Source organism: Ranitomeya imitator, chromosome 2 (genome assembly GCF_032444005.1).
Source record: "Ranitomeya imitator isolate aRanImi1 chromosome 2, aRanImi1.pri, whole genome shotgun sequence".
NCBI classification, from domain to species: Eukaryota; Metazoa; Chordata; class Amphibia; order Anura; family Dendrobatidae; genus Ranitomeya; species Ranitomeya imitator.
In genome coordinates, this window is record NC_091283.1 from 373,786,496 (window position 1) to 373,901,432 (window position 114,937).

Below are 114,937 nucleotides of genomic sequence, written 5' to 3' on the forward strand. Positions count from 1 at the left end.
AACTGTGCGCGCTGTGGCGTTATCCTCAGAGCAAATTCCTGAGCCTATGCAGTGTGATAGGATTCTGTCTAGAATGGAACGACAAGGTTTCAGACGTCAGAATAGGTTGTGTTATTATTGTGGCGACGCTTCTCATGTCATTTCTGTCTGCCCTAAGCGGACAAAGAGGATTGCCAGTTCAATTACCATCAGTACTGTACAACCTAAATTTTTGTTATCTGTGTCCTTGATCTGCTCATTGTCATCATTTTCTGTCATGGCGTTTGTGGATTCAGGCGCCGCCTTGAACTTAATGGACTTTGAGTTTGCCAAGCGTTGTGGTTTTCCCTTGCAGCCTTTGCAGAACCCTATTCCTTTAAGGGGCATTGATGCTACACCCTTGGCTAAAAATAAGCCCCAGTTTTGGACACAGGTGACCATGCGCATGGCGCCAGTCCATCAGGAAGATTGTCGATTTCTGGTGTTGCATAATTTGCATGATACTATCGTGCTGGGTTTTCCGTGGTTGCAGGTACATAATCCTGTGTTGGATTGGAAGTCCATGTCTGTGACTAGTTGGGGTTGTCAGGGGGTTCATAATGATGTTCCTTTGATGTCAATCTCCTCTTCTTCCTCTTCTGAAATTCCAGAGTTTTTGTCTGATTTTCAGGATGTATTCGATGAGCCCAAGTCCAGTTTCCTTCCACCGCACAGGGACTGCGATTATGCTATTGACTTAATTCCAGGCTGTAAATTTCCTAACGGTCGACTTTTCAACCTGTCTGTGCCTGAACATACCACCATGCGGAGCTATATTAAGGAGTCTTTGGAGAAAGGGCATATTCGACCATCTTCTTCACGGTTGGGAGCGGGGTTCTTTTTTGTTGCTAAAAAAGATGGTTCCTTGAGACCCTGTATTGATTATCGCCTCTTGAATAAGATCACGGTCAAGTTTCAATACCCTTTACCTTTGCTTTCCGATTTGTTTCCTAGGATTAAGGGAGCTAGTTGGTTTACTAAGATTGACCTTCGGGGGGCATATAATCTTGTTCGTATTAAGCAGGGTGATGAATGGAAAACTGCGTTTAACACGCCCGAAGGCCATTTTGAATACCTTGTGATGCCATTCGGACTCTCTAATGCTCCATCTGTTTTTCAGTCCTTCATGCATGATATCTTCCGGACTTATCTTGATAAATTCTTGATTGTATATTTGGACGATATTTTGATTTTTTCCGATGATTGGGAGTCTCATGTGCAACAGGTCAGGATGGTATTTCAGATCCTTCGTGACAATGCTTTGTTTGTGAAAGGGTCTAAGTGTCTCTTTGGGGTGCAGAAGGTTTCTTTTTTGGGCTTCATTTTTTCTCCCTCGTCTATAGAGATGGATCCGGTTAAGGTTCAGACCATTCATGATTGGATTCAGCCCACATCCGTGAAGAGCCTTCATAAATTTTTGGGTTTTGCAAATTTTTATCGCCGTTTCATTGCTAATTTTTACAGCGTGGTTAAACCCTTGACCGATTTGACAAAGAAAGGAGCTGATGTGACAAATTGGTCCTCTGCGGCTGTCTCTGCCTTTCAGGAGCTTAAACATCGATTTACTTCTGCTCCGGTGTTGCGCCAACCGGATGTTTCTCTTCCGTTTCAGGTTGAGGTTGACGCTTCTGAGATTGGGGCAGGGGCCGTTTTGTCTCAGAGGGATCCTGTTGGTTCCTTGATGAAACCGTGTGCTTTCTTTTCCCGTAAGTTTTCGCCTGCTGAACGCAATTATGATGTCGGCAATCGAGAGTTGTTGGCTATGAAGTGGGCGTTTGAGGAGTGGCGACATTGGCTTGAGGGAGCTAAGCACCGTATTGTGGTCTTGACCGATCATAAGAATCTGATTTACCTCGAGTCTGCCAAACGGCTGAATCCTAGACAGGCTCGATGGTCCTTGTTTTTTTTACCGTTTTGATTTCATGGTCTCGTACCTTCCGGGTTCTAAGAATATTAAAGCTGATGCCCTCTCTAGGAGTTTTTTGCCTGATTCTCCTGAGGTCTTAGAACCGGTCGGTATTCTGAAAGAAGGGGTGGTCCTTTCGGCCATTTCCCCTGATTTACGACGGGTTCTTCAGGAATTTCAGGCCGACAAACCTGACCGCTGTCCTGTGGGGAAACTGTTTGTTCCTGACAGATGGACTAGTAGAGTGATTTCTGAGGTTGACTGTTCCGTGTTGGCTGGTCATCCTGGCATTTTTGGTACCAGAGACTTGGTTGGTAGGTCCTTTTGGTGGCCTTCTTTGTCGCGTGATGTGCATTTTTTTGTGCAGTCCTGTGGGACTTGTGCGTGGGCCAAGCCTTGTTGTTCCCGTGCTAGTAGGTTGCTTTTGCCATTGCCAGTCCCTGAGAGGCCCTGGACGCATATTTTGATGGATTTTATTTCTGATCTTCCGGTCTCCCAGAAGATGTCTGTTATCTGGGTTGTTTGTGACCAGTTCTCTAAGATGGTTCATTTGGTGCCTTTGCCTAAATTGCCTTCCTCTTCAGATTTGGTTCCGTTGTTTTTTCAGCATGTGGTTCGTTTGCATGGTATTCCGGAGAATATTGTGTCCGACAGAGGTTCCCAGTTTGTTTCTAGGTTTTGGCGGGCCTTTTGTGCTAGGCTGGGCATTGATTTGTCTTTTTCTTCTGCATTTCATCCTCAGACAAATGGCCAGACCGAGCGAACTAATCATTTCAAAAACCTGATCTGCACATCCAAACATAGACTGAGTGTGAACAGGTGCTGAACCCAGAGTCGCCAACTCGTATATAGTTAAGTAAATAGGGCAGCACACTGCAGCGCCAAAACATGCAAACTTGAAAACACAAAATTTGAACTGCATTACTGCACTAGAAACATGAAAAATGAGAGCTTTTAGCGCATAAAAATGGCCAATTTTATGTGTACCTCGTAGCCACTTTACGGCATCTCTCTTATACGAGGTCCTACGCTTGACCTACCTCGCTGAGAATAAACGTCTCCATCTGAATGGGTACATGTGAAACCTCTTCTTGGACTCAAATTCTCTCTCTCTGTGGAGGGGTATTGGACCTACTATAATTAAAACACCTGAAGCTAGGAGGCAGGGAGTGCAGGATCAGAAGGCTAGAGAATACATTTCAAAAACCTGATCTGCACATCCAAACATAGACTGAGTGTGAACAGGTGCTGAACCCAGAGTCGCCAACTCGTATATAGTTAAGTAAATAGGGCAGCACACTGCAGCGCCAAAACATGCAAACTTGAAAACACGAAATTTGAACTGCATTACTGCACTAGAAACATGAAAAATGAGAGCTTTTAGCGCATAAAAATGGCCAATTTTATGTGTACCTCGTAGCCACTTTACGGCATCTCTCTTATACGAGGTCCTACGCTTGACCTACCTCGCTGAGAATAAACGTCTCCATCTGAATGGGTACATGTGAAACCTCTTCTTGGACTCAAATTCTCTCTCTCTGTGGAGGGGTATTGGACCTACTATAATTAAAACACCTGAAGCTAGGAGGCAGGGAGTGCAGGATCAGAAGGCTAGAGAATACATTTCAAAAACCTGATCTGCACATCCAAACATAGACTGAGTGTGAACAGGTGCTGAACCCAGAGTCGCCAACTCGTATATAGTTAAGTAAATAGGGCAGCACACTGCAGCGCCAAAACATGCAAACTTGAAAACACGAAATTTGAACTGCATTACTGCACTAGAAACATGAAAAATGAGAGCTTTTAGCGCATAAAAATGGCCAATTTTATGTGTACCTCGTAGCCACTTTACGGCATCTCTCTTATACGAGGTCCTACGCTTGACCTACCTCGCTGAGAATAAACGTCTCCATCTGAATGGGTACGAGCGAACTAATCAGACTTTGGAGACTTATTTGAGATGCTTTGTGTCTGCTGATCAGGATGATTGGGTGGCCTTCTTGCCATTGGCCGAGTTTGCCCTTAATAATCGGGCTAGTTCGGCTACTTTGGTTTCGCCTTTCTTTTGTAATTTTGGTTTTCATCCTCGTTTTTCTTCTGGGCAGGTTGAGCCTTCTGACTGTCCTGGTGTGGATTCTGTGGTTGACAGGTTGCAGCGGATTTGGGCTCATGTGGTGGACAATTTGGTGTTGTCTCAGGAGGAGGCTCAACGTTTTGCTAACCGTCGTCGGTGTGTTGGTTCCCGGCTTCGGGTTGGGGATCTGGTCTGGTTGTCTTCCCGTCATGTTCCTATGAAGGTTTCTTCCCCAAAGTTTAAGCCTCGGTTTATTAGTCCTTATAAGATTTCTGAGATTATTAATCCGGTGTCTTTTCATTTGGCACTTCCGGCCTCTTTTGCTATCCATAATGTCTTCCATAGATCTTTATTGCGGAAATATGTGGTGCCCGTTGTTCCCTCTGTTGATCCTCCAGCCCCTGTGTTGGTTGATGGAGAGTTGGAATATGTGGTTGAAAAGATTTTGGATTCTCGTTTTTCGAGGCGGAGGCTTCAGTACCTTGTCAAATGGAAGGGTTATGGCCAGGAGGATAATTCTTTGGTTTTTGCCTCTGATGTCCATGCTGCTGATTTGGTCCGTGCCTTTCATCTGGCTCATCCTGATCGTCCTGGGGGCCCTGGTGAGGGTTCGGTGACCCCTCCTCAAGGGGGGGGGGGGGTACTGTTGTGAATTCTGCTCTTGGGTTCCCTCCAGTGGTTGTAGGTGGGAATGCAGTTGTCTCTGAGTCGCAGTCCTGGCCAGGTGTATCTGCTCATTGCAGTTCTGACTGGGTTTTTTAGGTGTGCAGGATTCATTAGTCCTTGCCAGTTGTCAATGTTTCTTGTGAAGTGTTGGATCACTTTCTGGCTTCTGCTGCTTAGCTGCCAATTCAGCAAAGATAAGTGTCTGGTTTTTGTTTCTGTGGCACACATGCAGTGTGCTTATATTCTGTGCTATTCATTTGTTTTTCTCTTGTCCAGCTTAGACTGTGTCAGTGTTTTCTCAGTCTTGTTGGATTCTCTGGAGTTGCAGATATACGCTCCACATCTTTAGTTAGATGGTGGAGTTTTTGTATTTTCTGCTGTGGATATTTTTGGAAGGATTCTTAATACTGCCCGCTTAGTATCCTGTCCTATCCTTTCCTATTTAGCTAGTGTGTGCCTCATGTGCTAAATCCTGTTTCCTGCCTGCGTGTGTCTTTTCCTCTACTACTCACAGTCAATATTTGTGGGGGGCTGCCTGTCCTTTGGGGTTCTGCTCTGAGGCAAGGTAGAAATTCCTATTTCCATATATAGGGGTATTTAGTGCTTCGGCTGTGTCGAGGTGTCTAGGTTTTGTTAGGCACACCCCACGGCTACTTCTAGTTGCTATGTTAAGTTCAGGGTTTGCGGTCAGTATAGTTACCACCTACTCCAGTGAAAGTTATTCATGCTGCTCCAAGGTCACCTGATCATAACAGACAGCTCTCTTATCCCTACTTCTCTGGGACAGCTCGCTTAGCCCTACTATTCGGGGACAGCTCTCTTATCCCCACTACCCAAGGACAGCTCTCTTAGCACCTCTACTCAGGGACAGCTCTCTTAGCCCCTCTACCCAGGGACAGCTCTCTTAGCTCCTCTACCCAGGGACAGCTCTCTTGGCCCCTCTACCCAGGGACAGCTCTTTTAGCCCCTCTACCCAGGGACAGCTCTCTTAGCCCCTCTACACAGGGACAGCACTCTTAGCCCCTCTACCCAGGGACAGCTCTCCTAGCCCTTCTACCCAGGGACAGCTCTCCTAGCCCCTCTACCCAGGGACAGCTCTCTTAGCCCCTCTACCCAGGGACAGCTCTCTTAGCCCCTCTACCCGGGGACAGCTTTCTTAGCCCCTCTACCCGGGGACAGCTCTTTAAGCCCTACTACTCGGGGACAGCTCTGTTAGCCCTACTACACGGGGACAGCTCTCTTATCCCTACTTTTCTGGGACAGCTCGCTTATCCCTACTACTCAGGGACAGCACTATTATCCCTACTACTCGGGGACAGCTCTATTAGCCCTACTACCCGGGGACAGCTCTCTTATCCCTACTTCTCTGGGACAGCTCGCTTATCCCTACCATTCGGGGACAGCTCTCTTAGCACCTCTACCCAGAGACAGCTCTCCTAGCCCCTCTACCCAGGGACAGCTCTCTTAGCCCCTCTACCCAGGGACAGCTCTCTTAGCCCCTCTACCCAGGGACAGCTCTATTAGCCCTACTACTCAGGGACAGCTCTCTTAGCCCCTCTACCCAGGGACAGCACTATTAGCCCTACTACTTGTGGGCAGCTCTATTAGCCATACTACCCGGGGACAGCTCTCTTATCCCTACTTCCCTGGGACAGCTCGCTTATCCCTACTACTCAGGGACAGCACTATTATCCCTACTACTCGGGGACAGCTCTCTTAGCCCTACTACTCAGGGACAGCACTACTATCCCTACTACTCAGGGACAGCTCTCTTATCCCCACTACCCATGGACAGCTTTCTTATCCCCTCTAACCAAGGACAGCTCTCTTATCCCCACTACCCATGGACAGCTTTCTTATCCCATCTAACCAAGGACAGCTCTCTTAGCCCCTCTAGCCAGGGACAGCTCTCTTAACCCCTCTACCCAGGGACAGCTCTCTTAGCCCCTCTACCCAGGGACAGCTCTCTTAGCCCCTCTACCCAGGGACAGCTCTCTTAGCCCCTCTACCCAAGGACAGCTCTCTTAGCCCTACTACTCGGGAACAGCTCTCTTAGCCCTACTACTCGGGAACAGCTCTCTTATGCCTACTTCTCTGGGACAGCTCGCTTATCCCTACTACTCGGGGACAGCCCTCTTATCCCCACTACCCATGGACAGGTTTCTTAGCCCCTCTAACCAAGGACAGTTCTCTTAGCCCCTCTACCCAGGGACAGCTCTCTTAGCCCCTCTAACCAGGAACAGCTCTCTTAGCCCCTCTACCCAGGGACAGCTGTCTTAGCCCCTCTACCCAGGGACAGCTCTCTTAGCCCCTCTACCCAGGGACAGCTCTCTTAGCCCCTCTACCCAGGGACAGCTCTCTTAGCCCATCTACCCAGAGACAGCTCTCTTAGCCCATCTACCCAGGGACAGCTCTCTTAGCCCCTCTACCCAGGGAAAGCTCTCTTAGCTCCTCTACCCAGGGACAGATCTCTTAGCCCCTCTACCCAGGGACAGCACTCTTAGCCCCTCTACCCAGGGACAGCTATCTTAGCCCCTCTCTACCCAGGGACAGCCATCTTATCCCCTCTACCCAGGGACAGCTGTTGTGAATTCTGTGGCAGAGCTCCCTCCTGTGGTCACAAGTGGTACTTCGGCTGATTCTCTCTGTGAGCTTCTGTTGGTGGAGGGAAGTGGTACTGCGGCTTCTGAGTTTCCTCCCTCAGGTGATCTGGTGAGGTCGTTAGGTGCTTCTCTACTTAACTCCACCTAATGCTTTGATCCTGGCTTCCTGTCAATGTTCCAGTGTTGGACTTGCTTTTCCCTGGATCATTCCTGTGGCCTGCTGCTCTGCATAGCTAAGTTCTTCTTTGCTATTTGCTATTTTTTCTGTCCAGCTTGTCTAATTTGTTGCTGGAAGCTCTGGGACGCAAAGGGTGTACCTCCGTGCCGTTAGTTCGGTACGGAGGGTATTTTTGCCCCCTTTGCGTGGTTTTCTTTAGGGTTTTGTGTAGACCGCAAAGTTACCTTTTCTATCCTCGCTCTGTTAAGAAAGTCGGGCCTCACTTTGCTGAATCTATTTCATCTCTACGTTTGTCTTTTCATCTTAACTCACAGTCATTATATGTGGGGGGCTGCCTTTTCCTTTGGGGTATTTCTCTGAGGCAAGGTAGGCTTATTTTCTATCTTCAGGCTAGTTAGTTTCTCAGGCTGTGCCGAGTTGCATAGGCAGAGTTAGGCGCAATCCACGGCTGCCTCTAGTGTTGTTTGGAGAGGATTAGGGATTGCGGTCTGCAGAGTTCCCACGTCTCAGAGCTCGTTCTATGATTTTGGGTTATTGTCAGATCACTGTATGTGCTCTGACCGCTATATCCATTGTGGTACTGAATTGCCTTTCATAACAGACAGCTCTCTTAGCCCCTCTGCCCAGGGACAGCTCTCTTAGCCCCTCTACCCAGGGACAGCTGTCTTAGCCCCTCTACCCAGGGACAGCTCTCTTATCCCCACTACCCAGGGACAGCTCTTTTATCTTCCCATCCATGCTTTTATTGTATGGACATCTGCATTAACCCTTAAAATTAAAGGCGACCCTTTGAAGGCAACCATGATGTGGATGTAGCCCTCGGTGAAAATTAGTTTGACATCCCTGTAAAACTATTACAGCCAAAATTAGGGAAATTACAGTTTCTCCATTTCTCCAGATTTCTATGGAGAGAAAAACCCGACATTTCCATTCCCTGTAATCTCCACCATCTGTCCCCAAACCAGAGCGCCCTCCCCTGTATACATGAGCACAGCCAGCGTTCTATTACTGTACATATACACATGGCAGAGCTGGGGGCACTATCTCCGGGAATGGAGGGGTTACTGCCCCCTGCCCCCGCCCAGTAATGGGGAATCTCCAGCACCTACCTCCACCTGCAGAGCCGCACACCACATATATGGCTGTTCTGTGCGCACAGGACCTGTGATGAGGTCACAGGAGGGGAGGAGTCAGGGGTCACATGATCAGGGGCCTCAGTGTATGCAGGACTCTGCTGTGCTGGTTGTCATGGGGCTGGATGAGGGGAAATTTATGTGTGGGGTCAGGAGGGGTTTACAGGGTGGATGTAGCAGAGCCGTGTGTGTACGAGGTGTACGGAGCGGAGCCGTGTGTGTACGAGGTGTACGGAGCGGAGCCGTGTGTGTGCGAGGTGTATGGAGCAGAGCCGCGTGTGTACGAGGTGTACGGAGCAGAGCCGTGTGTGTACGAGGTGTACGGAGCGGAGCCGTGTGTACGGAGAGGAGACGCGTGTGTATGAGGTGTATGGAGCAGAGCCGTGTGTGTATGAGGTGTACAGAGCGGAGCCGTGCGTGTATGAGGTGTATGGAGCTGAGCTGTATGTGTACAAGGTGTATGGAGCTGAGCCGTGTGTGTACGAGGTGTACGGAGCGGAGCCGTGTGTGTACGAGGTGTACGGAGCTGAGCCATGCGTGTAGGGAGCAGAGCCGTGCGTGTGTACGAGGTGTAGAGAACAGAACCGTATGTGTATGGGGTGTACAAAGTGGAGCCACGTGTATACGAGGTGTACGGAGCGGAGCCGTGTGTGTATGAGGTGTAAGTAGCAGAGCAGCGTGTTTACTAGATGTACAAAACTGAGCCGCATGTGTACGGAGCAGAGCCACGTGTTTACGAGGTGAGTGGAGCCGTGTGTTTACGACGTGTACGGAACAAAGCAGTGTGTATGAGGTGTACGGAGTGGAGCCACATGTGTAAGAGGTGTACGGAACAAAGCCGTGTGAGTATGAGGTGTATGTAGCAGAGCCACGTGTGTACGAGGTGTACAGAGCGGAGCACTGTGTGTACAAGGTGTACAGAGCAGAGTCGTGTGTGTAGGAGGTGTATGGAGAGGAGCCGTGTGTTTACAAGGTGTACAAAACGGAGCCGCATATGTACAGGGTGTACGGAGCGGAGCTGTGTGTACTAGGGGTATGGAGCGGAGCCGCGAGTGTACGAGGAGTACGGAGTGGAGCCGCGTGCAGATGACAGCTATGCATACATGTGTGTGTAACACCTGATATTCCAGTCACGATATATACAAATTCCAGATGTGTGTTAGGTGTTAGAGCCCATTTAGAGCTGATAATTTCACACATTTGGACACGACACAATATGAACGAATATGATAATTTTTTTTGCACAATATGAACGAATTCACACATCAGACTTTTTTTTTCTCGTACAGAAATAAAAGACCAATTTTCATCAGTGCAGGATCTGAATTTCTCTCACTTTTGGCTCAAGTGTTATCATTTTTCTTAAATGCAAATATTAACCCCTTCACGCCACAGCCCATTTTCGTTTCTGTTTTTCCTCTCCCCTTGTTCCCAGAGCCATAACTTTTTTAGTTTTCAGTCAATATGGTCATATGAGGGCTTATTTTTTGTGGGACAAGTTGTACTTTTGTACAACACCATTGGTTTTATCATATAGTCCTGTAGAATGTAAGCCCGCAAGGGCAGGGTCCTCTTCCCTCTATACCAGTCTGTCATTGTTAGTTTTGTTTACTGTAAGTGATATTTGTATTTTGATGTAACCCCTTCTCATGTACAGCACCATGGAATTAATGGTGCTATATATATAAATAATAATATACTGTACTGGAAAACGGGAAAAAAATTCCACACTTTTTTTTTTTTTTTTTTTTTACCATGTTCACCAAATGTTAAAACTGACCTGCATTATGATTCTCCAGGTCATTACGAGTTCATAGACACCAAACATGTGTAGGTTCTTTTTTATTTAAGTGGTGAAAAAAATTCCAAAGTTTGTTAAAAAGAAAATAAATTGTGCTATTTTCCGATACCCATAGCGTCTCCATTTTTCGTGATCTTGGGCTGGGTGAAGACTTATTTATTGTGTGCCGAGCTGATGTTTTTAATGATACCATTGTGGTGCAGATACGTTCCTTTGATCGCCCGCTGTGGTACCAAAAACATGTAATTCTGGCATTTTTACTTTTTTTTGCTACGCCGTTTACCGATTCGATTAAATTTTTTATAACTTCATAGATCAGGCAATTCTGAAAGTAGCAATACCAAATATGTGTATTTTTTATTTTGAATGGGGGGGGTGAATTAAACTTTTATATGTTTTTAAAAACTTTTATTTTTACTTTTCACTTGCTTTAATAGTCTAGAAGCTGTGACCTTCTGATTGTCACTGCTACACACAGGCAATGATCAGATCGCCTGTGTGTAACAGAAATGCTCTTTTGCTATGAGCACCAACGGCTGTTAGAATGTCTTATGGTCTGATGAAACCAAAGTCGAACTGTTTGGTAGAAACTAAACTCGTCCTTTGGAGGAAACAGAATGCTTCCAAAGAACACCATACCTACTGTGAAGCATGGAGGTGGCAACATCATGCTTTGCTTGATAATGATCCCAAGCACACCACCAGGGCAACGAAGATATGGCTTCGTAAGAAGCATATGAAGGTCCTGGAGTGGCCTATCCAGTCTACATACAGTTAAGTCCATATATATTTAGACAAAGACAACATTTTTCTAATTTTCGTTATAGACATTACCACAATGAATTTTAAACAAAACAATTCAGATGCAGTTGAAGTTCAGACTTTCAGTTTTCATTTGAAGGTATCCACATTAACATTGGATGAAGGGTTTAGGAGTTTCAGCTCCTTAACATGTGCCACCCTGTTTTTAAAGGAACCAAAAGTAATTGGACAATTCACTCCAAGGCTATTTCATGGACAGGTGTGGGCAATCCCTTCGTTATGTCATTCTCAATTAAGCAGATAAAAGGCCTGGACTTGATTTTAGGTGTGGTGCTTCCATTTGGAAGGTTTTGCTGTGAAGTAAACATGCGGTCAAAGGAACTCTCCATGCAGGTGAAACAAGCCATCCTTAAGCTGCGAAAACATAAAAAACCCATCTGAGAAATTGCTACAATATTAGAAGTGGCAAAATCTACAGTTTAGCACATCCTGAGAAAGAAAGAAAGCACTGGTGAACTCATCAATGCAAAAAGACCTGGGCGCCCACGGAAGACAACAGTGGTGATGATCGCAGAATAATCTCCATGGTGAAGAGAAACCCCTTCACAACAGCCAACCAAGTGAACAACACTCTCCAGGAGGTCGGCGTATCAATATCCAAAGCTACCATAAATAGAAGGCTGCATGAAAGTAAATACAGAGAGTTCACTGCACGGTGCAAGCCACTCATAAGCATCAAGAAAAAAAAGGCTAGACTGGACTTTGCTAAAAAAAAATCTAAAAATGACAGCACAGTTCTGGAATAACATTCTTTGGACAGATGAAACCAAGATCAACCTCTACCAGAATGATGGAAAGAGAAAAGTATGGCGAAGGCGTGGTACAGCTTATGATCCAAAGCATACCACATCATCTGTAAAACACTGCGGAGGTAGTGTGCTGGCTTGGGCATGCATGGCTGCCAGTGGCACTGGGTCACTAGTGTTTATTGAGGTTGTGACACAGGACAGAAGCAGCCAAATGAATTCTGATGTATTCAGAGCCATACTGTCATGGTCAGCTGCAGCCACTGATGTGGTGCTGCCCATAGACACCCCCAAGCCGACCGACCTTAGAAGGCCTGGGGTGCGCGTCCCCTGGGGACGCAATACGGACCCTTTACACCGCAAAGGGAGACCCGGGCCAACCCAAACTAAGGGAGTGCAGAGACCGGGGTTCCTCGGCAGCTGAGCATGTGGACAAGGAAAGAGACACGTAGGACTTGATTACACCGCACAACTTCAGGTATAGAGATAGTAAAGGTTACTAAAGTGAAGTCACACAGTATATAAACAAAACATGACGATGTTAGGCTCCCGATTCCACACCTCCAGAAGGGTACCACCCAGTGGACCCCAAGGCACCAACGGATCACCGAGGCACACATAGGCGGGACATCAGGACACAGGCAGGACATCAGGGTACACGAGGACATCAGGATGCAGGCAAGACATCAGGACACAGGCAGGACATCAGGACGCAGGCAGGACATCAGGATGCAGGCAGGACATCAGGACGCAGGCAAGACATCAGGACGCAGGCAAGACATCTGGACACAGGAATACTGGATAGACATCTAGGACACTGACGTAGCAGCCCAGGTAGTCGGCTGGGACACTGGCGTGGCAGCCCAGGACATCGGACACAGGAAGGACATCAGGACACAGGCAGGGTTACAGGGTACAGACAGGACATCTGGACCCAGGGTCACCGGCAGACATCAGACAGGAGTCGTTCAGTTCCGGACATCTGACACTACCTACAAGCACCACCAGTCATCAGGTTCCAAGCTCCAGGCAGCGGTCATCAGGTTCCAGACTGCGGTCGTCAGGCTCCGGGCATCGGACCTAGGAAGGAACTCAAGCGTGATGGTGCAGACACCGCCGTACTGGACATGAGCCAGAAGGGGTTAACACCGCATGGTAGTCAGAGCACAGAGTAGTAGATGTTCAGCAGAAACACCGGTTACAAGAGACTCAAAGTCACAGGGTGTGAGGCTCCAGATGCAGAGGGATTCCAGGAACATAATCGCAGCAGACACAGTTCAGACAGGTTCAGGTACAGGACAGGTACAGGATCAAGGATTCGGGCCTGGATATACCGCCTCCAGGACAGGCGCCAAAACAGGACAAAACAGAACTCAAAGCAAGGACTTTGGTACCAAAACATAGACAGGAGAGGTGCAGGAACACAAACACACATAGCAAAGTTCAGGAACTTTGTGAGTAGCTCAGGCCCCGCCCATAGGGCAGGGGAACTTTATATAGGAGCTGCCCCTCAGCAATTGGCTGGGGACAGCATTTCAAGTACACACACTAAGGCCGGCATCACACTCAGCGTAGGGAAATAAAGTCTGTATTTTACAGGCGTAATACGCAGAAATGATCCCAAAACAGTGTTCCGTATGTCATCCGAAGGCAGGGTGTGTCTGCGTATTTTACGCATGTTAACCTTCGTATGTAATCCGTACTGTGTTTTTTTCTCGCAACCTTGCAAAATTGACATATAATGGATCCCTGGGCTCAAATATTCGTGAAAACATATATATACATAGAGCGCTAGATAGCAGAAAAGCTGGTAATTCAATTGCCGGCTTTTGCTATCTCCTTATCAAACCCGACAGGATATGAGACATGGTTTTACATACAGTAAACCATTTCATATCCCTTTTTGTTACATATTCCTCACTAATAATGTTAGTAGTCTGTATGCAAATATGGGGGCTCTAGCTGTTAAAATAAAGTGTTAAATCACGGAAAAAAATGGCGTGGGCTCCCGCTCAATTTTCTCCGCCAGAGTGGGAAAGCCAGTGACTGAGGACAGATATTAATAGCCTAGAGAGGGACCATGGTTATTGCCCCCCCTGGCTAAAAACATCTGCCCCCAGCCACCCCAGAAAAGGCACATCTGTAAGATGCGCCTATTCTGGCACTTAGCCACTCTCTTCCCACTCCCCTGTAGAGGTTGGATATGGGGTAATAAAGGGTTAATGTCACCTTGCTATTGTACGGTGACATTAAGCCTAGTTAATAATGGAGAGGTGTCAATGAAACACCTATCCATTATTAATCCAATAATATTAAAGGGTTAATACACACACATTAAGAATAAAGTATTTTATTGAAATAAAAACACACATGGGGTTGTAAAATCTTTATTATACACTTAATCACCTGAAGACCCTCGTTCTGTAAAAGAACAAAAATAAAAAAGCAACAATATCCCATACCTTTCTGGCGCTCAGTCATGTCCCACGCTGTAAATCCATCTGAAGGGGTTAAATAATTTAACAGCCAGGAGCCTGCTAATGCAGCTGTGCTCCTGACTGTAAGAACTGGGGAATGAATTGAAAGCAGGGGAACATCGCATTGCAGACTTGCGGTGCTGCGTCCCCTGCTGGTATAAACTCCTATGAACTCTAGCGTGGGAATTTTTCTGACTATTCTCTCACGCTAGAATTCATATGAGTTTATACCAGCAGGGGGCACAGCACCGCAAATCTACGATGCTACGTTCCCCTGCTTTCAACTAATTCCCCAGATTTTACAGTCAGGAGTACAGCTGCTTTAGCAGGCTCCTGGCTGTAAAATTATTTAACCCCTTAAGATGGATTTACAGCGTGGGACGTGACTGAGCGCCGGAAAGGTATGGGATATTGTTGCTTTTTATTTTTGTTCTTTTACAGAACGAGGGTCTTCAGGTGGATTAAGTGTATAATAAAGATTTTACAACCCCATGTGTTTTTATTTCAATAAAATACTTTAATCTTAATGTGTGTGTGTATTATTCACCCTTTAATATTATTGGATTAATAATGGATAGGTGTTTCATTGACACCTCTCCATTATTAACCAGGCTTAATGTCACTATGCAATAGCAAGGTGACATTAACCCTTTATTACCCCATATCCCACCGCTACAGGGGAGTGGGAAGAGAGTGGCTAAGTGCCAGAATAGGCGCATCTTACAGATGTGCCTTTTCTGGGGTGGCTGGGGGCAGATGTTTTTAGCTGGGGGGGCCAATAACCATGGTCCCTCTCTAGGCTATTAACCCCTTCCCGACCTGTGACGCCACTTAGGCGTCATGAAAGTCGGTGCCAATCCGACCTGTGATGCCTATGTGGCGTCATGGCAGGATCACGTTCCCGCAGATCGGGTGAAAGGGTTAACTAAAATTTCACCTGACCTGCAGGGACAGGGGGAGTGGTACTTCAGCCCGGGGGGGGTGGCTTTGCCCCCACGTGGCTATGATCGCTGATTGGCTGTTGAAAGTGAAACAGCCAATCAGAGCAATTTGTAATTCACCTACAAGCAATATTTCATTTCAAACTTGGTGAAATATTACAATCCAGCCATGGCCGATGCTACAATATCATCGGCCATGGCTGGAGACCGCGATCTGCCCCCGCCACCGACTGACAGGGGCCGATCTGCCACTGCTGTCATTCTTTCCTCCCTTCTGTCCTGTCCTCTGCTGCCCTCCTCTCCCCTCCGCCTGCCCTGGCCTCCCCTCCGCCCCCCCTCGCTGTCCAATCCCAACCCCCATACTTACCGAGTTTTGTCCCTCCCGGAGTCCGTCTGTCTTCAGCGATGGGCGCTGCCATCTTCCAAAATGGTCAGCCGGCAGATTCATTCCAGGCACATTTTGATCATAGTGATAGAACCCATTACAGTGATCAAAATAAAAAAAATAGTAAATAACCCCCCCTTATCACCCCCACAGGTGAGGGGGAAAATAAGGAAATAAAGAAAATATCTTTACTTTTATTCTTCCACTAGGATTAGGGTTAGAATTAGGGTTGCAATTAGAGTTAAGGTTGAAATTAGGGTTAGGGTTGCAATCAGGGTTAGAATTAGGGTTAGGGTTGCAGTTAGGGTTAGAATTAGGGTTAGAATAAGGCTATGTTCACACGGTGCAGATTGGCCGCTGCGGATTCGTGGCAGTTTTCCATCACGTTTACAGTACCATGTAAACCTATGGAAAAGCAAATCTGCTGTGCCCATGGTGTGGAAAATACAGTGCGGAAACGCTGCGTTGTATTTTCCGCAGCATGTCAATTCTTTGTGCGGATTCTGCAGCGTTTTACACCTGTTCCTCAATAGAAATCCGCACAAAAAAACACTGGAAATATGCAGTAAATCCACAAGTAAAACGCAGTGCGTTTTACCTGCGGATTTTTCAAAAACTGTGCGGAAAAATCCACACGAATCCGCAACGTGGGCACATAGCTTTAGGGTTAGGGTTGGAATTAGGGTTAAGGTTAGGGGTGTGTTGGGGTTAGGGTTAGGCTTGTGGTTAGGGTTATGGTTGGGATTAGGGTTGGAGGTGTGTTGGGGTTAGGGTTGTGGTTATTGTTAGGATTAGGGGTGTGTTGGGGTTAGGGTTGTGGTTAGGGGTGTGTTGGGGTTAGGGTTGTGATTACGGTTATGGTTAGAGTTGGGATTAGGGTTAGGGGTGTGTTGGGGTTAGTGTTGGAGTTAGAATTGAGGGGTTTCCATTGTTTAGGCACACCAGGGGGTCTCCAATCGCGACATGGTGCCACCATTGATTCCAGCCAATCTTGCATTCAAAAAGTCAAATGGTGCTCCCTCCCTTCTGAGCCACGACGTGCGCCCAAACAGTGGTTTACCCAAACATATGGGGCATAAGCGTACTCAGGAAAAATTGTTCAACAACTTTGGGGGTCTAATTTCTCCTGTTACCCTTGGAAAAATAAAAGAATGGGAGCTAAAAAATTATTTTTGTGGGGAAAAAAATGATTTCTTATTTTCACGGCTCTGCGTTATAAAATTCTGTGAAGCACTTGGAGGTTCAAAGTGCTCACCACACATCTAGATAAGTTCATCTAGTTCATTGGGGAGGGGTTTAGTTTCCAAAATGGGGGTCACTTGTGGTGGGTTTCTACTGTTTAGGTACATCAGGGCTCTGCAAACGCAACGTGATGCCCGCAGACCATTTCATCAAAGTCTACATTTCAAAACGTCACTGCTTCCCTTTCCGAGCCCCGACGTGTGCCCCAACAGTGGTTCACCCCCACATATGGGGTATGAGCCTACTCAGGACAAACTGGACAACAACTAAGACCGCTAAGTCTTCTGGGTAATTTTGCAATGCATCACCGGGAATGGAAGATGGCGGCAGGCGTGTGCGGCTCGGCGGACTACGGAGGGTGAGAATAGCAGGTTTTTTGTTTTATTATTTTTAACATTACATTTTTTTACTATTGATACCGCATAGGCAGCATCAATAGTAAAAAAGTTGGTCACACAGGGTTAATAGCAGCGGTTACAGAGTGCGTTACCCGCGGCATAACGCGGTCCGTTACCGCCGGCATTAACCCTGTGTGAGCGGTGACTGGAGGGGAGTATGCGGGCGCCAGGCACTGACTGCGGGGAGTAAGGAGCGGCCATTTTCTTCCAGACTGTGCCCGTCGCTGATTGGTCATGGCTGTTTTGCCGTGACCAATCAGCGACTTGGATTTCCATGACAGACAGAGGCCGTGACCAATGAATATCCGTGACAGAAAGAAGGAAAGACAGAAAGACGGAAGTGACCCTTAGACAATTATATAGTAGATTATTTAACGATTTATTAATCTTCTTTTACAGAGCTGAGAAAGATGGAAAGTCAAGAAACTTGGCCCTTTCACAGCCATGAAGTAGAAGATGACGAAGAAAGAGTGGTGATTGGTGCAAAAGGAGCTGAAGGGATCAGTAAAGCCAGTATTGAAAGGGGCATTGTGGTAGCTGCTGGAGCAGTGGTGCACAAGAGATGTCGTATGAACTACATAAACAAGAAGCAAATAGACTTGCAGAAGAAAGCTACTTCCGTTCATCGTTCACCTGCCAAGAGAGGTACACGCGTGTCTACTGGATCCTATGATAGCACGACGCAGTGTTTGTTCTGTGGACATGAAGTGGTGAAGACAAGATCTAGTAGTGATTTCGATGACTATAGCTTTGTTAAAACGGATGGATTTGTAAGGTCATCATGTCACATTGCAAACAGTGTAATGATGACTGGGCAATCACCATTCAAGGGAGAATTGCGTACTTTGGGAAGGACTTACATGCTGCAGACTGTCTGTATCATCGTTCATGTAACAAACTTTCAGACAAATTACGGAATTCCTATGCGTCGTGGTGGATCTACTACAAAGAAACCACGGAAGGTAGGGAGGCCAATGAACATGGACCAAGAGCAAGCGTTCTTGAGAATGTGTGCATTTCTCGAGGACAACGATGAAGAGCAACTGACTGTCACAGATCTTGCAAAGAAAATGACGGAGTATCTTGTAGAAGGAGACAGTGCTGCCTATAGTAATAAATGGCTGAGGTATAGGCCGGAGGAGAGGTATGGCGATTCGCTATTCATAGCAGAGTGTGAAGGGTTGCTTAACATTGTAACGTTCTGTGAAAAGACCAGAATAATCCTGAGGGACTATTTCTGTAGCCAGGAAACGGATTAAGAAGCCCAGAAGAGAGCCATCATAGAGACTGCGGTCAAACTAATCAAGAGCGATATCAAGTCTAAGATCCCATCTTCAACCGACGAATATCCGAAGACTTCTTCGCTTGAATGTCAGTCTGCCTTAGATTATCTCCCCCTGAGTTTGCTTTGCTTACTTGAAACCCTCTTTGTTGGAAAGGACATTCACAGGAAGGTCGCAAGCATTGGACAATCAGTTGTTCAGGCTGTACGTCCAAGGGCTGTAGTAGCTCCATTGCAGCTTGGGTTAGCAGTCCAGCTCCATCATCATTTCAGGTCTCGATTTCTTGTAGATAGTCTCTCAGCCATGGGATATTGTTAATCATATTCGGAAGTTCAGCGATTCGAGGAAAACGCTGCCGCTTCTGTTGGCCAGGATGTACTCGGTGGTACCATAGACAGACTGGATACGGCATTCTCCATCGACTGAAGTGGTCAGAAGGAAAGACATATTGTTCAATCACTGAAGACTATGCATCTTTCACACTAAAGCACTGTGGTAAGGCTACGATAGTATTTGATGGTTACATTGGAGGACCAAACACAAAGGACATTACCCATCAGCGATGACACAAAACAAACAAGTCTCAAAGTGAACATTGCTGAAGGAACGAAATTTGTCAGGAAAAAGGAGGACTTCCTTTCGAATGTGGAGAACAAATAGTCTCTTATCAATCTCGTTTCACAGCGCATGAATGACAGAGGTTGCCACGTAATACAATCAAAGGGGGATGCAACTGTGGAGATTGTTAAGGCAGCAGTGTCAATGTCATCCAACAAATGTACTAGTCTCATTGGCGACGATACAGATCTTTTGGTGTTGTTACTTCATCACGCGTCAACCAGCGATGGCAACAAGCTTTATTTCTACTCAGATAAAGGGAGTCCTGCAACAGTATACGACATTAAGGTTATGAAGAAGTTCCTGGGAAACCATGTCTGCAGCAGTCTTATGTTCCTTCATTCATTCACGGGTTGCGATACCACTTCCGCGGTTTTTGGAATCGGAAAAAAACTTGGTCTACACAAGGTTTTGAATGAAGACTCGGTCTTAAATAGCTGTGTTAAAATCTTTTCCACACCTAGCAAAAACAGAGCTGAGATTGAACATGCTGGGTGTAAAGCGATGGTGGCATTGTTCGGGGGCAAACCTGGAGACAATCTGTTTGCAATGAGGTATTCTACTCTCTGCAAAAAAGTGGGTTCAGCCAAAATCTTTGTTACACCTGAACGACTGCCACCGACCTCCTCTGCAACTAAGCATCATGCCCTTCGGAGTTACCTCCAAGTGATGCTTTGGATGGAAAATGGTGAGGCCATGGACACTACTGAATGGGGATGGGAATTGCAGAACAACAGTCTAGTTCCAGTGATGATGGATACTTCACCCATGCCAGAAACACTTCTGAAAATAATTCACTGCAATTGTTCTCGTGGTTGTAGTACACTTCAGTGCACTTGCAAAAGACACGGACTTACCTGTTCATGGGTATGCGCAGGGCCGTATTTAGAGTTTCTGCTGCCCTAGGCACTTTTCGTGCTGCCTCCCCCATTGGTGAGTATGACTAATGCAGACACTATCGGCAGTGACTTAGGCTACTTTCACATCAGCGATTTTTGACATTTGCGGCAGATCCGTCAGTTTTTCCGCATCCGTAATGGATCACTTATGGCAACACTGTGTTTGGCCTCATTCTCATGGGACGTTTCAGAGAGAATAGTTTGAAGAGCTGGATGGGTAATTTAGTGAGAGAACGGACTAATCTGTGGGCTTCTCACTCCATGTCTCAAGATCAGGGGTGGGCAATTTATTTTCCCGAGGGGCCAGATGAAAGACCATGACTGTTGTGGAGGCCGAAGCAATACCATGAAAATAATTCTACTCAATATTAATTAATATTAATTGTATCACTTAATATTGAGCAGAATTAAGTATGCTGACACCCCCTATTTATCTTTAAACCCCCCACAGCCCCTTAAATACAGCATGAGCCCCACACAGCCTCCCCATATACAGCATGAGACCAGCCTCTCATCTCCTCTCCTCAGCAGCCTCCCCTCTCCTCACCAGCCTCTCACATCCTCCCATCACCTGCCTCCCCTCTCCTCTCCTCAGCAGCCTCCCCTCACCAGCCTCTCATCTCCTCTCCTCAGCAGCCTCTCCTCACCAGCCTCTCATCTCCTCTCCTCAGCAGCCTCCCCTCACCGGCCTCTCATCTCCTCTCCTCAGCAGCCTCCCCTCAGCAGCCTCCCCTCACCAGCCTCTCATGTCCTCTCCTCAGCAGCCTCCCCTCACCAGCCTCTCATCTCCTCTCCTTTCCAGCCTCTCCTCTCCTTTCCAGCCTCTCCTCTCCTGCCTCTCATTTCCTCTCCTTACCAGCCTCTCATCTCCTCTCCTTTCCAGCCTCTCCTCTCCTTTCCAGCCTCTCCTCTCCTGCCTCTCCTCTCCTTACCAGCCTCTCATCTCCTCTCCTTTCTAGCCTCTCCTCTCCTGCCTCTCATCTCCTTTCCAGCCTCTCCTCTCCTTACCAGCCTCTCATCTCCTCTCCTTTCCAGCCTCTCCTCTCCTGCCTCTCATCTCCTTTCCAGCCTCTCATCTCCTTACCAGCCTCTCATCCCCTCCCCTTAGCAGCCTCCCCTCTCCTCACTCACTCACATCAGCAGACTCCCGTCTCCTCTCTCACCTCACTCCTCTCTGCAGCTTCCTCTGAGTCCTCACACACTGCCCGCCTCCTCTCCCTGCTCACCGCCGACTTCAGTATCTTCTCCCACAAACATTACCTGCTTCTCTGCAGTCTGCTCCAGTGCTCTTACAGTAAGAAGAGCGCGCAGCGTGTCACATGACCGGCGTCAGGAGGAACATGATGCACTTGGGCTGCTGCTGCTTAAAGGTACAGCACCCATTTCTGCCCCATAGAGTAGTCAGGGCAGCAATGCCCTGATGGCGGCCTTGCGCCCGAGACCCCCTCCCCCCGCAGCAACTGGGACTGAGGTGGGTGGGCGGGGGGACCCCCGGACTTTAAAAATGTTTTTTTTTTTTTTTAACTTGCTCAGGTGCCGCCCTCCTGCATTGTCCCTGCCCTAGGCACCTGCCCTCAAGTGCCTAGTGGCAAATACGGCCCTGGGTATGCGGACCATGTCAAGAAGGGCATTGTGACAATATGAGTGAGGACGCAGTGTCTGATGATGAAAATAGTGACTATTGACCTGACACGCTTATTCAGTGATGAAGTAGGTCTTAAAATGCACTGTGTATTAATTCTATAATTTCTATAAATGTACATATGTCATGACATCATTGATGACGTCATGACCTCGCCTGTCCATGTAGATAGTATAAAACTTTGTATAAAAATTGTTATATGAAAATATATAGTATACAAAATGCAAACTCTTCTGTAACCTAAAGCTACAGCTTTGAAATAGTGAAATATTCATTATTTTTAGTGCGATGGCTGTCATCGTCTTATGACGTCATAGTTAGGACCTTTGTGGTGATCAATTTTTGGAAAACTTTTAATATGTTGTTCCCCACATATAATAGTAATAAAAAAAATCATAAAACGCTTTCTTGGAATTTGTTCCGGGTCAAACCATATTTTGACTGGACTAATATGCCTATACTATGTGTAGACATTTATTTGATCTATTCTATTCTAACCTGTCAGTGTGATTTTACTGTACACCACACTGGATTGCCAGCTTTTCTCTAGAAAAAGGGTGCGTATTTCTCACAAGATACACTGATGGTCCGTGTGTAATCCGTATTTTTCTCGCCCCCATAGACTTTCATTGGTGGATTTTTTGCGCAATATGCTGACAAACGCAGCATGCTGCGATTTTCTACGCCCGTAAAATACATCAGAGAAATATACGGCAGATAGGAGCTGCCCCATAGAAATCGCTGGTCAAATTTTAACCCTTACAACCAACTTCCTAGCAAAAAAAAATTTTGTTTCCAAAATTGTGCTGATGTAAAGTAAACATGTGGGTAATGTTATTTGTTAACTATTTTTGTGTCACATAACTCTCTCGTTTAACAGAATAAAAATTCAAAATTTGAAAATTGCGAAATTTTCAAAATTTTAGCCAAGTTTCCATTTTTTTCACAAATAAACGCAAAAATTATCGACCTAAATTTACCACTAACATGAAGCCCAATATGTCACGAAATCTCAGAACCGCTAGGATTCGTTGAAGCATTCCTGAGTTATTACCTCATAAAGGGAAACTTGTCCGAATTGCAAAAAACGGCCAGGTCATTAAGGTCAAAATAGGCTGGGTCATGAAGGTGTTAAACAAAGGGTGGCACACATGTTAGGGAGCTGAAACTCCTAAACCCTTCATCCAATTTTAATTTGGATACCCTCAAATGAAAGCTGAAAGTCTGAACTTCAACTGCATCTGAATTGTTTTGTTTAAAATTCATTGTGGTAATGTCTATAACCAAAATTAGAAAAATGTTGTCTCTTTCCAAATATATATGGACTTAACTGTATCTCAACCCAATAGAAAACCTTTGGAGGGAGTTGAAAGTCCATGTTGCCCAGCGACAGGCCCAAAACATCACTGCTTTAGAGAAGATCGGCATGGAGGAATGAGCCAACATACCACCAACCGTGTGTGCCAACCTTTTGAAGACAAACGTTTGACCACTGTCATTGCCAACAAAGGAGATCTAACGAAATATTGAGATGAACTTTTGTTAATGACTAAATACTTATTTTCCACCATAATTTGCAAAATAAATGTTGCCAAATGAGACAAGGTGATTTTATGGATTTGTTTTCTCATTTTGACTCTCATAGTTGTGGTCTACCTATGATGTCAATTACAGGCCTCTCTCATGTTTTGTTTTTTTTTTAATTCATTTAATAAACCACAAAACAAAATGTACACATTAGTATACAACCAAAATAATACATGTGCATCTGTCAAAGCAGTTATAAGAGAACAGTAAATTTGCACATTAAACTGTTTGTACAATTTTAATTTCCCAAGTCCATATATTGCTGTATGGATGGTAGACCAATTAACAAGTGAACAGAAAACACTATTTCACCTTATCTATATATATAATTGTCTAAGGGTTTTTCTGTCTGTCTGTCCTGGAAATCCCGCGTCTCTGATTGGTTGAGGCCGCTAGGCCTCGACCAATCAGCGACGGGCACAGCATGGCGACGATGATGTCATAAAGGTTGCCTCGACCAATCAGCGACGGGCACAGTCTGCCGCGAATTCGCCTCGACCAATCAGCGACGGGCACAGTATCGACGTAGATGTCATAATGGTTGCCATGGCGACGATTATGGCATAAAGGTTGCCTCGACCAATCAGCGACGGGCACAGTCTGCCGCGAATTCTGGAATCATCATTGTCCATATACTACGGGGACATGCATATTCTAGAATACCCGATGCGTTAGAATCGGGCCACAATCTAGTATATATATATTTGGTAGTATATACCTTAAAATGATACTACGCATCTAATTAATCTACAACTATCCCGCTTCCAAGTACAGTTACACAATATTAACGGCCATGTGATGCCATAGACTATGACTCGATGTATTTTAACAATAACATTCACGGTGGTACTAGACCACTACGTACTAGTATAGTAAGATGAGACGAGTTCCACCTGTCCCAAATCTTGTCAAATTTCCCTAAACAGCCCCTATTCTGATACAGTATTCGCTCATATGGTATAATTGAATTTACCAATTTAATCCAGGCTTTGAGAGAGGAAAGTGAACCACCCATCCAACGTAATGCCAACACCTTCCTGGCCAAAAAAAGTGTCTCACGCCGGAAAATCTTAACTTGGTGTCCCCATGACTATTCATCCAACACCCCAAATAAACAGACTAGTGGACTGAGAGGAACAGGGGTTTGTACTAAAGATGTCAACAACAATGTTACCTCGCTCCAGTAGGAAAGGATAATAGTGAAGCCCCATACCATATGTACAAAATCTGCATCTAGTGAGTAACATCTCAAACATTCTGAGGATTGGAGCCGACCCATTTTAAAAAGCCGTAACGGAGTCAGATATGATTGCTATATTATATATAATTGAGTCATTCTATTATTGACAGATGGAGATACCCTAATTGGAGATTCAAGAATCTCCTCCCAATCTTCATCTTGAACATCAAGGCTGAGGCCTTCCCACTTCCCCTTAATTGTCATTATAGCAGAGTCAGTTCCCACAGACAACATGTATGTGTATAAAGAAGAAATGAGACCCTTGGGACCCTGTGATTTAAGGATTCCTATTAAAGGGAAAGATGAGATGGTCTAGGTCATATTCATATAACATAAATGCGATTGGAAAGTTGATCTGAGGTGAAGGGAACGAAATACTTGGGACCTCGGGATATTATAGTTAGTTTGTATTTGTTCAAAGGACATTAGGACATCATGATAATAATAATAATAATAATCTTTATTTTTATATAGCGCTAACATATTCCGCAGCGCTTTACAGACATTACCATCACTGTCCCCAAATGGGGCTCACAATCTAAATTCCCTATCAGTATGTCTTTGGAATGTGGGAGGAAACCGGAGAACCCGGAGGAAACCCACGCAAACACGGAGAGAACATACAAACTCTTTGCAGATGTTGTCCATGGTGGGAATTGAACCCAGGACTTCAGCGCTGCAAGGCTGCAGTGCTAACCACTAAGCCACCGTGCATGATCAAATAAATCCTTGACCGAGGAAACATGTAAAATCCAGAAATCAGTGGATGAGTGGTTTAGTACTCTCTCATCTTTTTAAGTGAGAGAACTTGCACAATTGGTCGCTGACTAAATACTTTTTTTCCCCACTGTACTATAGCCTGTTCCAGCGGCATCAATGAGTTTATGAGATCGGTCCTGTCAAACTAATTTGATCAGCTTCTCTAATGAGGTAAGTTCCAGACTGGACCAGGGTAATCCAATTTATGTTGTCTATAACAACCTAAAAGGTTGGTACATAAAATGAGAATGGGACAAGTGGAAATATGAGTAACTGGGTTAAGAACTGGCTTAGTGATATGAAATAAAGGGTGGCTATTAATGGAACACACTCAGACTGGGTCACAGTTAACAGTGAGTTACCAGAGAAGTCTGTATTGGGCCCTCTTCTTTTTAACATATCTATTGACGACATACAAAGTAGATTTTCAATGTTTGCAATTATACTAAACTGCAAGGTAAATCAACACACAGGAAGATAAATTAATATCACGGATGGATCAATGTAAACTAGAGGCTTGGGCTCAGAAATGGCAGTTGATGTTTAATGTAGATAAATGTAAGGTCAAGCACTTGGGCAGAGGAAATGAAATGCACAGCTATGTGCTAAATGGTAAAACACTAGTTAAACTGTCAATGAAAAAGACTTTGGTGAATGGGTGAATGTCAAACAACTTTAGTGACCAGTGCCAGGCAGCTGTTGCTAAGGCAAATAAAATAACGAGATGCATTAAAAGAATTTAGCTAAACTAGAGCTAGGCCAGAGATGAGCAACCAAAGTTATTAAGGGAATGGGTGGACTGCAATACCAAAACTGGTTAAAAAACGTGGGGTTACTCAGTTTGGGAAAAAAAGACTTAGGGGCAATCTTATTACAATGCACAAATATGTGAGAGGACAGTACAGAGATCTTTCTAATTATCTTTTTACATCCAGGCCTGCGACAGTAACAAGGAGGCATCCTCTACATCTAGAGGAAAGAAGATTTAATCATAATCACAGACCTACGTAGATTCTTTACGGTAAGAGCAGTTAGACTATGGAAATCTCTGACACATGAAGTTGTAATGGATGATCCACTCCTAAAATTCAAGAAGGGTCTGGATGCCTTTCTTGAAAAATATTTTACAGTTTATGGGTGGTAGATTCTGTGATGGGACATTGATCCAGGAAACGAGTCTGATTGATGTATGAGGAGTCGTGAATTAATTTTTCTCCTAATATGGATCTATTAGCATCTGCCTCATCAAGATTTTGCCTTTCTCAGAATCAAAATGGTAGGTTATAGGTTAAACTTGATGGATTTATTTCAACCTACAACCATAAAAAATATGAAACTATCTGCACTGCCCATTGAATAACTGTGTCATGATCCAGTCCGGGGTTTGTTTCTGATTATTCTCTCCCCGGGATGGTCAAGTGGGGGTTAATCTTCCTTGCCTCGATTTGGAATCTGTCTGGCTATTTCAGTCCACTATTACCTGCAAGCAGTGTCAGTTATAGTTCCTGTCTCTGGCTTGAGCAACTGACCCGTTATACCCTGACTTGTCCTCTGCCCGTTTACCTAGATCCCGTTCCTGTGTTTCCGTGACTTCGCTTGTTGTAGTACTCGCTCTCCATGTTGTGACCCCATGGTATTTGACTCGGCTTGTCCTCTGACCTGTTTGATTGTCTTGCGTCTCTCGCTTTCCTGCTCCTGATCGGCTCTGGCTTTTTGGCTTGTTTCTGACCACATGTATTGCTGTCACTTCTGGTACTTCGTTCCCTCTCTGCTGCTGACCCGGCTTTTTCTGACTACTCTTTTGCCACCTAGTGGCTTCTGCCTGCTGCTTTGTGATTTCACTGTGTACCTGTTTTCCTTCACGCATACCCCCTGGCGGAGGTTGTGTGCTACTGCGCTGCAGCAGGCATTACACATTGGTCCGAGTGCTCTTCATGTGCTATTTTTTCATGGACAGCCCTCAGACCAAAAATTCGGTCTCGTGAACGTTGCCTCAGAGAAATGTATACCGCAAGGTGAAAACACCTATATAGGTTTTATGAAGGGAAGGACATCCAGATCGTAACCACTTCACGCCCCAATGTTCTGGGAGTGCGTGGGAAAACTGTTTGTTGCTGGACTATGTTTACAACCAGCATCCCACTCAGTAGAGCAGTACCAAATTATTTGTGAAAATGCACAAAAATCATTGACAACACTGGTCAGAATCTGAGGCAGCATGATGGCTGAGTGGTTAGCACTATAGCCGAGCAACACTGGGGTTCTTGGCTAAAATCCCACCAAGGACATCTGCAAGGAGTTTGTATGTTCTCCCCGTGTTTGCGTGGGTTTCCTCCAGGTACTCAGTTTTCCTCCCACATTCCAAAGATATACTGATAGGGAATTTAGATTGTGAGCCCCAATGGGGACAGTGCTGATAATATGTGCAAACTGTAAAGCGCTGCGCAATATGTTAGCGCTATATAAAAATAAAGATTATTATTATAAGTTATTAACTACTTGAATGCCACCATGAACGTTAAACATCTGGGTGGCATGCATGTAGTTAAAAGAATCTACTTTTATGGCATGTAAGCATTACACAGTGCAATGATGTAGAGACACTCAAACATCATTGCAGAGTAAGCATCTACAAAAGGAGCAGGAAAGCCCATAGAGAAGGCAGAGGTGGTTTATTATGATCACTGCCTTCCTGATTACTGTATATACAAAGCTGAACAGATGCTGTTTATACAGCGCTGACAATTCGTTATCTTCCATACCCAGTGATCATGTGATCACTGGGAGGGAACAGGAGCTGCTGAATTCTAGCAAACCAGGATCAACTCTCCACTATAGGCCACAGGTCAGGTTGGTTTTGCCCTGTAAGGGTATATTCACATGATAATTTTTTCGCTTCAAATATTTTATCAAACGTGTATCAGAAAAGACTTAACAGGGTATTAAGAATAATTAAACTGTTTAAGAATGGTGTAGTTCATCTAAACAATCATCTTATATTAGCATAGGTATACAATATAAATATTCAGAGAATGCAAGTCTCAAAGGGGATAGGGAGAAAAGAAAGGGATCAGATAGACCCTAGAGATAGATGGTATGTTTTATGATTCATCCCCTCAGCATGTCTGGAGATGCAGTTACTGAAAACTCAGCCATCCAATCTGGAGCAGGGGCATGCCGAGCTGTCAATATTTTGATTAATAGCTCGTCCATTTAATCTGAGATTGGGAGGTGCTGGGCTGCCTTCAGGTGTTCCGTGTCTCAGGTGATTGCCCAGCTACTTAGCTAGGCTGTCAGTCCCACATATCTGCCAGACAAATATTCAGCTGTTTCTCTATGCTTTGCTTGTGGATCTTTTTGCTTGGACCTCGTTCTTGCGATCTGTTTTGCCTTGCCCCTTTGCTCAGATCCATTGTCCTCCTTGTATTCTGACCTCAAACTGTTACTTGACTACACCTTTGTCTCTTCCTCTGTTTATGATATACACTCCTGGCTCTTAACCTCAGACTCCTTGACTACCCTGACTCACGGCTTGTCTGTGAGAAGTGACAGCATCATAGTATGAAGGATAAGTATTAATTTACCAGAGGTTTTGCAGTTGTATAGTTTAAGTAGCTATAGTGTGAAAGATACCTTGTACATCTAGAAAGTCAATCCAAGATTGTCAGGGTCAATTACAGCCAATATAGACAATGTGAAAGTTTTCCATTGTGCAGTAATGTGTTTGCATGCTGCCATTCAAATATGCAAAAGTTTATCTATTTGGTTACAGAGGCTGGTAATTTATCTTTTAAAGAAAAGGTGCCAGAAAAAAAAATCAGCAATTAAAAAAATGTAACAAATTAATGTTTAAATTTTGTTAAAAATTATTATCATTTGTTTATAATTTAGTAAAATCTGAAAAATAATTTTAACCCCTGTACCCCCAAGGGTGGTTTGCACGTTAATGACCAGGCCAATTTTTACAATTCTGACCACTGTCCCTTTATGAGGTTATAACTCCGAAACGCTTCAACGGATCCTGGTGATTCTGACATTGTTTTCTCATGACATATTGTACTTCATGATAGTGGTAAAATTTCTTTGATAGTACCTGCGTTTATTTGTGAAAAAAACGGAAATTTGGCGAAAATTTTGAAAATTTCGCAATTTTCAAACTTTGAATTTTTATGCAATTAAATCACAGAGATATGTCACACAAAATACTTAATAAGTAACATTTCCCACATGTCTCCTTTACATCAGCATAATTTTGGAACCAATTTTTTTTTTTGTTAGGGAGTTATAAGGGTTAAAAGTTGACCAGCAATTTCTCATTTTTACAACACCATTTTTTTTTAGGGACCACGTCTCATTTGAAGTCATTTTGAGGGGTCTATATGATAGAAAATGCCCAAGTGTGACACCATTCTAAAAACTGCACCCCTCAAGGTGCTCAAAACCACATTCAAGAAGTTTATTAACCCTTCAGGTGTTTAATAGGAATTTTTGGAATGTTTAAATAAAAATGAACATTTAACTTTTTTACACAAAAAATTTACTTCAGCTCCAATTTGTTTTATTTTACCAAGGGTAACAGGAGAAATTGGACCCAAAAAGTTGTTGTCCAATTTGTCCTGAGTACGCTGATACCCCATATGTGGCAGTAAACCACTGTTTGGGCGCATGGGAGAGCTCGGAAGGGAAGGAGCGCTATTTGACTTTTCAATGCAAAATTGACAGGAATTGAGATGGGACGCCATGTTGCGTTTGGAGAGCCACTGATGTGCCTAAACATTGAAACCCCCCACAAGTGACACCATTTTGGAAAGTAGACCCCCTAAGGAACTTATCTGGATGTGTGGTGAGCACTTTGACCCACAAAGTGCTTCACAGAAGTTTATAATGCAGAACCGTAAAAATAAAAAATCATATTTTTTCACAAAAATTATATTTTTGCCCCCAATTTTTTATTTTTCCAAGGGTAAGAGAAGAAATTGGACCTCAAAAGTTGTTGTCCAATTTGTCCTGAGTACGCTGATACCCCATATGTGGCAGTAAACCACTGTTTGGGCGCATGGGAGAGCTCGGAAGGGAAGGAGCGCAGTTTGACTTTTCAATGCAAAATTGACAGAAATTGAGATGGGACGCCATGTTGCGTTTGGAGAGCCACTGATGTGCCTAAACATTGAAACCCCCCACAAGTGACACCATTTTGGAAAGTAGACCCCCTAAGGAACTTATCTAGAGGTGTGGTGAGCACTTTGACCCACCAAGTGCTTCACAGAAGTTTATAATGCAGAACCGTAAAAATAAAAAATCATATTTTTTCACAAAAATTATATTTTTGCCCCCAATTTTTTATTTTTCCAAGGGTAAGAGAAGAAATTGGACCTCAAAAGTTGTTGTCCAATTTGTCCCGAGTACGCTGATACCCCATATGTGGCAGTAAACCACTGTTTGGGCGCATGGGAGAGCTCAGAAGGGAAGGAGCGCCGTTTGACTTTTCAATGCAAAATTGACAGGAATTGAGATGGGACGCCATATTGCGTTTGGAGAGCCACTGATGTGCCTAAACATTGAAACCCCCCACAAGTGACACCATTTTGGAAAGTAGACCCCCTAAGGAACTTATCTGGATGTGTGGTGAGCACTTTGACCCACCAAGGGCTTCACAGAAGTTTATAATGCAGAGCCATAAAAATAAAACAAAATTTTTTTCCCACAAAAATTATTTTTTAGCCCCCAGTTTTGTATTTTCCCTAGGGTAACAGGAGAAATTGGACCACAAAAGTTGTTGTCCAATTTGTCCTGAGTACGCTGATACCCCATATGTGGGGGGGAACCACCGTTTGGGCGCATGGGAGGGTTCGGAAGGGAAGGAGCGCCATTTGGAATGCAGACTTAGATGGAATGGTCTGCAGGCGTCACATTGCGTTTGCAGAGCCCCTAATGTACCTAAACAGTAGAAACCCCCCACAAGTGACCCCATATTGGAAACTAGACCCCTCAATGAACTTATCTAGATGTGTTGTGAGAACTTTGAACCCCCAAGTGTTTCACTACAGTTTATAACGCAGAGCCGTGAAAATAAAAAATCTTTTTGTTTTCCCACAAAAATTATTTTTTAGCCCCCAGTTTTGTATTTTCCCAAGGGTAACAGGAGAAATTGGTCCACAAAAGTTGTTGTCCAATTTGTCCTGAGTACGCTGATACCCCATATGTTGGGGTAAACCCCTGTTTGGGCACACAGGAGAGCTCGGAAGGGAAGGAGCACTGTTTTACTTTTTCAACGCAGAATTGGCTGGTATTGAGATCGGACGCCATGTCGTGTTTGGAGAGCCCCTGATGTGCCGAAACAGTGGAAACCACCCAATTATAACTGAAACCCTAATCTAAACACACCCCTAACCCTAATTCCAACGGTAACCCTAACCACACCTCTAACCCTGACACACCCCTAACCCTAATCCCAACCCTATTCCCAACTGTAAATGTAATCTAAACCCTAACCCTAACTTTAGCCCCAACCCTAACTGTAGCCCCAACCCTAACCCTAATCCTAGCCCTAACCCTAGCCCTAACCCTAACCCTAGCCCTAACCCTAGCCCTAACCCTAGCCCTAACCCTAGCCCTAACCCTAGCCCTAACCCTAGCCCTAACCCTAGCCCTAACCCTAGCCCTAGCCCTAACCCTAGCCCTAACCCTAGCCCTAACTCTAGCCCTAGCCCTAACCCTAGCCCTAACCCTAGCCCTAATGGGAAAATGGAAATAAATACATTTTTTTTTATTTTTCCCTAACTAAGGGGGTGATGAAGGGGGGTTTGATTTACTTTTATAGCGAGTTTTTTAGCGGATTTTTATGATTGGCAGCCGTCACACACTGAAAGACCCTTTTTATTGCAAAAAATATTTTTTGCAATACCACATTTTGAGAGCTATAATTTTTCCATATTTTGGTCCACAGAGTCATGTGAGGTCTTGTTTTTTGCGGGACGAGTTGACGTTTTTATTGAAAACATTTTTGGGCACGTGACATTTTTTTATCGCTTTTTATTCCGATTTTTGTGAGGAAGAATGACCAAAAGCCAGCTATTCATGAATTTCTATTGGGGGAGGCGTTTATACCGTTCCGCGTTTGGTAAAATTGATAAATCAGTTTTATTCTTCGGGTCAGTACGATTACAGCGATACCTCATTTATATCATTTTTTTATGGTTTGGTGCTTTTATACGATAAAAACTATTTTACAGAAAAAATAATTATTTTTGCATCGCTTTATTCTCAGGACTATAACTTTTTTATTTTTTTGCTAATGATGCTGTATGGCGGCTCTTTTTTTGCGGGACAATATGACGCTTTCAGCGGTACCATGGTTATTTATATCTGTCCTTTTGATCGCGTGTTATTCCACTTTTTGTTCGGCGGTATGATAATAAAGCGTTGTTTTTTGCCTCGTTTTTTTTTTTTTTTTCTTACGGTGTTTACTGAAGGGGTTAACTAGTGGGCCAGTTTTATAGGTTGGGCCGTTACGGACGCGGCGATACTAAATATGTGTACTTTTATTGTTTTTTTTTTTTTATTTAGATGAAGAAATGTATTTATGGGAATAATATATTTTTTTTTTTTTCATTATTTTGGAATATTTTTTTTTATTTTTTTTACACATTTGGAAAAATTTTTTTTTACTTTTTTACTTTGTCCCAGGGGGGACATCACAGATCAGTGATCTGACAGTTTGCACAGCACTCTGTCAGATCACTGATCTGATAGGAGTGCAGGCTGCTTCACAGTGCCTGCTCTGAGCAGGCTCTGTGAAGCCACCTCCCTCCCTGCAGGACCCGGATCCGCGGCCATCTTGGATCCGGGGCTCGAGCAGGGAGGGAGGTGAGGAGACCCTCGCAGCAACGCGATCACATCGCGTTGCTGCGGGGGGCTCAGGGAAGCCCGCAGGGAGCCCCCTCCCTGCGCGGTGCTTCCCTGCACCGCCGGCACATCGCGATCATCTTTGATCGCGGTGTGCCAGGGGTTAATGTGCCGGGGGCGGTCCGTGACCGCTCCTGGCACATAGTGCCGGATGTCAGCTGCGATAAGCAGCTGACACCCGGCCGCGATCGGCCGCGCTCCCCCCGTGAGCGCGGCCGATCGGCTATGACGTACTATCCCGTCCAGGGTCAGATAAGCCCAGGGCACCTCGACGGGATAGTACGTCTAAGGTCACAGAGGGGTTAAAAGATTTGGTATTTCCACTTTTAAACACTAGGGGGAGCAGTTACTGAAATTTGACACAAAAACCTAGTGTACAACTAGCTCACATTACTGCACTGCAGTAATTATGGGGCGGAGTCTGCTCACGTGTGTGATGTCTCCTCTCCTCCCCTTTTGGATGTTCGCTAAGGGATAAGAGAGGATGAGATTTAGGAACACAGTGCGGAGCCATTTTGTTGGTGACTGCAAAGTGATACTGACAAGTAGACGGTTACCGAGGATGGCAGGCAGCAACGATTCTGTTAATTGATGCTGCTCACTGTATCATAAACTGGGAAATACACAAGCACGCTCACACACAGTAAAATACGCACGGTCACACACACAAAAATACACATGTACGCTCAGACTAAATTCTCCTATCAGCTCATGTCATCGCAAGCACTAAACCAAGTTTGATAGGAGAATTTAGTTGTTTTTTTCACTTGAGAAAAGTTGATGAAACACTCTGTACAAAAATACTGATGAAAAATTGAATTTTTGTGTCCGAGAAAAATCACGGACGTGTGATGGAGCCATTACCTCAGACATACAGAACCAGCGGCTTGGGGACCACATGCAGCCTGCGATGCCATTCTGTGTGTCAACATTGACCTAGTATCAGAATACCACATTTTTAGCACTCAGACCTAAAAAGGATGTTCACCTCAGTCTTACATTGTAGGATTTAATGAGAAAGTAAATGTAAAAACATTAGCTAGTAGCTGTACCATCCGAGTCCACCTTTCGATACCATTGTACAAGACTTAAAAGGGAACCTGTCAGATCCCCTATGCCCCCATGCATTAGTTACCCATACTAGTCAGCCCTTTTCCATGTTATCACACCAGCCTCATCTCCAGCTCATACAAATCCGCGCATGCGCACCGCTCATTCCAGCAGTGTCACTGCATCTCTGAAGCCAGGTGTACGCTTCCCGGCTTCAGAGGCTTACTGCTTATGACTGGGAGCTATGTTTTGAACTACCGGACGTGCTCAATGCGTGCCTCTGAGGCTGGGAAGTGTACACCTGCTTTAGTTGACGCAGTGACACTTCTGGAATGAGTGGCGCATGTGCGCAGATTTACATGAGCTGGTGATGATGTCCGCTCATGCAAATTCTGTTATTATGCCCACAGGGGCGTGATAACATGGAAAGAGGGCTGACTAGTCTGGGGAAACTAACACCCAATTGGCTAGTCAAAAAGTCCTCATTAGCATAGGAAAATTGGAGGTTATAAATGCTTTTTTAAAGCATTTATTTAAGTGAATAATGTTGTTATGGATGGCTAGGGAGGGAGTTTAATCACACATCGGTGAATGCGTCTGGATTAGAGGACATGGCTGACCTGACATGTTCCCTTTAACTGCTAGTCATTCTGGAAACTTAGAGCCTAAAATAAATAATCTAAAGCTAAAACACATGAACAACAAAGTCATTTTGCAATATAAATGAATAGAAAGAATTTTCCAAGCAATTTCTGAATGCTTTTTCAGGTGTTCTTCAACATGGACCTGCTCAAAAAAACACCTAAAAAAACCAGTGTGAAAATACCTCCACTAATGCCATTACAGACACAGCTACTTGATGAATACCTTTCGACACCATTGTACAACACTTAAAAGGGAACCTGTCAGATCCCCTATGCCCCCCATGCATTAGTTCCCCAGACTAGTCAGCCATTTTCCATGTTATCACGCCAACCTCGTCTCCAGCTCATGCAAATCCGCGCATGCGCACGGCTCATTCCAGCAGTGTCACTGCGTCTCTGAAGCTAGGTGTACGCTTACCGGCTTCAGAAGCTTACTGCATATGACTGGGAGCTACAGTTAGGGCCAGAAATATTTGGACAGTGACACAAGTTTTGTTATTTTAGCTGTTTACAAAAACATGTTCAGAAATACAATTATATATATAATATGGGCTGAAAGTGCACACTCCCAGCTGCAATATGATAGTTTCCACATCCAAATCGGAGAAAGGGTTTAGGAATCATAGCTCTGTAATGCATAGCGTCCTCTTTTTCAAGGGACCAAAAGTAATTGGACAATGGACTCTAAGGGCTGCAATTAACTCTGAAGGCATCTCCCTCGTTAACCTGTAATCAATGAAGTAGTTAAAAGGTCAGGGGTGGATTCCAGGTGTGTGGTTTTGCATTTGGAAGCTGTTGCTGTGAGCAGACAACATGCGGTCAAAGGAACTCTCAATTGAGGTGAAGCAGAACATCCTGAGGCTGAAAAAAAAGAAAAAATCCATCAGAGAGATAGCAGACATGCTTGGAGTAGCAAAATCAACAGTTGGGTACATTCTGAGAAAAAAGGAATTGACTGGTGAGCTTGGGAACTCAAAAAGGCCTGGGCGTCCACGGATGACAACAGTGGTGGATGATCGCCGCATACTTAATTTGGTGAAGAAGAACCCGTTCACAACATCAACTGAAGTCCAGAACACTCTCAGTGAAGTAGGTGTATCTGTCTCTAAGTCAACAGTAAAGAGAAAACTCCATGACAGTAAATACAAAGGGTTCACATCTAGATGCAAACCATTCATCAATAACAAAAATAGCCAGGCCAGAGTTAAATTTGCAGAAAAACACCTCAAGAAGCCAGCTCAGTTCTGGAAAAGTATTCTATGGACAGATGAGACAAAGATCAACCTGTACCAGAATGATGGGAAGAAAAAAGTTTGGAGAAGAAAGGGAACGGCACATGATCCAAGGCACACCACATCCTCTGTAAAACATGGTGGAGGCAACGTGATGGCATGGGCATGCATGGCTTTCAATGGCACTGGGTCACTTGTGTTTATTGATGACATAAGAGCAGACAAGAGTAGCCGGATGAATTCTGAAGTGTACCGGGATATACTTTCAGCCCAGATTCAGCCAAATGCTGCAAAGTTGATTGGACGGCGCTTCATAGTACAGATGGACAATGACCCCAAGCATACAGCCAAAGCTACCCAGGAGTTCATGAGTGCCAAAAAGTGGAACATTCTGCAATGGCCAAGTCAATCTCCAGATCTAAACCCAATTGAGCATGCATTTCACTTGCTCAAATCCAGACTTAAGACGGAAAGACCCACAAACAAGCAAGACCTGAAGGCTGCGGCTGTAAAGGCCTGGCAAAGCATTAGGAAGGAGGAAACCCAGCGTTTGGTGATGTCCATGGGTTCCAGACTTAAGGCAGTGATTGCCTCCAAAGGATTTGCAACAAAATATTGAAAATAAAAATATTTTGTTTGGGTTATGTTTATTTGTCCAATTACTTTTGACCTCCTAAAATGTGGAGTGTTTGTAAAGAAATGTGTACAATTCCTACATTTTCTATCAGATATTTTTGTTCAACCCTTCAAATTAAACGTTACAATCTGCACTTGAATTCTGTTGTAGAGGTTTCATTTCAAATCCAATGTGGTGGCATGCAGAGCCCAACTCGCGAAAATTGTGTCACTGTCCAAATATTTCTGGCCCTAACTGTATGTTCTGAACTACCGGACGTGCTCAATGCGTGCCTCTGAGGCTGGGAAGTGTATACCTGCCTTCGTTGACGCAGTGACACTGCCAGAATGAGTGGCGCATGTGCACGGATTTACATGAGCTGGTGATGATGTCTGCACATGCAAATTCTGTTATTATGCCCACAGGGGCGTGATAACATGGAAAGAGGGCTGACTAGTCTGGGGAAACTAACACTTAATTGACTAGTCAAAAAGTCCTCATTAGCATAGGAAAATTGGAGGTTATAAATGCTTTTTCAAAGCATTTAAGTGAATAATGTTATTATGGATGGCTAGGGAGGAAGTTTAATCACACATCGGTGAATGCGTCTGGATTAGAGGACATGGCTGACCTGACATGTTCCCTTTAACTGCTAGTCATTCTGGAAACTTAGAGCCTAAAATAAATGCTCTAAAGCTAAAACACATGAACAACAAAGTCATTTTGCAATATACATGAATAGAAAGAATTTTCCAAGCAATTTCTGAACGCTTTTTCAGGGGTTCTTCAACATGGACCTGCTCAAAAAAAACACCTAAAAAAACAGTGTGAAAATACCTCCACTAATGCTAATATCCGCATCCCAGTTACGGGGAAGATCAGATAAAAAAGAAATAATGTAATGCCCCCTCAAAGGTTATTTATGCGCTTATGGGGGGCACAATGTGTGAAATAAATAAAATAGAAAAGTAGCAAAAAAATAGCCATTGCCGGGCAAAATAGATGTTAGTAGTCCAGCGCCCATTGAAAAATAACAAAAAAGTAAAAAAAAAAAAAGTGACCAATCTGTTAAGTTAATTGTTATGGAAAGAGGAACAAAATGTTTGTGGTCATATTTAAATAAAAACACACACACAAAAAAAAAAACATTCTTCTTTTCCCCCAATATTGGCAAAACAACCAAAATAAATGAATAAAAATAACTTAACAATTAACAATATGTATCACAGAAAAAAAAGAACATTTTTTTTTTTTTACAGATTTCAAAACTACGTGTACGAAAAAAAAAAAAAAATGTGCCTTGTCAGGAACGTGGGGAAATGTTCTGGTCTTTATCTGGAAATGTTAATTATGGTTATCAAGGTTTCATTATCAAGGGTCATAAATCTGGAAACCAGGAAGGAAAAATATCCAGTACATCTTTGAACAATGGTTCCTGGAGTACAGCAGGGTAATATTTCTTCGGTAAAATCCCGCAAGCTGCAAAGAATGAAAACGGCACAAAAACGTGCAGCTTATGTTCTAACGGAGGATTATAAAAGGATACGGTTTATCAGTGGCCTGAAAAACCTGGATCACACACGGACAGCACATTGTGCATGCACGTGGGCAACTTTCCACATGGAGCGGAGATCCATGTGGAAAAATAAGTCTCTGAATGGTTTAAAGGGACTCTGTCACCAGGTTTTTGTTACATCATCTGAGAGCAGCATAATGTTGTCAAAAGAGACCCGGATTACAATGCTGTATCACTTACTTTACTGGGTACAGCAGTTATGATACAATTAGAGTTTTTAGATGTAGCAAAACTCGAAAAGCTAACACCGCCCATTATGTAGTGACAGTAAACTACTAATCAGTGCTGGGGGTGGGGTGGGACCAGGATGCATAGGAGCGGTAGTCCTGTAGAGTTAAAGAGGTTGTCCACTACTTTTTCATTGATGGCCTAGGTCATCAATGTCTGATCATTCAGGGTCCGGCACCTCCATCAATCAGGCTGTTATTGGTGTTGGCTTCTGCCGGCCAGAAGTACTGACTTACTGAGCAGCTCCATCTACTTGCAGGGTAGACAGAGCAGCTCAGTATGTGAGTACCTACGGTCGCCGACACAGATAACAGCTGACTTGCTAGAGTGCCATGTGTTGGATCTCGGACAATGAGACATTGATGACCTATCCTGAGGATACGTCATCAATGTAAAAGTAGTGGACAACCTCTAATCGTCTACTGATAAAACACTCATCAAATTGAAACAACGGCAGACACCCTAATACGTGACACAGGGCTGATATCTGTGTCTCAGCCCCTATCTCATGCTGCCCTCAGAATAAATAGCAAAAAGCTGCTGACAGATTTCCTTTAAGGACCAGACTAGTTCCTGCACCCATCCACGATGCAGAAGAGCACATAAAGCCAGTAACGGCCATAGTTTGCAGATATAACTGGTTTCTTAAACTTTAGCTCTTTTGCGAAGTAAGCCAAAGTCATGATGCAATTTCTCTATCACTATTTTTTTACACTTCTGACTACCAGCTTTTCCCCAACTCCACAGTTTCTTAGGCTTTGCCATCACAGCAAAAGAATATAGCAAGGAAACTTTAAACAAAAAACATTGTGGTTTTCAAAGCAAACATTTATTAACGATTGTCAATGTCAAATTGAAACTTACAGTAGTGCTACTTCTAAAACAAATGCACAGCTACAAGACTATGTACGGTGCATATCGGTAATCAAAGCTGGGTCAGGGGTTTTGAAAATGCATTTTGCATATATGCAATTTTTTGTTACCACAATCAAAAAATAGACCTTTTGGTAACATTTAATGGGTTTTCTATCTTAAGAAAAATGGTTTTCAAACACTGCACTGAAATACCTGGAAAATAAAAAACATAGCAGGTGCGCCATACATCTAGCACTGGATTTCCGCCACTGTGCCAGTATCTTTGTTTTGGCTACGGCGGTGATGGCACCAGCCACAAAACCGGTGATAAGCGCTATACTCGTGCCATCACCGGCTTCGTAGCTTGTGCCATCTAGATCAGAAGTGCTGACGAATTTAGTGATTGGCTACAATGGTGATGTGAGCTGTCGTCATGATTAGTGATGAGCGAGTATACTCGTTGCTAGGGTTTTCCTGAGCACGCTCGGGTGGTCTCCGAGTATTTGTTAGTGCTCAGAGATTTTGTTTTCGTCGCCTTAGCTGCATGATTTACGGCTGCTAAACAGGCTGAATACATGTAAGGAATGCCTGTTTGTTAGGGAATTCCCACATGTACTCAGGCTGTCTAGCAGCCATAATTCATGCAGCTGAGGGATGAAAACTAAATCTCCGAGCACTAACAAATACTCGTAGATAACCTGAGCGTGCTCGGGAAAACCTGAGCATCAAGTATACTCGCTCATCACTAGTCATGATATCACCACTACAGTCAAAACACAAAGACTGAAGCACTGGCGGAGAAAAAGTGTTGGACCCAGGAAAGGCACGTACCTGCTCTGTTTGTAATTTTACAGGTATAAAAAGCTTTTGGGAAGCATTTTTCTTAAAGTGGAACAATCCTTTAATGCCGATAGTTGACAAAAACTTGCATAGTATATGAATATTGTCATTATGGGTAGATACCGGTCGACAGTGTAACTGGTCTGTCTGTTTTATCTACATTTTCTATGTGCTGTCGAGTCAATGTTTTAGCTTTGCTGTATAAACATGGAATTCATGTACCGCATTTAGTAAATTTTAGTGTATGCCGAGAACACTTCTGGTGTCTCAGCACAATTGTAATCATCTACAAACAGCATTACCTGGTGACGCCACTTGCTTTTTGAAAGCTCAAAGAGTTTTGTTGCTTGATAGTGGCATTATAACCAGAATTAGGGGATCTTTTAGTTTGTGGAGAGAGAGAAATAAAAAAAGAGAGTGTTTTTCAAAGTTTGCCCTTCACTTCCATTATGCTTTCTGCTCGAGTTGAGCAAGTCCGCTTAAACGTGCTCAACTCTAGTACAAGGTGATCGATTCGAGGTCGAAAATTTCACTGCTCAATCACCACTATTTATTAACGATCCATAACAATTTTTCATATGCAGGTGTAAGTATGTATATACACACAAATATTAACGTGAAAAAATTCCATACACATAGCTGATATATGTGTTATGGGGAATCCATATACTTCTTGGAATACAGAGGTTTTTTTGATAATTGCCAATATTCCTTAAGTACTATTTCTGTGCCGTGTCTTCATTTTGACTGCATATGTTTTACTGTACTTTATCAGATAAAAAAAAAAAATCCTACTTCTCTACATGAGGTTACAGTGTGAATGTGTTCACACAGTTGGATTTCTGGTTCTGCTCCAAAATCCCCATCAAAAGCCACTTTAAATACGCACGTAGAATCATCATTGGCATTTTTTCAAGTTATTTTTCCCTTTTTATTTATGGTTTTCGCTGCCGATTTTCAAAATGGCACATACTATTCATGAACTTTGTACAAAGCTCAAATCTGTCTTTTTCTTTAACTGGTTTTGCTAATTTTTTGCAGGAAAAGATGCATATTTTGCAAAATGTGGCAAAAAAGGCTTCAAAACAACTAGTGTATTGTAAAACATTTCAGAGGAAGAAAAGTTGCTCCAAATTTTGCAACTTTTTAATGAAAGTGGCATTCCATAAATCTGTCTAAAACATCTGGAAAAGCCACAAGTATGTAAAAAAAATCTGAAAATCAAACTAAATCACAAAAGAACTTGAAAAAAAGGTGCAAACTAATGAATTTGTTGCAAATAAAAAAAGTCACTAATTGATGGGTATTTACTTCAAAATACTGGTGGAAATGCAATGAATGAATCAGTCCCGTGGTGTTTTCACCCCGCATCTTAATTCATTCTTGAAAAAATAAACATCAATAGTTAAGGCATTTCTGCATTAAAAAACGCTTTAAATCTGACCAATAAATGGTGAGCATGAGAAAAAATTGGCCAATACAAATCATAAAAAAGCGCACCAAATTTTGGCTCATTAGGTTTTGTGACGTGGATTTTCCAAACTGAAAAATCCACACGAAAAAATGTATGTGGACATACCCTAAGACTTTTTTGAGAACAAAGTATTTCTCACATTCTAAAACAGGATAATGGCTTCTTCCCTGTTTGAATGGTTATACATCTATCAAGATCTAATTAGTGATAAAAATCTGAGCATGAAAATTGCTTTTCCCCTGTGTGATTTATTTTATATATAAAAAGATGTTAATATATTTCTTCCCTGTATGAATATTCTGATGAGTGACAAGATTAAAACATTTCTCACATTCAGAAATAAATATGGAGTTTATTTTCTGTGAGTTTTTTGATGGTGAACAAGAATTGATTTCCTAGAAAAGCATTTCCCACATTCTGGGCATAAAAATGGCTTCTCCCCTGTGTGAATTTGTTTATGTATAATAAGATTTTCCTTAGAGCCATACGATTTCCCACATTCTGAACATGAATATGGCTTCTCTCCTCTGTGACTTCTCTCATGTTTAGCAAGATTTGATTTAACTGTAAAACATTTTCCACATTCTAAACATGAAAAAGGCTTCTCTCCTGTGTGTATTATCTGATGTTGAGAAAGATGTGATTTCTGGTTAAAACATTTCCCACATATTAGACATGGAAACGGTTTCTCCCCTGTGTGACTTCTTTGATGTGTAACAAGATCTGATTTCTGTTTAAAACATTTCCCACATTCTGGACATGAATATGGCTTCTCCCCTGTGTGACTTATTTGATGTGTTACAAGCTTTGCCATGCTTCTGTAATATTTCCCACATTCTGAACATGTAAATGCTTTTGTGTGAATTCTCTCATGTTTAACAAGATTTGATTTAAATGAAAAAAACTTTCCACATTCTAAACATGAAAATGGTTTCTCTCCTGTGTGAGTTTTCTGATGCTCAACAAGATTTGATTTTCGTGTAAAACATTTCCCACATTCTAGGCAAAAAAATGGTTTCTCGCCTGTGTGAGTTTTCTGATGAGTAACAAGATGAGCTGTCCGGCTAAAGCATTTGCCACATTCTGAACATGAAAACGGCTTCTCACCTGTGTGAATTACTTGATGTGTAATAAGATGTGATTTCCGACTAAAACATTTTCCGCATTCTGAACATGAATATGGCTTCTCCCTTATGTGACTTCTCTTATGGACAACAAATTCAGACTTGTGGTTAAAACATCTTCCACATTCTGAGCATGAAAATAGTTTCTCTTCTGTGTGAGCGCCTTGATGTTCAACATCCCTTTGGTAATTTTTGTTTTGATTAACACTCTGTAATGAATCAAAAGATAGAGCCTGTTGAAAAGAATCAGACGACAGATCCTCACTGTAAAGGACTGAGTGCATTTCTGGTATAATAACACGCTCTTCATATGGATCTTGTGTAATATCATGATCTTCTGCTTTAAAATCATAAGACATTACATGTCCCTCTGAGATCCTCAGACAGTTACCTGTACATGAGAACAAACCAGTCAGGAGAGATCAGAATAAGATAGAAAACGGAGATTAGCCCAAAAATTATGCCATTACGTTATTGAAAATTGGCAGACATAAATTTTAATTATAACTTCACCATTATCATTAAAGAGGACCAGTAACCAGGTTAAAAGTTGCCAGTTTTTGTTCTTATTTTATTCTGAGAAATCAGTTATTTTGTTTTTTTGTTATCTTCCATACAGTTCCAGAGATATATTTCATATTTTATGATCATGTTATGGTCTTTACGAAGAGGGTGTGTCTCAAGGGGTAATTTTGTAAAGTACCCAAAATACACACCAACAGTACACGAATGAATATAAAAATTAACACTAAGCAAAAATACCAAATTCTCATGTAAAAAAAAACACAACAAAATACTCGAGGAAGCAGCAAGAGTAAATTAAGAGCAAAAAGTTTCCACTTTTACCTTGGTGACAGATCCTCTTTAGCATCAACGATGATAAACAGCATTGTTAAATTTAACATATTTCAAGCAAAGTACCAGTTCCATAGATGATTCCAATAGAAATCTGTGCATAGGCAAATGGAAAGAGACTGATTATCCATATGCTGGTAATAGAAATCAACATAGATTCCTACCCTAATCAGGAAGCTGTAAGCCAAGGAAGTATGTTGAGGCTTCTGCCAAAAGCTTAAAACAACACAAAATTGTTGCAGCTGGGTAATGAGCAGAATCTGTGACTTCTCTGCATTTAGTGGTTACTACTCACCTTGATCATTATCTTTAAGAATGTCGTCTTTACACCGCTCATCACCCCTCACATATGTCTCTGCAGTAACAATAATGTTCATATATTTACCCTGAAATAAATATTATAAACGTCACAGATAGTTGGACAAATCATGTGAACATTTTTGGAATCCAGACAAGGTCAATTTATCTGATGACCATGAATGAATAAATGAATGAATGAATATCAGCAGTTTCCATGGGCATAAAATAGTGAGAAGATCCAGACATCTGATGGCAGTTTTAAAGCTGATCATAGATATCTCCACCCATTCTCACAACACGTAGGTTTATAACATATAATACTGGGGAATAAAACAAGACTGGGCACAAGACCTTCACAGCCGTTTACACATCATAGGGGAGATCTCATGACACCTTCTCTCCTCCTACCTGATGATCATTGGGATTTTCTTCTTTACAGTCCTGTGCAGAAAGAGGATGGGGACATCTCTCTGGTGTTGTCTTCTTACTGAATAGAACTGGAGGAAACACATATAGTGACTGAATTCATTCTTTACATACATTTAGGCCGTGTGTATTTAGTCCTGTCCATTACCTGGTGATGTGAAGGGCTGGGGAACTTCCATCATGATGTCATTGTACAGATCTTTGTGTCTTTCTAAATACTCCCACTCCTCCATGGAGAAATAGACGGCAATGTCTTGACACCTTATAGGAACCTGACACATAAAATGATACCATCATCCACCGAGCCCTACATAGCAGTACATTAATTTCGTAGAATTCCCAGCAATATCACCTCTTCAGTCAGCAGCTCAATCACCCTGTAGGCTAGTTCTAGGATCTTCTGGTCATTGATGTCCTCATGTATCAGGGGGTGCAGTGGAGGCCCTGTGATTGGGCTCATGGGTCTTTCCCATCCCTTAGACACAGGGGCCTGACAGCGCTCACTAGAGGTCTTCTTCACTACTGTGTACTCCTGGTTATGGAGAGATACATCAATAAATCTCACTATAGACAATTCCAGAGTCCTCACCTCTCCAGTTATGTCCATCTGTTATTAACAATTTCCTGTCATATAAGCATTGCAGAAATTGGAATTTTACGGAGTGAACTCAAGAGTGGAACCTGTTTTATGTGGCTGTGTTATACAGATGACTCCTGCCTGCAACTGACAGGGTGAAAAATAACTCCTTACAGTTAAACGCCTTCAAAGATATAGTCATTTGCAACAATGGTATCTAAGCTTGTAAACTAAAAATACACCTCTGGCACCTTATAGTAGTGGGCAGCTGACAAAAAAAGTCTTAAATGGCCTGTCTGAATAAGAAGATATTCATGACCTATCAGTTTGATGGGGGTCTTAGAGCATGAAACTTTCCTGGAGCTCCACGGCCATCAAAACAGAACGTCAGTGCAGCTCCATCGGAGCTCTCTCTGCCTTTTTTGTGATGTTCTGTTCACGGCATCAATTCAATGACATCATCGCACAGTCATGTGAACGTTGATTACCAGGAATGGAGCTGCAGAGGATCATATGAGAGGTAAATATGAAAACCCCCTTTTTTATAAAATGAATTAAATGGGTAAGGACTGAGCAAATGATGTATTGAAAGAGGGGGAGTGCAAATAATGATGAATTGGAGGGAGGGTATACAGTGGGGCAAAAAAGTATTTAGTCAGTCAGCAATAGTGCAAGTTCCACCACTTAAAAAGATGAGAGGCGTCTGTAATTTACATCATAGGTAGACCTCAACTATGGGAGACAAACTGAGAAAAAAAAATCCAGAAAATCACATTGTCTGTTTTTTTAACATTTTATTTGCATATTATGGTGGAAAATAAGTATTTGGTCAGAAAAAAAATTTCATCTCAATACTTTGTAATATATCCTTTGCTGGCAATGACAGAGGTCAAACGTTTTCTGTAAGTCTTCACAAGGTTGCCACACACTGTTGTTGGTACGTTGGCCCATTCCTCCATGCAGATCTCCTCTAGAGCAGTGATGTTTTTGGCTTTTCGCTTGGCAACACGGACTTTCAACTCCCTCCAAAGGTTTTCTATAGGGTTGAGATCTGGAGACTGGCTAGGCCACTCCAGGACCTTGAAATGCTTCTTACGAAGCCACTCCTTCGTTGCCCTGGCGGTGTGCTTTGGATCATTGTCATGTTGAAAGACCCAGCCACGTTTCATCTTCAATGCCCTTGCTGATGGAAGGAGGTTTGCACTCAAAATCTCACGATACATGGCCCCATTCATTCTTTCATGTACCCGTATCAGTCGTCCTGGCCCCTTTGCAGAGAAACAGCCCCAAAGCATGATGTTTCCACCACCATGCTTTACAGTAGGTATGGTGTTTGATGGATGCAACTCAGTATTCTTTTTCCTCCAAACATGACAAGTTGTGTTTCTACCAAACAGTTCCAGTTTGGTTTCATCAGACCATAGGACATTCTCCCAAAACTCCTCTGGATCATCCAAATGCTCTCTAGCAAACTTCAGACGGGCCCGGACATGTACTGGCTTAAGCAGTGGGACACGTCTGGCACTGCAGGATCTGAGTCCATGGTGGCGTAGTGTGTTACTTATGGTAGGCCTTGTTACATTGGTCCCAGCTCTCTGCAGTTCATTCACTAGGTCCCCCCGCGTGGTTCTGGGATTTTTGCTCACCGTTCTTGTGATCATTCTGACCCCACGGGGTGGGATTTTGCGTGGAGCCCCAGATCGAGGGAGATTATCAGTGGTCTTGTATGTCTTCCATTTTCTAATTATTGCTCCCACTGTTGATTTCTTCACTCCAAGCTGGTTGGCTATTGCAGATTCAGTCTTCCCAGCCTGGTGCAGGGCTACAATTTTGTTTCTGGTGTCCTTTGACAGCTCTTTGGTCTTCACCATAGTGGAGTTTGGAGTCAGACTGTTTGAGGGTGTGCACAGGTGTCTTTTTATACTGATAACAAGTTTAAACAGGTGCCATCACTACAGGTAATGAGTGGAGGAAAGAGGAGACTCTTAAAGAAGAAGTTACAGGTCTGTGAGAGCCAGAAATCTTGATTGTTTGTTTCTGACCAAATACTTATTTTCCACCATAATATGCAAATAAAATGTTAAAAAAACAGACAATGTGATTTTCTGGATTTTTTTTTCTCAGTTTGTCTCCCATAGTTGAGGTCTACCTATGATGTAAATTACAGACGCCTCTCATCTTTTTAAGTGGTGGAACTTGCACTATTGCTGACTGACTAAATACTTTTTTGCCCCACTGTATGATGATGAATTGAGGGAGGGGGAGAGTAAAGGATTATGTATTGAATGTGGGGGAGGAAAAATTATGCTGTATTGAGGATGGGGAACAGCAAATGATTATGAATTGAGGGTGGGAGAGAGCAAATTATGAATTGGGGGGGAACCTGTTAATGTGCAGGGCGGAGCTATATCACTTTTACCTTCATCTGGCTTAGGTAAAAGTTGGGGGGAAAGTGATGAATATGCTCTGGAAGCTATGCTCTAGTTAACTGTGTCTTAGTTTTGGCAGAGACAAAGAGAGCTGGAAAAAGTGATGGCGGTCTGCGCTGGATGAAGAACTTCAACTAGAGACCTCACTGGTGAGTCAGTGCATTACCTGTACACTTACACTATATGCTATATACAGAGCTCCTATGTATAATGTCACTGGTGATCACAATATTACCTGTAAATAGACAATATCTACAGAACTCCTTGTATAATGTCACCGGTGATCACTGCATTACCTGTACACTGACACTAACTTTCTGGCTTTAAGAAACACTAAAAGAAATCAAGAACAAAAAATGTGGTAGTCAGTAATGGTTAATTGTTTAAGCCAAGCATAGGGGAAAAATTATGGAGTCAGCTGTGTCTAAAATCTGCACCAAATACAAATAACATGTGAAGGTTGCTAAAAGCAAACATACTGGTAGACAAAGGAAGACATCAAAGCGTCAAGACTGGAAACTTAAAGCAATATGTCTCCAAAACATGAAATGCACAACAAAACAAATGAGGAACGAATGGGTAGAAACTGGAGTCAACGTCTTTGACAGAACTGTAAGAAACAGCCTAAAGGCAATGGGATTTACATACAGAAAAGCTAAACGAAAGCCATCATTAACATCTAAACAGAAAAAAAACAAGGTTACAATGGGCTAAGGAAAAGCAATCGTGGACTGTGGATGACTGGATGAAAGTCATATTCACTGATGAATCGCGAATCTGCATTGGGCAAGGTGATGATTCTGGAACTTTTGTTTGGTGCCGTTCCAATGAGATTAAGGGCTTGTTTCCATTTGCGAGAAACACATCCGTGTCTCGTATGTGGAAACGAAGCTCTGGCGCCGGCACTGTGGAGCGGAGCGTGCGGCCGCATAGCAACACATGCAGCCGCACGCTCCGCTCTGGAGTGTCAGCACCAGAGCTTCGTTTCCACATGCGAGACACGGACGTGTTTCTCGCAAATGGAAACAAGCCCTTATAAAGATGACTGCCTGAAGAGAACATGCAAATTTCCACAGTCATTGATTATATGGGGCTGCATGGCAGGTAAAGGCACTGGGGAGACGGCTGTCATTACATCTTCAACAAATGCAAAAGTTTATGTTGATATTTTGGACACTTTTCATATCCCATCAATTGAAAGGATGTTTGGGGATGATGAAATCATTTTTCAAGATGATAATGCATCCTGCCATAGAGAAAAAACTGTGAAAACATTCCTTGAGAAAAGTCACATAAGGTCACTGTCATGGCCTGCAAATAGTCCGGATCTCAATCCAACTGAAAATCTTTGGTGGAAGTTGAAGAAAATGGTCCATGACAAGGCTCCAACTTGCAAAGCTGATCTGGCAACAGCATTCATAGAAAGTTGGAGCAAGATTGATGAAGAGTACTGTGTGACACTCAATAAGTCCATGCCTCAGAGACTGCAAGCTGTTAGAAAAGCCAGAGGTGGTGCAACAAAATACTAGTGATGTGTTGGAGTGTTTTTTTGTTTTTCTTGATTCCATAATTTTTTCCCTCAGAATTGAGTGACTCCAGAATTTTTTCCCTCTGCTTGGTTAAAAAAAGTAACCATTACTGACTATCACATTTTTTGTTCTTGATTTCTTTTAGTGTTTCTTAAAGCCAGAAAGTTGCCATTTGAAATGACTTTAGTTTTGTGCCATGTCTGTGGTCTGCTTTTTTTTCTACAAAATTAAACGACTGAGTGAACATCCTCCAAGGCCGGTGATTAATCATTTTTGCCAGGGGTTGTATATACAGAGCTCCCGAGTATAATGTCACCAGTGATCACTGTATTACTTCTACACTGACACTACAGTTAGGGCCAGAAATATTTGGACAGTGACACAATTTTCGCGAGTTGGGCTCTGCATGCCACCACATTGGATTTGAAATGAAACCTCCACAACAGAATTCATGTGCAGATTGTAACGTTTAATTTGAAGGGTTGAACAAAAATATCTGATAGAAAATGTAGGAATTGTACACATTTCTTTACAAACACTCCACATTTTAGGAGGTCAAAAGTAATTGGACAAATAAACATAACCCAAACAAAATATTTTTATTTTCAATATTTTGTTGCAAATCCTTTGGAGGCAATCACTGCCTTAAGTCTGGAACCCATGGACATCACCAAACGCTGGGTTTCTTCCTTCTTAATGCTTTGCCAGGCCTTTACAGCCGCAGCCTTCAGGTCTTGCTTGTTTGTGGGTCTTTCCGTCTTAAGTCTGGATTTGAGCAAGTGAAATGCATGCTCAATTGGGTTTAGATCTGGAGATTGACTTGGCCATTGCAGAATGTTCCACTTTTTGGCACTCATGAACTCCTGGGTAGCTTTGGCTGTATGCTTGGGGTCATTGTCCATCTGTACTATGAAGCGCCGTCCAATCAACTTTGCAGCATTTGGCTGAATCTGGGCTGAAAGTATATCCCGGTACACTTCAGAATTCATCCGGCTACTCTTGTCTGCTCTTATGTCATCAATAAACACAAGTGACCCAGTGCCATTGAAAGCCATGCATGCCCATGCCATCACGTTGCCTCCACCATGTTTTACAGAGGATGTGGTGTGCCTTGGATCATGTGCCGTTCCCTTTCTTCTCCAAACTTTTTTCTTCCCATCATTCTGGTACAGGTTGATCTTTGTCTCATCTGTCCATAGAATACTTTTCCAGAACTGAGCTGGCTTCTTGAGGTGTTTTTCTGCAAATTTAACTCTGGCCTGTCTATTTTTGGTATTGATGAATGGTTTGCATCTAGATGTGAACCCTTTGTATTTACTGTCATGGAGTCTTCTCTTTACTGTTGACTTAGAGACAGATACACCTACTTCACTGAGAGTGTTCTGGACTTCAGTTGATGTTGTGAACGGGTTCTTCTTCACCAAATTAAGTATGCGGCGATCATCCACCACTGTTGTCATCCGTGGACGCCCAGGCCTTTTTTAGTTCCCAAGCTCACCAGTCAATTCCTTTTTTCTCAGAATGTACCCAACTGTTGATTTTGCTACTCCAAGCATGTCTGCTATCTCTCTGATGGATTTTTTCTTTTTTTTCAGCCTCAGGATGTTCTGCTTCACCTCAATTGAGAGTTCCTTTGACCGCATGTTGTCTGCTCACAGCAACAGCTTCCAAATGCAAAACCACACACCTGGAATCCACCCCTGACCTTTTAACTACTTCATTGATTACAGGTTAACGAGGGACACGCCTTCAGAGTTAATTGCAGCCCTTAGAGTCCATTGTCCAATTACTTTTGGTCCCTTGAAAAAGAGGACGCTATGCATTACAGAGCTATGATTCCTAAACCCTTTCTCCGATTTGGATGTGGAAACTATCATATTGCAGCTGGGAGTGTGCACTTTCAGCCCATATTATATATATAATTGTATTTCTGAACATGTTTTTGTAAACAGCTAAAATAACAAAACTTGTGTCACTGTCCAAATATTTCTGGCCCTAACTGTATATACAGAGCTCCTGTGTGTAATGTCACCTGTGATCACTGTATTATCTGTACACTATACACTATATACAGAGCTCCTGTACATAATGTTACTGGTAATCACTGTATTACCTGTACACTATACACTATAACGGCTTCAGAGAGGCGCAGTGTGCATGGTCAGACATACAGAAGACTTCGATCATGAGCAGAGCACTTGTCTGAAACTGGAACGCGTACACCAGACTTCAGAAGCTCAATGTAGTGAGGGAAAGAAGCTGCACACATACGAAGGGTTTGTATGTCATGTTTGTTATAAGCAGCGCTTGTAAGTCACGTTATCACGTCCACAGGGGTATGATAACATGCTAAGTGGGCTGACTAGTCGAGGTCACTGAAAAATAGATATTGGGGTGCACTCTGAGTTTCACTAGTGGAGGTGCCAATTGAGGGGATTGGTGAGATCCCTTGTAGACCATGTAGAATAAATATCAATTCTCCTTTTGAATGCAAACAAGATTTCTTTTATTACAGGTCAAAAATAAGAGCAACCTTTGAGTGTCAAAACGTTTCGGCCAACTCAGCCTTTTTCACAACAGTTGCACTCAGCAGGTATTCTCCTCTAGACAGGGATTTTTCTTCCCTGGAGGCGCGATTTGTTAAATCTGTATTTCATATGTCCCAGACCGGGTGCCCACAGGGGTGTGATAACATGCTAAGTGGGCTGACTAGTCTAGGGACACTAACGCCCCATTGACTAGTCAAAGGCTTCATTTACACATCATAAACAGACTTTAGAAATACTTTTTCTAAAGATTTGTTTATGTGTTCAATGTAATAAAGGGAATGTTAGTCACAGTATTTAGATATGCATACACACCTGCTGTTGTTTCTGGGGGCACGGGGGACCTGGCAGGTTCCCATTAATGATCAGTATTGTAGTATTTGGTCACTATGTAAAGGTAATATATGATCTAGTCATTGTGTCGCGTTTTTTATCCGCTGTATGTGGTATTTTTTGGTTACTATGTGGTAGTAATATGTGGTCCAGCCATGGTGTGGCGGTATTTGTCCCCTGTATGTGGTATTATTCGGTCACTACATGGTGTTAATATGTGGTCTACCTACGGTGTGGTGGTATTTGTCCCTTGTATGTGGTATTATCGGTAATTTTTTTAAAACGTGCATGTGACACATTCCCTTAACGAAAAAGAAATATGTTAACAAATTTTTAATAGGTGACAGCAGAGTAGGGTACGGCCAAAAGAGTCTACTTTGTCATGGTGGTGGTTTAAAAAAAATCCCTTGAGAAAGCAAGCATACCGGAAGGCGAAACGCGCATCGGGGGTGTCTGCTAGAGGGTCCGTTCTGGTGTATGCTGTCATGGTACCTTGCATTGGTAAGCGCCGTCTTTTATTGTTACCATACGTTGTGAATTGCTCAAACTATTGGCCAATCTCTATGATTGAATTCTGGGCTGCTTCCCTTGCTGGCAACTATGCATGTTACACATATGGACAGTTTGCACCAGGGGATACTCACTTCTTTTAACCGTCCTTATGCACTTAAGGCTAGGTTCCCATTGCGTTAATGGGACCGCGCTAACGGACAGCTTTGCACGGCGAAATTAACGCCGTGCAACGCGTCCATTAGCACGCCCATTCACAGCAATGGGGACGCGCATCACTAGCGCGTGCCATTTTCGGCACGCGCTAGCGATGTGCTGGTGTTTTGTGGCGCGCCGCGGACGCTGCTTTCGACCCCTATTAACCCATTGCGTTAACGCAATCCGCTAGCGCTAGGCGCTAAACGGATTGCTATAACGCAATGGGAACCTAGCCTTACGATTTTTGTACTGTTAAATTAATAAAATTTACTTTTTTATATGACCTCTATGCTCCTTTTGGTACTCCTTTGTTAGTAATATGCAAGAAATTAGTCCATGCTGCAAATTTTTTCTAATTCGAACATTCGGTCCACGTAAAAAAAAAATTGACATTTAGGCCAACCTATTGAATAACAATGGTTCGAGAGCTGTCCCTTGTAAGGTTGTTTTTTTCCATGGACAGCACTTGAACAGAAAATATGGTCGGCTCAACGTATTTTAAATGGCATAAATAGACGTGTGTGGACAATTCAGTAGCGTAGCTACCGAAGAAGCAGAGGGTGCGGGCGCCCCAGGCCCGGAGCTCAGAGGGGGCCCACCCGGAGCTACGCTACTGTAACTGTATTGGCGCGCACTGCACGTGGATGCAGTTACCTTCTGCGGCAGAGCAGGGAGAATCGATCTCTTGCTCTGCCACCGGCCGCTATTGGGTCCCTTAGCAGGCGGGGGGGGGGCCTGGTGCCAGCAGTGGGCCCCCCCATGTGTCATCGCAAGGTCAGCTGTACTGGCATTTAGCCGATACAACTGACTGCAATAATGAGGAAAGGAGCGCTGCGCTCCTTCCCCCATCATCCCCCCGTCAGCGTCTGACGTCGGCGACACTGACAGTGGGCGCGATGAGTCACTGCCCGGCACCCACTGTCAGGAGACGAGCGGGAGCTCAGAGCAGGGCAGGAACCAGGAAGAGAGGTGAGTATTTATTTATTTTTTAAGGGGTGCTGCCTTATACTACAGAATCTGCCTATGGGGGGTCTGCCTAATACTACAGGGTCTGCCTATGGGGGGGTCTGCCTAATACTACAGGATCTGCCTATGGGGGGTCTGCCTTATACTACAGGGTCTGCCTATGGGGGGTCTGCCTATGGGGGGTCTGCCTTATACTACAGGGTCTGCCTATGGGGGAGTCTGCCTAATACTACAGGGTCTGCCTATGGGGGTTCTGTCTTATACTACAGGGTCTGCCTATGGGGGGTTTGTCTTATACTACAGGGTCTGCCTATGGGGGGTATGCCTTATACTACAGGGTCTGCCTATGGGGGGTGCTGTCTTATACTACAGGATCTGCCTGTGGGGTACTGTCTTATGCTACAGGGTCTGCCTATGGGGGTGCTGCCTTATAGTACAGGGTCTGCCTATGGGGGTGAGGCCTTATACTACAGGGTCTGTCTATAGGGGTGCTGCTTTACACTACAGGGTCTGCCTGCGGGTGCTACCTTATACTACAGGGTCTGCCTATGGAATGCTGCCTTATACTACAGAGTATGCCTATGGGTGCTGCCTTGTGCTATAGAGTCTGCCTTTGGGGGGAGCATTATACAATATAGAGTAGGACTATGGGGAGTGCATTATACTATATTGAGGAATATCTGGTACACTATACTATATTGAGGACGATCTGGTCCATTATACTATATGGAGGCTATCTAGAGGGGCATCATACAGTGTGGGGATTACAGTGTTGGAGCCATCAAAGAGTTTGGAGGCTACTAAGGGGTCAGTATACTGTGTATAAAAGAGAGCATCATGCTGTGTATAGGGGAGCTGTACAGGGGGAAGACTTGGGACATTATTAAATATAAAGTGGGCACTTATTGTTATAGGGGAACTCAGGTTACTGTGACTATCAAAGGGGCACACAGGGCAATATTACTTTCTAGGGGGCAAAATGTGAGCACTGTTTTCTAGGGCACTTGCACCTGGCATTACTATATTATAGAGGGGTGCTTTAGAATTTAGAGGGCACAGATAACCACACAGCAGGGGCAGTAATAGGGACACATATGGCAGCAGCGGCTCAGTACTGGGGTATCAGGGACAGTAATAGGGACACATACGGCAGCAGCAGCTCAGTATTGGGGTATCAGGGGCAGTAATAGGGACACATATGGCAGCAGCGGCTCAGTACTGGGGTATCATGGGCAGTAATAGGGACACATATGGCAGCAGTGGCTCAGTATTGGGGTATCAGCAGGATGAGGAGTTTGTGCAGGTTGGGAATAGATGGTGATGGGGCTGCAATGTGAGAAGTGAAACGTGTCTTTGTTGTATTCTATGCAGGTGAGTTGTTGCTGGAAGAAGTTGTCATGTCGGTCTGGGCCAGATGGAAAAGAACGTCAGCGGAAAGTCATTATCTGTAACTGTGCTGTGATCTATGTTCTGTAGGGCTGGTACCTACCACTGACCATATGGCGGTAATATCCATGTCGGTCTTTATATAGAGATTATCTTCAGTAACAGTGCGGTCATCTGCTGAGGTTCTCCTCCAGTATTAGGGTGCGTCACCGAGTTGTAATCAAGGTTACCTGGTTAGGGGCCCACTGAGAAGCTTCGCCCCCTCCCTGTACCAAAACCCTAGCTAAGCCTCTAGTGGACCTATATATAATGGCTCCCACCATTTTTGTTAGGAAGGCTGGGTATATATGCAATATTATTCGGCCCCTTCAACTTAGTACTTTGTTGCGCCACCTTTTGCTGCGATTACAGCTGCAAGTCGCTTGGGCTATGTCTCTATCAGTTTTGTACATCGAGAGACTGAAATTCTTGTCCATTCTTCCTTGGCAAACAGCTCGAGCTCAGTGAGTTTTGATGGAGATCGTTTGTGATCAGCAGTTTTCAGCTCTTTCCACAGATTCTCGATTGGATTGAGCACTGGACTTTGACTTGACCATTCTATCACCTGGATACGTTTATTTGTGAACCATTCCATTGTAGATTTTGCTTTATGTTTGGGATCATTGTTTTGTTGGAAGACAAATCTCCGTCCCAGTCTCAGGTCTTTTGCAAATGCATGTAGAAAAGCCGCGGAGACACCATCACGTGTTTCTCAACGCAAGCAATAAATAGCCAGGTCTTTCACCGGGAAGGAACAACCATGGGAAGGGCAGCATCCATAAAGGAAAACCACCTATGCCAAAACATGGTATCCATCCACAGACAGCTGTTTCGGGGTATTTGCCTCTCATCAGTGTGGAGTAGGAAACTGGCTATTAGGAGCAGTGCCTAGTAAAAGGACTATAAACATAAGGATGAATGACCTCGGGGGGATCAAAACATCCTACACCGCGGAGACACCATCACGTGTTTCTCAACGCAGTTGGATGTTTTGATCTCCCCGAGGTCATTCATCCTTATGTTTATTTTCAGGTCTTTTGCAGACTCCAACAGGTCTTCATCAAGAATGGTCCTGTATTTGGCTCCATCCATCTTTCCATCAATTTTAACCATCTTTCCTGTCCCTGCTGAAGAAAAGCAGGCCCAAACCATGATGCTGCCACCACCATGATTCACAGCGGGATGGTGTGTTCAGGGTGATGACGAGATGTTTTGCCTTTACTCCAAACATATCGTTTGGCATTGTTGCCAAAAAGTTTGATTTTGGTTTCATCTGACCAGAGCACCTTCTTCCACAAGTTTGGTGTCTCCCAGGTGGCTTGTTGAAAACTTTAAACAACACTTTTTATGGATATCTTTGTGCAATGGCTTTCTTTTGCCACTCTTCCATAAAGGCCAGATTTGTGCAGTGTACGACTGATTGTTGTCCTATGGACAGACTGTCCCACCTCAGCTGTAGATCTCTGCAGTTCATCCAGAGTGATCATGGGTCTCTCGGCTGCATCTCTGATCAGTCTTCTCCTTGTTTGAGATGAAAGTTTAGAGGGACGGCTGGGTCTTGGTAGATTTGCAGTGGTATGATACTCCTTCCATTTCAATATGATCGCTTGCACAGTGCTCGTTGGGATGTTTACAGTTTTGCAAATAATTTTGTATCCAAATCCAGCTTTAAACTTCTCCACAAAGGATCACGGACCTGCCTGTTGTGTTCCTTGGTCTTCATGATGCTCTCTGTGCTTCAAACAGAACCCTGAGACTATCACAGAGCAGGTGCATTTATACGGAGACTTGATTACACACAGGTGGATTATATTTATCATCATTAGGCATTTAGGACAACATTGGATCATTCAGAGATCCACAATGAACTTCTGGAGTGAGTTTGCTGCACTGAAAGTAAAGGGGCCGAATAATATTGCATGCCCCACTTTTCAGTTTTTGATTTTCCACAAAATTTTTAAAATAACCAATAAATTTCGTTCAACTTCACAATTGTGTTCCACTTGTTGTTGGTTCTTCACGAAAAATTTACATTTGGTATCTTTATGCTTGAAGCATATGTGGAAAAAGGTTAAAAAGCTCCAGGGAGCCGAATCGAATACTTACTATATATATATATATATATATATACTGGATGGTGGCCCGATGCAAATGCATCGGGTATTCTAGAGTATGCATGTCCACGTAGTATATTGCCCATTTACGTAGTATATTGCCCAGCCGCGTAGTATACAGCAGAGCCACATAGTATATTGCCGAGCCACGTAGTATATTGCCCAGCCACGTAGTATATTGCCCAGCCACGTAGTATATTGCCCAGCCACGTAGTATATTGCCCAGCCACGTAGTATACAGCACAGCGACGTAGGATATTGCGCAGCCACGTAGTATATTGCACAGCGACGTAGTATATTGCCCAGCGACGTAGTATATTGCCCAGCCACGTAGTATATTGCACAGCGACGTAGTATACAGCACAGAGCCACGTAGGATATTGCCCAGTGACGTACTATATTACCGAGCCACGTATGTCACAGGTTAAAAAAATAAAAAATAAACATAGTCACCTAACGATCCGAGGGCCCCTTGTAGTGTAACATACGCACCATTCTTGTCGCTGCTCCTCAGTGTCCCGTCTCTCCTCTTCCTGGGATCCTGTGCAGATGGGCGCGCGGCTGCCGCCATCTTGCGTTCCCAGGAAGCTTTGCGAAATTACCCATATGACTTAGCGGTCTCGCGAGACCGCTAGGTCTTATGGGTAACTTTGCAAAGCATCGCTGGGAAAGGAAGATGGCGGCAGGCGCGAGCGGTTCAGCGGACAACGGAGGGTGAGTATAGCAGGTTTTTTGTTTTTGTACTATTTTTAACATTACTTTCTTTTACTATTGATGCCGCGTAGGCAGCATCAATAGTAAAAGGTTGGGGACACACAGGGTTAATAGCGGTGGTAACGGAATGAGTTACCGCCGGCATTAACTCTGTGTTAGCGATGACCGGAGGGGAGTATGGAGCGTGCGGGGAGTGCAGCGCCGGGGACACAGTGCGGGGAGCGGAGCGCCAGGGACAGTGACTGCGGGGAGCGGAGCGCCGGGGACAGTGACTGCGGGGAGCGGAGCGCCGGGGACAGTGACTGCGGGGAGCGGAGCGCCGGGGACAGTGACTGCGGGGAGCGGGCGCCAGCCACTGACTGCGGGGAGTATGGAGCGGCCATTTTCTTCCAGACTGTGCCCGTCGCTGATTGGTCGTGGCTGTTTTGCGGCGACCAATCAGCGACTTGGATTTCCATGATAGACAGAGGCCAGGACCAATGAATATCTGTGACAGAAGGACAGACAGACAGACGGAAGTACCCCTTAGACAATTATGTATATAGATAAAAATAAATAAAATATATACGATATGTGCCAGAATTGCTGCCTTTTCGTCACCCAGCCTTCCTAACAAAAATGGTGGAAGTCAATTAAAATTACAAACTCATTCCACAAATAACAATAGATTTTTTTTAAAGTATTATATTTCTGTAAACAAAACATTGTGATTCAATAATATAATAATTGCATGTTTGTTAGGCAATCCCTGCATGTGTTTTGGCTGTTGCACAGCCAAGACACATGCAGCCGTGGGGACTTGAACATATTATTTGAGCACGCCGAAGACTCTCGGTTAGCACCAGAGCATGCTCAGATAACACCTTATCAGAGCACATTCGCTCATCACTAGTAAAAAATGTAGGATACAAGTGATGTATGTGATATTCATCATGTACACAAACAGGACAGATTTTTGTTAAACTGTACTTGAAATGACATGTTACAGTATGAGCTACGGTGACATCATCAGAATCTCTCACCTCTCCAGTAAGCCGGAAGAGGATCTCTAGGGTGAGGTGTAATATCCTCTCCACCATCTTGTCCCTGTCTCTATCCATCCTTGTAGGGTCAATCAGGAAAATTCTCTTATATAGAAGATCTCCACTGAGAGGATCCGATATTGTAGGGACCTGAATGGGAAGAAGATGTAACATCATAAATTAATGTGATAACAAGGGGAAACATATGGGACAGAACTAATACACAGTACACTGCAGCCAATATTGTAGTTGCAGGGACCTAAGCAGAGTGTGAAAGAACCACAGGAGCCATCAGTAATGACAACTAGTGATGAGTGAATATACTCGTTATTCAAGATTTCCCGAGCACGCTCAGGTGACCTCCGAGTATTTTTTTACTGCTCGGAGAGTTAGTTTTCATCGCTGCAGCTGAATGATTTACAGCCACTAGCCAGCATAAGTACATGTGGGGGTTGCCTGGTTGCTAGGGAATCCCCACATGTAATCAAGCTGGCTAGTAGTTGTAAGGCTATGTGCACACGTATAATGGTCCACTGCGGATTTTTCCCGCAGTGGATTTGATAAATCTGCAGGGCAAAAACGCTGCGTTTTTGCTGCAGATTTACCAAGTTTCTTTTGCGGATCTCACTGCAGTTTTACACCTGCGGTTTTCTATAGGAGCAGCTGTAAAACCGCTGCGGAATCCGCAGAAAGTGACAGGCTGCGGAATGTAAACCGCAGCGTTTCTGCGCGTTTTTTTTCCTCAGCATGTGCACAGTGTTTTTTGTTTCCCATAGGTTTACATTGTAATGTAAACTCATGGGAAAACGCTGCGGACCCGCAGCTGCGGAAACGCTGCGGATCTGCAGCGTTTTCCGCATCGTGTGCACATACCCTCAATCATTCAGCTGCTGCAAGGAAAAACTAAATCTCCGAGCACTTACAAATACTTGGAAGACACCCAACCATGCTCGGAAAATCTCGATTAACGAGTATATTCGCTCATCACTAATGACAACGCTAAAAAGGTGGTTTTGAAAAATTGTTCTTTTTTTGTTGGTTTTTCTTTTATGGGCTTAAAAATGAGTAAAAATAAACAATAATAAAATAGTGGTTTCACCTCCTGGCTCCTCGCTGCCTCGTAGTCAGTTATTGGGACTAGAGCTGAGCGAATTTGTTTGGGTTCCCTCTTATTTGGAAAGCTATAACACTTTCCGAATAAGCTGCAGAGGGAACCCCTCTTCCGGGATCACGCTGACGGCCAATCAGCACCACAGCTGCATGTGTCGCGGCTGTGTCACAGCCGTGAAACATGCAGCAGCAGCGCTGATCGGCTGATCAGCCGGCACAATTCAGGAAGCTGGGTTCCCTCTGCAGCTTATTCGGAAAGTGTTATAGCTTTCCAAATAAGAGGGAACCCAAACAAATTTGCTCAACTCTAATTGGGACCTCTCCTGCTCATTGTTAAAGAAGTTGCCCACTACTTGGACAATATGTTGTCATACCCCTCACTTGTCCCCCATCTATATATATAAAAACGAGTGTATGTGTGCGTGTGTATCAACGATGATGTCATAATGGTTGCCATGGCGACGATCATATCATAAAGGTTGCCATGGCGAAGGTGATGTCATATTGATTGCCATGGCGATGATGATGTTATAATAGGTTGTAATGGTGACGGGTATGTCATAATAGTTGCCACGGCGACGATAATGTTAGAATAGTTGCCATGGCTAAGATGGTATCATAATGGGTATATGGGCACGGAACTATGAAATGGAGGATGTGTGATGAGTATATGGGCACGGGACTATGGGATGGAGGATATGTATGATGGGTATATGGGCAAAGGACTATGGGATGGAAGATGTGTGATGGGTACATGGGCACTTGACTATGGGATGGAGGATATGTATGATGGGTATATGGGCAGGGGACTATGGAATGGAGGATGTGTGATGGGTATATGGGCAGGGGACTATGGAATGGAGGATGTGTATGATGGGTATATGGGCACGGGACTATGGGATAGAGGATGTGTGATGGGTATATGGGCACGGGACTATGGAATGGAGGATGTGTATGATGGGTATATGGGCACGGGACTATGGAATGGAGGATGTGTATGATGGGTATATGGGCACGGGACTATGGGATGGAGGATGTGTGATGGGTATATGGGCAGGTGACTATGGGATGAGGATGTGTATGATGGGTATATGGGCACAGGACTATGGGATGGAGGATAATCATTATAATTTAGTTAGTTACTCTGCCCAGGCAACGCCGGGCTCTTCAGCTAGTAAAATAATAAAGCTTATACTCTCCTCTTGTGTCGGCGCCGTTCCCCGCGGTCACGAGGCTCTCATGCTGTTGTTGTGACATGTGAAGTAGGCGCCCAATCAGCTCTGTCATCACTGTCTCCACCTCCTGTCAAAGTGAACAGGAACAGGAAGCCAATGATCAGCAGCAGCTCGGACTTCCTCTTCGTTTTTCGATTTGTCCAAAGGCGAGGACAGTGACAACAGCCCTGATTGAGCGCAGGAATCACGTGTCACAACAACCGCACGGCAGCCCTGGGGAGAGCGAGTGCCGACAACAGCAGTAGTGGAGAACCCCCTTTAAACCTGGAAAAAACAAAGAACATTTTGCAAATAAGAAACCAATAACTTCAGTAACAGGACATTGTAGACCTGCACAGAGCGGATCATTCATTCCTCGGACGAGTAAAAGAGAGATTTCTATGGAGAGAAAAACCCGACATTTCCATTCCCTGTAATCTCCACCATCTGTCCCCAAACCAGAGCGCCCTCCCCTGTATACATGAGCACAGCCAGCGTTCTATTACTGTACATATACACATGGCAGAGCTGGGGGCACTATCTCCGGGAATGAAGGGGTTACTGCCCCCGCCCAGTAATGGGGAATCTCCAGCACCTACCTCCACCTGCAGAGCCGCACACCACATATATGGCTGTTCTGTGCGTACAGGATCTGTGATGAGGTCACAGGAGGGGAGGAGTCAGGGGTCACATGATCACGGGCCTCAGTGTATGCAGGACTCTGCTGTGCTGGTTGTCATGGTGCTGGATGAGGGGAAATTTATGTGTGGGGTCAGGAGGGGTTTACAGTGTGGATGTAGCAGAGCCGTGTGTGTGTATGAGGTGTATGGAGAGCAGACCCTCATTTATACGAGGTGTACGGACCCGAGCCCTGTGTGTACGGGGTGTACGGAGCAGATTCGCGTGTGTACGAGGTGTACGGTGCGGAGCTGCATGTGTACGAGGTGTACAGAGCGGAGCCGCGTGTGTAGGAGGTGTACTGAGCAGAGCCGCGTGTGTGCGAGGTGTATGGAGTGGAGCCGCGTGTGTACAAGGAGTACGGAGCGGAGCCGCGTGTGTACGAGGTGTACGTAGCTGAGTTGTAATTCCTTAGTTTTTCTGGAAGTGTGATTGACATTCTATATGACCAATCTTACGGCAAGATGGTCTCAGGCCTCCCAATATAGACAGCAGCCATGTTGGATTGAGTCTATCTTCTGTGTCGGGAGATATAGCTTCTGCTCTGATGTGTATGAGAGAGACTGGTGCCATTGGTTTTCTGATGACTTTCAGTTGAAGTTCTTCTGTATATTCTCTGCACACAGTCAAGGAAGTGATCTAGAACAATGATTTTTAACCAGTGTTCCGCACATGGTCGGGTGTGCCGCGGGGAAAGTTCTCCAAACTATGGTGCCCCCTTTGTTTTGTTCCCCGGCAATGCGCAGCGATGCGCAGTCACGGAATAACACATGCGCAAGCTTTGAACGCTCGCGCGACTTAATGACGTCACCGAGGCCGGCGCGTCATCCTGAGAGCGGAGAGACTCTCGCATTTGCCCGCCGCCAAGGTAATGCCCGCCAATAATGCTGTGTATAATCATTTAGTCAGCAACAGCTCATTAACAGTTAATCAGCTGTTGCTGACTATATGAGCTTTTGCCTGAGTATATGAACTGTTGGCAGAATACTCAGCATATGAGCTGGTACTTTTAGTACCTGGCAGAGGTACTTTAAGTGTGGCAGATAATGTAATACTCTTCTATTTTAGTGTGTGGCTGCGCACACTATCTCAGCAGTGATGGAGAAGTATTTGAGAATGGAAAAGGCAAATGCCGAACAGGACCCTGGACACAATTCTAACCCAGATGAAGGCCCTAGTATGAGAGGTCGACAAAACAAAAAAAGACAAGACCGTGAGCTCAAGGCAATACAGTGAAAGCTATCTTTCATTTGGATTTACTTTCACTGGGGATGCGACAGCACCAACACCACTGTGCTTGGTGTGTGGTGAGAAGCTATCCAATAGCGCCATGGTGCCAAGCAAGCTTAAACGCCATCTCCAAACGAAACACCCTTCCGTTCAAAACAAGCCGATGGAGTATTTTGTACGCTTATTTACAAACAATGAGAAAGGGGCAACTTTTTGAGAAAAAGCACAAAGGTAAATGAGAGAGCCCTCAAAGCTAGCTACATTGTTGCTGAACTCATAGCTAAATCAAAAAAGTCACACACTGTGGCAGAAACATTAATACTGCCAGCTTGTAAAGCTATTGTAAATTAGATGCTTGGCCCTGACGCAGCCAAAGAGATAGCTAAAGTGCCTCTCTCTGATAACACAATTGCCAGACGGATTGATGACATGTCTGCGGACATTGAAACAGTTGTTTTGGAAAAGGTGTGCATCAGTAAGAAATTTGCCTTGCAACTTGATGACTCGACGGATATCAGTGGACATTGTCAGCTGTTGGCCAATGTGCGTTTTGTGGATGGAGAAGCCATTAGAGAAAACTTCCTATTTTGCAAGGCACTGCCAGAAAAATCAACAGGAGAGGTAATATTCCAGGTCACATCGGAATATCTTGATAAAAGTGGGCTTACATGGGAAAACTGCACAGGTGTCTGCACTGATGGAGCCGCAGCCATGGTCGGGCGCATCAAAGGCTTTGTAAGTAGGATTAAAGAAAGAAACCCAGATGTTCTTGTTACCCACTGTTTCTTGCACCGTGAGGCCCTCGTTGCAAAGACCTTACCAGCAGATCTAGCTCCCGTGTTGGATGATGTTGTGCGCATAGTGAGCTTTGTGAAGACGCGACCTTTGAGATGTCGCCTATTTGCGTCTTTGTGTACAGAAATGGGAGCGGAACATAAAATCTTATTGCTCCACACGGAGGTCAGGTGGCTGTCACGCGGCAAAGTGCTGGCCCATGTGTATGAGTTGCGAGAGGAACTTAAAATATTTCTGACAAACGAGAGGTCCGATTATTTAAAGCTGCTTGCAAGTGATGAGTGGTGTGCAAAGCTGGCATACCTGGCTGATATATTTCAATATCTGAATGAACTAAACACACGGATGCAAGGCCGAAATGAAAACCTGCTTACAAGCACTGATAAAATGAACGGATTCCGTTTAAAGGTGCAGCTCTGGCAGCAACATGTGCAGGGTGGCAACCTTCAGATGTTCCCGCTCACCGAGAAACTGCATGATGACAACACTGCTGCAATGTGCGAGGTGATTGGCAGACATTTGAAAACTCTTGAGGAGAAGTTATCGTTTTATTTCTCTTCAACCTTCACAGAATGCCTTGACTGGGTTAGGGACCCATACAGCTCATTATCCGTTGCTGGAAAGGACATGACTTTAAAGGAGCAAGAGGAACTCATTGAACTGAAGCAAGATCGCGGTTTAAAGCTAAAGTTTGCTGATCTTCCTTTGGACAGTTTTTGGTTATATGCTGCCAAGGAGTTCCCCATTCTGGCCAACAAAGCTATTTTGACATTGCTCCCATTTTCGACCACATATCTATGTGAGCTGGGCTTCTCAAGCTTGACTGCGATAAAAACTAAAAACAGGGAGAGACTGAGAACTGTTGAGGAAGAGCTTCGTGTGTGTCTTTCCACCATTCCTGCCAGGCTATCCCTTTTGTGTTTATCGAAACAGGCCCAGGTTTCACACTGAGTGAGTATAAATACATTTAGAATCTATATTATTAACTATATGTAGAATATGTACTGTTTTAGTGTCATTTTGTGCCATTTTGGTTGGTGGTGTGCCCCGGGATTTTTTTTTAAGTATAAAAAGTGTGCCGCGGCTCAAAAAAGGATGAAAATCACTGATCTAGAAGGTTTCAGGATCAAATCAATGCTGGATCTTTATATTTCTTCATATGTCATACACGACGTTCTTTATAGACTGAAGAGCTGCAGATGGGAATATTCCGATCTCTCTCCATGTGGATGACCATTTTTACTCAGGAAGCTGTAAAACACTATAAAACATTTCCTTATGTCATTTAATATTCTGATCTGAGAGCTAAGCCAAAAAATGTCCTCCAGATCAGGGGATGTGTATTTGTGTAATGAGGAAGGAGATATCAGGGTGTGCAGAATTATTAGGCAGATTGTTTTCCTCTGGCAAAATGGGCCAAAAAAGAGATTTATCTGACTCTGAGACATCAAAAATTGTTACAAGAGGGAGCAGCACTCCAGAAATTGCTCAAATTTTTGGGTGGTCACAGAAACAGCAAAAGTTGTGTTGCAACAAGTCAAAGGGGTTGCAAACAACATGTTGAGAAAAGACGCACATTAACAGTCAAAGATGTCAAAAGAATCAAACACGAAACCACCAGGAGCCATTAGTCTCCAGTGCTGTCATATTCCAGAACTGCAACCTCCCTGGAGGGAGCAGGTGTACAAGGTAACATAGTAACATAGTTAGTAAGGCCGAAAAAAGACATTTGTCCATCCAGTTCAGCCTATATTCCATCATAATAAATCCCCAGATCTACGTCCTTCTACAGAACCTAATAATTGTATGATACAATATTGTTCTGCTCCAGGAAGACATCCAGGCCTCTCTTGAACCCCTCGACTGAGTTCGCCATGACCACCTCCTCAGGCAAGCAATTCCAGATTCTCACTGCCCTAACAGTAAAGAATCCTCTTCTATGTTGGTGGAAAAACCTTCTCTCCTCCAGACGCAAAGAATGCCCCCTTGTGCCCGTCACCTTCCTTGGTATAAACAGATCCTCAGCGAGATATTTGTATTGTCCCCTTATATACTTATACATGGTTATTAGATCGCCCCTCAGTCGTCTTTTTTCTAGACTAAATAATCCTAATTTCGCTAATCTATCTGGGTATTGTAGTTCTCCCATCCCCTTTATTAATTTTGTTGCCCTCCTTTGTACTCTCTCTAGTTCCATTATATCCTTCCTGAGCACCGGTGCCCAAAACTGGACACAGTACTCCATGTGCGGTCTAACTAGGGATTTGTACAGAGGCAGTATAATGCTCTCATCATGTGTATCCAGACCTCTTTTAATGCACCCCATGATCCTGTTTGCCTTGGCAGCTGCTGCCTGGCACTGGCTGCTCCAGGTAAGTTTATCATTAACTAGGATCCCCAAGTCCTTCTCCCTGTCAGATTTACCCAGTGGTTTCCCATTCAGTGTGTAATGGTGATATTGATTCCTTCTTCCCATGTGTATAACCTTACATTTATCATTGTTAAACCTCATCTGCCACCTTTCAGCCCAAGTTTCCAACTTATCCAGATCCATCTGTAGCAGAATACTATCTTCTCTTGTATTAACTGCTTTACATAGTTTTGTATCATCTGCAAATATCGATATTTTACTGTGTAAACCTTCTACCAGATCATTAATGAATATGTTGAAGAGAACAGTTCCCAATACTGACCCCTGCGGTACCCCACTGGTCACAGCGACCCAGTTAGAGACTATACCATTTATAACCACCCTCTGCTTTCTATCACTTAGCCAGTTACTAACCCATTTACACACATTTTCCCCCAGACCAAGCATTCTCATTTTGTGTACCAACCTCTTGTGCGGCACGGTATCAAACGTTTTGGAAAAATCGAGATATACCACGTCCAATGACTCACCGTGGTCCAGCCTATAGCTTACCTCTTCATAAAAACTGATTAGATTGGTTTGACAGGAGCGATTTCTCATAAACCCATGCTGATATGGAGTTAAACAGTTATTCTCATTGAGATAATCCAGAATAACATCCCTCAGAAACCCTTCAAATATTTTACCAACAATAGAGGTTAGACTTACTAGCCTATAATTTCCAGGTTCACTTTTAGAGCCCTTTTTGAATATTGGCACCACATTTGCTATGCGCCAGTCCTGCGGAACAGACCCTGTCACTATAGAGTCCCTAAAAATAAGAAATAATGGTTTATCTATTACATTACTTAGTTCTCTTAGTACTCGTGGGTGTATGCCATCCGGACCCGGAGATTTATCTATTTTAATCTTATTTAGCCGGTTTCGCACCTCTTCTTGGGTTAGATTGGTGACCCTTAATATAGGGTTTTCATTGTTTCTTGGGATTTCACCTAGCATTTCATTTTCCACCGTGAATACCGTGGAGAAGAAGGTGTTTAATATGTTAGCTTTTTCCTCGTCATCTACAACCATTCTTTCCTCACTATTTTTTAAGGGGCCTACATTTTCAGTTTTTATTCTTTTACTATTGATATAGTTGAAGAACAGTTTGGGATTAGTTTTACTCTCCTTAGCAATGTGCTTCTCTGTTTCCTTTTTGGCAGCTTTAATTAGTTTTTTAGATAAAGTATTTTTCTCCCTATAGTTTTTTAGAGCTTCAATGGTGCCATCCTGCTTTAGTAGTGCAAATGCTTTCTTTTTACTGTTAATTGCCTGTCTTACTTCTTTGTTTAGCCACATTGGGTTTTTCCTATTTCTAGTCCTTTTATTCCCACAAGGTATAAACCGCTTACACTGCCTATTTAGGATGTTCTTAAACATTTCCCATTTATTATCTGTATTCTTATTTCTGAGGATATTGTCCCAGTCTACCAGATTAAGGGCATCTCTAAGCTGGTCAAACTTTGCCTTCCTAAAGTTCAGTGTTTTCGTGACTCCCTGACAAGTCCCCCTAGTGAAAGACAGGTGAAACTGTACAATATTGTGGTCGCTATTTCCTAGATGCCCAACCACCTGCAGATTTGTTATTCTGTCAGGTCTATTAGATAGTATTAGGTCTAAAAGTGCTGCTCCTCTGGTTGGATTCTGCACCAATTGTGAAAGATAATTTTTCTTGGTTATTAGCAGAAACCTGTTGCCTTTATGGGTTTCACAGGTTTCTGTTTCCCAGTTAATATCCGGGTAGTTAAAGTCCCCCATAACCAGGACCTCATTATGGGTTGCAGCTTCATCTATCTGCATTAGAAGTAGACTTTCCATGGTTTCTGTTATATTTGGGGGTTTGTAACAGACCCCAATGAGAATTTTGTTACCATTTTTCCCTCCATGAATTTCGACCCATATGGACTCGACATCCTCATTTCCTTCGCTAATATCCTCCCTTAAAGTGGACTTTAGACAAGACTTTACATAGAGACAAACCCCTCCTCCTCTCCGATTTTTACGATCCTTTCTAAACAGACTGTAACCCTGTAAGTTAACTGCCCAGTCATAGCTTTCATCTAACCATGTCTCGGTTATTCCCACTATGTCAAAGTTACCTGTAGATATTTCTGCTTCTAGTTCTTCCATCTTGTTTGTCAGGCTTCTGGCGTTTGCGAGCATGCAGTTTAGAGGATTTTGTTTTGTTCCAATCTCCTCGCTGTGGATTGTTTTAGAAATGTTCTTACCTCCCTTCTGAGTATGTTTTCCTGGGTCTTCTTTGTTCAAGTCTAATGTTTTTCTTCCCGTCCCCTCTTCTTCTAGTTTAACGCCCTCCTGATGAGTGTAGCGAGTCTTCTGGCAAATGAGTGTTTCCCAGGTTTGTTGAGGCGTAGTCCGTCTCTGGCGAGAAGTCCATCGTACAAGTAATTCACACCGTGGTCCAGGAATCCGAATCCATCGTCTTAGCCAGTTGTTTGCATCAAGGATCCTGTTCCATCTCCTAGTCCCATGCCCGTCTACTGGAAGGATAGAAGAAAAAACTACCTGTGCATCCAGTTCCTTTACTTTCTTCCCCAACTCTTCAAAGTCCTTGCAGATTGTCGGTAGGTCCTTCCTTGCCGTGTCATTGGTGCCAACATGTATCAGAAGAAATGGGTGGACGTCCTTGGAGCTGAAGAGCTTTGGTATCCTATCGGTCACATCCTTGATCATTGCACCTGGAAGGCAGCATACTTCTCTTGCAGTTATGTCCGGTCTGCAGATGGCTGCTTCTGTGCCTCTCAGTAGTGAGTCTCCCACCACCACCACTCTTCGTTGCTTCTTGGCTGTACTTTTTGCTGTCACTTGCTGTGTGCCCTTTTCTTTTTTGCTTGCTGGTATTGCTTCATCCTTAGGTGTGCCATCTTCATCCTCTACAAAGATTTGATATCGGTTCTTCAGTTGTGTGGTTGGTGATTTCTCCATGGTTGTCTTGCTTCTTTTGGTCACATGCTTCCACTCATCTGCTTTTGGAGGTTCTCTGACACTTTTTTCACCTTCTGTGACCAGTAGAGATGCTTCTGTTCTGTCTAGAAAGTCTTCATTCTCTTTGATGAGTTTCAAAGTTGCTATTCTTTCTTCCAGACCCCGCACCTTTTCTTCTAAAAGGGCCACTAATCTACACTTCTGACAGGTGAAATTTGATTCTTCTTCTGGTCGATCTGTGAACATGTAGCACATGCTGCAGCTCACCATGTAGGTTGTCACATCTGCCATGTTGCTCCCTGATCCTGCTGACTTGCTGTGTGTTTTCCTTCTTGTGTAATCTACTCAGCCAAGCTCTCTTGCAATAATGTCCTACAGGCAAAAATTCGGTTTGGTGATGCTTTCCAAGCAGCTGGTCCCGGCTGTACCCAACGATCTTCTAGCTTAGGGAGACTCCTTGCTTTTCCCAGAAGCCACCTGGAATATGCAAATTAGCCTCCTCTAGCTTGAATCCCTGGTTTGGTGATGCTTTCCAAGCAGCTGGTCACGGCTGTACCCAACGATCTTCTAGCTTAGGGAGACTCCTTGCTTTTCCCAGAAGGCACCTGGAATATGCAAATTAGCCTCCTCTAACTTGAATCCCTGGTTTGGTGATGCTTTCCAAGCAGCTGGTCCCGGCTGTACCCAACGATCTTCTAGCTTAGGGAGACTCCTTGCTTTTCCCAGAAGGCACCTGGAATATGCAAATTAGCCTCCTCTAGCTTGAATCCCTGGTTTGGTGATGCTTTCCAAGCAGCTGGTCCCGGCTGTACCCAACGATCTTCTAGCTTAGGGAGACTCCTTGTTTTTCCCAGAAGGCACCTGGAATAAGCAAATTAGCCTCCTCTAGCTTGAATCCCTGGTTTGGTGATGCTTTCCAAGCAGCAGGTCCCGGCTGTACCCAACGATCTTCTAGCTTAGGGAGACTCCTTGCTTTTCCCAGAAGGCACCTGGAATATGCAAATTAGCCTCCTCTAGCTTGAAGGTGTTCAGTGCTCAGAGACATAGCCAGGTGAGGAGGCTGAGCACGACCACTAATGAGCAAAACACCGAAGTGCAAGGTGTTCAGTGCTCAGAGACACGGCCAAGGTGAGATGGCTGAGCACGAACATCAATGAGCAAGAGCCACAAGTTCAAGGTGTTCAGTGCTCAGAGACATGGCCTAGTGAGGAGGCTGAGCATGACCACCAATGAGCAAGACACACAAGTACAAGGCAAACCTCCCAACTTTTGAGGAAGGGAAAGAGGGACAAAGGTAGCGACGCGCGCAGCGCGCTGTGGCAAATTTTAAGCCACACCTCTGACCACACCCATTTCACAACTAGTCACGCCCCAACCACACCCATTTAGCACTTCTGATCTCAATGTTTCGTAAACAATAATTATAAAAAAAAAATATGGCCACACAGTGCTCCATACTGTATAATGGCCACACATGATGATCCATACTGTATAATGGCCCTACATGATGCTCCATACTGTATAATGGCCCCAAATGATGCTGCTTACAGTGTACTGGCCCCACGTGATGCTCTATAGAGTATAATGGGCCCACATGATGCTGCATACTGTATACTGTCCACACATGATGCTCCATACTGTATAATGGCCCCAAATTATGCTGCGTACAGTGTACTGGCCCCACATGATGCTCCATACAGTATAATGGGCCCACATGATGCTGCATACTGTATAATGGCCACACATGATGCTCCTTACTGTATAATGGCCCCAAATGATGCTGCGTACAGTGTACTGGCCCCACGTGATGGTCCATACTGTATAATGGCCACACATGATGCTCCATACTGTATAATGGCCACATTATGCTCCATACTGTATAATAACCCCACATGATGCTTCGTACTGTATAATGGCCACACATGATGCTGCGTACTGTATAAGGGCCACACATGATGCTCCATACTGTATAATGGCCACACATGATGCTCATTACTGTATAATTGCTCCACATGATGCTCCATACTGTATAATGGCCACATTATGCTCCATACTGTATAATGGCCCCACATGATGCTGCATACAGTATACTTGCCCCATGTGATGGTCCATACAGTATAATGGCCCCACATGATGCTTTGTACAGTATAATGGCCCCACACGATGCTGGGTACAGTATAATAGCCCCACATAATGCTGGGTACAGTATAATGGCCACACATGGTTACCCCCACCCCCATCATTGCTTTCTCCATCACTATACACACACATCTTTTCACCGCGCACCCTCGCAGCAGCCGGCAGCTTCCGCTCCCACGGTGCTGAATGGTGTCATCCAGCTGCGCCGCTGACTGCTCATGTCGCTGCAGCCGTGATATGCCACTGATAAAGACCTCTCCATGTCTCCTGTGCCAGTCAGTGTCAGAGCGAGGACCAATATCTGCTGCGATCCGACTCAGCCAGCATCTGCTCCGGACACCTCGTACACATGCGACTCTACTTCATACACCTCGTACACTCGGCTCCGCTCCATACACATTGCACATGCTACTCCGCTCCGTATACCTTGCACACACACGGCTGCGCTCCGTACACCTCATACACACACGGCTCCTCTCCATACATCTCGTACACACACGGCACCACTCCGTACACGTCGTACACACACGGCTTCGCTCCATACACATTGCACACACTGCTCCAGTAACACATTAAAGAGACTTTTGTGTCTGAACTTTGTGGGTTACTGCCTCTTTACTGCGTATGGTGCTACCACAGCATTACACTGTCTTCTGAAGCTAAATGGACTGTGACTACAGACTATATTGGCGGGAGATACAAAAGCTGTGGATGAACCAAAAGTTGGGAGACAATAGGTATCTCCTGTTATAGGGGCAGTTGAACTACGGCCCTTGGTGGAGTGGACTGGGGCATCGCATTGTGGCCATCTACCCAGAATTGCTGTAAGACCATAGAAGGGATAAAAAATAGTTGCATCGTTAATCTGCCTAGGTGATTATTACAACCCACAACCTCAGATCTTCACAAAGCCTGTTACTTTCAAGAGATACAAACTCTGGGCCTTGCGGCTAGACATCCTCTCCCAGAACCCATATCCTTTAGATCCCTCCGTCTCTTCCTCACTTCTGCTCCAGATCTTGCGCTTTCCTTCTGTCTCTTCTCACTTTAGGGACACCCCAGAATGCGACACTGCTCGCGTTGAACCTCAGGTCCTCTTGTTACGCACTCGGGGCCCTATCTGACTCACTACCAGGAAATTGTCACTTTCCATTCAACTTATCCCATCCCACCCTGAGCTAGCCTGAAACATTAATTCTCACTATCCCCACTGTCAAACTACACACGCTATCAGTATTGCTAGCACCTTTAACGCACATGACAATTCACATTCTATATTGCATTTCACATTACACCACAGAACATTACATTATACTTGTTCTTCAAGGGGGAATGTGGGCAGCATGTTTATCTCCTTATGGCTCGTCGATAAGTTTGGAGGTTGATGTTGGTTACAGCTTAGTGATCTGTGATCTGTTCTGTCGTAATTGCTAGAAATAAGAGAGCTGCAACCCAGTGATACATTTTGAGACTTCTGCTGATTCTGTAAAATCTAGTTTGCAGCTCAATGATGTTATATAGTGAGACCAATGCCAGTATGATATTAGATTTACAAATGGAAAGCTGGGATACAATTCAGCAGTTCTATCTTCTGGGACCACTCCTTCTGCTGCAAAATCGGAGTTGTAGCTCAGCAATGACATATTTTGAGCATCATAATGGGAAAGCTGTACTACAAAGATAATAAATTCTGAGACTTCTGCTGATATTAGGAAATTGGAGTATGATGTTTGGAAAAGTTGGATTGCAACTTGTTGATGGTAAGTTGTGAATATGATATTGGGAAAGCTTGGCACACCTTAATGATGACACTCTCGGAGGAAGGCTGGGATACTCAGTGATGATACATTTGGAGATTGATGCTAGGAAAATTGGGGTGAAACTTGCTGATTAAATATTCTCAGACTATCTGCTAACACTGAGAAATCTAGATTGCAGGTCATTGGTAAATTATAAGATGATACTTGGAAGACTGGGTTACAGCTTAGTGATATGTTCTGGAGGTGATGCTGGGAAACACCAAGGTTACTTACTGGTAGCCGTTTTTTCCGGAACCCATGACGTCACACCTGAGAGAGGGGATCCGCCCAGCCAGGACAGGAAACCCTACTGAAAATAAAAGGGCGGTACCTCTCTGTCGCTTCAGTTGGTTTTCAGAGCATGAGAGGCCCCCCTGGTTAGTACACATGGCAATCCAACACCACATCATATTAACTAAAAGCACCCAAAACAATAGTGCACACCGAAAGGGTGAAAAAGGGGGGGAATATACGGGTGCCATCATGGGTTCCGGAAAAACCGGCTACCAGTAAGTAACCTTGGTGTTTTCCCTTCCCCCATGACGACACACCTGAGAGACTTTTGTAGAAAGAAAAAACGTTAGGGAGGGACCACCTCTTGGAGTACCCTTCTACCAAAGGTTAGGTCAGCAGAGGAGAAAAGGTCTAGCCGGTAGTGTTTGAAAAAAGTCGAGGGTGAGGACCAGGTAGCGACCTTGCAAATTTGGTCAATTGATACCTCAGCCTTCTCTGCCCAGGACGTAGCCACAGCTCTGGTGGAGTGAGCCTTGATGCCGTCAGGAACCGGAGTGCCACTTGCAGAATAGGACAGACTAATGGCCTCCCTGAACCATCTAGCAATGGTACTTTTAGCTACCCCACACCCCTTTTTACTACCCTGAAAGGCTACAAATAGGGTTTGATCTTTCCTCCACTGACTAGTCATGGTAGTGTATTGTAACATGGATCTCTTTACATCTAACATATGGAACTTTTGTTCCCCCGGATTTTTAGGATTATTACAAAATGATGGTAACGTAATCTCCTGACTCCTATGAAATTTTTGGACTACTTTGGGGAGATACGCTGGATCTGGTCTTAGGATTATCCTGTCATCAAGAACCTGAGTGTAAGGAGTGCATATTGATAGAGCTTGTAAATCACCTACCCTACGGGCCGATGTTAGGGCTACTAGTAGGACTGTTTTCAGGGTGAGTAATTTAGGTGATAACTCCTGCAAAGGCTCAAAAGGATCTTTGGTTAAAGCCTCCAAGACTAGATTTAGATCCCAAGGAGGAATTTTGGGGATAATAACCGGTCTAGACCTGCCACAGGATTTTATGAATCGTGAATCCCACCTATTAGATGCTAAGTTGCAACTATATAGGGCCCCTAAGGCTGAAACTTGAACCTTAAGGGTGCTAGTTGCTCATCCTAGTTGCAAGCCTGCTTATAGAAATTCTAGGATGGGACCCACTGGAGCTACATCCCCTAACGGTTTACCCAATAAGTCTAAAAATTTCTTCCAGGTCCTACCGTAGATTCTAGATGTTATAGGCTTTCTGCTTTTTAACAGGGTGGAGACTAAAGGCCCCTTCACATTAAGCGACGCTGCAGCGATACCGACAACGATCCGGATCGCTGCAGCGTCGCTGTTTGGTCGCTGGAGAGCTGTCACACAGACAGCTCTCCAGCGACCAACGATGCCGGTAACCAGGGTAAACATCGGGTAACTAAGCGCAGGGCCGCGCTTAGTAACCCGATGTTTACCCTGGTTACCATCCTAAAAGTAAAAAAAAACAAACAGTACATACTTACCTACCGCTGTCTGTCCCCGGCGCTCTGCTTCTCTGCACTCCTCCTGTACTGGCTGTGAGCACAGCGGCCGGAAAGCAGAGCGGTGACGTCACCGCTCTGCTTTCCGGCTGACCGACGCTCACAGACAGTACAGGAGGAGTGCAGAGCACAGCGCCGGGGACAGACAGCGGTAGGTAAGTATGTACTGTTTGTTTTTTTTACTTTTAGGATGGTAATCAGGGTAAACATCGGGCTACTAAGTGCGGCCCTGCGCTTAGTTACCCGATGTTTACCCTGGTTACCAGTGAAGACATCGCTGGATCGGTGTCACACACGCCGATCCAGCGATGTCCACGGGAGATCCAGCGACTAAATAAAGTTTTGGACTTTGTTCAGCGACCAACGATGGCCCAGCAGGGGCCTGATCGTTGGTCGCTGTCGCACATAGCGATTTCCTTAATGATATCGTTGCAACGTCACCAAAAGCAACGATATCGTTAACAATATCGTTATGTGTGAAGGTACCTTAACCCTGGTGAGAATCCTTGGCGACTCAGTAGCGCCCTCTCAAATTCCAGGCTGCCAGATGGAAGCCCTTCACCTGAGAGTGGGTCACTGGTCCCTGGATTAACAGGTCCGGCACATCTGGCAGAATCCATGGGTCTGTTAACGACATCTGCCTTAGAAGGGAGAACCATGGTCTTCTTTGCCAGAATGGAGCCATGAGTATTATTTTCGCTTGGTCTTCTCTGATTTTCCGGACTACTGTTGGAATCATCACTATCGGGGGAAATGCGTAAGCCAGAGAGAATTTCCACGGTATTAGTAGGGCATCTACTGCAAAAGGATGTTCCTTTGGGTTCAGTGAGCAAAATTTTTTTACTTTTTTGTTGTGTCAGGTGGCAAACAAGTCTATCTCTGGTGTACCCTAGGCCTGTATTATTCGTTGGAGTACCACGGAATTCAGGGACCATTCCCCTTGTCTCAGAATTCTGCAACTCAGAAAGTCTGCCTGTGAGTTTTCTACACCTCTTATGTGTAGTGCTGTTAGGGAAGATAGGTGGTGTTCTGCCCAATGAAATTGTAAGTTTGACACCTCCATGAGGTTCCAAAACCTCGTCCCCCCCTGGTGATTGATATAGGCCACTACTGCTCGATTGCCCATCATGATTCGAGCATGGCGGCCCTGGAGCAGGGGAAGAAAATGTTTCAAGGACTTTTCTACTGCCAATAGTTCTTTTACGTTTGAGCCATATCTCCTTTTTTGGGAGGACCAAGTTCCTTGAACTGAATGGGATCTTAAGTGAGCTCCCCAACCTAAACCGCTTGCGTCGGTCGTGATGATGTCCTCGACCGGTTTCTGCCACTGGACTCCCATAGTGAGATGTTCCTCTATGGTCCACCAAATTAAGGAACTTCTTACATCCCGATGAAGACATAGATTTCCTTCCAAACGCCCTTTTAACAGTCTTTGAGCTGACAGAACTTCCCACTGCAGTTGTCTCAGGTGGAATTGTGCCCATCCTACGGCCGGAATGCAGGATGTTAACGAGCCTAGTAGGGACATCGCTTTTCTTATCTCGGGTTGGTGTATTGCTGCAGTGGTCAAGTTGATTATTTTGACTACTTTGTTCTCCGGGAGGAGGCAGAGCAGACGTTCTGAATCTAGTATCAAACCTAGGAAGGACTGCACCTTTACTGGAACTAACTTCGATTTGGGAGCATTTATCATCCAACCCAGCTCTATTAGAGTCGATGTCACTACCGTTATCTGATGGGAGCAATCGGCCTCTGTCTTCCCTATCACAAGAAAATCGCCCAAGTATGGGACAATCACGACATTCCGGGAACGGAGGTATGACATTACCTCTGCCATCACCTTGGTGAAGACCCTGGGAGCTGTAGATAGGCCGAATGGAAGGGCTGTATATTGGTAATGTTTCACTTGGTTTTGTATAGAGTGTCACTCTCAAGTATCTCCAGTATCCGCGATGTATTGGAATATGGTAATATGCCTCTTTTAAGTCTATTACTGCCATGAAGCAGTGAGGAAACAGAAGCTTTGTGGTTGTATTGATGGACTCCATCTTGAAGGAGTAGTTGTCTATTGAATGGTTGAGTTTTCTTAGGTTGATTATAGTCCTCCAAGAGCCATCGGGTTTTTGTATTAGAAAGAGGGGGGAGTAAAACCCTTCCTACTTCCTGAACCGGGACTTCTTGCAAGACATTTTTTTGAATCAGACCAAGGACTTCTGTTTCTAGAACTAATTGTTCCTGCTGGGCTTTCCTCCAAGGAGTTATTATAAAATTGTGCCTGGGTGGAAGGATAAATTTTATTTTTAGGCCGTCTTTTATAATATTTAAAACCCAGGTGCTCGGGGAGATGTTTATCCAGGCTGGATAGAAGAGGGAGAGTCTTCCTCCAACCTCTGATGTAATGTCATTGAGGGGACTTTTTTGCTCATGTAGAGGGCCCTTTGAATATATAGCCCGATCTCCTTTTATCTTTGAAATCCCAATTTCTCCTATCTCCTGGAGGTCGGCCTCTGTTAAATCTTCTCCGAAAAAATTTTTTTTTATGATCTTTAGGGAAGGTTGGAAAGGCTTTCTTTTTGTCTCCTGCCTGTTCCAAGATCTCTTCTAACTTTTTCCCAAAGAGGAGTTGACCGTCGCATGGGATGGAGCATAGCTTTTGTTTGGATGGCAAATCTCCTGGACACCCTTTAAGCCATAAGGCTCTCCTGGCCGCATTGGACAGGCCCGCTGCTCTAGCTGTTAATCTTGCAGAGTCCACGGAGGAATCTGCCAAGAAAGCTACTGCTCCTTGAACTAGGGATATGTTTGCAAGAATGTCATTCCTAGGAACTTTATCCCTTAGCTGGTCTTCAATCTGCTGTAACCAGACCATAAGAGCGCGAGCTGTACATGTTCCAGCTATAGCTGGTTTCAAGCCCCCTGCTGCGGCTTCCCAGGTGTGTTTCAAAAACCCATCTGCTTTTTTGTCCAGTGGATCTTTTAGGACACCTGAATCGTCTAACGGAAGGGACAATTTTTTCAAGGATTTGGCCACTGCACCGTCAATTTTAGGGATTTTCTCCCAGGATTCGGAGTCTTGTTCTTCAAAAAGATATCTCCTTTTTGATGAAGAAGGTAGGGTACCCAGTCTTTTGGGTTTCTTCCATTCTTTTTCAATCAATGCTTTGATTTTTGCATTTTAATTCTTTTTTTTTACCAATTATATGGTGCCCAGTCCGTGGAGGAGAGTCTCCTCTCCTCCACTCTGGGTACCAACCGCACATAATCTGCTTACTTCCCGCATGGTGTGCACAGCCCCATGCGGAAAGTAAGCAGATCAATGCATTCCTAGGTGTGCGGAATCCCCGCAATTCCGCAAATTTAATGAACATGTTGCTTTTTTTCCCGCAATGCGATTTTTTCGCAGAAAAAAAATCAACATTTGCACAAGAAATGCGGAATACACTTTAAATAATAGGATGCATATGTAAGTGTTTTTTTCCGCGTTTTTATCACGTTTTTATGGCGAAAAAAACGCAAAAAATACTGAACGTGTGCACATGGCCTAACAGACAGAAAGTAATGGGAAAGCTGCACTGTAGCTCGGTGATACATTCTGGCAGGTGCGGACTGGGGCTGAAATTCAGCCCTGGCATTTGAAATCACACAGGCCTATGCTGTCCCCATCCCCAAGCACTTGATGGGATATATTACTAATATTACCCTGAATGGAGGAAAGCAATATTTACTACAAGAGAAATATTTGTAATGATACCGATGACCTGGTGGGGTAAGTGACTGAGTCAGCGACATTGTGCTCCGTCACAACTCTTAATAGTATGGGCGTCTTGAGAACACCGATTCTGTTAACAATGTTGCAGACAATGCAGCCCACAACCAGACAGGCCCTTCTGGCATTTGCCAGATGGCCAGTCCGGCCCTGCATTCTGGGGTGGGGCTGATAAAGTGGAGATCCAGTTCAGCCCCAGGCTAGGATCACACAACTGTTTTGTCTCCATCTGAGAAAAACAATCAGATGTCATGCTATGGCGGTCTTCAGTAAGTAAGGGGGGCCTCACACTGTCCCTGGAACTAGATTGTGAAAATCAGACGTCATCTGAGTGCAGCCTGCTGATTTCCATTGGTCCATAGACTTGCATTGCCGATTTTGACCTGACATTCAGATAAAAATTGGACATGCCTCTGACATTTTCCTTGGACGACTCAGTCCAAGAAAAAAAATCAGACGTACACAGCGCCATAGAATAACGTGTACGAGTGCTATGTGGTTTTTACTCATCAGATTTAAACTGTCATGTGCATGGACCTTAATGTTGAGAGGGGGAAGTGTTGAGTTACTGAATTAATGTACTAAAAAGATAACCACCCTTTGCCTTCATCACTTCTAGGCATACTTGCACACAATATTTGAGGGAACTTGGCAAGGAGGTTGTTCCAAACATTTTGGAGTACTAACCACAGATCTTCTGTGTGAGGCTTGCCTTGCGCAGGCGTGTACTACGGAGGACAGAGAATGAACTTCAATCCAATATTGCGGCCAGCATGCAGCCAGCGGGTAAGGAAAGGGTGAATCAAACACCTGAAAACTCTGCCCATATGACCGAAAACCGGTCCCGCCAAATTCAGGTGACAGGTTCCCTTTAATATGATTGAGATGCTGTGGCATGACCTTAAAAAGGTGATTCATGACAGGAAACCCTCCAATGTGGCTGAATTACAACAATTCTGCAAAGATGAGTGGGCCAAAATTCCTCCAGAGCATTGTAAAAGACTCATTGCCAGTTATCACAAACGCTTGATTGCAGTTGTTGCTGCTAAGGGTGGCCCAATCAGTTATTATGTTTAGGGGGCAATCACTTTTTCACACAGGGCCCTGTAGGTTTGGTTCAACCAGTTATGTTTAGGGGGCAATGACTTTTTTTTTTTTTACACAGGGCCCTGTAGATTTGGCTCAACCAGTCATTATGTTTAGGGGGCAATCACTTTTTCACACAACTGTGTATATTATATATGTGTGTGTGTGTATATATATATATATATATATATATATGTGTATATATATATATATATATATATACACACATACTAACACAAATGTGTTATGGAGATGGGATATGTTAATAAAAAGTGTTTGGTAATGAACTTACTTGTGAACCTGGAAAAGTCAGTGTTTATGTCACTCTATCCCTGATTTCTGCCTCTCCATAAGGGAGCAGCAGCAATTCAGGGGCTCGCATGGACATAAGGCCTCTGTGCAAGAACAGAATATGAGCCCATTGCAGTCCAATAATGCGTCTGTGACAAAAGCTGTCCCCTTACGTCTTGGGCCCCTGTGAGGCTGCACAGGTTGCACTAATTGTGTGTCCACCCCTGTAAGTTCATCTCCACCAGCTAGTTTAGAGAAATGGCAGTTAGAGATTTAACAAAGAAAAGCATGTGAAAAAAGGAAACAAGTCATGTAAGGGCTAGAAAGTGTTACCCCTCATGGACACACACAACAGCTTATTGTAAAAAGTCATCTGGAATGACATGTACACATTGAGGAGTAAATGCACTTCAATGTTTTATAATAATAATAAAAGTGAAGTAACTTTGTACATTTTATTTAAGAAAAATTATTTTCCCACAATAGACTCCTTTTGTTCTGGCACTGAGCATTCCCTCTTAAAATGGAAACCTCACCCAATTTTTGATGTTGAACTGGGCACACAATGTAATAATGGTTGTAGAGCAGAATAAAGTAGGTGTTATCAGATAGTTTTCAATGGTGGCGGTCACTTCTTCTCCCTGTACGAGTTGCCCAATCATAGATGCATATTAGTTTACACTGGGCACGTCTATTTCTTCTCCCTTTATAAGTTGACCAATTAAAGATGTTTATAGTTGCTTTTTGTACCTTAATAAAGTACTGTTACATACTGTAAATGCAAGTGTGTGAAGAATTTTGGAACTATATGCAATGGAATAAATATTTTTCTATGCAAGATAATTTTTACAAGTAAAACTAGAGTGAAGGAATGGATATATAGAAGACTTTCTGTCCAGCGTTAAGAACGTAGTACGGTTAAAACAAGTAATGTCTACATCAGTAATCATTTTCAAGAAGAAAAATTTACCTAAAAAAATTCTACCTGGAATTTATAGACTAATTTTCCCTTTGCAAAATGGCTACCAGCTTTCCTCGAACTCATAACTGTCATAATATGTAAAGAGTTAAGAAAAATAGTCCCAAAACACAAGCATATACTGTATTGTGTACTAATGATTGGTAAATGCAACATCTGCATAGGTGACTGATATTCCGGTCTCTGCATCTGTTGCTGGGTGGCACCGTGCTCTTGTGACGGTTTACAGTTCTAGTTTTGTGTCCTCTGGGACTTGTAGTTCCATTGAGGCTAGGAGATTGAGAGTTAACTTCTGTCAGTGTTTGCTCCCTGCTGTGTGGCCTCGGTGGGGCTGAAAGCTATTTAAGCTCCTGATATACTGCAGTCCACTGCCAATTATAATCTGTCTTGCTTCTGAAAACTAGTTTGCCTTGTTGTATTCCAAGTAGTTATTGCTGATTTTGACCTCAGTTCATTTTTTGTCTATTCTTTTTTTTTAACGATTTATTCCCTACACCAACCTACTGGTCCTGACCCGACCACCAGACCATTCTCTTGCCTCTTATTCACTGAAGACACGAGCCCTTGTTTGGAAGCAATCCAGTGGACCCCATTGTAAGACAAGATCACTGTGCAGGGTGAAGGTTGTGGTTCTTGTGGAATCTGCCAAACAAGTCTGGCCAAGGTAGCTTTTTCCGAGGCTGCAGAATCTGACAGATGTAACAGTAACAAATTTTGTGATGTATATATTTATATATGTCTTTTTGAAAGTGCTTCACCGTGAAACACGCAGTAGTTTGTCTAGTTTTCCATTCTATTTCCACCATTTATAATCAGGTCATCTGTGATCCTTATTTATTAAATTGTGACTCATTTAATAAAAGTCAGTGTGTGAGACTTATATGATCCACACTATTTCTTGGATTTGGTGTCTTTATGAATATGGCTATGTCCCTGTGTGAATTTTTGGACCTCAACAAAGACCGGCTGTCGACAAACACATTTTCCTCATTCTGAACATTCAAAATAATTATTTCCCATATAAATTTTCTGGTGTATACGATGTTATATCTGCATAAAACATTTCTTACATGTATAAGAATATTATTGCTTCTCCCTTGCATGATTTCTTAGATGTACATAAAGATTTGATTTGTTGTTAAAACATTTCCCACATTCAGAACATGGAAATGGTTTCTCCCCTGTGTGAGTTCTCACATGTATAGTAAGACTTGATTTCTGGTGATAACTTATCCCACATTCAAAACACGAATATGGTCTCTCCCCTGTGTGAATTCTCTGATGTGTAGTAAGATTTGATCTTGTGATAAAACATTTCCCACATTCCGAACATGAAAATGGTTTCTCCCCTGTGTGAGATCTCTGATGTGATATTAGAGTAGATTTATCTGTAAAACATTTCCCACATTCTGAACATGAAAATGGCTTCTCTCCTGTGTGAGTTCTCTGATGTTTAGCAAGGTCTGATTTCTGAAACCAACGTTTGCCACATTCTGAACATAAAAATGGTTTCTCTTCTATGTAAGGTTTCTGATATTTAACTTGCGATTTTTTGGTAAAACATACCCCATCTTGTGAACTTGTAAGTGGCTTCTCCCCTGTGTGACTGCTCTGATGAGCAATAAGATCCGATTTCAGGGTAAAACATTTCCCACATTCAGGACATAAATATATCTTCTCCCCTATGTGACTTCTCTGATGTGCAACAAGGTCTAATTGCTGGTTAAAACCTTTCCCACATTCTGAACATGTAAATGGCTTTACCTCTGTGTGAATTATCTGATGTGTAATAAGTTCTGATTTCTCGCTAAAACATTTCTCGCATTCTGCACATGAATATGGCTTCTCCCCTGTGTGACTGCTCTCATTTTTAACAAGATTTGATTTCCGGTTAAAACACTTATCACATTCAGAAGATAAATATGGTTTCTCCCCTGTCAACAAGTCAACACAAGTTGATTTTCGAGTGTAAAATTTGCCACATTCTGAACATAAATATAGTTTCTCCACTTTTTGAGTATATAGTTCAACACACGTTCTGTTTCTGTGACTTTTACTTTGATTAACAATATGTAATGAATCAGAAGCCAGGAGCGGTTGATGATTAGATGCTAGATCTTTCCTAATGAGAGCTGATGGTATATCTGGGATAATGGCACGTCCTTCATATGTATCTTGTATGATATCACCATCATCTGCTTTAAAATCTGAAGATAACACACATTCCTCTGAGCTTCTGATACAGTCACCTGCCAAGAAAAAAAAACAAGTTGCTGTTTTGTTTTCATTTTTAAATAATATGATTTTAAAGCACCACTCCAGAGTATTTTTTCTATTTCAGTACTGGTGTGGTGCTACTAATCTAAGTTCCCTGACCTTAGTAATATACTTAAAAGCTGCCATCTTCAGCACTGGTCTAGTCTCTCGTCATCATCTTGTGACCGCAACTTCTGACTGACCGGAAGTCAGAGGTTACTGCCACAAGGTCTCAATGTAAGTATGAGAGCCTCGTTCTGGCTCTCAGACTTACATTGAGTTGTAACCTCCAGATAACTCCAGAAAACACTGGAGCGAACCAGCAGGTCACAATGTGAGGGAGGGTGAATGGAGCGATGTGGATAAAAAAAAATGAAGACTGAGTCTGATAAGTATGTGTCTAGGTTCAGGGAACTTAGATTACAAGCACCACTCAAGGGCTGCAATATAATAAAAAGCTGGAGTGATGCTTTGAAAAGAATCTGTCAAGTCGGAAAATGCTATTTACTTGCAGATATTAATGTACTGTGCAGGTAAATAGTATTAAAATCCTGCTTACTTTACTAGAATCAAAGCTACTGGAAGAAAATTAGCTTATATTCACTGGTTTCAGTTATCCACTTGGTTTCAGTTATTGGGACATACGCGGAGCGCTTATAGTCTCCTCTCAATATAGTGTGAGTGGGCTGTAATCATTCCATGGCACCTTGACAGTTCGTTATACACACAACTACACACACTAAGGAATGATTTTAATGCTATATAGCTGAAAATTCTAAGTCTGCGGGTAAATAATGTTTTTCAACAGGACAGCTCCCTTTTAAAATTATACTGATATTTTAGAACATGTCTCTCTCCCTCTCTCTTTCATACATACAGTAAATATAAAAAAAAACACAGCAGGGAAAATATGTATTGAATACATCACCAATTTTCTAAGTAAATATACACTACCGTTCAAAAGTTTAGGGTCACTTAGAAATTTCCTTATTTTTGAAAGAAAAGCTGTTTTTTTCCAATGAAGCTAACATTAAATGATTCAGAAATACGCTCTATACATGGTTAATGTGGTAAATGACTATTCTAGCTGCAAACGTCTGGTTTGTAATGCAATATCTTCATAGGTGTATAGAGGCCCATTTCCAACAACCATCACTCCAGTGTTCATCTGGTACTTTGTGTTTGCTAACTTTGTAAGAAGGCTAATGGATGGTTAGAATACCCTTGAAAACCCTTGTGCAAGTATGTTAGCACAGCTGAAAACAGTTTGACTGATTAGAGAACCTATAAACCTAACCTTCCTTTGAGCTAGTTAAGAATCTGGAGCATTACAATTGTTGGTTCCATTAAACTCTCAAAATGGCCAGAAAAAAAGAACTTTCATGTGAAACTCGACAGTCTATTCTTGTTGTTAGAAATGAAGGCTATTCCATGCGAGAAATTGCCAAGAAACTGAAGATTTCCTACAATGGTGTGTACTACTCTGTTGTGAATTCTGTGGCTGAATTCACTCCTGTGGTCACAAGTGGTACTGCAGCTTCTGAGCTTCCTCCCTCAGGTGTTCTGGTGAGCTCGTTAACTGCTTCATTACTTAACTCCGCCTGATGCTGCTATCCTTGCTCCTTGTCAATGTTTCAGTGTTGGATCTGAGCTTCTCCTGATTGTTCCTGTGACCTGCTGCTCTGTATAGCTAAGTGCTTTTTGCTTTTTTGTTGCTTTTTTTCTGTCCAGCTTGTCTTTTGTTTTGCTGGAAGCTCTGAGACGCAAAGGGTGTACCGCCGTGCCGTTAGTTCGGCACGGTGGGGTTTTTTTTGCCCCCTTTGCGTGGTTTTGCTTTAGGGTTTTTTGTAGACTGCAAAGTTCGCTTTACTGTCCTCGCTCTGTCCTAGAATATCGGGCCCCACTTTGCTGAATCTATTTCATCCCTACGTTTTGTCTTTTCATCTTACTCACAGTCATTATATGTGGGGGGCTGCCTTTTCCTTTGGGGAATTTCTCTGGGGCAAGTCAGGCCTATTTTTCTATCTTCAGGCTAGCTAGTTTCTTAGGCTGTGCCGAGTTGCCTAGGTAGTTGTTAGGCGCAATCCACAGCCGCTTTTAGTTGTGTTTAGGATAGGATCAGGTGTGCAGTCTACAGAGTTTCCACGTCTCAGAGCTCGTTCTTGTATTTTTGGGTATTTGTCAGATCACTGTGTGCGCTCTGATCGCTAAGCACACTGTGTTTCTGGATTGCCTTCATAACACCTGTCATTAGCAAACATAACACTACTCCCTTCAGAGGACAGCACAAACAGGCTCTAACCAGAGAAGAAAGAGAAGTGGGAGGCCCCACTGCACAACTGAGCAACAAGACAAGTACATTAGAGTCTGTAGTTTGAGAAATCAACACCTCACAGGTCATCAACTGGCAGCTTTATTAAATAGTACATGCATTAAGGAATAGCAAGATGTGGTAATGTATGTAGCAGAGCTGTGCGTCTACTAGTGTGCATGTATTAGAGCTGTATGTGTGTGTAAATGTGAATGTAGCAAAGCTGTGTGTATGTAAATATGCATGTAGCCGATCTGTGTGTGTCTATATGTGTATATGTAGCAGAGCTATGTGTGTATAATACACATTGCAGAAATACACTATCAATAGATTTATTACTTCCCTATTCTAACCTAACACAATAAAATTAGTACTAATGACCCCTCTACTGTACACCAACTGGAAAGTTTTAATTAACAGGACAAATGTTTTTCCCATACATTTAAGATACACTTTAGAAAAGGGAGTCTGGCTTTAAATATGACTTTTTATAGCTGTCATAAATAAAATGGGGGCAATGTTCTTGTTTTTTTTTGTTGAAAAATCAGATGAGCAAGATTCATAAAAAGTTTATTCCGTAAAACAAATATAAACCACCCCCATCAATCAGCTTTTATCTGCTCTATCTGTGGATGGGTATAGACATATTTACTAGGTTTATTAATATTATGTTAGTGCAGGACAACATCTTTAACATAAAGAGTACAGAGTTAAAAAATAATATATCAAAGAGAAAAGATGACAATAAATTATATGAATAAAAGGGGAAAAACAAATAAAATTTCAAGGTTTACAGCCTGTAGAGCTTTTCTCCTTCTACGAGGTGTAGCACAGCAGTAGCACCCGATGCAGTGATGAGGCAGTGACCCAGCAAACTTCAAAGCAAAAGTCTCTTTAATGTTCAACTCATAAAAACACAGCACACAACATCCTCCGGGTCGCAGCTGGGAACCATATCCTCTGGATTGCAGCCAATAAACACACCAGTCCACCTCCGTGACCTGTTGCCGTGGGCGACTGCACCGTCGTATTAATGTTCAACTCACAGCACTACAAAGTACACGATATCCTCCGGATCGCAGCCGGGAACCATATCCTCTAGTTTGCAGCCGATAAACACCTTGTCAATGTTTCAGTGTTGGATCTGAACTTCTCCTGATTGTTCCTGTGACCTGCTGCTCTGTATAGCTAAGTGCTTTTTGCTTTTTTGTTGCTTTTTTTCTGTCCAGCTTGTCTTTTGTTTTGCTGGAAGCTCTGAGACGCAAAGGGTGTACCGCCGTGCCGTTAGTTCGGCACGGTGGGGTTTTTTTTGCCCCCTTTGCGTGGTTTTGCTTTAGGGTTTTTTGTAGACTGCAAAGTTCGCTTTACTGTCCTCGCTCTGTCCTAGAATATCGGGCCCCACTTTGCTGAATCTATTTCATCCCTACGTTTTGTCTTTTCATCTTACTCACAGTCATTATATGTGGGGGGCTGCCTTTTCCTTTGGGGAATTTCTCTGGGGCAAATCAGGCCTATTTTTCTATCTTCAGGCTAGCTAGTTTCTTAGGCTGTGCCGAGTTGCCTAGGTAGTTGTTAGGCGCAATCCACAGCCGCTTTTAGTTGTGTTTAGGATAGGATCAGGTGTGCAGTCTACAGAGTTTCCACGTCTCAGAGCTCGTTCTTGTATTTTTGGGTATTTGTCAGATCACTGTGTGCGCTCTGATCGCTAAGCACACTGTGTTTCTGGATTGCCTTCATAACACCTGTCATTAGCAAACATAACAGTACAAGGAGCCTAACTAATGATTCTCAATAGAGGGAAAGAAAAAGTTCAGACATCATTTTTTTTTTTTTCTGCTCTGTGTTCACTTTTTTTTTTTCCCCTAGACATTTGGGTGATTCTGGACACAGGTGTGGACATGGATATTCAGGGTCTGTGCTCTTCAATGGATAATCTCGTTATAAATGTACAAAAAATTCAAGATACTATTGATCAGAAATCTATGTTAGAACCAAGAATTCCTATTCCTGATTTGTTTTTTGGAGATAGAACTAAGTTTCTAAGTTTCAAAAATAATTGTAAGCTATTTCTGGCCTTGAAACCTCATTCTTCTGGTAATCCTATTCAACAGGTTTTGATTATTATTTCTTTTTTGCGCGACGACCCTCAAGACTGGGCATTTTCTCTTGCGCCAGGAGACCCTGCATTGAGTAGTGTCGATGCGTTTTTCCTGGCGCTCGGATTGCTGTACGATGAGCCTAATTCAGTGGATCAGGCTGAGAAAAATTTGCTGGCTTTGTGCCAGGGTCAGGATGATATAGAAGTATATTGTCAGAAATTTAGGAAATTGTCAGTACTCACTCAGTGGAATGAATCTGCGTTGGCAGCTTTGTTCAGAAAGGGTCTCTCTGAGGCTCTTAAGGATGTCATGGTGGGATTTCCTATGCCTGCTGGTTTGAATGAGTCTTTGTCTTTGGCCATTCAGATCGGTCGACGCTTGCGCGAGCGTAAATCTGTGCACCATTTGGCGGTACTGCCTGAGGTTAAACCTGAGCCTATGCAGTGCGATAGGACTATGACTAGAGTTGAACGGCAGGAATACAGACGTCTGAATGGTCTGTGTTTCTACTGTGGTGATTCCACTCATGCTATTTCTGATTGTCCTAAGCGCACTAAGCGGTCCGCTAGGTCTGCCGTCATTGGTACTGTACAGTCCAAATTCCTTCTGTCCATTACCTTGATATGCTCTTTGTCGTCGTTTTCTGTCATGGCGTTAGTGGATTCGGGCGCTGCCCTGAATCTGATGGATTTGGATTATGCTAAACGTTGTGGGTTTTTCTTGGAGCCTTTGCGGTGTCCTATTCCATTGAGAGGAATTGATGCTACACCTTTGGCCAAGAATAAACCTCAATACTGGGCCCAGCTGACCATGTGCATGGCTCCTGCACATCAGGAAGTTATTCGCTTTCTGGTGTTGCATAATCTGCATGATGTGGTCGTGTTGGGGTTGCCATGGCTACAAACCCATAATCCAGTATTGGATTGGAATTCCATGTCGGTATCCAGCTGGGGTTGTCAGGGGGTACATGGTGATGTTCCATTTTTGTCGATTTCGTCATCCACCCCTTCTGAGGTCCCAGAGTTCTTGTCTGATTATCAGGATGTATTTGAAGAGCCCAAGTCCGATGCTCTACCTCCGCATAGGGATTGTGATTGTGCTATCAATTTGATTCCTGGTAGTAAATTCCCTAAAGGTCGATTATTTAATTTATCCGTGCCCGAACACGCCGCTATGCGCAGTTATGTGAAGGAATCCCTGGAGAAGGGACATATTCGCCCATCGTCATCACCACTGGGAGCAGGGTTCTTCTTTGTAGCCAAGAAGGATGGTTCGCTGAGACCGTGTATTGATTACCGCCTTCTTAATAAGATCACTGTTAAATTTCAGTATCCCTTGCCATTGTTATCTGACTTGTTTGCTCGGATTAAGGGGGCTAGTTGGTTCACTAAGATAGATCTTCGTGGTGCGTATAATCTGGTGAGAATCAGGCAAGGAGATGAATGGAAAACTGCATTCAATACGCCCGAGGGTCATTTTGAGTATCTAGTGATGCCGTTCGGACTTGCCAATGCTCCATCTGTGTTTCAGTCTTTTATGCATGACATCTTCCGTGAGTATCTGGATAAATTCCTGATTGTTTACTTGGATGACATTTTGATCTTCTCAGATGATTGGGAGTCTCATGTGAAGCAGGTCAGAATGGTTTTTCAGGTCCTGCGTGCTAACTCTTTGTTTGTGAAGGGATCAAAGTGTCTCTTCGGTGTGCAGAAAGTTTCATTTTTGGGGTTCATCTTTACCCCTTCTACTATCGAGATGGATCCAGTTAAGGTCCAAGCCATCCAGGATTGGATTCAGCCGACATCTCTGAAAAGTCTGCAAAAGTTCCTGGGCTTTGCTAATTTTTATCGTCGCTTCATCTGTAATTTTTCTAGCATTGCCAAACCATTGACCGATTTGACCAAGAAGGGTGCTGATTTGGTTAATTGGTCTTCTGCTGCTGTGGAAGCTTTTCAGGAGTTGAAGCGTCGTTTTTGTTCTGCCCCTGTGTTGTGTCAGCCAGATGTTTCTCTTCCGTTCCAGGTCGAGGTTGATGCTTCTGAGATTGGAGCAGGGGCGGTTTTGTCACAGAGAGGTTCTGATTGCTCAGTGATGAAACCATGTGCTTTCTTTTCCAGGAAGTTTTCGCCCGCTGAGCGTAATTATGATGTGGGCAATCGAGAGTTGCTGGCCATGAAGTGGGCATTCGAGGAGTGGCGTCATTGGCTTGAAGGAGCTAAGCATCGCGTGGTGGTATTGACTGATCATAAGAACTTGACTTATCTCGAGTCTGCCAAGCGCTTGAATCCTAGACAGGCCCGTTGGTCGTTATTTTTTGCCCGCTTCGACTTTGTGATTTCGTACCTTCCGGGCTCTAAAAATGTGAAGGCGGATGCTCTGTCTAGGAGTTTTGTGCCCGACTCTCCGGGTTTATCTGAGCCAGCGGGTATCCTCAAGGAAGGAGTCATTGTGTCTGCCATCTCCCCTGATTTGCGGCGGGTGCTGCAAAAATTTCAGGCGAATAAACCTGATCGTTGTCCAGCAGAGAAACTGTTCGTCCCTGATAGGTGGACTAATAAACTTATCTCTGAACTTCATTGTTCGGTGTTGGCTGGTCATCCTGGAATCTTTGGTACCAGAGAGTTAGTGGCTAGATCCTTCTGATGGCCATCTCTGTCACGGGATGTACGTACTTTTGTGCAGTCCTGTGGGATTTGTGCTAGGGCTAAGCCCTGCTGTTCTCGTGCCAGTGGGTTGCTTTTGCCCTTGCCGGTCCCAAAGAGGCCTTGGACACATATTTAGATGGATTTCATTTCTGACCTTCCCGTTTCTCAAAAGATGTCAGTCATTTGGGTGGTCTGTGATCGCTTTTCTAAAATGGTCCATCTAAATTGCCTTCCTCCTCTGATTTGGTACCTTTGTTCTTTCAGCATGTGGTTCGGTTGAATGGCATTCCTGAGAATATTGTTTCTGACAGAGGTTCCCAGTTTGTTTCAAGGTTTTGGCGAGCCTTTTGTGGTAGGATGGGCATTGACCTATCCTTTTCCTCGGCTTTCCATCCTCAGACTAATGGCCAGACCGAACGAACCAATCAGACCTTGGAAACATATCTGAGATGTTTTGTTTCTGCAGACCAGGATGATTGGGTGTCCTTTTTGCCGTTGGCTGAGTTCGCCCTTAATAATCGGGCCAGCTCGGCTACCTTGGTTTCTCCATTTTTTTGCAATTCTGGGTTCCATCCTCGTTTCTCTTCAGGACAGGTTGAGTCTTCGGACTGTCCTGGTGTGGATTCTGTGGTGGATAGGTTGCAGCAGATCTGGACTCAGGTAGTGGACAATTTGATCTTGTCCCAGGAGAAGGCTCAACTTTTCGCTAATCGCAGACGCCGTGTGGGTCCCCGACTTCGTGTTGGGGATCTGGTTTGGTTATCTTCTCGTCATATTCCTATGAAGGTTTCCTCTTCTAAATTTAAACCTCGTTTTATTGGTCCGTATAGGATTTCTGAGGTTCTCAATCCTGTGTCTTTTCGTTTGACCCTCCCAGACTCCTTTTCCATACATAATGTATTCCATAGGTCGTTGTTGCGGAGATACGTGGCACCTATGGTTCCATCTGTTGAGCCTCCTGCCCCGGTTTTGGTGGAGGGGGAATTGGAGTATATTGTGGAGAAGATTTTGGATTCTCGTGTTTCTAGACGGAAACTCCAGTATCTGGTTAAATGGAAGGGTTATGCTCAGGAAGATAATTCCTGGGTTTTTGCCTCTGATGTTCATGCTTCCGATCTTGTTCGTGCCTTTCATGCGGCTCATCCTGGGGGCTCTGGTGAGGGTTCGGTGACCCCTCCTCAAGGGGGGGTACTGTTGTGAATTCTGTGGCTGAATTCACTCCTGTGGTCACAAGTAGTACTGCAGCTTCTGAGCTTCCTCCCTCAGGTGTTCTGGTGAGCTCGTTAACTGCTTCATTACTTAACTCCGCCTGATGCTGCTATCCTTGCTCCTTGTCAATGTTTCAGTGTTGGATCTGAGCTTCTCCTGATTGTTCCTGTGACCTGCTGCTCTGTATAGCTAAGTGCTTTTTGCTTTTTTGTTGCTTTTTTTCTGTCCAGCTTGTCTTTTGTTTTGCTGGAAGCTCTGAGACGCAAAGGGTGTACCGCCGTGCCGTTAGTTCGGCACGGTGGGTTTTTTTTTGCCCCCTTTGCGTGGTTTTGCTTTAGGGTTTTTTGTAGACTGCAAAGTTTGCTTTACTGTCCTCGCTCTGTCCTAGAATATCGGGCCCCACTTTGCTGAATCTATTTCATCCCTACGTTTTGTCTTTTCATCTTACTCACAGTCATTATATGTGGGGGGCTGCCTTTTCCTTTGGGGAATTTCTCTGGGGCAAGTCAGGCCTATTTTTCTATCTTCAGGCTAGCTAGTTTCTTAGGCTGTGCCGAGTTGCCTAGGTAGTTGTTAGGCGCAATCCACAGCCGCTTTTAGTTGTGTTTAGGATAGGATCAGGTGTGCAGTCTACAGAGTTTCCACGTCTCAGAGCTCGTTCTTGTATTTTTGGGTATTTGTCAGATCACTGTGTGCGCTCTGATCGCTAAGCACACTGTGTTTCTGGATTGCCTTCATAACACCTGTCATTAGCAAACATAACACTACTCCCTTCAGAGGACAGCACAAACAGGCTCTAACCAGAGAAGAAAGAGAAGTGGGAGGCCCCGCTGCACAACTGAGCAACAAGACAAGTACATTAGAGTCTGTAGTTTGAGAAATCAACACCTCACAGGTCATCAACTGGCAGCTTCATTAAATAGTACATGCAAAACGCCAGTGTCAACGTCTGCAGTGAAGAGGCGACTCCGGGATGCTGGCCTTCAGGGCAGAGTAGCAAAGAAAAAGCCAAATCTGAGACTGGCTAATAAAAGGAAAAGATTAATATGGGCAAAAGAACACATACATTGGACAGAGGAAGATTGGAAAAAAGTGTTACGGACAGACAAATCCAAGTTTGAGGTGTTTGGATCACACATAAGAACATTTGTGAGATGCAGAACAACTGAAAAAATGCTACAAGAGTGCCTGATGCCATCTGTCAAGCATGGTGGAGGTAATGTGATGGTTTGGGTTTGCTTTGGTGCTGGTAAAGTGGGAGATTTGTACAAGGTAAAAGGGATTTTGAATAAGGAAGGCTATCATTCCATTTTGCAACGCTGTGCCATAACCTGTGGACAGCGCTTGATTGGAGCCAATTTCATCTTACAACAGGACAATGACCCAAAGCACACCTCCAAATTATGCAAGAACTATTTAGGGAAGAAGCAGGCAGTTGGCATTCTATCTGTAATGGAGTGAACAGCACAGTCACCAGATCTCAACCCCATTGAGCTGTTGTGGGAGCAGCTTGACCGTATGGTACACAAAAAGTGCCCATCAAGCCAAACCAACTTGTGGGAGGGGCTTCTGGAAGAATGGAGTGAAATTTCTTCAGATTACCTCACCAAATTAACTGCTAGAATGCCAAAGGTCTGCAATGCTGTAATTGCTGCAAAGGGAGCATTCTTTAACAAAAGCAAAGTTTGAAAATTATTTCAAATAAAAAAATTTTTTTCGAACCTTGTCCATGTCTGGACTAGATTTTCAATTAATTTGGCAACTCATTTGATTAATAAAAGTATGAGTTTTCATGGAAAACACAAAATTGTCTGGGTGACCCTAAACTTTTGAACGGTAGTGTATATTTACTATTGACATAAAATGCTCACCAGATGTCAATAACAACCTTCCAATCCACGCAGGCAAGGAAATCAAACCATTGATGTCCATAAATTAAGTAATGTATAATAATGAAAAATGACAGAGAAAAAGTATTGAACACATGAAGCAAGAGAGGTGCAAAAAGCCATGAAGAGTCCTGACACCAATAGAAATCTATTAGTAATTAGAAAGTAATCCTGCTACTTAGTGAAAAACAATATAATCTGGTTCAACTGATGGCCTATAAAAAGGTGTCTCATTACCAAGGTGCCTCACAAGAAACATCTCATGATGGGTAAAACTAGTGAGCGGTCTCAAGACTTTTGCAACCTTATTATTGCAAAACATATTGATGACACTGACAGAAGAATTTCTAAACTGCTGAAGGTTCGAATGAGTACTGATGGGGCCATAATCCAGAAGTGTAAAAAATGTTATTTCATTATAAAACCAGCCATGACCAGGTGCTCCCTGCAAGATTTCAGACAGAGGAGTGAAGAGTTGTCCAACAGACAAGGAATACCTGTTTAGAGCTACAAAAAGACCTGGAATCAGCAGGTAAAATTGTTTAAAAAAAAAAGTAATGCACTCAAACTCCATGGCCTATATGCACACTCACCAAGCAAGACTCCATTGCTGAGCAAAAAGCATCTTCAAGCTTGTCTAAAGTTTGCTGAAAATCATTTAGACAAACATGTGAAATACTGGGAGAGTATAGTCTGGTCAGATGAGACCAAAACTGAACTCTTTGGATGCCATAATACCAACCATGTTTGTAGGCGAAAAGGCACTACACATATCGGCAAAAACACCTTACCAACATTGAAGTTTGGAAGTGGAAACATCATGGTGTGGGGCTGTTTTCAGCATACGGCACTGGCAATCTTCATATAATTGAAGGAAGGATGAAGGGACAAATGAACAGAGAAACTGTTGATAAAAATCTGCTGCCATCAACCAGGATGATGAAGATGAAACGAGGGTGGACATTTCAGCAAGACAATGATCCCAAACACAAAGTCATGGAATCTCTCAATTGGTTTCACAGAAAGAAAATAAAGCTGATAGAATGGCCCAGCCAATCTCCTAACCATAATCCAATAGAAAATATATGGAAGGAACTAAAGCTCAGAGTTCATAGGAGCCAATGGAACCTTCAGGATTTGAAGAGTGTATGGAACAATGGGTCAGTAATGCATGCAACTAGTTCCTCTATACAGGAGGCGTCTTGAAGCTGTCATCACCAACAAAGGCTTTTGTATGAAGTATTAATTAAATTTCAGTAAGAATGTTCAATACATTTTCCTTATGTCATTCCTCATTACTACCATAATTTATGGACATCTCTGGTTTGATTTCTATGCCTGTGAGGACTGGGTGCATTGTTACCGACATCTGGTGAGAATTTAATTTCAATAGCACCTTTAGAAATATATTTACTTAGAAAATTGGTGATATGTTCAATACTTATTTCACTACTGTGTATACCATATTTTTTGAACTATTAGATGCACTTTTTAACCAGAAAAACTATTGCTAAAAAGTTTGTGCATCTTACAATTTGGAGGCATCTACCTGTGATGTAGAAGAACGCTGACATAAAGTCCTTCCTGAACACAGAGAGAACTGAACTCCCTTGTCCTGCAACACAGTGATCATTGCAGAGCAAGAAAGGATGCAGCCAGGACCTGCATAGAGGCTGCACAGGCTGAGCAGCTAAAGGACCTTCCACTAGATTAACTCAAGGACTTTTCAGGTCATGTGATCAGTCACATTCCATTAAGGAATAGCAAGATGTGGTAATGTATGTAGCAGAGCTGTGCGTCTACTAGTGTGCATGTATTAGAGCTGTATGTGTGTGTAAATGTGAATGTAGCAAAGCTGTGTGTATGTAAATATGCATGTAGCCGATCTGTGTGTGTCTATATGTGTATATGTAGCAGAGCTATGTGTGTATAATACACATTGCAGAAATACACTATCAATAGATTTATTACTTCCCTATTCTAACCTAACACAATAAAATTAGTACTAATGACCCCTCTACTGTACACCAACTGGAAAGTTTTAATTAACAGGACAAATGTTTTTCCCATACATTTAAGATACACTTTAGAAAAGGGAGTCTGGCTTTAAATATGACTTTTTATAGCTGTCATAAATAAAATGGGGGCAATGTTCTTGTTTTTTTTTGTTGAAAAATCAGATGAGCAAGATTCATAAAAAGTTTATTCCGTAAAACAAATATAAACCACCCCCATCAATCAGCTTTTATCTGCTCTATCTGTGGATGGGTATAGACATATTTACTAGGTTTATTAATATTATGTTAGTGCAGGACAACATCTTTAACATAAAGAGTACAGAGTTAAAAAATAATATATCAAAGAGAAAAGATGACAATAAATTATATGAATAAAAGGGGAAAAACAAATAAAATTTCAAGGTTTACAGCCTGTAGAGCTTTTCTCCTTCTACGAGGTGTAGCACAGCAGTAGCACCCGATGCAGTGATGAGGCAGTGACCCAGCAAACTTCAAAGCAAAAGTCTCTTTAATGTTCAACTCATAAAAACACAGCACACAACATCCTCCGGGTCGCAGCTGGGAACCATATCCTCTGGATTGCAGCCAATAAACACACCAGTCCACCTCCGTGACCTGTTGCCGTGGGCGACTGCACCGTCGTATTAATGTTCAACTCACAGCACTACAAAGTACACGATATCCTCCGGATCGCAGCCGGGAACCATATCCTCTAGTTTGCAGCCGATAAACACGCCAGTCCACCTCCGAGACCACAAGTGAGAGACTGCACCGCTGTGGGTGCAAGGCCTTCCAGCTGCCTTGGTCGTTTGGCTCTGCTGGCCTGTGTTGCCTCGCACAGGGGAGCTCTGCAGAGCCTCCTGCTCTGTACTTCTCCAAACACCAAACTGACTCTGAACCTGACACACCCAAACTTGGAAATCCAGGAGTACCCGACCGCGGAGGTTATTATTTCTACATTGTGTGGGGATATTAAACATGTGATGGGAGTGGTGAAGACTAGTGATGAGCGAGTATACTCATTGCTTGGGTTTTCCCGAGCACGCTTAGGTGGTCTCCGAGTATTTGTAAGTGCTCGGAGATTTAGTTTTCATCGCCGCAGCTGAAAACCCGAGCAATGAGTATTCTCGCTCATCACTAGTGAAGACCCTTCCATATGGGGCTGTATTGGGAAGAGACTTGCCCCTGTTCTGGGCCCTGTGGGAAACCAGGGAACCTTCTCAAGGTAAATGTTGTTCCGGGCATAGAACCCGAAGATCCTGAGTCAGGGATACCTGCCATAGGGATCGCCAACCTAGGGACAGAGTGTAACCCCTACAGGTTCCCCCTAGAGGCTGTGGCAGGAGAGGTTGTGGAGACCCCACTGAACCCCGAGCTGGAAATGTCCCCTGGTAAGTTCGGGACAGTGCAGTTCTAGGGTCCCCCGCAAAGACACAGGTATAAAAACGCACATATAAAAAGAAAGCCTTGAGAAATCAGGAAGGTGTGGTCACAGAGGCGACTAGGGACGTACGCACGAGGAACCCTCTGGCACTGGCCAAGGATGTGGCTGGGGGTCAGGGTAACATGGATAGAGCTTCTCGCTAGACAGCAGCATCGGGAGGCTCTGGTTCAGGTGCGAAGTGGTACAGATGTATGCCCAAAGTTGCTGTGGTGAACCTCGGCGTTTCGGTGGGACGTAGTCACCAAGGCACGTGTTTGGGTACGGAGGAATCGGTACCAAGTGCCTGAAGGCAGGTACTTAGGTCGCAGGATGAGTTGCGGGGTTAGTGAACCCCAAATAAACAAGGTCGAGACAACCCAAAACTGGCCCAAATATACTGTTAGTCAGGAAAGTGGGTGTGTCTTCTGCAACAGAGAACGGGGAGGTGGGTGACCACGTAACAAAGTATGGAGGAGAAATGCAAAGTGGAGTGATGCTTGCGTCAACCAATGGTTCCAGTCACTACTTTGGTTTCTCAGTACATTGTCAGGTGGTGGTGTCACAGGGTCACGCGGATGCCCTGTCACGCTCCCATGTGGAGTGACAAGTGTTCAACCCCACAGGTTTGAACAGAGGGGGGATATGTGAGGCAGTGACCGGTGTTACATGTTGGGGTCGCTGTGTGTTCCCCCCAGGATGTGCACGAAGGTGTATTGAGGCCATGGGAGTGCATTGCAGTCACAGGTGTAGCTGTGATTGCAGTGCAGAATAAAAGTGAGTATTGGTCCTGGGCATGCTATGTGTCCAGGGCAGATTTAAGAAAACTTGCTCTGGGCTTCTGTGTTTTGAAAAGGACTACAGAATAGTAGTGGTTTTGAGGTGCAGTTGGGCTCTGATGGCTTTGTAAGTTGTGGCCTCTGTTCACACGGGACGCATTACAGTTAGCGCTGGTCAGCCCGCCACATGGCGTTACTAATAGGCTAGGATCCAGTTGCTGTGCATACTCTGTGTGAACACTGCTGCAGATTATTTATTTGCACTGGTGTGCCAAGCAGCCATTCCCTGATTGTAGGCTGGCTGTCTTATTTGGTATTATCACACCTGTGTAGTCGCCATCTTTACTTGGGCCCACTGCACCATGAGAGTGCATTTGATTTGAGGCCTAGACAGGTAAGCACCTTTGCCTGTTTTTCTGTGGTGTTTTTTCTAGAATAGTGGAGGTTTTTTCCTCCTTCTTTTCCTCCTGTTGTAGTTTTTGAGAATAGTAGTGGTGCAGTCCCTTTTATTCCTAGCTGGGTTTTCCATGTGGCTGAAGGCCACAGATTCTAGTTAAAAATCCTGCAAAAGGGTTTGGGTGTGTCAGGTTCAGAGTCAGTGTCAGTTTGGTGTTTGAAGGACTACAGAACAGGAGGCTCTGCAGAGCTCTACCTTTGTGAGGCAACACAGGCCAGCAGAGCCCAACAGCCAAGGCAGCTGGAAGGCCTGGCACTGACAGTGTACACAGCGGTGCAGTCGCCCACGGCAACTGGTCTCGAAGGTGGACTGGATATCATTCCCAGCTGCGATCCGTAGGATATCGTGCACTGTGTTTTTGTGAGTTGAACATTAAAGGGAATCTTTCATCTCAAATTGGCGGGCTATGTAAATGCCCTGTGTTCGGTCAGATGGGCGGTTTTAAGTCTTCTTTCCTCCACCCCATCCTTCCTCACTGTCTGAAATATTTTCGGGAATTTGAGTAGGTGTCCTCCATAGTTTGCGAGTGTGCAATGCAATCTTGTCTGGCGCACGCGCAGTATGCTTTGCCCATCTGTGGGCAAAGCCAAAAAGCATTACTGCGCACTATGTCTCGGAACACAGCAAAATACTACCAGCACATAGTGCGCAAACTATGGAGGACACCTACTCAAATTCCCGAAAATATTGCAGACAGCGGGGAAGGATGGGGTGAAGGAAAGAAGACAAAACACCGCCCATCTGACCGAACACAGGGCATTTACATAGCCAGCCAATTTGAGTTGACAGATTCCCTGTAACCCCTTCATGACCTTGGGATTTTTCGTTTTTCCGTGTTCGTTTTTCACTCCCCTCCTTCCCAGAGCCATAAGTTTTTTGTTTTTTCGTCAATTTGGCCATGTGAGGGCTTATTTTTTTGCGGGACAAGTTGTACTTTTGAACGACATCATTGGTTTTAGCATGTCGTGTACTAGAAAACGGGGAAAAAATTCTAAGTGCTGTGAAATTGCAAAAAAAGTGCAATCCCACACTTGTTTTTCGTTTGGCTTTTTTGCTAGGTTCACTAAATGCTAAAACTGACCTGACATTTTGATTCTCCAGGTCAGTACGAGTTCATAGACACCTAACATGACTAGGTTATTTTTTACCTAAGTGGTGAAAAAAAATTCCAAACTTTGCTAAAAAAAAAAAATTGCGCCATTTTCCGATACTCATAGCGTCTCCATTTTTCATGATCTGGGGTCGGTTGAGGGCTTATTTTTTGAGTGCCGAGATGACGTTTTTAATGATAGCATTTTGGTGCAGATACGTTCTTTTGATCGCCTGTTATTGCATTTTAATGCAATGTCGCGGCGACCCAAAAAAACGCAATTCTGGCGTTTCGAATTTTTTTCTCGCTACGCCGTTTAGCGATCAGGTTAATGCTTTTTTTTAATTGATAGATCGGGCGATTCTGAACGCGGTGATACCAAATATGTGTAGATTTGATTTTTTTTTGGTTTATTTTGATTGGGGCGAAAGGGGGGTGATTTAAACGTTTATATATTTTTTTTTTTTCACATTTTTTTTTTTTTTACTTTTGCCATGCTTCAATAGCCTCCATGGGAGGCTAGAAGCAGGCACAGCACGATCGCCTCTGCTACATAGCAGCGATCTGATGTTCGCTGCTATGTAGCAGAAAATCAGGTGTGCTGTGAGCGCCGATCACAGGGTGGCGCTCACAGCTACAGGCGATCAGTAACCATAGAGGTCTCAAGGACCTCTATGGTTACAATGTACAAGCATCGCCGACCTCTGATCATGTGACGGGGGTCGGCGATGCCGTCATTTCCGGCCGCCCGGCCGGAAGCTGTAGTTAAATGCCGCTGTCTGCGTTTGACAGCGGCATTTAACTAGTTAATAGGTGCGGGCAGATCGCGATTCTGCCCGCGCCTATTACGGGCACATGTCAGCTGTTCAAAACAGCTGACATGTCCCGGCTTTGATGCGGGCTCACCGCCGGAGCCCGCATCAAAGCGGGGCTTCTGACCTCGGACGTACTATCCCGTCCGAGGTCAGAAAGGGGTTAAAGAGACTTTTGCTTTGAACTTTGCTGGGTTAGTGCCTCATCACATATTAATTCCATCATGTCTGCATTAGGTACTGCTTAATGATATTTTAGGGGAGGGCTGTTGGACATGGGGACTGGCATTATTGGGTGTCATGTACGAGGTTGTATGTATTGACTGTATGAATATGTGATTCTTTAGCTGCCGTTAAATCTTTTCTGTGCCACTTCACAATATCGATCAGAAATAAGTTGCTGACACGAATATTCTCAGGACTTGAACTGTTTTGCTGATCTGCCATCTTCTTATTAAAGTGGTTTCAATGGATATTGGTGGTACATAATACACCTTTGTATGATTCTAATGGCTGTACTGTTTATATTTTTCGCGTGTTAAAAAACGAAAAATAAAGCTTTTTTTTTTCAAAAAAACTATATACTAAAATACAAATTTTAAAAAAAAGTTCAAGAAAAATTAAAATCTAAAAGTGCATATTGTAGGAATGCCAGGTAAACTGGGTTAAATCCTAGCTCTGCAGGTCTTGATTGGATGCGCTTGTCTAGCTTTGACTAAGAACCAGGACATGTGGTCACCTTGCTCTCTCGGAGTCAGCTGGGCAAACTGGTCAGAGTGGGTTGTGCTGGCACCAGGGAGAGACAAACTAGAGTCTTTCTAAAGGGGTCTGTACAGGGCCGCTTGTACTAAACTGCAAGCATCAGTAGCTACTATGGACAGTAGACTTTTTGTTTAACTCAACTTGGAATAACTCAGCCATATATAAGTAGCCAGGGTCTATTTTGTTTAGTTAGCACCTGGACAAGGCTATGGATTTTGTGTGCATGGTTTTTATCTTGGTGCTGTGCAACCCGTGGAAATAAATGTCTCATTGCTTTGAAACAAAAATCCAGTGCCCGAGTGGACGCTGCCTAAAGCTGAGCATGAATCCCTACAATATATACATTTTTGAATCATCCCATTTTTCCCAGTTTAAAAATAAAGAAATAAAAATATTTAAAAAAAAATACATGGAAAGTTACCTGATGATGTGAGGGGCTGGGGAACCTCCATCATGACGTCCTTGTACAGATCTTTGTGTCCTTCTAAATACTCCCACTCCTCCATGGAGAAATAGATGGCGACATCCTGACACCTTATAGGAACCTGACACATACAATGATACCATCATCACCTCGATCCCTTTATAGCGTTACTGTATAATGTCCCAGCACTCCCAGCAGTGTCACCTCTCCAGTCAGCAGCTCAATCATCTTGCAAGCGAGTTCTCGGATCTTCTGGTTATTGATGTCCTCATGTATCTCAGACAAACGGGCCCGACAGCGCTCACTAGAGGTCTTCTTCACTACAGTGTAATCCTGGTTATGGAGAGACATTAATAAACCTCACTACAGACATTTCCAGAGTCCTCACCTCTCCAGTTCTGTCCATCTGTTATTCCTGTAGATAAGAATGATATAATGTGACATCATCAGAATCTCTCACCTCTCCAGTAACTCGGAAGAGAATCTCTAGGGTGAGATGTAACACTTTTTCCACTATCTTCTCCCAGTCCTTATCCATGCTTCACAGGTCAATAATGAGGAAAATTTTCTTATATAGAAGATCTCCACGTAAAGAATCCGATATTGTAGGGACCTGAATGGGAAGAAGAGGAGCCAATGTAACATCAAAGAATGCCAAGTAATAATACAAATACTGGAGATAATAAGGGGAACATATGAAGAGATGAAAGTAAAGATATATTCGTAATCTGAAGAACATGTAGATGACGTATTCTGTCATTTGTATTGACTAAAACATGATTTAAACATTTTATCAAGGTATCTCTTCCATGTCAGTGTCAAAACGATGTCACGTGAACTCAACGACCACTAGGTATATATAGGTAATGCCAATATGTACAGCACATAAATGCTATAGACCAATACTTCTCAGACTGTGAAGGATTTGGCTCAACTAGAAACTCCAAAGAAGAAACTTCCGTCGGGTGTAGAACATATGATCAAGTGATTATGATATCACCACGTGTCTTGAAGCCTTTCTAGCATCTGAAACTGCACTGAACATGCAAGATCCTAATGATCTATTGTGAAAAAATGATCATCTAATCATAGGACCCAGTGCAAGTCCAGACACTACAGAAGAATTACGGGAAATCAAATAGACTAGAGATGTTGGCTGACATTCTCCTTCCACATCTATTAACATCGCCCAGTATTGGAAGGATGGGAATAGGCAAAGTGGAAGACAAGATTACAAGTACTGTACACCTGGCTCACACTGCGTGCGTTACGGCTCATGTAAATGTATTTGCCAAACGGTCTGCACATGAACCGCTAATGCACGACTCTCCCGACCCGAGTGTGACAGTTTCATATATTTCTAAGAGGCTGTTTACTTGGGTCAGTTCGTGCATTGTGGTCCGAGATTGGACTGAAATCCCCGGATGTCTACATGAGCCTTTAGAAGTGAAATTGGCAAAGTAAACAGCATGGCTCTCTTGACTAATGAGCTGTACAACGTCTCCTAGGGGGCGCCAGGAAATGTCGGGATCACACTCAGTCGGAGCAGCCTTTGGAAGTGGGAAATCACCAGAAATAATACACAAGACACGTCTTGTATAGTGTATCACTGGGAAGTCTCTGAAGCACGCCTGCCTTCAAGGTGCTACCCCTTCTTTATATAGTTGTTAGTGGTTATACAAGTTTTGCATGTTTAAACAAAGAGACAAAACAGGAAAGAAAGAAAAGAAAAGAAAACAGTTTCGTGGGCGGCAGTTTCACAACAAACAGTACAAAGGCAATTCCACAGACAAGAAAAACAGGATTTCATACTATAGCTAAAATGTCCTTGAATGGACAGGTCAATGTTTATCACAAATTCTTTTTTTTTTTTTTTTTTTGTTCATTGAGGTAATCATTTTTGTTCTGCTCTTCACAATACTGCTAATGGCATGAAATTAACCAACGAAAAAACTGTAGGAGAGATCAGTGCAAATAGGGTCTTATCCATTGGATATTGAGGAAGATTATACTAACCTGATTGATCTCTTCACAAAGGAGTATAAATCTAGTAGAGATATCAGCTGAGGCAGATTCACGAGTCAGCAGGTGACCGTATCAAGTACAATGAAATTGGAGATTTGTGGATGAAATCCCCGCTGCTGAATAAGATGTAGGACCAGATGTATTTGAAATAAAAGATAGTGGTTTTATTCAATGCGTTTCGAAGTTCAGATGACTTCTTCCTCAGGACACAACCACATATGTAAATCCACTATCTTTTGTTTCAAATACATCTGGTCCTACATCTTATTCAGCAGTGCAGATTTCGTCCACAAATCTCCAATTTCAATGGCATGAAATTGTGACATCACATAAAGAAATATATCCCTACCAACACCAGGTCAGATTATCAATACACTAGCAGGATGCGGCAGACCCCATGATAAAGGTGGGGACGGCACAGGTGCAAAATAACGACAGAGCAACCACTTACAGACCTACCAATTCATGGAGGTAGTGGTTGCCTAGTATTAAAAATGACCTCAGATGAGGCTTGCATAGGTCGCTGGTCACACAAGTACATGTGATGCACATTGTCTGGCTTAAAGCCCATTGATGACGCCCATACTATTTGATCAGATGGGCTGCCCAGCACTTTATAAGTGCACCCCACAAGGACAAACACCCTAGCTCATCCAACCAACAATGAAGGGCCTGGCTGCATCATGCAGAAAAATATGCAATGAAAAGCTGAAAAATAATGACTGAAAGCAGCAATCAATTCTTGATGAAACGCGTAAGCCTTTGTCTCCAGTGCCAATATTAACAATGACAGGTGTTAGTCAGTCCTGAACCTACACTGATAGAAGATTCTCTTAGCTGGATTACCCTTTACTAGCCAATAACTGCAATCCATTAGTGTGTTTAGAGACAGTCTCACAACGGAGACTGAAAAGAATGAATACGATAATACCTATCAATCAGGAAAAATAAAAATAAGGAAAAATTAACAGTGGATCTAATCATCCAGATATTGATCTGGGTAATTGTTTGAGAACTGTGAGCTAATGTCACGCACAGTGTAGGAAAGACTAAGTGCAACACAAATAGATGAGGGGAAGGGAGCCCAACACTAGGGAAGCGGGGAGTGGAGACCCCTAGGCAGATCTAACGTCACCCTGGCTGTCCTAAGCATCCCTATTTAGGTTCCGCACCTATCGCTGAGCAGGATGCCTAAACTCTGCCTGACCCTAGCAGTAAGCCCTGCACAGGGAAGGACAGGGTAAGTGCTAGTTGATCCTTGCTATAACTAAAGACAGATGGGATAGACAAACAAGGAGAACACTTAGCTTGAGTAGACTCAGAGAAAAACACAGATGTTCTCCAAACACCAAAGAGGAACATAGCCAACTGCTATAGCTCCAAGCCTCAACAGTGGGAAATGGAAATATCACCGGCAACTCCCAGCAGCAAGCTGGGAGTCTATAACCACCCTGGTCCACGTGTCTCAATTAGAGCCGGGGAGGTTGCCACTGGATCTTAAAGTCAGAAGGACTAGGATGGAGTTTGCAAAGCCAGCCACTGAGACCTTCTTCAGCTAGATACAGTGCAACTGTGTGCAGCCTCTGACATACCTGTGACAGCTAACTGTCTCATTAGTTATACTAATGTGACGATTGTCACTACTCACAAACTAGCTGTGAGGCAAAGTGGTCAAGAGGTACAAGGTCAAAAGCCAGGAAAGTACGTCAAAGACAGAGGGATAAGGCAAAGAGATGGTCAGGTGCAAAGTCCGGGGTCTGGTAACTAAAGTCAGAAAGTGTTGAAGGCAAATCGAAGGTCTGGCAACAAAAAGATCAGAATATCAAAATACAGTGTAAGCACACCACTGACCTGAAGCTACAATTGATAATGATCTAACATTGCCAGCCAGTTAAATAACTTGGCAGTTATATAGAAAAGAAACCACCTGGAGGAAACAATACTGACAGCCAGACATGCCCCTACTATCCATAGGGCGGCTGAGATGTCACTCACAGCACTGACACGTCCCTGCTATCTATCGGGCTGCTGAGCTGCCACTCACAGCACTGACACGTCCCTGCTATCTATCGGGCTGCTGAGCTGCCACTCACAGCACTGACAGCCCGATACGCCATAAGGTGGCTGAGCTGTCACTCACAGCACTGACTGCTTGACTCGCCCCTACTATCTATAGGACAGCTGAGCTGTCACTCACAGCACTGACTGCTTGACTCGCCCCTACTATCTATAGTGCGGCTGAGCTGTCCCTCACAGCACTGACTGCTTGACTCGCCCCTACTATCTATAGGGCGGCTGAGCTGTTACTCACAGCATTGACTGCTTGACTCGCCCCTACTATCTATAGGGCGGCTGAGCTGTCACTCACAGCATTGACTGCTTGACTCGCCCCTACTATCTATAGGACAGCTGAGCTGTCACTCACAGCATTGACTGCTTGACTCGCCCCTACTATCTATAGGGCGGCTGAGCTGTCACTCACAGCACTGACTGCTTGACTCGCCCCTACTATCTATAGGACAGCTGAGCTGTCACTCACAGCACTGACTGCTTGACTCGCCCCTACTATCTATAGGGCGGCTGAGCTGTCACTCACAGCATTGACTTCTTGACTCGCCCCTACTATCGATAGGGCGGCTGAGCTGTCACTAACAGCATTGACTGCTTGACTCGCCCGTACTATCTATAGGACAGCTGAGCTGTCACTCACAGCACTAAGAGCCCAACATGCCCCTGCTATCCATAGGACGGCTGAGCTGTCGCTCACAGTGTCCTTATGTCCCTAGGTCACAGCAAGTGGCGGAACCATGGCAACTGACTATTACAGGACTTACCTCCTATCTCAACACCTTTGGTACTTGGAGACAATTTATAATAAACTATGTAATTATTCATTATTTTAAATGAATCAATATAGCTATATTTTAATTACTATTCCAATTGGATTAGACAGTGAATCAGGGCAACATGACTTCTGTTAAATCCATCAAGCTGCAAAGAAGGTTTGCGTTCTAAAAGAGGAATATGAAAGGATACAGTCTATCAGAGTAGATCGGCCCTGTGTGACTGGTGCCCTATACAAGCCTCATCTAAGAGCATTTTTACTAGGCAACCACCACCTCCATGAATTGGTAGGTTTGTGAGTGGTTGCTCCATCAGTATTTTGCACCTGTGCCGCACCCGCCTTTATTATGGGGTCTTTTCCATCCTGCAAGTGTAGTGGTAATCTGTCCCGGTGTTGGTAAGGATATTTTTTTACTGTGATTTTTTTCTACTGCTTCACGGTAGCCATGATGAGAGAGACATTTCAAAAAATCTTTCACAAGTTTCAGAGAAAATCGGCAGCGTAAATTGAGCCGTGCTGTGAATGTAATCTCTGCAGCATAATGGCTGATGTGGGCCCAACTTTCGCCCCTTGCCCAGCAATAGATGAGGCAAATAACACGGGGGGTGGGAGGGGGTGGGGGTGGGGTGGATTCTGGGGTAATATCACGCTGATCGCCCCCTTTAACCCCTTCATGACCCAGCCTATTTTGACCTTAAAGACCTTGCCGTTTTTTGCAATTCTGACCAGTGTCCCTTCATGAGGTAATAACTCAGGAACGCTTCAACGGATCCTAGCGGTTCTGAGACTGTTTTTTCGTGACATATTGGGCTTCATGTTAGTGGTAAATTTAGGTCAATAAATTCTGTGTTTATTTGTGATAAAAACGGAAATTTGGCGAAAATTTTGAAAATTTTGCAATTTTCACATTTTGAATTTTTATTCTGTTAAACCAGAGAGTTATGTGACACAAAATAGTTAATAAATAACATTTCCCACACGTCTACTTTACATCAGCACAATTTTGGAAACAAAATTTTTTTTTGCTAGGAAGTTATAAGGGTTAAAATTTGACCAGCGATTTCTCATTTTTACAACGAAATTTACAAAACCATTTTTTTTAGGGACCACCTCACATTTGAAGTCAGTTTGAGGGGTCTATATGGCTGAAAATACCCAAAAGTGACACCATTCTAAAAACTGCACCCCTCAAGGTGCACAAAACCACATTCCAGAAGTTTATTAACCCTTCAAGTGCTTCATAGCAGCAGAAGCAACATGGAAGGAAAAAATGAACATTTAACTTTTTAGTCACAAAAATGATTTTCAGCAACAATATTTTTATTTTCCCAATGGTAAAAAGGGAAACTGAACCACGAAAGTTGTTGTCCAATTTGTCCTGAGTACGCTGATACCTCAAATGTTTGGGTAAACCACTGTTTGGGCGCACGGCAGGGCTTGGAAGGGAAGGAGCGCCATTTGACTTTTTGAATGAAAAATTGGCTGCACTCTTTAGCGGACACCATGTCACGTTTGGAGAGCCCCCGTGTGCCTAAAAATTGGAGCTCCCCCACAAGTGACCCCATTTTGGAAACTAGACGCCCCAAGGAACGTATCTAGATGCATAGTGAGCCCTTTAAACCCCCAGGTGCTTCACAAATTGATCCATAAAAATGAAAAAGTACTTTTTTTTCACAAAAAAATTATTTTAGCCTCAATTTTTTCATTTTCACATGGACAACAGGATAAAATGGACCCTAAAATTTGTTTGGCAATTTCTCCTGAGTACACCAATACCTCACATGTGGGGGTAAACCACTGTTTGGGCACATGGTAAGGCTCGGAAGGGAAGGAGCGCCATTTGACTTTTTGAATGAAAAATTATCTCCATCGTTAGCGGACACCATGTCGCGTTTGGAGAGACCCTGTGTGCTTAAACATTGGAGCTCCCCCACAAGTGACCCCATTTTGGAAACTGGACCCCCCAAGGAACTTATCTAGATGCCTAGTGAGCACTTTAAACCCTCAGGTGCTTCACAAATTGATCCGTAAAAATGAAAAAGTACTTTTTTTTCACAAAAAATTTCTTTTCGCCTCAATTTTTTCATTTTCACATGGGCAATAGGATAAAATGGATCCTAAAATTTGTTGAGCAATTTCTCCCGAGTACGCCGATACCTCATATGTGGGGGTAAACCACTGTTTCGGCACACGGCAGGGCTCGGAAGGGAAGGCGCGCCTTTTGACTTTTTGAATGGAAAATTATCTCCAATTGTTAGCGGACACCATGTCGCATTTGGAGCGCCCCTGTGTGCCTATGCAATGGAGCTCCCCCACAAGTGACCCCATTTTGGAAACTAGACCCCCCAAGGAACTTATCTAGATGCATACTGAGCACTTTAAACCCCCAGGTGCTTCACAGAAGTTTATAATGCAGAGCCATGAAAATAAAAAATAATTTTTCTTTTCTCAAAAATGATTTTTTAGCCTGGAATTTCCTATTTTGCCAATGGTAATAGGAGAAATTGGACCACAAATGTTGTTGTCCAGTTTATCCTGAGTACGCAGATACCCCATATGTGGGGGTAAACCACTGTTTGGGCGCATGGCAGGGCTCAGAAGGGAAGGCACGCCATTTGGCTTTTAAATGGAAAATTAGCTCCAATCATTAGCGGACACCATGTCCGGAGAGCCCCTGTGTGCCTAAACATTGGAGATCCCCCACAAATGACCCCATTTTGGAAACTAGACCCCCAAAGGAACTAATCTAGATGTGTGGTGAGCACTTTGAACCCTCAAGTGCTTCACAGAAGTTTATAACGCAGAGCCATGAAAATAAAAAAAAAAATTCTTTTCTCAAAAATGATTTTTTTAGCCCGTTGTTGTCCAGTTTCTCCTGAGTACGCTGATACCCCATATGTGGGGGTAAACCACTGTTTAGGCACATGCTGGGGCTCGGAAGTGAAGTAGTGACGTTTTGAAATGCAGACTTTGATGGAATGCTCTGCGGGCGTCACGTTGCGTTTGCAGAGCCCCTGATGTGGCTAAACAGTAGAAACCCCCCACAAGTGACCCCATTTTGGAAACTAGACCCCGAAAGGAACTTATCTAGATGTGAGGTGAGCACTTTGAACCCCCAAGTGCTTCACAGAAGTTCATAACACAGAGCAGTGAAAATAATAAATACGTTTTCTTTCCTCAAAAATAATTTTTTAGCCCAGAATTTTTTAATTTTCCCAAGGGTAACAGGAGAAATTTAACCCCAATATTTGTTGTCCAGTTTCTCCTGAGTACGGTGATACCCCATATGTGGGGGTAAACTATTATTTGGGCACTTGTCGGGGCTCGGAAGTGAAGTAGTGACGTTTTGAAATACAGACTTTGATGGAATGCTCTACGGGCGTCACGTTGCGTTTGCAGAGCCCCTGATGTGACTAAACAGTAGAAACCCCCCACAAGTGACCCCATTTCGGAAACTAGACCCCGAAATGAAATTATCTAGATATGTGGTGAGCACTTTCAACCCTCAAGTGCTTTACAGAAGTTTATAACGCAGAGCCGTGAAAATAATAAATACGTTTTCTTTCCTCAAAAATAATTTTTTAGCCCAGAATTTTTTATTTTCCCAAGGGTTACAGGAGAAATTGGACCCCAAAAGTTGTTGTTCAGTTTCTCCTGAGTACGCTGATACCCCATGTGTGGGGGTAAACCACTGTTTGGGCACACATCGGGGCTCAGTAGGGAAGTAGTGACTTTTGAAATGCAGACTTTGATGGAATGGTCTGCGGACGTCACGTTGCGTTTGCAGAGCCCCTGGTGTGCCTAAACAGTAGAAACCCCCCACAAGTGACCCCATTTTGGAAACTAGACCCCCCAAGGAACTTATCTAGATATGTGGTGAGCACTTTGAACCCCCAAGTGCTTCACAGACGTTTACAACGCAGAGCCGTGAAAATAAAAAATCATTTTTCTTTCCTCAAAAATGATGTTTTAGCAAGCAATTTTTTATTTTCTCAAGGGTAACAGGAGAAATTGGACCCCAGTAATTGTTGCGCAGTTTGTCCTGAGTATGCTGGTACCCCATATGTGGGGGTAAACCACTGTTTGGGCACACGTCGGGGCTCGGAAGTGAGGGAGCACCATTTGACTTTTTGAATACAAGATTGGCTGGAATCAATGGTGGCACCATGTTGCATTTGGAGACCCCCCTGATGTGCCTAAACAGTGGATACCCCTCAATTCTAACCCCAACACACCCCTAACCCTAATCCCAACTGTAGCCGTAACCCTAATCACACCCCTAACCCCAACACACCCCTAACCCCAACACACCCCTAACCCTAACCACAACCCTAATTCCAACCCAACCCTAACCCTAAGGCTATGTGCCAACGTTGCGGATTCATATGAGATTTTTCAGCACCATTTTTGAAAAATTCGCGGGTAAAAGGCACTGCGTTTTACCTGCGGATTTACCACGGATTTCCAGTGTTTTTTGTGCGGATTTCACCTGCGGATTCCTATTGAGGAACAGGTGTAAAACGCTGCGGAATCCGCACAGAGAATTGACATGCTGCGGAAAATACAACGCAGCGTTCCCGCGCGGTATTTTTCGCACCATGGGCACAGCAGATTTGGTTTTCCATATGTTTACATGGTACTGTAAACCTGATGGAACACTGCTGCGGATCTGCAGCCAAATCCGCACCGTGTGCACATAGCCTAATTCTAAAGGTATGTGCACACGCTGCGGAAAACGCTGCGGATCTGCAGCAGTTTCCCATGAGTTTACAGTTCAATGTAAACCTATGGGAACCAAAAATCGCTGTACACATGCTGCGGAAAAACTGCACGGAAACGCAGCGGTTTACATTCCGCAGCATGTCACTTCTTTCTGCGGATTCCGCAGCGGTTTTACAACTGCTCCAATAGAAAATCGCAGTTGTAAAACCGCAGTGAAATGCGCAGAAAAACCGTGGTAAATCCACGATAAATTCACAGCGGTTTAGCACTGCGGATTTATCAAATCCTCTGCGGAAAAATCTGCAGAGGACCAGAATACGTGTGCACATCCCGAACCCTAACCCTACCCCTAACCCTAACCCTACCCCTAGTTCTTACCCCAACCTTAGTGGAAAAAAAAAATTCTTTATTTTTTTTTATTGTCCCTACCTATGGGGGAGACAAAGGGGGGGGGGTCATTTACTATTTTTTTTATTTTGATCACTGAGATAGATTATATCTCTGATCAAAACTCACTTTGGAACGAATCTGCCTGCCGGCAGATTCGGCGGGCGCACTGCATATGCGCCCGCCATTTTGGAAGATGGCGGCGCCCAGGAAAGAAGACGGACGGACCCCGGGAGGCTAGGTAAGTATAAGGGGGGGGGGAGGAGATCAGTGCACGGGGGGGGGGGGGGGGGCGTCGGCGCACGGTGGGGGTGGATCGGAGCATGGGGGGGTGGATCGGAACACGGGGGGTGGATTGGAGCACGGAGCGGGGGATCGCTGTGCGGGGGGGTGGATCGGAGCACGGGGGGGTGATCGCTGTGCGGGGGGAGGGATAGCTGTGCGGGGGGGTTTGATTGGAGCACGGGGGGTGTGATTGGAGCACGGGGGGAGCGGACAGGAGGACGGGGGAGCGGAGCACAGGACGGAGGGGAGCGGACCACAGATCGGGGGGCTGGGGGGGGCGATCGGTGGGGTGGGGTGGGTGCACATAAGTGTTTCCAGCCATGGCCGATGATATTGCAGCATCGGCCATGGCTGGATTGTAATATTTCACCAGTTTTTTAGGTGAAATATTACAAATCGCTCTGATTGGCAGTTTCACTTTCAACAGCCAATCAGAGCGATCGTAGCCACGGGGGGGGGGGGAGGGGGGGGTGAAGCCACCCCCCCTGGGCTAAACTACCACTCCCCCTGTCCCTGCAGATCGGGTGAAATGGGAGTTAACCCTTTCACCCGATCTGCAGGGACGCGATCTTTCCATGACGCATATGCTGCGTCATGGGTCGGAATGGCACCGACTTTCATGACGCAGCGTATGCGTCAAAGGTCGGGAAGGGGTTAACTCCTTTCTGAAAAGTTCAATTTTTCATTTTGCGCTTTTACTTTGTCCTCCTCCTTCATCAGAGAACCATAATGCCTTTAATTTTTACATTAGCATAGTCGATGGAGAACTAGAAAAATTTAGAAAACACAATTCCGCCATCGCTTTTTTGGGGTTTGGTATTTATGGTGATCATTTCGCAGAAAAAATTACCAGGAAAAAATTAATATTCCGGGAAATGTAAAAGATGGGTGTCCAAACAATTCTGCCTTTTGAAAGTTTTAATATTGATAAAAACTATTTGCATTTATTTTTTAGATCTCCCCTAAGAATAGGTGCAGATGATCAGTAAACGCTGCGGGTTCGATGCTGTATACTTGTGCAGCGGCCAGATATTACAGCAAAGTGGATGGGATTTCAAGAAAGGTCATGCCCACTATGCATCCACAGACGCCAGCAGCTTCCCTGCGGAGACTGACATGTGGCGCTTCTTTCCAGACCGCAGCATGTCTATTTATCTTGCTGAGACATGAGTGTTCGCAAGATAAATGTCACCCATAGAATGTATTGGACGCGATGACTCCACACAGTTCAGAGATCACATGGGAATTCACCTGCGGTCAATAGCCGGCAGTGTTCTTTTGGCTCCCAGACCCATCACTATAGTAAGCTATATGGCACAGCTCCCAAAGGCCGATGCACTATGTACCCAAGGCAGAACTGGGGAATCTCCAGCACCTACCTCCACCTGCAGAGCCGCACACCACATATATGGCTGTTCTGTGCGCACAGGACCTGTGATGAGGTCACAGGAGGGGAGGAGTCAGGGGTCACATGATCAGCGGCCTCAGTGTATGCAGGACTCTGCTGTGCTGGTTGTCATGGTGCTGGATGAGGGGAAGTTTCTGTGTGGGGTCAGGAGGGGTTTACAGGGTGGATGTAGCAGAGCCACGTGTGTACGAGGTGTATGGAGCAGAGCCGTGTGTGTACGAGGTGTATGGAGCGGAGCCGTGTATGAAGTGTATGGAGCAGAGCCACTTGTGTATGAGGTGTACGGAGCGAAGCCACTTGTGTATGAGGTGAGCGGAGCCGTGTGTGTACGAGGTGTACAGAGTGGAGCCGTGTGTGTGTATGAGGTATACGGAGCAAAGCCGCGTGTGAACGAGGTGTATGGAAAGGAGCTGTGTGTGTACGGAGCCGAGCTCTTCCACTCATTGATCACCCTCACTGTCAAAAAGTGTTTTCTAATATCTAATCTGTATCTTCTCTCTTTCAGTTTCATCCTATTGCTTCTCGTGTTTCCATGTGCAAATGAGAACAAGAATGAACCCTCTATGCTGTGACATCCTTTCAGATATTTGTAGACAGCTATTAAGTCTCCTCTTAGCCTTATTTTTTGCAAGGTAAACATTCCCAGATCCTATAGCCGTTCATCTTAGGGCATACAGATGCTTCTCACAAAATTAGAATCTAATCAAAAAGTTAATTTATTTCTGTTCTTCAATACAAAAAGTGAAACTCATATTATATACATTATAATAATAATAATTTTTATTTATATAGCGCCAACATATTCCGCAGCGCTTTACAAATTATAGAGGGGACTTGTACAGACAATAGACATTACAGCATAACAGAAATACAGTTCAAAACAGATACCAAGAGGAGTGAGGGCCCTGCTCGCAAGCTTACAAACTATGAGGAAAAGGGGAGACACGAGAGGTGGATGGTAACAATTGCTTTAGTTATTTGGACCAGCTATAGTGTAAGGCTCAGGTGTTCATGTAAAGCTGCATGAACCAGTTAACTGCCTAAGTATGTAGCAGTACAGACACAGAGGGCTAATACTGCATAAAGTGAATGAGAACATGATGCGAGGAACCTGATTGTTTTTTTTTTTTTTTTTTTATAAATAGGCCACACAGGGATCGTTAGGTTAATGCATTGAGGCGGTAGGCCAGTCTGAACAAATGAGTTTTTAGGGCACGCTTAAAGCTGTGGGGATTGGGGATTAATCGTATTAACCTAGGTAGTGCATTCCAAAGAATCGGCGCAGCACGTGTAAAGTCTTGGAGACGGGAGTGGGAGGTTCTGATTATTGAGGATGCTAACCTGAGGTCATTAGCGGAGCGGAGGGCACGGGTAGGGTGGTAGACTGATACCAGGGAGGAGATGTAGGGTGGTGCTGAGCCATGGAGTGCTTTGTGGATGAGGGTAGTAGTTTTGTACTGGATTCTGGAGTGGATGGGTAGCCAGTGTAATGACTGGCACAAGGTAGAGGCATCGGTGTAACGGTTGGTGAGGAATATGATCCTGGCAGCAGCATTCAGGACAGATTGGAGCGGGGAAAGTTTGGTAAGAGGGAGGCCGATTAGTAGAGAGTTACAATAGTCCAGACGAGAATGAATAAGTGAAACAGTAAGAGTTTTTGCAGAGTCGAAAGTAAGAAAAGGGCGAATTCTAGAAATGTTTTTGAGATGCAGGTAAGAAGAGCGAGCCAGTGATCGGATGTGGGGGGTGAATGAAAGGTCAGAATCAAGGATGACCGCAAGGCAGCGGGCATGTTGCTTTGGAGTAATGGTGGAACCGCACACGGAGATGGCAATGTCAGGCAAAGGTAGGTTAGTAGAGGGAGAGAACACGAGGAGTTCAGTTTTTGACAGGTTAAGTTTCAGATAGAGGGAGGACATGATGT

General features: G+C 43.9%; 1 protein-coding gene across 1 annotated transcript; it reads right to left on the bottom strand.

The window, feature by feature from the left end:
• Positions 1-40,966: 40,966 nt before the first annotated feature.
• Positions 40,967-113,037, bottom strand: LOC138666609 (zinc finger protein 585A-like). The gene is made up of 13 exons (XM_069754806.1): positions 112,985-113,037; positions 101,802-101,954; positions 101,546-101,674; positions 101,339-101,462; positions 82,261-83,419; positions 74,381-74,537; positions 61,833-61,865; positions 58,910-59,059; positions 44,899-45,078; positions 44,695-44,818; positions 44,529-44,617; positions 44,116-44,206; positions 40,967-43,356 (listed from the first exon to the last, which is right to left on the bottom strand). Exons 2-13 carry the CDS (start codon positions 101,877-101,879, stop codon positions 42,194-42,196), a joined length of 3,477 nt encoding a protein of 1,158 aa, XP_069610907.1. The 5' UTR covers positions 101,880-101,954; positions 112,985-113,037; the 3' UTR covers positions 40,967-42,193.
• Between the last annotated feature and the right edge of the window lie 1,900 nt (positions 113,038-114,937).

Excerpts from the sequence above, each read along its gene's own strand:
- LOC138666609 (XM_069754806.1), bottom strand. The coding sequence starts at position 101,879 with ATGGATAAGGACTGGGAGAAGATAGTGGAAAAAGTGTTACATCTCACC. Across the intron at positions 74,538-82,260 it reads AGAAATCATGCAAGGGAGAA|GTCTAGACCGGTTATTATCC; the intron begins GCAATAATATTC and ends ATCCTGTGGCAG. Across the intron at positions 45,079-58,909 it reads TCTTCCGGCTTACTGGAGAG|GAGTACACAGTAGTGAAGAA; the intron begins GTGAGAGATTCT and ends CTCCATAACCAG.